The sequence below is a fragment of the Epinephelus fuscoguttatus genome, linkage group LG12 (genome assembly GCF_011397635.1).
Source record: "Epinephelus fuscoguttatus linkage group LG12, E.fuscoguttatus.final_Chr_v1".
In the NCBI taxonomy this organism is placed as follows: Eukaryota; Metazoa; Chordata; class Actinopteri; order Perciformes; family Serranidae; genus Epinephelus; species Epinephelus fuscoguttatus.
In genome coordinates this window covers 30303245-30418780 of record NC_064763.1, presented here as the reverse complement: position 1 = coordinate 30418780, position 115536 = coordinate 30303245, and the positions used below count along the sequence as shown (strand labels likewise).

The window sequence follows — 115536 nt, the reverse complement described above, 5'->3', positions numbered from 1 at the left end:
TAAGCTGCTGGGTGGTCAGTAAATCCCTGCAGATTGTAGTGCTGCCTACTTTTAAACCGCAATGTTTCCTTTTCTATTTCTACACGTTAAATACAAAAGATGTGACATGTGGGTAAGTACGAATTGAGGAAAATAACACAATGCTTTTCAAGACTTCTCAACAGTGAGTGACGGGGTAACAGTGATTAAGACAAACACTGTTTTTATCTTGACATCCTTTTAATCAATCTTTCCTTTTTGACATTTTTTGAAGCTCAGAAGCAAAACAAACACTTCACAATAATCTTAACAAGCAGTAGACACTGTCAGTAAAAAGAGTTAAAACAAATGCCAACACGTGAATCTCCCACACACATTTACCATGCCTTCATCTTTAAAACGAAACAATGAAAATTATATAAAATCTGACTCATCTATGTCTTACTCAACTAACACTGAACATCACCACCACAGATTTGAAACTGAAGAGATGAATCATTTGTATAAAAAAAAGAGAAAATGCCGTGATCTTCGCATGTATCATACGTGAAACACAATTAGCGAGTCTGAAATAGTGTTATGTGTAATCAAACAGTCAAAACGCTTTGCTAAAATGTCATTAAATTAAAAAGGTAAAAGTCACTCCCATCACATTTCCGCTGTCTCACAAACGGCCTGTTGAAGGAAGTGAACAACTAAATATCAGTCTTTGTTTGGCTGCCATTTAATGAGATGAATCACTGGCCGGCCCTCTGCTGCCTCAGTCAGATATGCTGTTATCTCACTGGGGGAAAAAGTCGGACACCAGTCAGAGACCAGTGGAAGACGTGTTAAATCGGCAGGCAGCTGTTTGAATGACTGGGACAAAGTTCAGCCGGCCAATTTGCGGATGTTACTGAGGAGTCTCCTGCTGTATTCCCGGTGGTCGACTGGCTGGACTTCCATTACGGTTACCTTCACTCGACTCTCATCCTGAGGAGGGAGGGAGGGAAAATCTTGAGTTAAGTGCAGCAACACCAGACAGAGAGACATTTCTTGATGTAGCAGGGATAAGAAGGCTGTGTAATGGAAGATCTGTGCAAAGGCTGTAAATGAAGTAGATTTACTGTACAGATTAACTTCAGCTCTGCTGGTAGGTATGTTCAGTCATCTCAGACTGTTTTAACATCTCTTTGAACCATTTTGTATCTTTCTAGCACTTCCTCTGATGGTTACTATTTTTGTGTTACATTACTACAAACACCAGCAAGCGTTAGCCATCATAGCTCAGGCATAACTGCATAATTAAAGGTCCAGTGTGAAGGATTCAGGGGCATCTATTGAGAGTGATCGTGTCATAATCACAACTATGTTTTCATTTGTTTATAGGCACATGAAAATAAGAATTGTGTTTTTCTGGACACCTTAGAATGACCTGTTTATATCTACATACAGAGTGGCTTGTCTTCCACTGAGTCCACCATGTTTCTACAGTAGCCCTGAATGGACAAATCAAACACTGGCTCTGGATAGGGCCATTCACGGTTTTAGGTCAGCCACCATGCAGGAGAAGTTTCAGTTTTGCAATCTCACCACCTGATGTCACTAAATTGTACCCACTGGACCTTTAACAGTGTTAATTTGATTTTGATATGCATGATTAACTAGAGCAGAGGTTCCAAACTAGCGGGTCGCGGTCCAAAAGTGGGTCGCAGGTCCATTCTGAATGGACCGCAAGTGACTTGCAAACATGTCGACTTTGTAAAAAAACACACTTTATTTTATTTTTAAGTACGGTGAACTTCCAGCACAGAGCTTTTATTTTGATGTGCTGTTTCCTGCTGTAGAGTGAGTGAATAAGGAACAGCCAAACGCAAGTATGACGCTGAATGTATTAAACTGTGTGGACCTTGATCTATTAACTGAGGAGAAAACAGGACCCTGTGGCTGCACCAGTTAGAAACCACTGAACTAGAGTATTACAAATACAGATCCAAGACTTGCAGCAATACAACAGAACTACAATGACTGAATATTTGAAAATTTGGACCTGGCCTGGCTTGAGTCCAAGTTGGGATGAAACAGTTACAGGTTTTGTGATAAACTAGGATAAAATTCCCATTGGTTACTTTTACCATTTCAAATTTTAATGATCATTAAAACAGTGTTTGATTACCAGGCTTTGCGTCAAGGAAAACCTGGCGGAAGGCAGTGACAGCACTTAGGTGAATTTTCAGCCTTATCATTAACAGAGTGGGCGTGCAGCAGGCAAACCCAGTGATGCTACTGGTCTCTTGTTGTTATCTACAGTGACAGAGACACTAAAGCAAGCATTTTAAAGACAGGCTGCTCAATTACCAATATAAAGTAAAGCTTGAGGAACGATTTCAGTGTGTATCAGTACGTTTTTAAAGACATTTTTACTTTAACAATGCTGCAATAATACTGATAAGTGTGATCATTTTGGTCAATATAGTCAAGATGTGACATTTTTGTATTATTTTATCTCTAGGTTCAAGTCAATCTCCAAGTCAGGAACCATAAAGATGTCTATGTTGCACGCAATATAAGGGGAAACAGAGCCTGAAAGGTGGAATGTTCAACTTCTAAAAATCAACAAAGCAGGACGTTCATCTTTTATTAACAAGATAAACAGCAATAAATGTAATTTAATTTGACTAATTACACATTACTGTTTGAATTGTAAGGCTAAAAAGTAGAAATATAATGCCACTTGGAGATAAACAATCACATAAGCACGTAGATAAAGCCTTACAATTCGTTGTCATTCAGTCTTAAATTCTGATAACAGTCTCTATCAGTGAGATATTTTCACATTATACATCATCTAACAATGCAGTGGGTTCTCATGAAGACATAATGCCAAAGCTCATTTCCATTATAATCTCACTATACAGAGGATTAATCCCGAGACAATACATTAATCAATTAGCGATTCAGTCGGCATAACCAGCATCAACGATATAACATTTGCCCATTATCTCATATGTGGTTCAACACCTCTATTAGTATTTTCAATTTGCATCTACCTGAGGATAGCAGGGAAATGAGACAATACGGGGGGCCACAGAGACAAAGGTTCCACTTGACAAAAGGTGACATCTTATTTAAAAATAATGTTCCTCCAAAGAACGAGGCTCTGTGAGGAAGAGGGCTCATTAATTTAATGTGCGCAGACTAATAATTCCTATCACATCTGGAGAAAACAATTACTCAGTGGCCTAACATTACACCCTTACTCGCTCACTCAATTTCAGATGGTGGGGTGAGGTGGGGCTCTTCCCTGAAGAATTAAAACGACATGACTTCTGGATGCTGGAAGACTGACAAGACATGGAGACACACACCCTCACACACATGCAGCTCTTACTACCTCACAGAGGATTAATGAGATACTGTGCTGTACAATAAAAATAAATGAAACTGGGGATCTCCACAGAGAAATTTCGATATTTTGAGATGTGTAAAATATAATAAACCAGTGAGAATTATATCAAATTTCCGAACATATTATCTTCTAGACATGCTAGTGCAGTGGCTCTAAGGTCAGCTTTGGTTCAGAATAAACTAGCTCAACAACTACTGGATCAACTGCTATAAAAATGTTGCACAGTATTAATATTCATGGTCCCCAGAGGACGAATCCTACTGACTTTGGCGATCCCTTAATTTTTCATCTAGCGCCATCAGCAAGTCAACACTTTATAGAGCAAATGCCACAAGCCTCAGCTGTACTTTGTGTTTAGTGCTTATCAATATTTGAGCCCATCAGCTTCCAGTCTGATGATGACAAACTTCTGGGGGATTAGGGTGTAGCTAGTGGATAACTAGTCCAAGACTTCCTCTTTCGTGCGTTGGCCATCCCTGTACAAAGATATTTGCATCTAAATACACATATATAAATAAAAAAGCAAACATCAGACAACAGCTGATAAGTTCGGAGATTGCATTTTGGCTAATTCACCTCTCCTGCGCTCCACAGGGACTATTTACCTGCAGCTCAAACGTGACTGGTCAATACTGCTTGGACAACAAACAAACTAGAAATGGAATACAGGTATCTGTTGATAAGGACTGAGTGCTAATAGTCAAATGTTATCATGCTAACACAAACTAAGTTGCTAAAAATGGCATACCTTCGACCTGTTAAACATCAGCATGGAATTCATTTGTTCCAACCTCCATCAAACTTTTAAACAATTCTGCTTGAGGCCAAAGATTGTGCAATAATTTTTATAGCACTTTATAGTGCTTTTATCTTGGTGATCTTTTAGCATGTGTTATGTATGGCGTTAGGGGCGTCATTTCAGCAAAAGCTAAGGTACGGCAATATGACATGACGTCACAGAGCTACTGATGATGGAGTTTCAAAAATATGAACTTATATAAACCTTCACTTTGGTCTATGACCTGTCAGAAGTACATACTATGCTATTTAAAACTGTTTCAAAGGACATGAAGCTGTTTCTCACATTCATAATACCTCATGTCTGCATGTAATGCACAACTTGGTGAGAGCAGTGAAAACATCGGACCTATTTCAGCGCATATTTCAGCACCACAAACAGCGAGCGGACATTTAATTATCATTAGTCATGTGTTTAACTTCACAGAAAATAAAGAAAATAAATTAATTACAAGCTCATTTCTAGAAGATAACCAAGGGGTCCAGTGTATGAAACACAGTAAAACAAAGGCCAATTTGGTACAATACCAAATATTTAAAATATTTATTGGAGTGTGTCCAGAGACCGAAAACACAAGCTTAACATGCCGACATGAAGAAAAAAACCCACATACAATCAGACAGGCTTCAAGACATCATTTAGACAGGCTGTCTACAGCAGCAGAGCAAAATGCTTTTACAACACAGAGATAACTCACATAACTCATAACTCGCGGAGGAGCGAAGTGGCGAACAATCTGATTCAATAACACTCGTATTCACTAACACTCGAGTTCACTGATGAGCATACTATTGACCTATTTAAGTGCAATACAATGAAAACAACCAGCCAGTGTGCCTCGGACTATCTAACATATCACATCTGATCACTTGCAACAAATATGAAGGACACTCACAAGTAAGATGACTACAGAACCTCTCTCTTTTTTTTCTCTCCCAATTCCAAGGTATGGCAGCTGCCACACTTCGCCATACCTAAATGACGCCTATGTATGGTGTATGTATGTGTTATGTGTAATGTTATGGGATATGCGCAATACTGTTATGTAATTACTGTTGGGATGGTATGGCTGTTGATGTACTGTTCGATGTCATTGTGGCTGTCAAGGCATTTATGGCGCACTTGCTGAGTCCAAGACAAATTTCCCTTAGTGGGACAATAAAGTATATCGTATCGTATTGTATTGAATGTAACGACCTAAATACATGGGACACGACCACGAAAGCCACGTTTGCCTGTGTGGATATTGCGCGACTCTTCTCTACTTTTACGTGGTTGGCCTGTTTTTTTTGGGGGTGTCTACGCATGTCTCCAGAGCCCTTTAATATGTAAAAACTACATTAAGTTGTGCAATTAAAACAAAACAAAAAAAAAAACTGATTTGAATGAATATCTTCTTCTACCAGAGGCAATGCAACGCAGCAGAGCAACTTGTGGGTGTTCTTACATTTCACATTACAATAATCAATCAAATCGATGCCTCCTGTTGTTAAAAATATCCAGTTACTTATTTAGTACCAGTCAACATGCCTAACACTTCCAAACCGTGCATAAACAACTGCATTATCACTTGGCAAAACACAATATGCACACAGGGAAGCATGTAGCAATCGCATGCTACAAAGACGTCTCTGAAGCTCCACCCCTCCTCATAATGCATTACGTCCATTCTCCATGTATTTCAGCCATTAGTATTGTAACTGTGAGTCTGTGGGCATGCTGGTGTTAGCCTGTAGCTGAAAGCACTGCTAAGCACAGCCTCAAATAGCTGCTAACGTGGCTATTTATTTTCTGTTGATCTTTGAATTTTTAAGTCCGTGACACCACTCAATGTGTCATTGCAAATGGTAGATAAAACACACAAACAGCACTGATGACAATACAGCAGCCCTATTTTCTTTGCAGCACCACAACTACCTTCTGTCAAACTGAATTAATTCCTGTCTCAATAAAAACCAAACACAATGAGCTCATCAAAAGTTTTCTGAGAGGCTACTGCATTGTTAATGTTTTTGTTAATTTGCTCACCCACTCTGTCACAAGTGCTCACTGTCAGATATGAGTTAAAGAGGGACGTAACAGAACCAATTATGTAAATGATCATATTCATAGGGCTTTGAACGGCAGCTTCTTGGAATATTTCTGTGCATTATCTAGACAGGGGGTGTTCACCTTCAGCCATATAAGAGGCTTCTCAACCCTTTTCCACATGCACAAGGACGGCGAGAAGACCAGAATGTGATGTTGACAAGGGCTGCCAAGAGTGTGGTTTGTTAATGATGTAAAGTGAGTGTGTTAAGTGTGTGTGTGTGGCTCTCAGTGGCCTGTCTGTTAACATAAGCGGGGAAAAAACAGGTCCCCTCTGACACTAATGTATTCACTTAGACAAAATCAATTCATTCACTTCATACGGACAGATGCACTCACACAAAAGTGCTACTTATGCCTCTACATACATTACTGTTATAGATCTAAAGGCCAACAACCATACAGCCTGGAGCGGACTCAAAACCTCACCAAGACTGGGATTCAATCTGTTGCATCTACTTGAGTTATTGGTTGGAATTCAAATACATTTTCCCAAATTCCGAGTGCATCTATAATCCTGGATGGTCTATTAAACAAATGCAAATTAGATGTTTATGTGGAAAATGCACTCGTCTGTGCTCAGTAAATCCAATCGTGCAGGCCAAATCTGATCTTCATCTGAATTCCATTAACTCCACGATGAGATGAGTTGGGCCTCTGCTACACTGAAGTCTGCCGCACAAGCGTCTGAATCACTGCACACCATCCTGCCTCTGTGGGGCTCCACCTTCATCAAACTTGACAGTTAAGATGGAAGTATGTTTAAATATTATATCGTATTTTCTGTATGTTTGTGAGTCTTTGAAATGCATCCTCTTATTATTATAAATATTTCTGGCAACATTACTGATAATCTGCTGTCACTGCTGTAGGGACTGTAGTGAGTGCTTTCAGACATCACTTTGCTGTGGTGTGAGTATTCTTTCTAAACAGAACAATGGTGCTGTTGTCTAAACATATAAAACAGTTGCCTCCAGTGTGGCAGACGGTTATTTATAGGAGTCACACCTGGTGTTTCACACCCGATGCACCAACTTTCCGACCTCCAAAGCTCTGGACTCACATGGACTATAATACTGGTGCATGGCCAGTATGCTTCAAGAGAAGTACTCGTTGGATGTGTCCCCGCAGACCTTTCTGATGTCAGAATTGAGGGGTGGCTGCTTCTGACAATTTCTGCAATTTCCAAAAAGCGACAGTATGACAGTCAGGTCCACTTCACGCAGGGCTGACCAGGTGTGCTGAGGTGAGACAAGTACGCATGGAGCTGAACTTCTTCCTTTAGTTTTCTATTTTCTTTTTTTCCTTTGAACAACCAAGTGAAACACGATGAATATCTTCCAGAACCTGTCTGAAAATATTCATCATTATCTCTATATTTAAACAATTGTTGGATCTCGTCCGCCCCTGTGACAGTCGGCTTTCCATCCCGCCGTGACATGTGACTATTTGGAACAACTATCAACACTTGCCTTCCAATTAGACAGACAGATTGTATATCCTATATAAACTGTATATGACCTACTGTATAACACTGATATATATTTCATATCATTTTATTTACAATTACACCACTGTAATCATAATTACATTTATATTATGCACATTTATTTCCTCTCATATTTATTTGTACATCATGTAAATGTAGTATCAGGACCGCCATCAGAGGAGGTCAAAGGGTACAGATGACCAGCAGATTATTATTATTATATTGTTATTATTATTATGACCCCCACCCAAGGTTAAAGGGGGAGGGCTATGAAAGGCTCTATGGTTGACCTTTAAATTAATGTATTGGGTCAGGTGCGTGATGCGCAGAAATCACAAGCGCTGTTTACATGTGAGGTGGACTGTAGCCTGATTAGCAAAGTCAGAATGTCTCACCAAAAATGAGGGACCACTAAAGGAAAAGCCAAGGTGCGGAGAAGGAGACAATGGAAGGAATAGAGAGGCGACGGAAAGTCAAGAAGCAGCAGGTATGAGAGGCAGAGCTGATGGTGAGAAATGAGGCAGACTAATGTTAGGGAATACAACCTGCTGTATAGGGCTCAGTTTTAAAGCTACAGTCAAGACACAGGCATCAAATTAAACTAGAGGACCTTAAGCTATCTTGTCAGAAAGGGGGCCAAATAATGCTCCAAATTTAAGATAAATGTTGGCGAGGGAAAAGGAACATTGCCATTTTTCAAAATGGTGGATTTAAATATGTTTGCATACTGTGGTCTCTGAAAAGTCTTGGAATTGCATACATTGGGTATGACTGGAAAACAGAGTCGACAGCCATATACTCTTTACACTATTTCAGTTAAGCACACGATTTAACCAATATATGATTAAAGTATCCTCAAGATTGAATCAATAAATGAAGAGAAAAAAAGGCCTATTTCTTCACTCATGATTTGATCTTGCAAATTACCTTGCAGTGATTTCTTTAATTAATGTTTGATTTGGATTTTCTCTTATCCCCCTGCTCATACTTCCTAATGGCTGGCCTGTGTGATGTATATAGCTTTTTTCATATTAATTTTTTTTTTTTTTATCTGTTTCATACCTCTTTAAAATGATTCTTGTAACATAAAAAGACATTCTGGTGATAAATGTAGTCTCATCTCTTGCATCACAATATCAGTAACAGAGGAGGAAACCATTTATAACTTTAACTTCATCGAATCTGTCATAGTGCAGTCCAACACCTCCAGATAATAAAGTTTTTAAAAAATGCTAAATTAAGTCTGAAGAATAAGCGAGGAAGCGACAGCACTGGAATCACCAACTGTGTAACAATTAGACTTACGTGGTTTAATATTTATAACTGATGGCAGAGAAACTTTAGTGTGTTTGGGTGCATTGTGCTTATTAAGTCTGAAAATTGGTAGTTTATCATCTCTACTCTGCCCTGAAATAATTCAAACTTGAGTTTATATGCAAGAGAACAAGCAGCAACTTTAAAATATGATCCAGAGCTCAGTTTTTTTTGCCTGCCTGTTCTTGTTATGAAAAATGACAAAGCACAAATTTTGTAACTTCATTAATCTTGTTAAGCTCTGACATTTCATTATTATTGTTCTATTTTTATGGAAACACAGTCGTCGATGTCTGATCTTTTTTGTCTTGTGTTGCACTCAAAAGTCTACGTGAGAGAACTGAGGCTGAGGTAGAAAGACGCGCTGAACAAGTGAATCACAGACTCTCTCCGCTCCGTGCTCGCTTTTGAAATCAGAAGCTTTGAAACAAGAACAGTAAACTTTGACTAACACCCACTGAAAATAAAATCGGAATACATTGATAAGCCTTGTGGAGAATATGCATCTGCTCAGACCTCATTATCTCTACTTTGTGGCTTAATAAAGTTATTAGTTTTATATTGTTCCAGCTGGATTTTTGATCAGTTCTCATCCTTTGCCACAGCACTACAAAATATGACAATTAAAGGGTGCAGGAAACTTGAAGGTGTGATTCTGTCTCTGTTTGTGTTAATTGTGCTGCTGGTCTTGACATCAATTTCGAAAAATGTCATCAACACCTACTCAGTAATTTTATGCTGTTTTACTCACCTCTGCTCCTAACCTCAGATGTGTGATTACAAGGCAAAATTTTTCCAAATGAATTCATTGTTGTATTTCCATTTATCACTGTTTAAAGTGTAAACAAGCAACTTTTCAAATTCTCTCCCCCAGCTCTTCCAAGAGGTATTCTTCTCGGCGCTGCTGTCGCAAAGACAAACTGCTGCTTTCAGTTTTCCTCAGCCTAGCACATAATCACACCAATATCTGGGTTTTATCATAAATATAAGAACACACACCTTTAAGCATTCACGCACTAAACAATAAGTGCATTTAAGTCCCGCTCCCACTGTAGGGGAAAACAATGCATCAGTCTCCACTGAGTTAGCATGCATGAAGGAACCTCACTGTCATTTACGTCTATTAGCAAACAACACAAAAATGTCTAAAAGATGCTTTGTGGTGGGATGCACTATCAACAGAGTAAAGAATCCATAACTAAGTTTTTACGAGCTGCCAAACCGCACAACTGAGCTTTTAAGCAATAACGCGTGAGGCACTGGCAGGAGGATACGGGAAAACTGCAATCTGACCTTCAGTATGCCTTCGTGCAGCAAGCATTTTGCTAATTTGGCCAACAAACTGTAGAAGTTGAAGCTAACTATACTATGTAAGGCCTTGTTTTTATCTTTGTTAGGTTAAGTGATGATGATCTTCCCTGGTGATTCAATCAGATAGTTGTATAATATCAAAGTATGTCACTTCTGGCCATTCAATGAGATCATTTCTCTGAGATAAGCAAGGTAAGATACAGGGGGCCAAAATAATCCTCTGACATTCTGATGTGTAGTGTTTTAAGCTAGCTTTAGGCATCTGGTTAGCTTTTCAGCCATTGGTTGTATATTGTGGCGCTGACAGTTTTCCCCTCCACTGGTAGTGGTTTACAGAGTGTGACGTGTTGTGCTCTGTCTCTATGAAGCAAAAAAAAAAACCTTGTAATGCAATAGACAGACAAACTCTTTACACAGTTAGGGCTTTCTAATATAAATTGGTACTCTTTGATAATTGGGGAAAGCTACCAATAACTGTCGGGTTGAGCAATGGTTGATGCACTTCCTTTTTGCTGTAAACTGAACCTCAGTTTTCGTGAGATGTCACACCCAGTGGCAAACAGTGACAGTGAGGAGGATTATAGGAAACCAATCTAAAGGCTGATGGCATCATTATTCTACAGCTATTGAGTGTTTCCCTTACAAGTTTACAAGCCAACAGGAACTCCTGCCGGGCCGAAAAAATCCTGTCAAAAATAGCGCTAAATATCCAGTGTTTCCCTTACATTTGGGGGAATTGCATACTTTTTCTTTTAACTTTAGTAGGTATTGCAGCTGCTCTTAAAAAGTACACACTGTTGCACACCTTGGAGATAAAACAAACACCACTCACTGAATTTGCCAGAGATGAAGATCAACCAGCAAAGATCTGCTATTGTTACTTTGCCATGTATCTAGTTTTATAGTGCACCCAAAAATGAAAATTCAGCCATTATCTACTCACCCATATGCCGATGGAGGCTCAGGTGAAGTTTTAGAGTCCTCACATCACTTACGGAGATCCCAGGGGAGAGGGGGTAGCAACACAACTCCGTCTAATGCAGGCTTACGGCGCCCCAGATTAAAATGTCCAAAAAACACATAATTGAAACCACAAAATGCCTCCATACTGCTCGTCCCTAGTGATCCGGCCCTGAAGCTCCGACATAAAAAGTTGTTTGGAAAAACGTCATTTGAACTCTGTTTTTAGCCTCATTGTAGCCTGTAGCTCTGACTGCCTCTCTGTGCATCGCGCTCACGTGTGCGCACTTGCGCGCAAGACCAGCAAAAGCACGTGAACACACATGAAGGTGGTGCCCATGTCTCACGGTCTCGTGCAAGCGCACACGGTGTACAGAGAGGCAGTTGTGTTGCTACCCCCTCTCCCCTGGGATCTCTGCAAGGGATGTGAGGACTCTAAAACTTTACCTGAGCCTCCCTCGGCATATGGGTGAGTAGATAATGGCTGAATTTTCTTTTTTGGGTGCACTATCCCTTTAACTTAACATATTATATTTGCGACAGTGAAATTACATCTGCATTAGTTATGTCCTATTGTTGTTCATAATATTAATGGTTATTTTGTTCACTTAGTCAATTAATATTCCTATTATTACTGTTTGACTGGTCATCAGTTACTTGAATACACTGTTATTTGTCATCGCAACTTCTGACAGCTGTCAATCACATGTCAAACAGCTGTGAATGAGATGTCAAACTGACACCTGTTTGTGGCTCAGCTGATGTGACGTATCTTCTGCTGTGCAGAGGATTGTGGGTCAGAACAGCCAGAAAAGCATGCTGGCTTGCATACTGCAAAATCGGAGTGGATGTTGTAGAACATCATCGTATTTCTGGCATACTGCATTTGACGTACTATGTATTGGGACATACTAAATCTTATTCTGGCATACTGTTTGGTATGGTGGTATGGGTTATGTTGTTTTACCTTCATTGTCCTCCATTTTAAAGAAAACTCTTGGTATTTGCTCCTGGTATTATTCACAACTGTTTTTTTATTACTAGTACTGAGGTGAATAGTGGCTAATGTGGATTTTGTAAAGTAACTGATAAATATGAGTAAAAGTAGGCTAACTGTTTAATAATCTTGACAGTAAATGTCATCTTTACCCCAACCCACACATATTTGTACTATTACAGCTGTAGATGAGAGTGGGTCTAGCGTTAAACTTAACTAAACTAACACATCTGTCTCTCCTTGCTTTAAATGCAGGCATGCACCACTAAATACAGACTTTGATGAAAAGTGCCATTTTTTATGGGCTGTCATGTCAAACTGATTTGATGTAGGACGTGTAAAAATTGCAAAATTACTTTGTCACTAAGGAAATTGGTCATGGACATAAAGGCTGCCACTACTTGGTCTTACCCCTGCTGTGCAAATACATACATAGTGCAGAAACAGACGTAAAGAGCATCACACAGACGAGTGCAGACATTAAGTGCATTCAATTGCATGTAAAACTGCCCCTCATTTGACACCCTCCTTTTGTCCTTAGTTTAGGAGATGCATTGTGCATTTCTATCACATTGAGCACTCAAATCGTTTTGAACGTGAGAAAGCAGCTCAATTGTACGGGAGATTACTTGAAACAGCCAAGATAACACCGTTAACATATTTTCTTTTTGTCCATCTGGATTGCAATGTGTGTCTTGCTGTCTGTCTGTCTGTCTGTCTGTCTGTCTGTTTTACATTTTAAGTCCAGATTGCCACTAAACTTTGCTATGGCTATTTCTCAGAGGATGATTTAAAGAGAGCAATCGCACTCGTACCCCATGACTCTGCCTGTAATTCAGTCCTGAGGTCCATCTGTATATTGAGCTTCACTACTGGCTATAATAAATTCAAAATCATCAGTATGTTGTTTGCTCTGATCAACACTTCTGTTCTGTGGGCTTTGATAAAAATTGCAGCCTCCAGCATCTCCAAGTGAGGTTTCAGGCTTTTTGTCGTTCATGGTGAGCAGCAGTGGTGTGCTGACATTTACTGTAAACAGACATGTAAGTGAAGTTTTCCTCTTCACTGTGACAAATATCACCATTATGATAAATGACACAGCAACAGAGAAAAGGTGCCTCTGTATGTACAATACTTTCCCCAGACAAAAAGATTTCATTATTTCTCAGACTATGGAAAACAGTTTATGAACTTTGCATAGCGTTTTTTTGTAGGTCTTTTTGAGGTCAGGACACAGACCATTCAGAGCTCATCCTACATCTCAATCATTCCACTCAGCCTCTCGGTATGTGCCCCTAGTAGCAAATTAGCCTCTGAATAATTAAGCTAATTAGGCTTAGACAGACAATAGCTAAATGCTAATTAGCGCCTAATTAAGAGAAATGAATCCACAGCTGTATTTGTTTTCCGTTATCCAAAGTGCACTGGCTACATAACAAGTCCCTTGTCACTGTGATACTAATTGAAATGATTTTGGATTCATGTTGTGTGACTGACAGTGTGTTGTGATTATGTTGAGTTTTGCACATCTTGTTTTGTGGCTCTACATGCTTGGGACCGCAGTTCAACCGAAGATAATAACTGACGGCAAGTCTGGTTGTTAGAAATTCACGGATGGCATGCAGCCTATTAATTAAAACAACACACCTCAATGTATCACATTTTATCACCAGGGGATGCTTCACATACAAACAATTAGTGCTGACTTGCAGTATTCATCGTCAAGTTTTTAATCATGCAAGCTCCTTGTACACCTTTATGATATTCACTATTTGGAAAGCATCCCTTCCACTTCTGCCTGCTAGTGACTCATCCTAAAGGCTGCTGCAGATCAGTAAATACTAGGTGCCATCAAAATACAGAGGAAACCACTTAGAGTTATGACTTTCTTTCCTCCGTTATGAATGCAATATGCACGCAGCACCAGTCTCAGTCAGCTGGAAGCAGGCAGGTTATTGCAAGACAAAGTACAAGTAAGTAAGTAAGTAAGTAAAGGAAGGAAAGTAGAAAAAAAAAATAGAATAAGCATAGTTTTAATTTGTTTTTCCATGTGTTGTTAAATATGAAAAGACTCAAAATGAACACTGAAAGGGGAGTACTTGATTACTATAAGCAGCTTCTGTATGAGAATATTCTGTCCCAAGCTCTTCGAACCATATAGGTGGTGATTAGGTCTCTCTGATTAGGTAAGACTATTTTTTTTAGCCATCAAGCTCTTTAGCAGAAACAGTTATTGTTAGTGTTACTGTTCACTACCGCACATTAAATTTTCTTTGTTCTTTCAACATCAGGTTGGGTTGTTAACGTGCTAACTAGCTAATAATCATATTGAATCCATCCTGTCAGTGTTCCACATTCCCTTTTTGAATGACGAATACAAAGTTATTTCCTCTCATGCAGGTACAGAATGTAAGTGCTAGCTGGTCTTTGACTGTAGTCTTTGTGATGTGTTCAAGTGCAACTTTTTGGCTGAGACACAGGCAACAAAAAGTAACGAAATAATCGACCTGTGGCGTCACTAGCTCTTTGTTGTTGGTTAAGTGTGTCTGGGTCTTAACCATGATCATTATAAACACTTTTCACTGTACTAAATCTGTAAACACTTCAAGCTTTGCCCTCTCATCATGTTGTACCCATCATCCTTTTATTCATCACCAGAAACTTGAAAGAGGAAGGTCTACTTTTGTCTGCCAAAATCAGAACCTTTGCGGTCGATAAACACTAAGTGCTGCAATTTCCAATGACAATTTCATAACTGAAATGTGGAAGCTGTCATTTGAAAGACACTGCTTTAACAAACACACACACACACACGCACACACACGCACAGCTGAGGTCTATATACTGTAGCTCGTCCAACTTTTTTTGTCTGATTGTGAAATTGACCCTAAATGAGTCCATTTGCTGTTTTTACAACAATGACATTTGTTTGCAATCCTGGTTATTTTGAAAGCCCATTTTCCCAGGACCATTATTAGTGTACTGCTGGTGTATTCAGGACAGTGATAAGACGGCTGTTTGTGACAGACGTGCACTAACCAATCAGGGTCGAGTATTCCTGCAAGGCAGAGATCACTGGAAGATTTTTCACAGCTTGCAGGACAATGATGAGCGGCATTGTATGTCATTACATTCTGCTCTTTTATTCCTGGGAAACTAAATTGCATTGCATTGTATCAAATTCTATTGTGCTCCAGTTTGTGGCTACTTACGTTGTACGTCTCCAGCTTGACCCTGTTTCGAAAGATGTGAGTTGTGAAGTTGGTTTTCTGAAAGACTTCATCGAATGCAGCCTCGTCCTTTAGGAACACACACACACACACACACACACACACACACACACACACACAGGTTTACAGGAAGTAGTGTGTTAAAGTTAGCGCGCCTAGATAAATTGTAGAGGCAGTTTTCTGAACAGATGTAAAACAAACAAATTTAAGGAAAACAGTGTGTGGTAGCATATCCGTGTGTGTGTGAGTGAGTGAGTGTGTGTGTGTCTCACTGTTTCTCTGAGCAGCCCCAGTGTGTCTGCATTGTGACCTAACAGGACCTCAGCTGTCTCCTGGAAGCATGTCACCCACTGGTTATCCCCGAAGTCTGCCAAGTTGGCCTGAGAGTCAGACAGAGATGATGAAGGGGCCAGAGATTATTCATGTGTGTACGTTTGACTGTGTGCAGAAACTACAATGTTCCTCAAAGTCAGTGAGACAAACGAGCACCAACGATGTGCACTGTATAAACTTACGGAAAGCAGGAGTCTGTATTTGAAGTTGGGGAACTCTCGGTCACACTTCTCGCAGCGGTACAGTCCATTCTGCTGGTCGATGACCTTCTTGTAGCAGTCTGCAGTTGGACAGGCCTGGTATAGACAATTCTCCTTACGAGTGTACAGCACTGTCGCTATGCAGCTGAAATAATCCGCCTGAGCACAGAGAACGAAAATGGGACAGGAAGAAATCCAATTATAGGGTTAGAACTGTGAGATCAATAAAAAAAAACTACCAAATCACATCAAACTGCTGCAATTTGAACGTCTAAGTGGCTGCAGTTAATTTGCAGGTGCTGCCCTGTTACACAATATTATGCTGAGGAGAAATCTAACCTGCAAATCAAGGTACACACTAGAAAAATCCACCAAAGCAAACAAGCCTTAAATGCTATCATTTACTTATAGGGAATGTTTGTGCTTCAATTTGTACATTTTATTCTACCCTTAGTGGCACCAGGTTGCTCCTGCAGAGAATGGTGGCTGTCTCGTCAAATTACATGCCACCTTAATGAAATCCTGACAAGACATGTTTCAAGAGCACTGCTATAAATGTATCACTTTGTGACATTTAACAGCTGTAACAGCAACAGTGAAAATGCCATAATGTGGCAGTATATGCTGCTTCTGTACAGCTGATTCAGCAGTATATATACTATTCAACAGCTAATTAACATTGGTTCTAAAAGCACTAAAATGTGGCAGATTGAGAGAATACAGGAAAACTGCCTGCAGGAAGGAAGTGATAGTATAGAAAGGGTAAGGGTATCATCTAATTCAGTGATCTAAAACAAGGGTTTCATATTTAATAAATATTTCAAATCTAAAATAGTTCCATAGTTTTCTCATCTAACAAATTGTTTATTACTTAAAACGATCTGAATCCATATTTTATTTAGCCTATACATGCACCCCGTGTAAAACACGTCACACTTCTTCTGATATGTGGGTGTGTATGTGTGCTTTCTCTTGATCTGCCACTGATATTTTGTTTAGGTACAGTTACTTGCTATGGGGGTTGTATGTTGAGCAAGGTGCAGACATTTCTAATACATGTCAAATATCTTTCTAAAACATTTCTCTTCTGTTGTTATTCCCCATTACTAAGACTGTAGAAGTCTGAAAAAAAAAACCCAAAAAAAACAACTAGAATTACCACCCCGTGGCTGTATGCCTCTGCACACTAGTCATGTTTCTCTTACAGTTTACAGCCATGTCTGTGAAAACACAGATAACTCACACATATTTTCACCCCATAAGATCTGTACAGTCAGCACAGATTCAAGGTGGGTACCTGAGATTAGTGTCACTAATTCAGTGTCTGACCAAATGTTTCCCTTTCTGTTTCTGAGATATGACACTGAGTAACAGCCAGAAAAGTGGTTTAAGCAGAATATCATTATGTCATAGTGAAGCTGACCTTTGACCTTTGAGATATAAAATGTCATCACTTCATTATTTCATGGGTTAGGGTTAGGGTTGGGTTAGGGGGTTAGATGTTAGACATTTGCGTAAAGTTTTTGTCATAATTAGCATAATAAATCATAGCATAAGAATGAGTTATGACCAAAAACATATTTTGTTGGGCCACAGTGACCTTGTCCTTTGACCTTCAACCACCAAAATCTAATCATTTCATTGCTGAGTCCAAGTCTGTGCCAAATTTGAAGAAACTGCATCAAGGTATTCTTGTGATATCACGTTAACGAGAATGAGACGGACAGGGTCACAGTGATCTTGATCTTTGACCACTAAAAACTCATTGTTGACTCTATTAAGTAGACATGTGTGCCAAATCTAAAGAAATTCCCTTAAGGAATTCTTGAGATACCACGTTTACAAGGATAGGACGGATGGACGGACTGTGTTGCTTGTAGTGGTTGCTTGTATTGCAGGCAGATGTTAAAAAACATGATGATAACTGTAGCCGTCTTTGTGACTGCCTTATAGTTGCCTTTATTCATTAAAATTTCATGGTCATACCCATCTGATTATTTTCTTGGAGTCTTAGACTTGAGTAAAACTGTGTTACCAAGATATTTTCAGTTGCATTGTTGATGGGAAAAAATAAACTGCATCAGGAATTTAAGTCAACTTCACTGTACAGACATAAAACAGCTTCACATTTCAGGCTGTGTGTGTGTGTGTGTGTGCAGCCATGTGAATTATATACTGTAAATTACGCAGCACATGTGATTATTCCACTCATTTAATCGCAACAGATAATTATGGACCTCCTAGCTTAAAAATTGTTCATAGTAAATTTATGAAGACAGAGCCTCTTTATTGTTCGTATTGAAACAACCTGTCACTTTTCACACTATCTGCTTAGAACATGGCACGTTTTTAAAACTTGTTTTCCTATATTAATAAATTAAGAGTCGGTAGGTTCTGGTGGTGGTACCAACTTTATCTCATTTTGAGGCTGTGTAATTAAAAATAGAAAACCTCCTGAAGAAGCAGATCCACTCTTTCTATCTGTACATGTCATTACACTGATAGGATATACAACAGGTGTGATTTCAGTGACAATAGATATGAGCACTGCAAAAACAGTCGCTAAGCTTTTCAAAAGCTAATCTTCAAAAGGTGTAAATTGAAGTGACCACAACAAGACGCGCCATCAAAGTGTTTGTTATGTAGGTGGCTGCATCTTGGTAAATTAACAAGACGCCAGGTGGCTCAGGCCGTAAGCACACAATGAGTAATCACTCGTCCACAGTACAAGAGTCAAAATCACAAAACAGTGTTCGGGTACGGTGACCAATTTTAGAACATGCAAGGCTTTAAATTCTTTTCTGTTGGGGTAGAACAGCTGATGAGCTCCAAGAGTGGCTCTCCTGCCCACCATGAACTAAAACACATTTATAGTGGGCGAAGAAACATCAGCAAAAACACTGCTGATAACTGAAAAGCTTTTTCTGGTCAGACAAATTCCAGTTCCAACCAGACTGTGCTGTCATCATGAGGTGATGCATGACGTGCATGGTAACTGTACAGGGCATTCATTCAGGACCATCATGTCAAGATAATGCTGCCATCAGTACAGAAAGTGTGCAGATATGATTCACATTTACACTGTGATATCATCCATCCATTTTCATTTGCTTATCCAGGGCCAGGTCGCAGGGGCAGCAGGCCAAGCAAAGCACACCTGACATCCCTGTCCCCAGCAACACTTTCCGAAACACCCAAGGTGTTCCCAGGCCAGATGAGATACGTAATCCCTCCAGCGTGTTCTGGTTCTGCCCCAGGGCCTCCTACCAGTGGGACGGGCCCGGGACACCTCCAGTGTGAGGTGCCCAGGAGGCATCCTGATCAGATGACCGAACCACCTGTACTGACCCCTTTCAATGTAGGGAGCAGCAGCTCCACTCTGAGCTCCCTACGGATGTCTGAGCTCCTTACCCTATCTCTAAAGCTGAGCCCAGCCACCCCACGGAGGAAACTCATTTCAGCCATTTGTATCCACAATCTGACTCTTTCGGTCACTACCCAGAGCTCATGACTAAAGGTGAAGGTTGGGATGTAGATCGACCAGTAAATCGAAAGCTTCGCCTTCCAACTCATTTCCCTATTCACCACGACAGTCCGGCGCAGCGCCTGCATCACTGCTGTGATATCAATCCCATTAAACTAGAAACATTCAGTCTTTTGGTATTTTCTTGTATAATCATTATTTGGTATTTTTAAATCACAACATTTCAGCACACAGCAAATGCCATGAAACAAAAAGCCAATCAAACTTAAGTGTGAAAAAAAAAACCCATAAGAAACGAGGAGCAAAAGTGCTCTTTCTAGTGCAGGCAGGACATCCTTCAACAGTTTAAATAATGCGAATAAATAAGTGGCTTAGGGTGAAAAGAGAAACATTAAATAAAATAAAAATAAACTCAGATCAAACTTGGCATCATCAGTAAAACTGTTGCCAACAAGTCAGTCCAGCTGGTAGATGCACGCTGTTTACACATCTCTATTTGACTTCCAAACAATCTTGGAACAGTTTAAAAAGAGAGCAGAGGGAGTTTGAGAGTTCTATGCATAATAGATGCAGGATGAGATGAATCTCTCTCTCCCTCTCTAATACACAAATGGTGCTACTGTACACACACACCAGCGCACCAGCACACCAACACACACATGCCTAACATGCTGGGTTATGTGCAAAGACCAAAACTTACACATTAGCAATATGGATACAATGGGCTAAACTTCTTTCAGTTATGAATTTAAATTAAAGTGTACACAGTCAAACAGAATCAAATTAAAATGCAGCGATGTTGCTGTAATTTAAACAGATATTAGCACCTAAAGCGGCAGAACTCACACTGTGTAAAATCAACAGCTAAAAAGGAAAGAAATGCTAATTCTAGGGGAAAAAGGCTATTCTCTCATCCTGTGGAGAAGCACAGCATTCGATTTCCATAAATATAAATATAAATAATGCACACACCAGATGAACTGTGTCTCGTTGGGAAGAGGCACGTGTACATGCCTGCATGCAAACACACACACACACACACACACACACACACACACACTGATATAAGCAAGCACAAAGCGATAAATATAATATACATGCACGTGGAAGAAACCTCAGAAAAACCTTTTTTCCTAGCTTCACCAGAGGGTATTTCTTCCACCAGGAGAGCATGCCTTGAACAAGATGTTGGAATTACAGCCAGCATTTAAAATGAAATGCTTTAAAATGCATTCTAAACAACAACTACAAGCAAGAGCTGGGCCAGACTCATTACTAATGTTGGCCTAAATGAGTCTATCAAAGACTCTCTCTAGGACGCTGGCCAAATTCACACACACCGCCTGAGCAATGCTGCCTCCGTTATACAACCCACACTTTCTGTAAAGTGTTCAGTAAGAGCAGTGAATGTGAAAAGGCCATTGTGTTCTCTGCATCCCTTGTGAGATGGTTGATGTTGTCCTGTGTCCCCATGACCTCCACAGATACTGTCAGTCAGACTTAGAGCTCTCTGACACTTTCTCCCCGCCAGCTAACACTGACTCACATCGTCATAATCTGTCCACCCATCCATCTACCCAGTACCCATGCCACACAGCAAGAAACCCTCCGAAACACTTACTAAGAAGGGTTTTTTTTTTTTAATTAGGAGAATTTCTCCCGTTAGCAACGGCGCTCTCCCCCTCAACACTCCACTCCCATGTTTCCGCCCGCATGCCTGCCTCATCACATTTTGCAGACTTGGGCAGATTGGAGCGCTGGAAGGCTGAAGAGGTGGGAAGGCGATGGGTGGGGAAGGTGGTAGGAGGGTGGACGTGGCAGGAAGAAGAGAACAGGACGATTTCTTTGGGGGACTGTTGAAGGCTCGTGATGTTGGCAGATGCTACAGAGAATGTGAGGATAGAGGTCAGCAGGATCTGGACCACAGCGCTTCCATCACAACTCGACCACTCCAAATAAACCCCCCTGCATTTGTCATCATCTCTGCCCTTCTTCTTCTACTCTGTGTTTTTTTCATCTCCCTCTGTATTCCAGTGTGTACACAGAAGCCTTGGGGCAAAGTCTTAACCTTAAGCACACTGAGGAGAACCTGGAAGAGCAGCATGACTAACGCTACACACACACACACACACACACACACACACAAAATGCTCAGAGACACACAAACACAAAAATATGCGCGCAGACTTACCTAAAGATTCATACACACTCACACATAAACACACACACACCTAACAGTCTGAAAATAGTTTTCATTCTTATCACACCAAATCCCTGTGTCACCTTCTGGCACCTAAATGCAATTAAAATTTGTATGTGGAAGGGCAACCAAGTGAAAATCTACTTCACATAATTGACGTGGCTGCACATGCCAACTTTAATGCTTGTCCCAAAACCCCAACACACACACACACACACACACACACACACACACACACACACACACAGCTACATTAATTAGAAATGGCTTGTACACACACACACACACACGCGCGCACACAAACAGAGTCAGAGTCACACACATACATAGAGGCAAACAGGTAGAATGACAAATTAGATTCCTTCAAAGTATAAGCTAATGATTTGGATTTCATTATTATTACTAAAGCTGCAGCCACAGAGTGGGTGATAGACAACCTCCTTAAAGCCGTTCAATTATAGAAACGGTTGGGGGTACACAGGGCAGAGAGAGAAAAGAGGACAAGACAAAGAGAAAAAGGAAAGGTAAAAGAAAGAGAGGGGGAAAAAAATCAGAGCTTAAATTATTTATACATTCTCAGCTTTTTCTTTTCTTTTCCCAGTTAACTGTTCCTACTTTTCTAAATAACCCCTGTCACTTCTCTCTCTCAGTCTGGAGTCTCTTAGTTGACTTCTTTTTTCCTGTGGCCTTGTTCCTTTCCATCCTTCAATGCAGGTTTGTCAGTGACATGAAGTTTAAGTGCCTAGATTTTCTTCCTGTCTCTCATTCTCCCACGTTCTCTGTCCACACTACTTCCCTTCTGGTAATGTTATGCCCTATAGGCTTCCTCAAACTCCAACACATAATTAGAAATTTTCATTAGAAACGACATTGATCTTGAAGCTGCCCGTAAGTGGCTTCTAATTAAACGCGAGGAATGAGGGAGACTAGTCGGCGATAAACCTAATTAATTAGATAGAAAGTTTATGAGTGGCACATACCACTTACATTTACTCTGCTTTTAGTCGAAAGCATCGCATAATTCTGTGCGATGACACTTCTTAAAATGGCACAAGGTTCAATTTGAGAGTTCTCACATGCTCCTCCAACGGCATAAGGCAGTTCAACTAGCGCTGCTAATATGTGAGCATTACTATCTCCCTCCCACAGCTAAAACAAGAGAACCATGACTCTAATCCATGAAGTCATAGAAAGGCACAGCCTAGAGCTGCTCTATTTACAATGAATGGAAGACTGACTGTGGATTTGTGTTTGGTTAAACGCTTACATTCAAATGAGACTGACTAAATCCATGTCTGTTCACAGAAAATATTCTCTGATAGTCTTAAATAAGAGGCCAAAAACCATTTAACTGTTATGTGCTATGACCCTGTAATGTTTAGTAGCAGTGATTGTTTTCAGCGCACCTTATGTCACTTTCTACTTTGTGATTTCCTACATTTTTCCAAAAGGAATCCAATTGAATTCAGCTGTGGGTTAAACCATATGTGCAGCTATAGAAAGCATCAGTCATAGTAGGAGCAAGTAAGTGAAATATGCCAAGAAAATGCTTGAGTCGCACTCTTGACGTCTAAGTCCATCAACATGATGGATTTGTCCCTGTGTGACTGCAAAACTTTGGTGCAAAACAGTGATTTGATTCTCAGGGACTGACACCAAAACCCTGTGTTTACTGCGCTTGTCTTACAACGTTGAAAGATTTTCTGCTATCAAACTCTGTGGTACTGTAGCTATGCTCATGTTACGTCATCTGCAGAGGCTTCTTTCATTCGTCTTCAAACAGCAGCCAGCTGCCCGACTGAGAGAGGGATTTTCTGACTCACATATCAATCTGCTTCCAGCCAAAGTTTTCAGAGAGAACCGGCTTAGAGATCCAACTAAAACTGCAACACAAATAACTATATTTACTTTCTGCCATTACACACCTCATGGATTCATTTCCACCCGATCTGCTGTAGATTCCCAGTTCTGAGACTCAATTGCAAAAGAGTACACCAATTTAAAACTAAACCTACACAGCCAAATAAAAAACAAGTTGAATTGTAAGTATCGCACTTGTTTATGGCTTTCATTATGGTACATTCTGGCCCTTTATTGTGGACTACACTGAATCGTGCAGGGGCCTGAATCTACAACCAAAGCCAATGAAACAAAAATACTGTAAATGCAACTTCTTCAGTGAAATAAAGACCTTAGTTTACATCTTCATTGCCTGCAATTCCTTCCTCTTAGTTGTCTTTATTATTATTTTAAGTTCTTTCAGAGTGTTTTAATAAAGAACAAACAAAGTGTGCATTCCAACTTCATTAATAAAAACTACATCTGGCTTAAGGACAGGTTTAGTCATAATTTCATTGTAGGGCTAGATGGATTAATTGATTAAATTAATCTGCAATTACTTTTGAAGCAAAAGTTCCAAACATTCTCTTGTTATATCCAATTATTTGCAAACTGAATATCTTTTGGTGTTGGACAGCTTGTTGGGAAAAATTAGATATCTGAAGGTGACACACTGAGCTTGAATAAAAACTGTTACAGGTATTTAAAAAAAAAAAAAAAAGATTTACTGGTATTTTACAGACTAAATTAGAAAAGTGCACTCAGTAGAGTGCAAATCTCCATCAGGCCGCCGTGTTCCAGGTGCCTGAGCTGATCACGGCCACTCTAGACAATTCTTGTAATTCCAGCAATTCTAGCAGATGCACCGCAGCTCATTTCAGAAAATATGATATGAGGATAAATGTATTTTTAGTAGGTACAACACTGCCATAGATCTTTGACCCATATTGTTCACAACTGGACTTCAACGTAGGAAATAACAACTATAAACACAACTAAAACAGATGAACAAAGTAAGTCTTCTCACTTACTCAGGGTAGAAGCACAAATATGAGGAAAAATGACCAAATTAACAAAATCCACAAGTCTAATAAATCAGACAGGTAAAGCGCTCTGCACTCCTGGTGTGGTGTGATGCTGTGTGAATGACTGAACAAAACCTGGTCGCAGCCAGTACATGGCGCAGCTGCTCCCAGTAATATTGGCCCTCACGGCTTCCTTATAATCAAGATGGTGGCCAGGGTAAATGGCGATTTATTTATCTCAGGTATGGATTTAATTTGCAGATGCTCTGGTTAAAAAATGATGAAGATCTTGTGTAGACTCCAGTTTTTGAGCCACAACGAATGCCAAAATGTAGTCTGCAACAGACTAGGTAAGGCTTGTTGTTTTTAGCCAAGGCTATTTCTGAAAAACTTGTGACCCTAACTGGCCGGTGAAGAGGGGTGAAGAGTCAGCAGTCAATGACGGTATACAACAGTAAATGAAACAAGATTTTCAGCAATTGTGAACCACAGCAAAACCAAGAAATCCGAGAGCATGCAGTCATAGACATGTACACAAATTCTTAGGCTGACTGGTCCAGTAGTTTGCAAGATTAGCTGCACACAGATGGATACAAACACTCACTTGGGTGACCCAACCCTTTAAATTGTCACTTTTCTGTCTGTCACAGTGTGTTTAAATTCTGGTCAGAGGGTTTATGTATGTGTGTATGCACTGCACCTTCTCTCCATGTCCCATGTTTTCATTCTTAATGTCGCTCAGTGTTTTCCAATTTGTCTTTGCTCCGCTGCCCACCGACCTCGTCTCTGTCAGGGATTGGCTGGCGAGCGCAAAACCTCCCTGGTCGTACCTACAGCATGGACATTAAAACACACAGCACATAGGTACAAATAAATGTATGCATAAGCACCCCTGTAAACTCAAAACAAACACACATACATTTGAAATGCATTATTTAGAATGTAGAGAGGCAAAAAGAAAAAAAGGAGGGTTTGTTTTCCAATAAATAAATACAAACAGAGCGTGTTCGAGAATGCAAGGTAATTAAACAACAGAAGATACACCATCGATACTAGTCATCTGTGAACAGGTCCCAGAGAGTGTCTATCTGTATGTGAACAAAGAGGGCGTGAAAGCAAGTGAGTCTGTGTGTGTTTGTTTACATGTATACAATGTGTTACATTAACAGCCTTTGAGTTTTTTCCTGTGAAGGAGACGCTACACTGTATCTGCTGTTATCTATAGAAACTGCCTTCAGCCATGACTGAATTACTCCCTTAATCCCCTAACTGATTTACAGCCACTGCATCTGTATCCTGCCATCTATTTCATCTGACATACGGCTGTCTATCACAAACAAATACATTCATACTTCAATCAGCTTTTCATATCTGCAAACATGTTTGTCCATACACACCGTTCCTTTGCTGAGGCAAAAAGAAAAACAAACCTTGCCTGTCTTTTCGTTTTGTGTACCCACTCCATCTATTCATTTATCTACCTTTTTAATATTCCCTTTAAAATCTTAATGCAGCAGCGTGACTCCTGCTCTGTATTCTAGCCAAGCAGAGCAGTCTAATCAAGGCATCATCCAAATTCATCAGTTTCCTTCAATTATGCAAGCAAGTCTGGTCAAAACAATCCCACAAAGCACCACATCGCCACAGGAACTAGAGTCAGACAGATACTCTTTGTCTTTGTAGATCTTCATGTTAAAAAGGAGTGGAAAACACTCGGTCTGCTCCTTGAATAACATTCATTGTCATTCCTTCACCGCTGTCAGCGTGTAAACAGGAGAGAGGACCAAACAGCAGCAGAGATGAGGGGGAAAAGTCAGGGATTAGAGAAGAATGGAAGGAGGAATGAAAAGAAGGAGGAGCGCTGTTTTTTCTTTAGTTATTTAGCCCTTTGAATGTCAGGATGCGATGTGTATTGACCAGAGACTAATAAGACCAAGATTAAAGCTGGAGCAATGGAGCCTCTGCCTCCTTTCTCTCTAACAGACACAAACACACAAGTATCTGTTTTTACTAATGCAACACACACACACAAAAATGGCTTTTGTTCATGGAGCAGTTAGTCAAATCCACAAACCACACATTACTGACAGAAGGAGTGAGCAGAATAATGCCCACAGGTACCAACAAACCCAAACTTTTATTTACTGTAGTCGCACTCTGAAGCAATGAGTGCACTGTTTGATGCAGTTTTCTGCCTAAGAATAGCTTTCAGTGTAACTCAAGCAATCACATACACACTGAAGCATTGATATGTACACACACACACACACACACACACACACACACACACACACACAAGAAAAAAAAGAGAAAATAAAAAACACATTTATATTTCAGCGGTGGCCAGACTTGGGAACAGCCTTAATGAGTGAATGAGTCATTATTTAAAATCCCTCCACAGGAACTGCTAATAAGAATCCAGTTTGATGCGGCTCACCGTGTCCCCGTCTTTCTGTGCACGTACAGTAACAGTTCAGAGCTGGAATCCAGAAATACCCGTGCTCTGCTTTTTTTGTTATTCCCTCCATCCATTCCATTCCTGTCTACATCCTGTCTAGAGTCCCGCTGGGACTGATGAGGCACATGCCACCAGTCTCCTGGCACGTGATCATTAGGGCTTTGCACTTAGGTTTGTTCGTGCGTGCGCGCGTGTGTGTGTGTGTGTGTGTGTGAGCATGCCCTGTGTTTAAGTTACATTATATTTATATTCATAACAGCAACAAGAGGGTACAATTTCTCTATTTATAGGGTGATTTATTCGTCTGTTAACACATAACGTGTCGTGCGATGCTTGTGACAAAGTGATTGGATGTCCCTGTAGTGCAGAATTCTGTATGTGTTTATGAATGTGCATGTGCACGCCAGTGTATGTGTGCACACCAGTGTGACTCACCAGGCCCGCAGACTGAAAGCCTCCGGTAAGTCTGGGTTGACCATGACTGTTGAACTGAACAACGCAGAGAGAGAGACGCCCCCGAAATCAGACAAGCGAGCTCCTTTGATGGCCACCACAGGCTGCCCAGAGCCGTCAAACTTCTCCGCCTGGGGAAAGAACAAACTGTGTCAAAGACAGTAATTGAGGAGACAATGATAGAGAAGAAGAGACGGCAAAAGCAGTCATGTTATTGTCTCTCATATGTTCAGTCTGTTTCTGCAGCCAGAAAGTAATACGTGGTGTAGTTTGCTTTTATAATTGGACAACCTACAAGTTAATTTGAAAGTCATTTTTGGATTTTGGCAAAGAGGAGGGATTAGCTCTTGCAGATTGAATGAGCTTAGAGAAGAATAGTGCCATTTCATGCACATTGGAGAGTTATTTAGTCTTCCGTCTCAAATCAGGGACTCTGGTCCAAAACACTCCTGAAGGTCACAAGAATGATTTGACCCATCCAAATTTTACAGCCCAGAAAACCCAATCAAACAGCTCTGTATGCAAGAGCACACACAGACATATGTTACACACATAGACGGATGGGCACCTTTATAAACACAAGATTAATTACAGCCTGCTCAACATGTTTTTATGTTAAATCGCAAATCCATCCCTGGATACAGACAGAGAGCATGAAGAGAGAAAGAGGAGAAGAGAGGGAGAGAGATTATAGTTATTACCTCCTCTCCCCACAGTGTGACTGTCACCACTTTGCCAGTTGTGTCTATTAAGTCGAGGGCCCTCTTGGAGACTTCTCTGTTGGTCTTAGTGGTGATACGGGATACATCCTCTGCGCTCTTACACACTCCAATCACATCTACAAGCACAGAGAGTTATTTTACTTCTCCATCTATAGATAGCTCATAAATACAGGTACACAAATATACTCACATTGAGGTAGGAAAGAGGAATAGTGCGGTATGTGAAGAGAGCCTTTTGAAATGTCTCCACATGGTGTAAAGTATAAAAATGCCCACTGGATATATTCTACATAATATAAAGTGGTATCACATCTGTGAAGACTCGACACAGTGGAGAGCTGACAGCCCTCTGATATTGCCAAGTCAGAGCAGACTGACATAAATGCATGGATGTATTATTTAGAAGAGCATAAAATGTCATAACAGGCTGGCTAACACCCAGGCCCACACTCCAAATCACAACAAACACACTCATTTCTCATTCATGTTTGCTGTCATGCTCAAGGCCTAAAAACTTCATTCAGGATTATTGCACTGAAGAGCAGTTGCTGCACAGCTCCAACAAGGTGCAAAGTCAGGCCTGCCGTGACTAATATTAAAAACTAAATCAGAACAAGTCAAATTAATTGAGGAAGCGCTTATGTACAAGAAATAGTGCTATCACAAGGTTACAGAAAACAAGGAAGTAAAAGATTAAATCAAGAAATTGTGTAAAAAATAAAAACAGGATGAATGCATTTTACTGCTATGATATAAGGTTACATGAACAGACTGTGCGTACAATTTTCATTCAGCGATTAAACTTAGTTTATTAAATGTAACGAGAATTTCTGCCCCGCGGTTGTATGCCTCTGAGTTTATACAGTTTATATTCATGTCTGTGAAAACATGGCTGCTTAACACACATCTTTCCCCCGGTAGCACAGATGATCCACACAATCAGCCCAGTTTCAAGGTGGACACCCAAGATTAGTGTCACCAGTTCAGCATCTGACCAAATGTCTCCCCTTTTGTTCCTAAGATATTTAGTAATGACAAGAAAAGTGTTTTTGCTGAACTTTATGTCACAATGAATTTGACCTTTGACCCTTTGGGTGTAAATTTTCACTACTTCATTATTTTATCCTGTTAGACGTTTGTGTGAGGTTTTGTCATAATTAATTCATAATTCATAAATTATTCTTGTGTTATGGCCAAAAACCTGTTTTGTGAGGTCACACTGACCTTGACCTTTGTCCACCAAATTGTAATTAGTTTATTCTTCAGTCCAGGTGGACGTTTGTGTTAAATTTGAAAAAAATTACCTAAAGGTGTTTTGCAGATACCGCATTCACGAGAATGAGATGGATGCAAGGTCAAAGTAACCTTGACCTTTGACTGCCAAAATGTAATCAGTTCATCACTGAGTCCAAATGAATGTTTGTGCCAAATTCAAATAAATTCCCTTAAGGCGATAGATGGAGATATCATGTTCACAAGAATGAGATGGACTGACGGACAACCCTCAAACACATCGCTGACACAGAAGCATAAAAAACAACGACGTCCCTCTTTTTTTTCCTCATAAAAGAATCTAACAACACATTGTCATTCATGTGAAATAAGAGAAGAGCAGCATTTAAGAAGCTGAAAGCAGCTGAGGTTTGTCATTTTTACTTGATAAATAACTTGGTGCGCTCTGGAGTTTTCTTGTAAACAAACACAGTCATCTTTGCATTTAGTGTAATTTACCAGAATGCATTGTGTATATCTTTGGGACTTGACAAATGTGCTGGATACATTTCCTTAATAATAATACATTTGCAAAGTGTTTTTTAAAAAGTTGCATTGTTAATGTTCCTATTTTCAAGACCATAATCTTTCAGCAGAAATATATGGGGCACAGATGCGACGTGTCTCATAGGTGGGGCAGATCTGTTTTTTACCTTCTAAACAGACTTCATCTCTGGTTGTTGCCAGCTTCACTTTGTGTGTATTGAGTTTTCCCAAATGATAATGCAGTTAGTTATGCAGGGTTTTGAAGCGTATAGGCTGTAATTACTGGCACTGAATCTTTTAACTGGATGGTTTAAACAACAGGATTCATTGATCTGATTGATTTATTTTAATGTGAAATCTAAAAACATCAAGAAGGTTGATCTGCTGTGCTGCACTGCCTCTGGGGCAATAAGGTATTTATTTCAATATTTTTTTTTAACAAATTGTATTTATTCTTCACACAGTCCTAGTGTAATGACCCGTTGGAGGGCTGCCGAGCTGCATGATAAGAGGAGTGGCGTGAAACAGGCAACAGATGTGTTTTGTGTGTCCTTTGTATGTGTGAGCACGGCACAAGCAAAGCAAAAACCACTTTAAAAACATTGCTCCACAGCACTCCCAGTGGCCGAGAACTACACAGGGCACCTTAAATGGCATTATAAGGATAACACTTAAGTTGGTTCCTTTTCTGCCCATCATCTCATGGTGTTAGAAGGAGTGCCCATGCGTTTAATAAAACGACTGGACAGAATTATAATATAGATTTTTCAAACCAGTCATTCTCTGAGCTTCATCCTCCTGTCTGCTAACCTTTCTCTAAACTCTCCCTCTCCCTCCTCTTCTCCCGTTCCTCTCTTGCTCTCTGTCTGTGCTCTTTCAGCCCGTCTTAATTCCATTATGATTGAGACGATGTCATCCACCTCTGAACTCCATTATCACCGCAGGAACAGGCTGACAGTTCTCATTACCATGTTATAATCCCCTATTTAACAAAGGAGCAAGGAGAGCGGTAGTGGATAGAGAGAGAATGGAGAGACAACAGATGACACACAGGACATGTAACGCTGCCCCTCTGCGACCAACACAAACACACTCCTCCAGGTAAACCGCTCAGTGCATCTCTAAACTCTTTGTGTGTTGCTGTGCTGGCTTGCATTGCTCATAGTATACACTAATGTAATCATGCAATATTACTGCTGTGAATGTAAATCTACATGAATCTTCCACTCACTAGGGTAGAGAATGTTGTTATCACTTCTTTATGACCATCAATTTCTTCTCTTATATGGAGTGTCCAACACTTCAAATAATGAATAGCCCTTCTTGTGCTGTGGTTAAGCAGTTGCTGTATGCTCAACTGACACTAAGCAGTACACTGCACTATTGTGCAATGCAAAATCACAGCTGGGTGTGTGATCACAAGTACAAAGATCACATGCACCTGTGCTGATGGGTGTTGTGAGAAGGGCACACAAAATTGCCCTTTAAATAGCTACGCTCCTTACATTCCTCCATTGGCTTCTTCTTTTAGACAGTAACATGCATCCTGCATGCCATCTTTTACAAAATCTCAGTTGCTGCATGAAACTAGTCTCGCAGAACCAGACCTATATATGCACTCGGTTTTAACATTGTAAGTTAAATGACAACAACAAGGCTCTATCCCAAAACATCCCTTGCCTACATCACTTAGCCCTTACACCTCTGTTTCGTGCATTTACTTCCAAGGGTACAGTGTTGTTTCTTATTTGGATGAAGAGGTAGGGTGAGTGTAAGTGCAACAATGCCCTCCAAACAGAGCTTTTTTTCAGAGACACATTTCAAACCTAATGTTATGAGAAATTATTGGCAAGATGGCCGCACAAGCAGCTAATGAAACCTACAGAAGTATTTTCTTCATTATTAAAGATTTAAAAATTATGATAACCATCGTATTATCTTAGTTTAATATTGTTTCAGTGTATCATGGTCTTTTTCTTTATAACCATAACAAAAAATCATTCGTACAGTAGTATGCTGACCAGCTAACTAGCTAATGTTACACTGATATTGTTGGTTCGTGCATGACAGTCCTGCAATTTGACATTTTGTATTTCCATGTCACATTCTCCTCCTTTGATGGCATGTGACACCCCAAATTTAACTAATGACCAGCAAGTAAGTTGCTGTGCTTGTTACCAATCCTTTAATATGAGTGCAGACTGCCACTGATGTTGGTAGCACGGGCTGCCAACATTAGCTTTGGCCTGGTATTGAAGCAGTGTTCTTTGTTTTGTTTTTTGTTTGTTTTTTTGATCGATTGATAATGTAAAATTTAAAATGTGAATTAACTGTGAGCGTCCATGCTTTTCTATCTCCATCAGATAAATGGAAAATGTCATTGTGATAATACCATTATTGCCATAATTGCATCTGTTTACATAAACGCCATCAAAGAGATGATAACAGACGTATGATGGTCTTAAAGGGTTGTCCCATTTCATAGGGGAAGATTTCAGCCATCACCCCTTGTAATTCTGTTCCAGGGGGCAGAAGGGCACTCGGAAATGAGGGGCAAGGGTAAAAAACAACAAAAGGCATTTGGCACAAACTTCTAAGCCAGCACCCTAGATGCCAAAATCTTTTAATGTGAAGGAAAAATCAAAGTTTTTATATATTTTGTTGAAGTTTAAGTTCTTGAATGGCTTCCTGTTTTAGCCTCTGTTGTTGAATGAAACAAAGGGTTTGGTGAAAAACAGTTTTTGGATTTCTTAAAAGGAAGTTACTGAAAAAAAAATATTGGTTCTGAAAGTCAGGTTATGAATCAACACTAGTATTGAAAACTTTCAAATAATGCCCATCCTTCCTTATAAGTAATAAAAACGACTGAAGGGGTCAAAACTCTAACATGCAATGTCATGTCCTCACCCTTCACTTTGCATACAGACTAGCAGAAGCTTTTAAAATTTACAGAAACATCACTGTCAAACCTGTGCATCATTTTACTAATAATATTGAGCAGACTGCCTAAAGCGCACTATTGAATCACTAATTTCAACCCCAATCTCAACGTGGACCATCCCAATTTACCTGTCACAGAGATAAGACATTGCTCTCAGACAGAGAGGGCAGGCACTGCAACTAACCTCCATAAAAACAGTGCGATGAGCATTATCCTCTTTTTATCTCTCTTCTTTACCGTATGCCTGAATTAACCTCTCCTCTGACCCTGTCATAATGTATTATTTCAGGACACCTGGTACGTAACTGATTGGCACATGTCTGTCTATTAGCTCAATTTTTTTTCCATCTATATCTACAACTTGTAATTATCTGGGTTGAGCAGTTTGAGAGATGATCCAGCTGATAACCCACGTGTTCTATTACTGGTGGAAACTAACATGTCGTAACCTCACAAGTCCACTTTTTGGTTACTCAGTGGGCCTCATATAAGACGCATTCATTCAGATTCGATCTTACATGGCATAAACCAGTGATTCTTGAGACCCAAGTAGCCAAATATGCTAAAAGAATGCATTCTGATCTGTAAAAATATGCAAAGCATGAATGTTATATTCTACATATAAGCATTTTTATCAACAAGAAATATACCTTTCTTGAAAATCATCAACGCTTTATTAGTATTTTTTCTCAGTATCTGTAACTTATTACAATTACGTATTTTGTGATTTAATTACATAACTCTGTTAAACGTTACTGGATACTCCCCAACACTGCATATGAGTCATGTACAGATAGTCTGCAGCCATCTGAATAAGTTTGAAGTTTAACCAGGATACTGAATTTAACAAAAATTAAAATAAAAAATACATATAACTATGTCAAGCTTAATGCAAACCATGGCTGCAAATTCACTGAGAAATTTTTAAAAATCTTTTAAAGACATATTTCGGCACATAAACTTGTACATTTCAATACTCACTCTGACAGCTGGTTCGGGGTCTTTATGTAGGCAGAGTATATTCCTTTGTTGCAAACGACAATGTAGTGTAGACTACCAAATTCTCTCGTCTAATATTTCCATGACCACCTTTCATTTAAGTCAAGGACCACTTTGCTTTAGAAAGACATTTTTTTTTAGCATTTACCTTCATCTCAAACCAGTCGCTCTGCATTTCTGTCACAGTGCTGCACTACTCTGATGACAGATCGCTGACAGCTGTACTAATTAATATTTCTAACAGTTGCGGGTCCTCTAACACCACTGCTGACACTGCTGGACTTCATCATCTGCTGATTTCTGATATCAGGACCTGAAGGTCCACTGTGTGAAATTCTTTGTTTTACTCTATGGTAACATATTTGTGAATGAAAATTAACAACAAACTAACATAACAGGCAGCCTTATATGGCAAATTGAGGGGTGTCGATGATGTAAATGCTAAAAATCTCACATATATGTGTGTTCTCACAACCAGGTGGCATTCATCAAGCTGAAATAAGCAATTCATAACAAGTTTGTTCAATTGAGAGAGTTTGGTGGATCTGACTTGGAACATTCATTCAAGCAAACGTCATTGAACAAAGTAAAAGAGGTTTAAGCTAAAAATATGAACACGTTCTTGTATGAGGCTCAATGTGTTCTGGCAAGGCTTTTCTTTGCAGGGACATGGGTCCAAGTCAGCTGTAGTACAAAAGATTATCGACAGTTCTCTTTATCACATCCTTTTCTTCACCTGATTGGACTGACGCACCATCTCTGGGCTGCTGTTGGTTTTTGCCTCTGATTTTTCAAAATAGATGTACTAGATGGCAGCCATTCAGGAATGTGGTCAAATCTCTCCTCAACTATCCAAAAAAAATCAATACCTGAATGAATTTCTAGCTAATAAAAAGACCACAGAGTTGCTGAATCACACTTAATTTTCTATTTTTAACACCTTGTTTCTATAGTTGTTCACAAAGTGTTGAGGGAATGAGTCATGTCATCATCTGAGCCCTCATCACAGATTGCTGATTGAGTGTGACACATACCTATCTTAATCAGTTGATTATCAATGTTTTGAAGCCTTGATTACAAAAAATGAGCTTGTGAGATGTAGTCTGGCCTTGTGAGGCTAAAAAAAAAAAAAACTTGAGCCACAGCACTTACGCCCAGGTCACACTGCCTGTATAAGTAGGAGCTCATCTAGAGATTCAGAGTGTTGACTCTTTTTTTTCCCTGTGATGCGACCAGTTCTGTTGATAGTCCCATTGACGTCATACCATCAACAGTACACCTTTCACCACAGTTACAATGTCTCTTTCTGTAGAATATCTCACAGATATAAAACCAGCATGAATTCACATTAGCTGCAGCCATGTACATGCATGCATCCCCATGTGCATGCATTCACACAAACACTTATCACGAGCCCAGTGAGGCCTCCCTACTACAACTGGTTCATGAGTTACATGACATGTCCTTTGGCTCATGAACAATCTTTCCATAAAATCTTGTGCAAGTCTGTGAATCCATTTGGATGTTATGTGCATTTTTGCTATTTTTTGTTGTAGGCCACTCTCACTATCCAAAAAATATAAATACTTATTTTTAACACAACACTTGTTTTGGTTTCAAATTAAAAGCCCTGTGGTGGAAAAGCCCTCCCATTATTTGTTAACACAAGGCATTTATTCTAAAATGCTGATTGTCATTATCAAAGGCAAAATCAATGTTGAGAGACGGGACTGGCAGGCAGCAGTGCTGTCTGTGTGAACACCACACACATGCAAGTTGCAGCAGTTCAGCAGGTACCGGTCATACACAGGTAAAGTTAGGTGATGTGGCCCTAGCATAAAGCTCTCTCACTGTTAAATTGTTCCTTTATGGACTAAAATCATAGAAATTTACAGATAAAGTCTTACTGATGAAACTCTTCTCTTACCAAGGATGGCATCCTTGTCTCTGTTCTCCAGCTCTGCGATGGGCACAAAGTCACAGTGCACCGTGGGGACACCCTGAGTGTCATCACACGGCACGATGGATGACTGAGCGTGTAGGGTCATCTCGTAGTCGTTCTTCAGTGTGGTGTACTGTTTGTTGGCCGCCTTCAGCGTACCCTTAGTGATGTAGTACACCTGCAGAGAGTGGGTGAGCAAGGTGAGCTGGCATTATAAAATTAGACCTAATCATACTGGTTATTTCCTGTGAATTTGAAGCAACTATGACCGATCAGATTGAGCGACCACTTTATTGATCCTGCAAAGGAAATTATTAATACAATACAGCTTCTGTTACACCAAAAGCTCTCAATAAAAAAGGAAAAACCTTCAGGTCCAACTAAGATGTGGTGTCATATCAGGCCCATCACTTCTCTAATTCACCAGAAAATTAGTAGCAGCTGAGAGCGAGTCTGCTAAACAGCACAATTTAAACTCAATATGCGAGGCACACTTCTTCATTTACTCTCCCAACACTCCAATATTCCCTCTCTCTCTCTGCCTCTGAGTTTGTCTCTGTGGCTTATTCTCTTTCCTTTCCTTCCTCCCTCTCTCTCTGATTTACCCCACACACTGATACGAACATGAAAAACTAATGTGATAAGCATTCTGGCCGCTCAGAGCCACTCACACCCACTCACTGTTCTGTCAATACTCAGATCACGAATGGAAGACAGATTCATTCCTTTATTTATCTTTGGGGGGCAGAGGGCACAAATTGGATCTGGGGCTGTGTTGGGAGTCACTGCCAGTGGCTGATACCTGAGCCAGTGTGACGAGCAAAATGATGGCCAGGGTTAATTGAGTTATTAAGCTCTGTGGGCCAGGCCGAGTTGAGCAAGAGCTTTAACATGTGTTCTACCTGTCTGCAATTGCATAGGTATGCAGGAACATGCAAAGGGCATGGTGTGGGTGTTCGGACCTTGCATCACCCATTTAAGCACAAACAACACATGGTTTTTCGCTTGCATAAACAACAGCCTGAGACTGGTGCTAAGTCTCACTTTCCAGGAAAAACTGTCAACATCTCTCACTGTCTACAATTATGAATCTTTTAACCCCCACCTGAATATAGCAAAACTGAACTCACAAGTTTCACTTGAGAGGCAGCATTGTTGAATTCTTGAATATGACTTGTTCCTCACATTCAAAATCATTTTAAGGATCCTACTGTATAAGCTTTAATTCTTGGGTAAAATTCAGTTTGATTCGAAGGCCTCCAGCAAGGTCAGAGGCCAGCATCACTGCCAGTTATGTAACAGCAGCTGGAGCTGGTGGGCATTCTCACTAAAGGACAGTAGAGCAGATGGTTGCTGACACAAGGTCTTGAATCGGGACCCTCTGGATGAAAGATGATCCTATTAATGAATGCTACCTCCAAGATTCTTTCAGACCAACTGGTACAGCAAAAAGATTCATATGTAGTAGTGTTTGACTGAATTCAAATCTGGTTTTACTCTACATGATAAATGTTGCAATACCTTAAAGATAGGTTTGGAAAACGCATATGCTGAGGTATATTCCGAGAGTTAATGGTTGCTGTAATCATTCCTCCTCTCGAGACCTGCTCTGAAGAGATCCCATTGTGCTGTGACTACACTTTGAGAGGGGTGACAAAATCCAGTGTCCTTGTTCTATAAAAAACTGTGTCGTAAATCTAAGCCAAAGTTAATATGAAGCTTACATATTCTAAATTTACAGTCTTTTTAGAATAAAATTCTCTGTTTCCTCGGACAATGCCTCCACACTGAGTCACACTTGAGGGATACACCCTGGTATTTATTGCCAGGAACAACGCTGGCATTAAACCAGGGTTCCTAAAACTTCAGGCAAATTGGATTTACTACTTTTTAAACTTTTTCAATTCCACCCCAAATGACCAAGACCAATTCTACAATAACAAATGCTGAAGAAAGAAAAAACTTGAACCAACCTCAATTACTTAAGAGTTAGGGATGATTTTGCCAAAATGTTTACTGTAACATAAAACCTGACTTTCATCCAATTTCAGAGTCCGGGAACATTGCGAGGAAAAGGTCTCCTACTCCATCATTTGCCTTGTATGATTGGTGTTTTGTCACCATGTTTAGAAAACACAGTACCTCTGCTTTCTGTGTAGGCGTTCACCTGAATGTTGTTCAGAGATTTGCTGCCGCTAACCCTGGCGCTGGTATCGGTGATGGGGGTGGAGATGTGGCAGAGACGTGGGTAGAACAGAACTGGGAAATACCTGGTGTCTGTTTGTGAGTTTTCTTGGTGATTGTGTCTCTTACTCTGCATATAGGATTTAACTGCCTTGATTCCCCTCATGCCAAGTTTGAAAAACTTCATGCATAAAATATACTGAGCCTCATGAGCATTGCATTGTACCAGTTTCAGCAATGCCACAAAATCTTGGTTAAATGGCCAATTTTTTGTTGAATTTGCACTTCCTCATGTTGTCCAGAGAAGAATAACAACTAGCTATCAGACGGTGAAACCTCTGCTCTGAGCATTCCAGCTGGAAACAAAATACATATTGGTGTTGTTGGTTCCACCATCTTGATCGGCATGACTTCAATGTGAGGTAACTGGGTAAATCATTATTTAAAAAAACAAAAGATGTTGCAATTTATTTTGAGATTGATTTTGCAATGCAACGTCAGAAAAAAATAATCATAAATTATATTTCCAATGTCTCGGCATTTTAAAGACTTCTGAAAGACTGATTTAAGACATTTTAATACTACTTAAGGCTTTATTTTTGTGATTTCAATGCCTTTTAAGAACCTGCAGAAACCCTGAAAACCTGCATGAGACTACCAGGATGAAGATACCTACTTCAGTAGGCAAATTACTGAACCCTTATATCCACTTTGACCAAACTTTCGACTGCATTTTTTCTCCCCATTTCTTTGAGTGTAGTTGCTACTAGTAATTGCTTGTCTCCCAGTATGGAGAGGAGAAGTGATTACAGTGACCCATGAAAATGATAATCTCTGTATCAATTACTTATGCCAGTAAACTTTAAAGCGAATCCTCCATGGAGAACACAGCCTGTAAGACTGGGAGCCATTTCTGATACAATGAAGATAACTTTAAAGATATACTATGCAGGATTTTTCTGAAAAACAATGCAGACTCACACAGAAGTAATCCCTCTCAATCATCACTTATGACCCACTGGAAGTGTGTAGGGGAGTATTTTCTGCAGAGGCGCTGCCCTCTGCCTGTATTTTCTTATTTTCTATTCTCAGGACATTTACGGAATTGTACCCCCACAGCTCTTAGGTGGGGTCAGGGCAGCAGCCAGTTGCCAGACCATAAGCAGCAGGCATCCAAGAGACACAGCGCTGCAAAAACACAAATATAACGAGGTGAAACACCAAACAAGCGTGAATCCTGCATAGTATACCTTTAAAATAACAGCAAAACTATATTAACACATCAAATTTGAGAAGTTCTCTCACACTGTTCTCAAAAGCATATACGCTGCTTCATATATCCACCCAAATTCTCAATATGTCTCAAACATATATATTTCAGTGAAATAAGACTTCATAAATCCCTTCTACAAAATCCTCTAATACTTGCCTCCGGCTCATTCATTGGCTGGAACTCCTGCAGGCATGAGAGGATTTTGCAGAGGGGTTTATTAGGCACTATTTTACCTATGATACATTTGTTTGAGGTGTTATGTGCATACAAAATGGAAAGCTGAGACTGAAGCTTACTCTGCAACTAGTTGGTGATTTTTTTTTTATTGCCTCTAGATATTGTCTTTCTGTTGTCAGTTTCATCGAAGAAATGAATCGGCTTCAACGTCTGGAAGCTCCTTTTGAAACAATGTGAGTACAAACATATTCTTGCAGCATCCAAAGCTGCTGTTGATGTGAAATATGTGCAAACGTCAAAATTTCTAAGTCAAGTTTCTGAGAAGCTCTTATCACTTCAAGTGAGGACAGATATGGGTGAGTGGGATCTGCTCACCTTGCCTTGCTCCACTAGAGAGAAAAACTTGTCCACTTCGTTATTGAAGGCTGTGATCCTGATTTCTCCCTGTTGACCAGCACATTTCCATTAAACAGCAATTCGTTTCATGGATAAGACCAAAAACAGCCATGTGTGACATATGTTTGACATGCAGATATTCAGGCCTCTCGACTCCTCTACTCACACTCTCATCCACTATCTCAAAAGAGAAGAGCTTGCCCTCTCCTCTAGAGTTACTCCAGTTGCGGATATTGGACTTGTTGGTGACTCGGGCTTTGATAGTCCACCTAGGGATAAACACAGAGTAGGCACTTGTGATAAGGAATCAGTACTTACAAAGTATATGTTTAAAAAAACAACAACAGCTAAAAGGTCCAGTGTGTAGGATTTAAGCTCTGTTTCCATCGAGCAGTATGGTACAGTTCAGTTCGGTACGTTTTGCTTTCCGTTTCCACTGTGAAAAGTTGTGGATGGTACCAATGGAACCGTTATGTACTGTCCCCATTTTTGGTCCCCCCTCTGTTGGGTTACCTAGCACACAGATCTGGTACTAAAAGGTGGAGCTGTGAACACTGCAGTCCGTTGATTGGTCAGTAGAGGACGGTCACTCTGTTCAGGGCTGAGTTGTGGCTGGTTTGAGGCTCATGTAACTGCTGTTCATTGTAGAAAGTTTTATTAGTAGACTGTAACTATAAAATGAAAGGATGTTTTGTTGCCTCTCACAGCAGCTGGAGTTGGAAAAAAAATAACTTCATTCACTGGGCCAACTGCCGGCAACATTTAAGGTGCAATATTAACTTGTAATGTTACTCAATGAGTTGAAGACATGAATCAATCAACACACCTTAAATTTCACTTTAGCATCTTGGACCATTACTTTAGTTTTTATATGACATATGCTTTTAGTAATGAGTGGATTTTAAGTGTTCAAAATTATGAGTTATGTGAGCGGCATGTTTTCTAAATCACAAAAAAAAAAAAAAAAAAAAAAAAAAAAAAAAGTGTTGCAGAGTGTCGTTCCTGTGGGCTTCGCCAACACTAAACCCCTGAGCTTGCCTGAAAAGGACTTAATGCACAAACCCACTATTCTTAGACAATAAACGAGGCGCAGACTTCCATCTGTGTCACCGGTAATGAGGAAATACAGTAAGTGTTTGTCAGAGCAGTGAGTGACAACAACCCCACCCACATTTAAGAGTACTGTTTGCAGTGGAAATGCTAGGGTTTTGGTACTATGTACCATGAAAGGTTACTTTTGGTCCCATACTGAAAGTGTTTGGTGGAAACGGGGCTTCAGTGGCATTTAGTGGTAAGTTTGCAGAACTGAAACATATCCAGTGTGCTTAGCGTGTAGGAGAACTACGGTGGTGAATGCAAAAACACAAATGGCACTGTCTGGAGTCAGTGAGTTTTTTATTCGTCTGTTCTGGGCTACTGCAGAACAATATGGTGAACCCATGCCACATGTGGATATGAATGGTTCATTCTAGGAAATGTAAAGACAACCATTTGTATTTTCAGGTGATTATAAAATAATGAAAACATCGAGTATTTTATATAATTTCTGCCAACAGATGCCCCTAAATCCTACACACTGGACCTTTGACTGCACAATATGCTTCAAGTGATTTGGAGGAAAACATCCCAGTGCTTTAAATTTTAAAAAACACTTCATTAAAATTGACCTTAAAATATTAGAGTACTAATTTGCTGACATAAAAAACATACCCACTGACCTAAATCTAAGCTTTACAAATGTTTTACTTGAATGTCTTCCATCATGTTTTCATTTTCTATTTCCATCAACCAGTTTCTTTAATGTGAATACACACAGAACACTTAACATCAACAACAACATAAACCCTTTGTTAAAAAAGTAATTACACAAAAGTTTTGACCAAAACAGTTATGTGCAACTTAACTAAAAGAGTTACAGTATAAAGGTCAGCACAAACAGAAAAGAATGCTGCAGAGACACTTTAGAAAAGCTTCCTTTTTTTGTTAATGAGCATCCCAACTCAGCTCACATCAGTCACCAACGTGAAACACAACTGCGCAAAAGAACAATTCCCAAGGAAATTGGATGAGTGTCTTTTCAGTCTTTTTAAAGTTCCATGAAAGACAAAAAAAACATCCAGCAACTTTCTTTTCAAAGAGTGAACTAGGTGTTGTACATCTGCCAACTCCTGGATGCATTTAAAATGTGCTTCTTGTTCTGTTTTTAACAACAGCCAGCCAAGCTTGGCAGTTTATGCAGCAGTGAGCTTTTTGACTGCGTTGATAATTGTGCAGTGGAGGATATTCATACCATAACTTTGCCTGCAATTAAATCCCCTATCACGAGAGCAGCTGCTGGCCCAGAGTGAACCCCATTCCCTGCTCAGTATGGATAAGACTGCTACACCAAGGTTTATGGCAGCCAAAAGCCAATTATAGTCTGCTCTAGATGCTATTACTTAACACCAGCAGAATGGGATGAGACAGCCATGCAAACGCCCATGAAAGACCATGTGAACATACACAGCAGCATCCCTATATAATCTACTGTATGTAACACTTTGTGTCACACACAGCCACAATTTCCATTTCACGCAAACATACGTACAAGAACCACAGCTGCTGAAGTCATCTGTTTTACTCACTGTAGGTACTCCCCAACTTCAAAGTTAGAACAGTCATCAGTTTATTACAACACCTAGAGGCACAGTTATCTTTACAGCTTGCAATTTCAAACAGGGCCACGTTATCAGAGCCCATACATGGGGAGAGAGTTGACAGGGTACCTTCACTCCAATCTGGACAACTACATCTTGCTGTACCATGCACTTGTCTTTTTGTGGCCAACTTTAAGGTCAGAGACAGAGACTTAAGCCAAATGAAACGATAAGAAGCGAGAGGGAAAAAAAAAACTGGAGTAAAATTGAACCCTGGAGGGGGTAAAGAAATTGTGAGAGGGAATGAAGGGGGGGAGAAAAAACGAGGCTGGCCAAATCCCCACCAGGCCAAATAACAGAATCAAAACCTCAGCAGCAGACCATAAAGACCCAGCAGTACCTGCCATTAAAGTGTCCGTTTCTGAGGCAAGATCGGTCATTTCATTTCATTTCCATGCAGATGGGCTGACTAACATGCACACGGACAAACCCGCACACACACACACACACACACACACACACACACACACACACACACACACACACACACGGGCATTGATTTAAAAAGTACTGAATGCATGCACAAGCACATATATACACACACTTCCAAACATGCCCCAAAGTGCTACTCAGAAATGGCAGCAAACAGGGAAGTAGAGTCACAGCGTGAGAGGAAATAGTTTAGCTGATGAACGAGCAGAGGGGGGAAACAGCATTTGCTTGGAATTTAGCAGGAAACACATTTAAGTCAGATGCTGTGTTTTATATCTATCTACTACAGAATCTAAGTTATGTTTTTACAGTTTCCACACATGTATGTGAAAGCAGGCACATGAAGAAACAGAGTAACAGACTTAAACTTACTTGCTTATGTAGGGGTTGAGGTTTGCAATAGGAGTCACTTTTGTTGAAGGGCCTGGAGGAGTGCTGGTACTAGCCTTCATGGGTGAAAACTTTGTGGGTGTGCCTTTCATGGGTGAAACATTCATTGGTGAAGCCTTCATGGGTGAAAACTTTGTGGGCGACGCTTTCATGGGTGAAACAGTCATTGGTGAAGCCTTCATGGGTGAAACGTTCATTGGTGAAGCCTTCATGGGCGACTTTCCCACAAAACCTCTTCCTCGGCCTTGGGGAGGAGGGAAAGCTGCAGGAAAACAAAGTGAGATACTTACTGTATAGGAGTACTCCAATTTTACAAGATGGCAATTTCATATTAATGAAAAATTAGTAAATTTACTGATTTATTTCACTGTATCATTTCATTGAAAAATTCATAAATGAAATCTCTTTGGCTTTTGGACGATTTCTCAAGCAAAATGAGCAATGTGAAGACGTTGCCTTAAGCTCTGGAGAATTCTGAAACTTATTTTTCAGTGTTTTCTGACATCCACGACAATTTGCTCAAAAATAAATCATTAAAAGATTAACAGAATAATCCGTCATGAAATGATTGTATATGATAGTATAGGTACAGCAGTATCCTTTTTTATGAGAAGAGGTCAGAGTACCAAATTGTTAGTACTGCACTCAATCATTCGTGCAATTTTTTCTAATTTATCAGAAAATTAAACAATTAGAAGAGTAAACGACAGACTCGACTGTCAGACTGGAATAAAGTGTAGAAACTGATGCAGCAGAAACAGAAGTACTGCCTTTTTCATTCCGCACATTGCTCTTTCTTGTCAAAACTTGGCGACTACACAGGCAGATTATGAGACGATGGGCTAAGACATGCAAAAGGCCCCACCACCTCTCTTACATAGGAGCAAGAAACATGGCCTGTATAGTTGTTTAGCCTCTTTCTGTTCTTGTTTTGTGTCTTATCTCTTGTGGTTTTGTCTCTTTGTAATCATTTTGTAGATGTTTGTGTCTCTCAATGGTCATTTTGAGTCTCTTTATAGTCATTTTATGTCGTCTTGTGGTTGTTTTGCACCTTTTCGTAGTCTTTGTAAGTCTCTTTGTGTCTTTGTGCAACTGTTTTGCATCTCTTTATAGTCGTTTGTATCTCTTACAGTAGTATATAATGGCAATTTGGAGTTTCCTGCTGGTCGGTATGTGTAAATATGAGTAAGGCCCCTAGAGTAATCCATCCATGGGCACCTGTATTACCCAAAATGCAACTCAACTGTCGAAAGTTCAATCACAAGGACTTTGCACAGGGTCCATTTTTTTCGCCTGAGTTGCTGCATGTCTAAAAATAAATATGACCTCACCTTGTATCAATCATATTTGCACACTGACTCTGAAACGTTCGTCCATCATTAAACTTTTCAAAACACGTTCAATTTTCTGCGATTTTTGCATCTGTCAGAAGCCTTTAGAGACGTCTGACCAAGAATCAGTGAGGAAAATGTGGCAGTGGGACACAGCCGTGACAAGAAAGAGGAATGCCTCGCACAGAATCATTTCATAACTCATACAGGTCACTTTCATCAGGTCAGATAGTAATATTCAGGTGGATGATGATGATGATGATGATGATGATGATGATGATGAGGAGGAGGATGTAGACCGCACACAGAATATGGAGATAGAGAAGGCGGACAGCTCCACCCCATCATGCAGCTGTGGTGCCTAGGGTTGTACCCATATATTCGGATATTCGAATATTCGTTTCTATGGGTAGGTATTCGTAGGTATTGGTATTCGATACTCGTTTTTATTTACTTTTTCTTTTTTTTTTACTTTTTTTTGGTGCTAAGTGTAGTCTTTTTGTTGTTGGTAAATGTAGGTTATCAATAAAAATCAAAACTTTTAAATTGCATTGTTAAAAATGTGAAAATATAGTATAGCCTACCAACGGAGCCTGTGCATACGGCACGCTTGAGCTCATCCGTCTGAGGCTGTGGATCAATGCCAAGTTTTACCACTTTATCACTATTCCCTCTAACTTGTAGCTGCTTTTTCGTTATCTTTTGAATTTAATATGAATTATGGGACCGTTTTTGTCAACGTTTGTTTCCCCCGTTTTGTACAATAAATTACTATTTAAAGTTTCAACAAGTTTCTTTTGGAGTGCGTGACACAAGTGTGTTTTGAAAACAGCCGCGAACTCTCACCTGCTCAACGCATCAGTACCTTCGGATGCCATGACAGTAATAGCCAATAATGTCAAAATATCATTTACAGACCAATTTAACATACGATCACTGCTGCCTGACCCGCAGGTCCATTTGCGGGTCCCGCAGGTTATGCTTCGACCTGCGCATCACTACTCAGCTCAGTCTATAAAGGCTGTATACACAACAGTAGGCTATAGACATTATATTCTATTCAGGCCGGCAGAACCAGCAGTGTATCGGCTCTACAGTGCATGACACTGCTGATTAACCATTTTATTGCAGCACAGAGTGTCTGCCAGCAACCAATTACTTGCAGAGGCTTCCTACAACTTGTTTCAACGGTTCCGATTTAATCAGAAGACAAATTAAACAGGATGACTAGCCAATGTGAAAATCAAAAGAAAGCATAGAATAATGTACTGAAGGAGACCGTTGTGCCATCACATTTTTTTGTGGTTTGAGAGCAAAGATCTGGTCGCCGCTGTGCAAAACTCCGCAATACAATTAGGTCCGAAAAAACCCTGGAGTCCACCCCCCTTAATGGTGCCTAATGCGAGACAGGGAGGGAGTGGTGACAGCCAGAGAGGTAACTCCAGTGGAGGAAAGGAGGAAACGTGTCTTTTCATTTTGTCACATATTGTGAATTTTAGCAATGAATACAACAATAAAACGCATCAGACTCAGGTGCAAGGTCTCTGTACATAACGATTTTTGTCAGTTGTCGGATTAAAAAAGTGATTTGAAAAAAATAATGAACTCAGTAGGCAGAGGCCTTCAGAATTTGGTTTATTATACTAGTAACGGCTAATGTAGCCTAAAGCTGACAAAGACAAAGAGCGGGCCACTTCATCCTACCTTCATGACTGCAGATACATATATATATTTTTTTAACTTTCAAACTTGTAGTCTTCGGCACTGTCAGACGTCGACTCAAGTGACTCACTTTTTTTCAGATTTCATGCAGCTCCCTCTCAAGCCATAAACATATTCACCAACACTCCTCTATAAACAAACTGTGTAAAATCTGTGGAGTTCCCCTTTAAATTAACATATGGATAAATTATGTTTATTTAGTTACAAATATGTCAAAAGCAGCATTTATATACTGTTCTTCATTGACTGTATAAAAGTTCCACACACTGTGAGACATAAGTACATAAGGGAACATGCAAAACTTATTAAGAACCCTAGTTGAGGTGACAAACTCATTTGCTGGTACTGATGAGTAACCGGTAGAGCACCTACCAGTTTGCCATCAGGCAGTACAAACTTAATTAAACACTTACAAAAAAAAAAACTTCCAGCAATTATAAAAACATTAGTGGTAGTACTGTTATCTGATCATGTGAGCAGCTGCCAAAATGATAAAGTGCCCGAGAACATTAAAACTCCCCCCACAGATCTCCCCGTAGAGTTACTCATTTCCCTGTTAACATCAGTTTGTGCCAATGAATGAAACAGTGTTGTTCTTCGAGAGTAAGACTGCCAATCAATAATTAATGTCATAATTACTGTACTTATGCCTTTCAGTCACAGGACAAAGAATAATTAGGATTAGTTATCAGAATATCAGCCAAAACACAAGACATACATTTGTAAATACTAGTCTTAACCATATTAATGAAGCGTGACTGTTTAATATTTAGTTTGAGTTGGAGTGGACAACAGAGTTTAGAGGGTGTCACACTTATTCTAAAAGGTAATGATCATTTTAAACAGGCAGTAGATAAATACTGGCATGAATGGTTGAGGAAGCCTTAGGTTATTTCTCACAGACCCCTCATAATTAATCATGTTGTGTAATAATGAACCTATTGTCTAATCAATCAAGCTGATTTGTTCTATTACATAGTGAGCTGTGGGGTTTTTTTATACTGAATTACTGGTGCTCTCACTCAGCACAGAGCTAAACCAACACCACGACAACTGGAAAAGTTAATAGTAAGTTCCCTCTGTTTCAAAAACAACTGATCAGCTTTTAAATTTCTTTTACAAATGACAATGCCAGAAAACTTGAGCAGTTCGGGCCGGCCCACAGAGCCACAAGGTGCTATTCTCACCTCCCACAGTAAAAAGTTGCATCAGCCCCATCAGCAGTGATTCAGACTAAATACTCGGCTGTCGTCACAATATATTTTACGCAATGCCTCATTTTGGCATGAATGATGAGCCATATTGAGGAAAAGCATTTGAGGGAAGAATTGTCAGGGATAAAAAGATCCAATTCCACCGAGACCACTCCCCTGATATAAGCTCCTGTTCCGGAGCACAACAAATACTCACCTCTGTGATACCTTCCTTTGCGCGTGTGCACAATTGTGTGTGTGTGTGTGTGTGTGTGTGTGTGTGTGTCATGAGCAAATTCCTTAGGGAAATCACAGATTGAACAGCTATTTTCAGGCGAGGGGTAATTAACATCAATATTCATGCACACGCAATCCGGTTCAGAGGGAAGAAGCTGGTAGTGAAAGAAGAGAAGAGATGATAGGTGTGGATGGGTGATGAACAGAGCAAAGAGAGGGGCATAGAGGTTTATCAAGGATCCTCATTTTTTGTGATTAAGATCAGTACAGAGTCCTAATATGTATGCCACCAACGTATTCAACAGCCCATTTGTGAAGAGTGCCTGGTTGGTGAGGATACTATGGGAAGAGAGAAAATGAGAAATATATAGACAAGAAAAAGGAAATAAATAGAGAAAGTGAATAGGAAAGCCAGTGTGAAAAAAACTGTGAGTGTGTGTGTGTGTTTATGAGAGAGAGGAGAAGAGGGAAAGAGTTGTGAGGACAAAGGGAACCTGCAGAGAATGGTTAGTGATGAATAATGAATTTTTTTTTTTTTTTTTAACTGCACTTCAGCGAGTGCAGATCTCTTTTTGGAATTTAAATATCATCTGCGAAGCAGTTTGAAGGTAGTCTATTTCAAGGGTTGCTACTGATGAATATTTAAATAGGAACACAGAACTGTCAGTGACTACTGTGTCATGACCTTTGGCTCTACACCTAATGCTTACCGAGGACTAGTTGCCTTTTTTTTTCTTTTTTTTTTTTTAAATACAGTCCAGAATATTAAAATTATGTTGAAAATTTTAACGTTTTTAATTGAGAGTCGCTTTGACTGGCAGAGCTTACAAGGCGCGCTCAAAACATTAACAGATGCTAAAAACATTCAAAATTATTCCTTCAAACTATGCTGACACCAGAGGTAAGAATATTCTCTGACCACATCCTCCCACTCCAAGTATGTCAGAGGTCAGGCTTCACTACAGCACAGAGCAGGACGCCTGGAGCTGATAGGGTGCTTTCCATTCAGCTAATCACACTTTCTCCTGTCCTCGCTCCTCCGTCCTCTGGCCTGTGACCTGTGAAATTGATCAAGGTCTGCCATCATCAAGGATGATATGTCTCGGAGAGGACGAGGGCTGAGGAACCACAGGTGCACCTATGAGAAAGTTTCTTGCTGGACAGAAACACTGTTTTAATCAAAATCAGTGACTGGTCAGCTTATCTGATGGAAAAGTAAAGGAACGCACAAACTGACTGTTTAATAAACTGCAATACTATAATATTAATATATTATAACATGACTGCAATACTGCAGAACAAATAGCACCAACAGCAGCTTTAACATTTTTTGTGTTGATCCAGGAATTTAAAATTCTTAGATGTGTGTTTAATCTGAATCACAAATTAATCATAAAAACTGCATTTCCTTCATCAGCCAAACACTTTTCTTTTCTTTTTTTCTGCTCCAAGTCTATCTTGGCTCATTCAGGAAAAATGTTTTCTTAACGAGCTGCACTGATGCAGTTATTTGTCCTGTAATATCCAGCCTGAGCCTGAATTGAACAGACTTACTGTACCTGCAGCGTCATTCTCCTTCTCATTCTATTGTTTCAGTAATAAAAACATTATATCTGTGTCATTTCTATCATGCTCTGACGCAGCAATAGATCTGTAATTGCTATTGCGGCAGGCGGCAGGCAGTTGAGATGCTCTACATCCTGAGAAGTAGCCATCTCTTAAAAAATGACCCTGAAGTGAGCGAGGATGTCCTGTATGGTAAATACAGTTCCTCTGTCTTTGCATCTCTTCCTCGCGTCTAAGCTCTTGCATCCCTGCTGGGAGGAGCTGTGATACGAGCAAGAGTCTCTGTTGCTGAAGGACTATAAAGTCTTCACAGCAGCTTAAACCCAGACCCTCTAATAAAACAGCAGCCTACTCAGTCATTACATCGCCCACAGCTCATTGGAAACACTTAATTTGTTGCATTTAATAATCACGTGAATGCACACAAATTTATCGACCTTTTGAAAACGCAATTTACGAAAACACTGAGAAGTAATCACACACATTCAGTGAGAGAAAACACTCCGAGATGTTATGCACAAGGTTTGTTGTTGGCTCTAAAGAGGGATGCAGGACCAGTTTATCAACAGAACAATTAAATAGGGCAGCAGGTTTTCTCTATCTGGCCAGATCTCTGAGGTAAAATGATTCAAAGGATATAACGAGGAAGGAGTCTGATGAACTACTTAATACAGAGTCTTATCTTTGCTGAGTCAAATTAGTTGACTCTCTCTCTCTCTCTCTCCCTCCCGTCTGTATATTGCTACAAGGGGATTCAGTCCACAACACAATATTCATGAAGCCATGAACTGGAGGAGCCATCGGCCCACACAAGCTCCCTCAGTCACAACACACACACACACACACACACACACACACACCTACACAGGCACAAACACACAATATATACCAAGCACTCATTATCCACCCACATGCCTACATCCTCCACTGAGGAGGACTATTGGGTATGTTTCTGCCACATAACAAAATCAATGTCGACGCTGAGAGCAGTTGGTGGTATAAAACAAGTGAGTGAAACAGAGACTAAGCTAATAAAAGACGAGCCAATAAAACACAGTCTACTTTAGGCATGATACATGGCACCAGCCATTTTGGCAGAAAACCAACCATCATTTGGAGGTCCTATTCTGCTATAAAAAACTGGTTGGTGGTAAAACAGCGAAAGGTGTAAATTATGGACTCCACCTGCCACAGTGGCCACTGGGCGACAAGATAGTTTCCTGCTCTGTTAGTTGAGCAGTAAATATGATAAAAGTGCATACTATGAAAACAGGGGCTTGAGCCAAAGGAGCTGCAGTCTTCTATTAATTTGGCATCTGCTGAGGCTACCTTCAACTGGTTGAAAACCACGCTGTGCCTCGTGATCCCGTTTCATCTGGTTCTTAATTCACGCTCAGAATACAGCCTTTGAACACAGAAGTCCTATGAATATCAAAAGGACTGAAAACCAGGACTTACTTTCAGTCCATAGTGCTGGTTTAAGAGTGGTATGGTAAATGAGATTGAAACTGAACAACAAAGACTCTGTTGGTCCCAAATTATGGCCGCAGAACAACAGTACTGAGGAGAGAAGCCAGTGAGAGGACTGCAAATCATTCATCAGCACCATTTCCTCAAAGGGTACATGGCTCCCTCTGTTGGTGAGAGCTTGTCAAATTATTCAGATACTCTAAAATAACTAGGCCAAAAGTAACAGCAATCTAACTCCTAAAATGTTCTCTAATGCTGAAGCTGTCATTCAGTTCCTGCCACAGTGTAATACACCTGCTAATGACTGTCTAATTATTACTGTTATGTTGAGATGTAAAACTGCACCTTGTCTGCACCTATGCTATTTTTAAATGTTTTTTTTTAATGTAAATCATTTAGTAATTAATGTATGTATTTCTCTTCTCTTTATTCTTTTTATAATACAGACACAATAATTTGTCATTTAACTGAGAGGCTTATGATGATGAATTAGTTATTCCTTAAAATGATCTCTGCTTGCTTCCTTGACTTTATATTATTAACCACAAATATGGTTTGAGCCTCTGAGCTCTTCTGCATGACTGCAGAATAAAGAACACCCTCCGTGACTCCTATTCAACACGACTGCATTCAGGCTGAGCAAAGCCCCAACGCTCAATACTTTAACTTTGCTAAATGAGGAAATTAGAACTTGTTTATATAAGTGACATATTTAATTACTCCAATCTGCACAGCAAATGAGTAGTATCAATCCATATGACATGTAATATCCATGAACAGAGGGCTCGAGGGCCTCTGGGTGCATTGTTTTGTTGTGTTTAAAAATGATTTATTCAGACGTCTCTGCTTTGCATGCAGTGGCTTGGGAATGCATCCACATATATTTTTGCTACCACTGTCAATACTCCATTTCTGCAGCTGGCTTAAAAACACAGAATAGAGATTTTTTTTTAAACCTAAATAACTCTGATAGCTACACCAAACTCTGCATCTTCTCGCGTTATATTTAATCCACATCAGCCTCATGCTGCTCACTCGTACATGGAAAGCAAGCGTTCTTCTGTTGTGTATTCCTGCTATCTTGAATGTCAGTGTAGTAATTAATAAGTGTGTGCTTGACAGATAAGTTTCATTCATCCAATTTGCTGGCTGTGGAATATTCTCATAAAAAAGTGGAGACTTCCTGCTATTTGTGCTCTAGTTTGGGAAAACTAGAATATGCTCAGAATTTACCTCTCCTTCACTGCCAAGTATGAAACTGCTCACGCTAATCACATTTGTCTTTAGTTACTGCTGCTGAGCATGAGAAGTCAGCAGCACGAAAAGCTATTTCTGCTATGTAAGTGACGGATAAACAAGGATGAACACACAAGCATGTTGCAGAGATTCTGGTGGGAAAAACTACTAAGACGGAAGTACCAGAAATAAAACTACACTGATAGTTGTGACAGCATTTATGTGTAACGCCTGAGAGGACAAGATAATTATACACACAGAAGCATGAAATCATATAGAAAATCTTTGATATGACACTCACTGCTGGTGTTTGCATAGGAGGGTCCAGGTACTGCCGCAGATGGAGGGGGCGCCGGGACAGAGGTATCCGAGTCCATTTTCTGTGACGATGACGTCTTACCTGCAAGTTGAACAAACGCCATAAGGGACCTGCAGAAGCTGTTTATTATGGTTCATAACTTCATGTATGTGCATTTTAAAATAACTGTACCATCTGTATTATATGGAGTGGGATTTCCAATCTTCCCTCCAGTTTCCTCGGCTGACTGCAATATCTCCATGTCCAACACAATCACCACATGCCTGAGGGAAATTTAAAATAAGGGGATTACATGCAGCAAACAAACAGAGAAAAGGGGGAAGGAAGGAAGGACACGCAAATGAAAACACGTACCTGCCATCTGACAGCGTGTTGGTGATGGTTTTCTTTATCATGCACAGACAGTTAGGTACCAGGAGGTTCTCTTCTGGGAGATTGTTTAACTGTGTGGCCAGCAGGAAGGCTGCATACACAAACACATACAAATATATTCATGTACATCTAAAAAAAAAAGTCAACAGATTTATCTATCACTGCTACTTAGTTATGTTCTGAGGTGCAAAGTTGCTGAACACTGCTTTTGTACTTCATAATATTACCCTTGTTGGATTAAATGGGATACTTCGCCAATTTTCAATGAGCTTTGTATCATAACAATGTGGGTAGTATGTGTAAATGAACTGTAGTAAACTTCCCGCCATCTTACTGACAGCACCCAGATCCCCCTGCTTGCTAGAAGGGAAGTTTCACTGGCTCTCGGGCTGTTGCTCAGATTACAGACTGGACAGACACACTCTCTATCTCTTGTTCAAACTTAGACCAAACACTGATCAAACAGTAAGACTAGGCAGTGCTCATGGAACATAAACTAAAACTCTGTTACTATGTTGCCTACTTCTTGCCAAAAATGTCCTCAGAAACATATTTCAGTGCCCTGTTTAGCTGTAACAGTGCAAGCTAATGAACAGGAAGTGGACACTTTCCTGTTTCCTGCATAGTGAAACTGGGGGCTGAAAACTGAGATCAAACAGTAAAACTAAGCAGCCATGAAGTATAAACCAAGATTCTGTTACAGTGTTGCCTATTTTTTGCCTTAAATGTTTTCAGACAGATGTTTTAGCTTACAGTTTAACTTATACACAAGCTTGTTTATTACTGGCTGGCTGCCATTGTGTCAAACAGACAAGTTCACATTACGTCACCTACAAGCGAGAGTATTTATTGGTCCGGTAGGGAGCTATGCATTCTGGTGGTTGTAAGTATTCTACTTCTTGAGTAAAAGCAAATGCCACAGTCCTTTTTCTCTGTTTTCTCTGGTCATGTGGCACCAATTTCAAGAGTATTTGTGTCCTTCTACTGCACAGACAGCCTCATTTTATGAAAAGACCATCTTTCCAGTGGTGAAATACTTTTTTAACATATTTGTCAGTCATCTTTGTCAGACTGAACCCACAGTTTTCTGGCTACTCCAAGATACTCACAAGACAGAGAGTGCTGACCATCACTCATCATGAGCCGGTACCTGGGAGGTGCATCGCCATTTATGATCTGACGCATGTTCTGACAGACACAGAAGGAAGGAAGGATTTTATTAGCAAAACAACACCAGGTTTAAAGTCTAAGGATCATCATGCTAATTAATCAAACCACCCCATGTACACAGGACAATGATAAAGGTAATATTAACAATAACAATACTAATGCTCTTTGTACAATCATCTTATATTTTTTTTATTTTACATATTATCTATTTAAGAGCAAAAGCCCAGAGAAAGACAGGAAATGCAGGGAGATAAATCTGTAGTGTTTCATTATTGAAACCACCTTCAAACTGTGGGTGTGGGTTTGAAATTGAAACTCCTTCAGGAAGATTTCAGTTTTGGCCACTGTGTGAGGAAGTGCAGCTCCGTCTCTACAGAACTTCACATCACATCAGTTGCCTCAGTGTACTGTCGCTTTATGGCCACAAAAGATTGAATTTATCTTTGTGTGCATTTTTGAGTCTGATGTGTTATAATTTGGTTGACTCTGATTCTGGGGCAGAACACTGAACTGGTTTGTGAGAAATATTCAGGATCAGCTGAGTGAGTCTCATCTCTTGGCACTGCAGGGCTTTGCACTGGTAGAAGTAGGGGCACATTGTTTATAGATAACTTAATTTATAACTTTCGGACTTTGATTAATAGATGGGAACATTTAAATACAATATAGCTGTACTGGTTGGTCAAAGGGGAATCCTAAATTTACTTACCAGCACCTGCAGCACAGGATTGTTCACCTCTTCACCTTTGAACAGGGCCTAGACAATAACACAGATGGACTTGTTAGTATCCCCTGCCTGACCCCATCCTGTCCCATCACATTAACATGCCACTAATGCAAAGTTGCAGACCAACATTGACTGGAGGTTAATGAGGTGGCAATTATTTGGTGCCGCCCCTAGCAGGTAAACATTATGAACATAACCAGACCGCTCTGTTGTTTTCATTTGGACCCCATATGTGCGGGACAGTGGGAGGAATTGGTATGACAAGATTTCAGTCAAACCACACAACTAATGCACTGTTCTGCGTTTTTAATAAATGAGGAAAACGCCTACATTTATCCCCCCACATTATCAAATAAACTTACTATTAGGCTTCAAACAACAGCAAGGTTTAAACTTTAAACAGTGTGGTCTGTTTATGGTTCTTTAGAGTCAGCTGTGACACTAAACGCACCAAACCTCATTAGCTGACAGCGCTAACAGCTGCAGCTAGCAGAGCTACGTAGCTAAATACAAGCGACGAGACATCGAGGCAAGAGAGGAAAAAAACAGCAATTCGCTTATATTGATATTCTTACTTACTTCAACTGCCCCTTGTGTGAGTTTTAAACTCATGGCCTCCGTTTAAAGTGGCTCTCAAATCCAGCAGACTTTAGCTCATATATACTGCCAAGGCAAAGGTGCGGAAGTTATCGCGAGAGAAACGAAACAAGCGATATTTTAGTAACATTCGGCAAAAACACCGGATTTGGGAAAGGTGTGACTTCAAAATAAAGTATATACGCTCAGATTATTGTAGACATTCTCAGGGCAGACGTGATGACAAAATGAAAGTTAACTTAAAAACGTAAGGTAACGTTTAATGATGCATGAACGAAACATTCTGGATATGTTTTTAACAAGTAGGATACACATTCCCAGGAATGTGAGCTATAACTTAGTCGCTACCCTATGAAAATTAAAATTCACCCTCCAAATAAGCACATTTTTACGGCCTGAAGGGACAGTTTTGTTGTAAGCCTCGTGATAATGCGTTGCAATAAAGGTAACCTTTCTCAAACCTTAAATTTGGAGATGGGTTTTAATTGAAAAGCAATGTTTAAACGGTGCGGCTTTTATTTTGAAGGTTCTACTCGGAAACTCTCCTTTCACCCACGCTAGCTTGTTCTCTGCAGCGAGCAGGCGTGACACCAAAACAAACCCTAAACTGTCCTCCAGTTGCCATGTGGTTTATTTGTAGTTCATGATGGATCTTCCGTGCGTCCAGTGGCAGGATCATGTTGCCCAGAAATGGACTGGGCTCGACTCCGAGCTACACGACAAGTTTACATCCCTGCTTGAAGTCGATGATGTTTTCAAATGTGCCCTATCTCTGATAACGTGAGTAGCTAGCTTAGCGTACTTTTGTTTGGTGCTCGTGGGTGCAGCATCTGATCAGCCTCAGACCACCTTATAATCTAAATAAAGGTCCATTGAGTATTTAAAGCACACCTTTTTGATCAGCCATCTTGTTTTCACTTGAACCCACTTCCGCATACTTGGCTAAAATGAACACAGGTTTCCAGAACTAGTCTAGGAATATGAAAAATAAACCTCAGCTTCTTCTGGGAAACATTTAAACACTATTTCAGTTGCTGGTCATAGAGAAGGTTTCTCTGTAATTTGTCTTTTTGTATTTTACAGCCAAGATGACCTGGACTTGCTGCAGTCCATCTCTGCAGGATACTCTGTACACAAGGATACAGAGCAAGCAGCCAAATGCAGGGAGAGGGGCAACTCTAGCTTTAAGACCAGAGACTACACTGCAGCTGCTTTGCACTATTCACAGGTGAAGTGATTATGAAAAAGGACACCACTCTAGTCCTTTATCTTATGGCTGTAGCTATCATGTAATGTAAAAAAAAATGATGACAATAATATCACTGCAAACTGGTTTTAAAGCAATTGTTCATATTCTCAGAACAGTTGGTAAAACACATCTGGATTTATGTAGCAGAATTCCTTAAAGTCCTAATTAATACACATTAACATCCAGCTTCTCTGTCTCCCATTGACAGGGCATGTGTTTTGCTCCTCTAAGTTCAGAGCAGCTGTCTCTGTGTTATGCCAACCGCTCTGCTGCGCTCTACCATCTGCAGCACTACCAGGTGAGATGGCACCATCTTCAACAACTAAATCATGAGCCGGTGTCGGACATGTGGTATCATAAAAACCTGTTTAAACCAGATCTGGTCCTTATTTGTTGTCTGAAAATGAGCCTGTAGGCACCTAACAGATTGCCTCATCATTGTGTGATTGAATTGGAAAGCACTTCACTGCAGGAAGAAAATTATTATGTTTAATTATGTGTAATTCTATGTAAACAGTATCCGCATATGCTTAACGTGCAGTTTATATGATTGGAAGACAAGCATTTAGCTCTGACCCTGGTCTGTCTGCAGATATTGTGGTCAGGAAGCTGCTGTTCCCCCACAGGATAGGACATACAGTATGTGTCACTGTCATTTAGCCTGTTTTCACTGCAGCAACTTTTTACAGGAGCCGATGAAATATCATTAAGAGATATTGTAGATGTCAGGGACTCATTTTCTTTAATGTCTCATTTTATTGACTGTCAGCCTGATGATTGGCTAATTGGTTCAGCCTTGTTTCACTGTTTAATTTCTTGGGCTCTAATGAAGCAAGTCGGATACATTACATTCTTTTATGTGTGTTTGATAGTACTTGTGTAGGGCTGAATGACTCTGCAGATGAAATCTGAAGTGTGCAAGATAATCATCTATTCAGTTGCCTTTTGAAGTTTTAATGGATCAGTATGAAGCTCCTGCCACAGCTTATGCCACAATGGCTACTTCTCAGTGAATGTCCCACAGAAATGGCTTTATCATTCCTTTCTTAGCTTTCTTATTTCTTCATCTTTCGTGTCTTGAAGCTAAAATGCTGACTTAAACTGATGACATATTAAAATGTCAGTCATCTTTGTGTTTTTCTCATAATCTCTACTTTTTTAGTGGCTCACACTGCTGTGTTTCTTTGTATTTCCCCTCAGGAATCCCTTGATGACATTGACAAAGCTCTAAAGAGTGGCTATCCCTCTCATCTTTTGCATAAACTAAAGGACCGTCGCACACAGTGCCTCAAGCACCTCTCTGTAGGTCAAAATGCAAAAGAGGATCATCACAGTCCTGCCTCAAAGAAATGTAAAGACCCAGATGAAGTAAAAAGGGCATCTGTGGAACCTCTCACATTTGGGATTTGTCCTCAAGCTGCTGTTGGCTTCAGCCCGGAGAAAGGTCGACACCTTGTGGCTGCAGAGAGGATAGCAGCCGGGGAGGTGATCCTTCATGAAAGGCCATACAGCTGTGTGCTTATACCAGGGATGGAGGAGGTCAAAGGGAAGGGAGGAAGGCAGGACGTAGAAAAGGGAGTGCTGCTTGGAGTGGAGCACAGGCGCTGTCACAGGTGTTTGACTGAAACACTGTGCCCCGTGCCATGTGAGAGGTGTAGCTACAGCCGATACTGTTCAGCTTCCTGTCAGCGAGATGCCTGGGAGGAACATCACCGCTGGGAGTGTCCACTGGCAGCAGATCTGATAGTGATGGGTGTGATGTCACAGCTCGCCCTGAGGGTAGCGCTAAAGGCGGGTTTAAAAAACATCCAAATGGCCAGGGATCCAAACAGAGACGAGCACACGCAGCCAGAGCTGAGCTGTCTCAACAGAGAGTCCAGTGATTCCCGTCCACGTCATTCAAATCAGCCCGTTCCTTTTGCTTCATACCACGGTGACTCTTACTCGAGCGTGTTTCACTTACAGCACCACCTGAATCGCCATAGCCTCAGTGTGTGTTTCCTGTGTGCGGTTACCATAGCAACTCTCTACCAAAAGCTCAGCAAGGCAGGACCTTCACCTGCATCTTTGGACTTTAGTAGACCCTTAAGGGCAAACAGCCAATCACCAGATGACGAGGGAGGTACAGCAGGTTGGAGCTCGGAGCTGTGGCTGCTGGGAAGTGCAGTTCTGAGGCACTTAATGCAACTGAGGTGTAACGCCCAGGCAATCACCATGCTGGAAGATACAGGTGACTCACAAGTGTTTGCCTTAACCTGAGTTTTATCACAATAGAAAATCATGACTTTGTCTCAAAGTTAGAAACATGAAAGCAGTTAGTTCCCTCATTTTGTCTTGAGTGTCCGAATTTCAAATGTACTCAGTTTATTATCATAGAAAATTAAGACATTTGAGACATTAGGATGAGTGAATTTGGGTCATTTTATTCTAGTGTTCATCTAAACTGTTGTCAATACATTTTCTGGTGATTGCCTAATTGATTAAGGTCTGCTGTAGTTGTATCCATGCTTAAACTTCAGTTCAGTCCACTTTAGAAGAATGTATGCTTTTGTAATAAATGCATCTTCAGCTATGAATTTTCTTGAGTCGCAAAATGATCTTTACTTTCTGGTTCTTGCATTTCACAGGAGCAGCAAACTCACCAGTGCAGTCCAGTAGGGAAATCCGCATTGCTACAGCAATATTCCCAACTCTCAGTCTTCTGAATCACTCCTGCTGTCCCAACACCAGTCTGGTGTTCAGAACTGGAGCTGGTGCTGATCCTTCTGGTTCAGATCTGTCTGCAGACTTGAGTGAGTGTGTAGCTGAGAGCAGACACACAGCCTGTGGAGTCACTGTGACTGTCCGAGCAGCCAAAGTTATCACTCCTGGACAAGAGATCCTGCACTGCTATGGTAAGAAAATGTTAAACTTTGTCTTGTTAATGTAGTGTGTTTCATTTTGTCTGTCAGCCAATCCTGATGCAGCATTTAAAGCACCCTCCACTGACATTAGTGTCTCATTGTTAATTGTCTTCTTGTGAGTTATAACTTGTGCTGTTATCAACCACAATCCTCCCTTAGGTCCTCACAGCAGTAGAATGGCCACCCAACAACGCCAGCGTGTCCTGCAGGAGCAGTACTATTTCATGTGTCAGTGTGAAGCCTGCACTGTTCAGCAGCTGCAGGATGAGGAGGCGGAGGAGGGTTCAGAGGGCAGACAGCAGTGGTCGGGTGTTGGAGGCAGTCCACAGTCTGGACTTCTGTGTTCCAAGTGCAAAGGATCTCTGAAAGTAGGCGATTTTTAATACAAAAATGCATTAGTAATTGTATTACTTATTAATACATTCCTCTTTAGAGATTTATCTTACAACTGTTCCATCTTAACTATTTGATTATTATTCATGTGATTTTCAGAAAAGCAGCGAGAACAGAGGAAAAGAATTCATATGTTCATCCTGTGGCTGTCGCATGCCTTTATCTGAAGTGAGCCACAAGCTGCAGGAGATCAGGGTCAACCTGGAGAAGGCTGTGGACTTCATGGAAAGAGAGAGGCCAGGTGGTTGTGAAAACCTACATTAAAATGCAGATACAGTAATGTATCACTGTAATTTATTCAGAAGGTCTTTGTTACATCTCCATATCATTCTTCTGCTCCCTCAGATGAGGCTCTCAGACTGTTGAGAAGGACCCAGAGTCAGTCTGAACTGATCCTTGCAGAAACACACCCTCTACAAGGGGAGCTGGCAGATGCCACAGCTAGAGCATATGCTACGATGGGTGAGACTAATAATGCATGAGGATTTGCATATGAGCTTTGTGGTTAATACACCCCTACTGTTTCATGTGGTAAGGGTGCATTTTTACCATTAAAGCCACAGTTGCTAACTTGCATAAAATTTCATTTAATAAGTCATATTTACTGAAACTGTCACTATATCTTAACAAAAGTACATGAAACAGATAATCTGTGAAAAACTCATATTCCTCTGCCTACTCCTCGTGCTCCTAATGGCATTCGCAAGGATCCACAGTGCCTGAACAAAAAATAATCGGAGCCGAGGAGTCTCTAACGCAGCTGTCAATCATGTCAATCGCTGCTCGTGAACTGCAGTCAAACTGTCAAACTAGGCAGCATTGATCAAATATGAATCAAGATTCTGTTACTGCATTGCCTGTCTCTCACTTCAGTTATATTTTAGTGTACTGTTTAGCTGTGAAATGAGAAAGTTTGTGACCCAGCAGCCATGTTGGTTGTAGTGGAACAAAAACTAAGAGACTCCTCTGTTCTGATTGGTTGTTTTTGTTCAGCCCGAAGTGGAGGCAGAGGAATGTGACATTTTACACAGATTATCGATCTCGTGCACTACTGTCAGGATAAAGTGAAAGTTTCAGCAAATATGACAAAGTTATTTATATAAAATTTTATAACGCTTCTAAGGTCTAGTGTGTTGGATTTAATAGCATCTAGCAAGAGGTTACAGAACTTAAATGTTTCCCGTGTGCCAAGTGTGTAGGACAACTTTGGCAGCTATGCAAACGACCCAGTCTAGAGCCAGTGTTTTATTTGTCTGTTCTGGGCCACTGTAGAATAACATGTCGGACTCCGTGGAGGAGGACCCACTCTGTATGTTAAACAGAAATGGCTTATTGTAAGGTAACAAACACACACTTCTTATTTTCAGGTGATTATAAACTAATTAAAACACTGTTATGAATATTATAAACCATTTCTGCCAATACATACAGCTAAATCCAACACACTGGACCTTTAACGAGCCACTCAGTTGATTGGTTGAGCATGTTAATGAAACTTCCTGGAAGGTTGCCGCCTAAAAAAAAGGTCTGGCTGGTATTTTATTAGGCTTAACATACTTCAACAGAGCGCTTTAACAAACAGCAGACAAAACTACTAAAGGGTTAAGGAAGAACTGATTCACTTTTCATACCAATGTACCACATTGGTGATAACAATGTTTTTGTTTTTTTCAGTAACAGGAACACAATGTAACACAAACTGTATCAAGCAAACTTTAAATATGATTATAAAACTAAGTTGTAACTTCGTGTGACTTTTAGCAGACATGAGAAAATGTAAATAGTATCTGCCCGAGCAGCAGTGTGGCTTTGGAAGGCTTATTTTTAGGTCAGAAATAACCACCCTGCACTTTTCCCAAACCTTGGTACTGTAGCAGACATGAAAATAAGAGTAGTAGAAGCTACTGAACAAACACAGTGGTGATCAGCTACATGTTGTTGTGCTAATCAGCTCCTATTCTTAAATCATGTTTACGTTAGGTATGTAGTCAAAGCCAAGAAGCCAATAACAGAACTGTCAGACTCTGTGGATTGTCAGATTAATCATGATGACCTTTAACTCTTAGTCATGACCATCTCAGTCCTCTTAATGTTTTGTTTCTTCTCTGCTGGTCCTGTAGGTGACTGGAACAATGCAGCCTCCTGTTTGGAGAAAAGTGCTGCAGCTATCAGCTCCCAGTACGGAGAAGACAGCATCGAATTGGGTCGACAGCTCTTCAAATTATCTCAGCTGCACTTCAATGGGTGAGTGAGTTGTACAGACAGCGAGGGAAGATTTTCAGGGCGTGTCGTTTTGAATGTCTGATGGTAAATGTGTCCTAGTATTTTATATATTTGACTGACATTATAAGTAGAAATAACAGCTCTGTGTCTCTCTTCTCTCCCTCTCTCAGTGGTGCCAGAGGCCCGGCCCTCTCTGTCATCCCCAAGGTCAGACAGCTCCTCTGCCTTCACTGTGGCCCTCACTGTTATGAATTACAGGAGCTGCAAGCTATGGAGGACTGTCTACGAGGATAGTCGTACACACGAGTGCGAAAATCTTAACGATATAATTACAGTTTTGTAATTAAAGTGATTAAAAACTGAAAGTTTTTGATTGTATGCCTTGTGTGCTGTTGTATGTATTATAAATACAGGTACCTTATACTGCTATACAGTATATAATTATAATGTTTTAGAAGCAGGTCTGCTCTGCTACCAAAACAGCCTCAGGTATACATGCAGTTCATTGTGGCTGTCTGACCTCTTGGTGTCAAAATGTATCCATCAATAATTTCAATTTCATGCTTCAATGGTAGTCATGCAGCGTGAGACAACTTATCCACCAGGTACTTCCAGGTTACATGTACTTCTCTAAACAAATCTGAGGTAAACATGTGTTTTTCATGATTGTGGACTTTTTGTTTGAAGCCAGTCTGAAAAACAGCAATGGTTTACACTGAAGCAAGTTAATCTATTTATAAAATCTGCAGATACCCTCAGCTACATACACGTATGGGTAGCCCTCTGACCTTTAGGTGGCAGCAGTTATCCATGGACAAATTCAATTTCATGCTTCGATGGCTGTAAAGCAAGATGTAGCTCTGACTCTTGAACCTAAAACGCCCACCTAATACCCTCTAAGACGTTTATACCTTTAATTTAAAAGTCTTTAAGAGCCAGTCACATTATGTTAAGGTTTATAAAGTTGTTTTTCTTCTCTCAACTTGTAATCAATTTGTAACCTTCTGTGTAACTGGTGGTGGATGAGAAACGAATGCTAATGTTCCAAATAAACAGCACATAAATAAGGAGTTAGAACACAGGGAGCTCTGCTGTAGATTAGAGGTTCATTGGTTTTCAGAGATGAGTGAAAGCTCCTGTAGAGCAGAGACAATAAAATCTCGATCACAGCTGGAACTCCCGAGGCATCTGCCAGTTAGACATCAGCAGTACCTGGAGGGCAGCCAATCACAGACGTAAGCATGTACTTACAGAAAGTCAAGGTCAAGACAAAAAAAACTTGAGGGAGTGGCAGCTGGTGAAATCAGCTGAGTCGTGTATGAACTCCAGAGGCTCCACGGGGCGGATTCCTGCTAAATATTGTGGTGACGAGATCGCTGCAGGTTCAGGGCCAAAAAAAAAGTAAAGCCATTCATGAACTGCTGGGACTAAGAATTACACAATATCACAGGGATTATTCCAGTGGGGCTTGGCTCTGTCATTCTTTATTAAACCTAAAAGATTCAGAAGAAACTGAGATTAGGGCTGCAATTATGCTTATTATATTCTTAATTTATGGTTTAGTCTCAAAAAACAGTGACTCATGCTCCATCACAATATCCTACTGTAGAGCCCACAATGCCATCAATAATGTCTTGTTCTGTGTGACTAACAGCTCAAACCCCCAAAATATTCAATTTACTATAATGTAAAACACATTTGAGAACCTGGAACCATCAAATGTTTGATTTTTTTTTTTGTTTAAAAAATTACTTAAAGGATTAATTAATTATCAGAACAGTTGTCAATTCATTTTCTTTTCAGCGATTAATCAGCTAACCCCTTCAACTGCTTGTTACCACAAATAGCTAATCAGCCAATCACCTGGCAGCAACTCAGTGTCTTTAGGCATGTAGACATGGTCTAGACAACCTGCTGAAGTTCAAACCGAGAATCAGAATGGGGAAGAAAGGTGATTTAAGTGACTTTGAATGTGGCATGGTTGTTGGTGCCAGATGGGCTGGTCTGTCACAATCTGCTGATCTACTGGGATTTTCACATACAACCATCTCTAGGGTTTACAGAGGATGGTCCGGGAAAGACAAAATATTCAGTGAGCTGCAGTTCTCTGGGTGAAAATGCCTTGTTGATGCCAGAGGTCAGAGGAGAATGGCCAGACTGGTTCAAGATGATAGAAAGGTAACAGGAACTCAAATAACCCTCAACAAAGGTATGCAGAAGAAAACCTTGAAGCAGATGGGCTACAGCAGCAGAAGACCACACCAGGTGCCACTCCTGTCAGCTAACAACAGGAAACTGAGGCTGCAATTCACACAGGCTCATCAAAACTGGGCAATAGAAGACTGAAAAACGTTGCCTGGTCTGATGAATCCAGATTTCTGCTGCCACATTCAGATGGTAGGATCACAATGTGGTGTAAACAACATGAAAGCATGGATCCATCCTGCCTTGTATCAACGGTTCAGGCTGCTGGTGGTGGTGTAATGGTGTGGGGGAGATTTTCTTAGTACCAACTGAGCATGGTTTAAACACCACAGCCTACCTGAGTATTGTTGCTGACCGTGTCCATCCCTTTATGACCACAGTGTACCCATCTTCTGATGGCTACTTCCAGCAGGATAACGCACCATGTCACAAAACTCAAATCATCTCAAACTGGTTTCTTGAACATGACAATGAGTTCACTGTACTCCAATGGCCTCCACAGCCACCAGTGGTGGTAAATTGGCTGGTGAGTGTATATAATCTAACAGACAATCAGTATCTTAACAACTGTTCAAGATCAATTTTCTATGACCCAAGATTATGTTTATTTTAGGTGGACTATGATTAATATTATATCTTTATTTCTGTACATTTTACTGTACAGTAGACGTCAAAACTACCTGACTTGAGTAAATTTGAAATTATTTCTTATGTGTTAAACCAGTCCATGTCCAGGTATGTTTTTCTGCAAGACACTGCTATACAAAACATACTTCAGGATGCTCAACTATAATAAAATTTTTCTCTTTGTCTAAATCAGAGAATTGTCTGACTGAATCATGCTGATGTACAGTCTGTAGTCACTCTGCAAACAATTACATTTTAAATTCAAATGAACCTGGTACAGTCATTCCACTCTGCTCAAATCCCTCTTAGAAAATCCTGAGCACGTCCCCTTTTTGCACGGTTTGTCCTCTAATGAGCTACCATACATCGGCATAATGGTAACATGACATTTCAGATAATGGGAGAGTCACTGATGCAGTTTAAAATCTGCAAATGTAGAGCCAGAGATAACGTTGCTTACAATGACATAAAGAGATGCAGCACACAATAGGTGCTCACTAATGTAGCTCAACATCCCCTGATGTAGAGCTAGTGATAGTTGTCATAGTAATCCTGGAGATGATAAAGCTACAGTATTTGAATGTTAAAATCCGGTGATATTCATCTATACACACATTGATGAAAAATGCCACTTTTCATTGTACATCATTAGTCAGCTCAGGTTCCAGCTGTTGTATTTGTCTTTTCACGAGAATCATACAAACTGCATGTTCATGTTTTCTGGCTTGTTTGTTCGTTTGCTTCCTTTTTTGTAAGCTTCAACATCAGACAGAAGCTCAGGGAGAAAATGTGAGCTCATGTTCAAAAGGAAAAACACTAGCAAAGTAAATGTTGTGAAGTGGGGAGGAAAGAGGAGCATGAGAAAGAGCAACACAGCCAGCGTGGGTAAGCCTGCTGCTTGCTGCTGCAGTATCAGATCGCAGGTTCCTTATTTGACTGTCCAGTGCCATTTGAGGCCATTTCCAGTGGCTGTGATCTTGGGCTTATCAGATGTCTTGCTATACATAATGCAATCAAAATTGGCCAGACCGCAAACAAAAAGCTGTCGCGTGTGTATTCTGTAACAAGGCCTGCGTCAATAACTGTAACACAGACCGACAGAGTTACTAACAGCTGAGTTGGCCTGACTCATCTCGTCTCCTGTAAGCCGCTGGTCATCAACATTACGACCAACCCTGCATGAATTATACACACAGCTGGTAACCATAACAATGAACTCTGACCTTCAGTCTGGAGGTGTGGCTGTAACAGTAAAGTGAAAGACAAGAACAACACACTGACTGTGAAGTCCTCACCTGACACACATTTACCAGCAGCTCCTATGGTGCAGTCATCAGGATCAGCTCCAGCTGCTTTCTGACCTGAAAACAATCTCCTAATGAGAGATGCCTTTAGAGTGAATATCCTAAATGTTTTTGATTTATGATAAGAAATGGTATCTGGAATTACTATTTTGTATCCTTAGAAATGTAATGATTAATAACTATAATAAGAGTAACCTGAATTACAATTGCAAAATTTAAAAATAAATGAATAATAATAAAAAAAAGACCAATCTGGTATTGTAACTCGCAAGAGACAGATTTAAACCATACTTGGAGTGTCCTGTGGCTTTATGAGGCTCACTGTAAAGAAAACCACACCAATAAACAGAATGACTTGCTGCAATAAGAGCACTAGATGGAAAGTATGGAATCACCAAAGTTAACAAACACCATGAAGCCAAATCGGATGACAATCCATCCAACAGTTGTCGCAACATTTTCACTCTTAACCCTTTCTTGACCTTTACTCAATGTCCAGAGAGACACAGGAAGTAACCAGTAACCAAATATTGGACCAAAATGACAGAAAGAAGAGCTGCTGGAGCACATTTTTTGTTTGCAGAGAAATTATAAACAGATAAACTCAACTAAAAAATCAACAGGAAGCAAATAAGGTGCCGTGATCAAGGCCAAAATAATAAACAAAACCACTAGCAAATTAAAACTCACTTGAACTACATAGCCAAACAAAAAGACAAACTAAGCTCCCTGACCAGCCATAAAGCAGAAGTGGAGCAAATATAAAAGGCAGAGAACCCCTCCAGGTTTCCCTAAGGTACCAACTATTTATTAGTCAGCGTGGGCAAAGTGGGGTTTAGCCATGGGTTCAACAGAGCTGCATTACTATTCTATGAATTTCATCAGGAACAAAAAGCAGCAGGCACCAGCTCAACAAACAACTCAGTGGCCAAAGGCAAGGAACACTGGTCCCAGGAGTTGATATACTGCTGTGTTGATGTCTGGATGCAGGTGAGGTGTGCAAGCTTTTGTTCTGTTATTACACAAATCTGTTTCTGTACAAAAACAAGGACCCGCTGATGATGAGAAGACGATGAGGATGATCACATGCAAGACTCCATCTTCTCTTTTCAGTCTGGAGAATAAGACACAGCCACTGATGTTGTCATAGTTTGCACTTCCAAACCAATTTATTTTTGGTTTACATGCTCCCAGCGATTCAAAATTACCACAATGGAGCCCCCTCCACAGCTAGAAAGATTCATCCTCTGGGGATCATGAAAGTCTGCACTAAATTTTAACTCAATCCATCCTATAGCTGTTGAGAAATCAACTCTGCATCCTACAATTCCCACTATGCAACTCATAGTTCTTTTTTTTAATCTATTAGAAACTACTTGCCTGGTAAACACCAACATCTTTCAAACCCAGTGCTCCCAGTTTCTAACAGGTTTTCCAGCATAACTTTGAAGCCATAATAACCCTGATGTATTACTGCCATGCCAAAAAAACAAAAACAAAAAAACAAAACAAAAATGGATCAGTATCACTTGTTATAATACGTTTGTATATTGCAATATATCTTATTGTAACATGAAAATATCTTGTTAAAATGTGAAAAACATCTTGTTATAACAATACACTTTTCATGTTATACTGGATACTGATATACAATCATATATCCGCTGTTTTCATGGGTACTCTCAGATGCTCCTCATGACCACTGAACTGACCCAGATGTAGAAAACTGAGTGTCCCTTTGCTTGCTGTTTGGTTTGTGTCTCACAGGCATGACTGTCAGTTTCTCTGACCGATAGAAGAGCAGATGCCAAATATTTAAACACAACCCAGTACTAAAACTGCTAAAAACAGCTTTAACAGTTTGTAGTTTCCTGTTTGTGATCATAATTTCATTTTATTAACTTAAACAGGAACAATCCCATTGACCTCCCTTTCACCACTTATCAATTAACCTGCGCTAAATTTTCACATGAAGACCCCTTTGGAGGGTCTCATGTTCACCTTCATGAGACAAAATATCTCCTCTTGCCTTCCTCCCATCCTGACAGTTACATGAGCCCCTCACTTCCTCGGGCCCCCTCAAGCTCTCCGATGTCTGCGTCTGCCTTAAAGTGGGTTTGTTCCTTTAGTCAAGTCTCCTCGATGCTCCATGTTTCAGCCCCTCTTTCCACGGTGGAGGACATCTGATACATGATGCAGACGATGGTAATGTGGCTGGTGTTCATGTAAAAATAAATTCCCCATCCATCTCTCACACAGGCAAGGTTATTACCCATATTATTATGGAAATGGCTGACAGTAAATATTAGTCACTAAATGTTAAAGTTTAGTAATGTATTCAAAACAGTTTGGGAAGACTTAATTGTTATTGTTTTGCAAAAATAGAAACATTCATTAGTTTTTTCAGGGTACAACTTCAACATCCAATTCATTATTAGAAAGAAAGAGAGAGAGAGAGAGAGAGAGAGAGAGAGAGAGAGAGAGGACTTGTGGGTTAAATGAGAATCAGGATCTATGTGTTTGAGGGCTGGTGTAATTTCAGCTGCAGAGAGAGGGGCTTGCTAAATTTGGCATGTGTGCATGAGAGGCGTGTACATTACAGGACAAGGTGAGGGTCGGCTGGACCGACAGACCCATAGGCAATCACTCTCCTTAAACAGTCTGTTCACCTTGCTGGAACGCAGTCACACACACCTATGACTAAGCAGCCCGAACCACACAAGGTTAGAGTTTGAATAGCACATGAATGTTATGCATTTTTAGACACGGGAGGCTCACATCTCTGGGATGGCAACATTGGTTTGGCAGTCAGTGACTTTGGTCCCAACTGAAATAATCTTAGGGTGCTTCCAGACCTAGAGTTCACTTGCTTTGGTCTGATTCAGGGAATAATTTTGTTACAAAGTACAGAGTTTGTTCGTGTTCTCACAGTAGCATTTACAAATGGTCCAACAAAAAAGCCTTGCGTGAGAAAGCTGCTCTTGATTGGACAGAATTTCCATGTGGGAAGAATCCAGGAAGTAAACCAAATGAAGAAGAGTACACTTGCAAGATAAATGCGACACTTTCTAATGTCACAATGGAGGGACAACTACGCAGGTTGATTTTAGTGCTGCTCATCGTGGACTATATTGCTGTCATTGTTCATTTTAGTCAAACCATACAGTTTGAAAACGAGGCGCGGCTCCAACTAGAAAACAATGTTTTGATGCATTGGATGTGCTGAATGTGCATATTAAGGCAGTACAGGAGGAGGTGCACATTAATAATCCTGTAACATGCACATGTTTAACCCAAACAATACATACTGTGACGCAGAGCTCCTTGAAATTGAAGAGCAGACGAGGAGAGAGAGGGAGCAGCAACAGATAGAGGAACATGTCCAAATCCGGCTAAAGGTAAACACAGACATTCATTTCTCCTTTCCGTTACGTTGTTGGATAATTATACTAACAATCCGAGCCTATCTGTGTGGGAAAAAATGCACTTTTAGTGGACGTATTTTGATGTTGTTTGACGCTGTCTGAGTGCCCTATTATTTAATATAGCACCCACTCACAGGCTGCAGGCAGGTCAGCCCTAGCTTTGTACTGGAGAAATGTCAAATACTGAACATCCTATCACTCATTTAGACAAAAGTAGATCACTGAAAAAAACATTAATTCCCCTTTAAGTACATAACTGTATGTGTAAGTACATAATGCCATTCCTGGGGTGATACTTTGTAGCATAGCATATGGACCGCTGTATGAGCATACGTTAAGGTTCTTGTCATTCAAATCCTTTGTGCAGTTTTATAGTTTCACTGTCATCATGTTACCCTGCACAATGAGAGGAGAAGTTGACAAATTCTCCAGAGGAATGCTTCCTCGCTCCCCCAACTAGCATCTGCTCTCTTGTTATGATGTTCCCAGATATGAAAGCTAAATATTGCTGACATTATTCCTCCCACTCCAGGAAACAATAACCCAGGTGACACACTTCAAACCTCTAAAAAGAAAAAGAGAGGGAAAAAAAGAGCAAATAAAAAATATTGAGGAGAAAGCCGCCCTTGGGAAATTTATTTATTTACTTAGTTTATATTCTGTGGCGTCAGCATTCCCCTCTGCTGCCTGGGGCACTAAATATGTTAACTGAAAAACTGCAACTCTTCCTTTTTTCATAACTGCCATAAAAGTATATTCGCCTGACAAACCAATGATAATATGAGGAGATATTTTGATGAAGCAGGAGTGGCAGAGTCGGGCACGAGGTTCTAAAACAGGCTCACATAAAACTGTAGATCTATCTTGTGGACCAGCCACAGGGGTAAAAGCTAAGAATAGGCCCCTCTCTTTCTACTCTCCAGATAAAAATAATGACCTCCCCTTTTTAATAAGCTCCACCATAATAAATGAAAGATTATCTCTTCCTCCTCCTTGTCCATCTATCCATGCCTCCTTTTCTCTGCAAATGTCCCGCTCTGTTCTCAGACATAATGGCGCGAGTATTTTAAGCACTGTGGTGAAAAGTGGATGGATGATGTAGACATTCTCCCCAAAGACTGCTCATGCTTCTCCTTCATCAGTTATCCCTCGCTGTAATGAGATGTGAGATGTTCTTTATTGCTCCCTGTAAGGAAATTACACTTTCTCCTTTTACAAAAGAGTGCGGGATCAGCTGCAGAGCAGGTAGGCATTTGGTGTCGTGTTCAAGGACACGCCAGCAGGGATAATACTTGCTGGTCCTCCTGGCGGTAAGTGGTCTAGTCGAGCTGGAGCCAGTTTTAACTACAGTTAAGTCCAGTGGTTCCAAACCTGGGGATAGGTCACCCTTTGCAGTCATACCCTGGACTTTTCTCTAACCTCCTGAGACCCTGCGTCCTCATATTAGGACATGACATTTTGGGTTTACTTGACCCTTATACTTCATTCATATACTTCATTAGACCTGTTGTCCTCGTTGGTGGACATTTTTTTGTGCCATCTAGTGGTAGTAAGAGCACAATACACTAATCTATGTAAAAACAAGATGGCCGCCATCTCTGCCAAGGGTCCATGTCATTGGTCCGACAGACCATTGGTCCGACATCCCATTAGTCCGATGGTCCGCGGTGCTGAACGGCTCCCGGCGGGCGTATTTCTACATTGATGGTGCGCCGCGACCGGCTCTGGGTCAGCTGGGAAAGGCTTGAGGCGGAGCAGGCTCACGGCTTATGTGTTTGTCACTTTCTTTTTCATTGTAACCCATGATCTTTTCCTGACCCTAACCAAGTGGTTTTTGTGCCTAAACCTAACCAGACCTTAACCACAGGGCATCATGATGATTTCGGAACAACAGGACTTCAGAACAATAGGTTTAACATGGTCGGAACAATGGGCTGTTCCCCTCTGCCAAGTCAGTCTACAGCCGATACCGACACAAAAGTGAACAAGGTCTAAAACCCGATCACGTTTTATGGTTAAAATTTGTTTATTTACGATTAATATTGTATGCAGTTTGATCTGGTAACACATTTGACCAATTTTAGAGGCAATAACAAGCAAGTAACAAGGGATGTCATTAGTTTTGCAGACACTGTTAATTAGAGGGTACTCGTTTGGAGACATTAGGACTGTATTATTGTCTCGTTTGAGGATTTAGGGACTTAATTATCCTTGACAGTGTTTAGTTTTTATACTTATCTGGTTGTACTGATCCCAGTTACCTAGGAGAAATTAAAAGTGCCTAACAAAACAAAAGTACGGGTCTCAGGAGGCTAATCTATTTGAGTGTGTGAAATGCTGGATTATTCAAGTCTTACGGCTTTCATCAGTCAGCACCACTGAGCTAGCTACAGTAATCTTACAGCTCCGCCCTGGAGGACACCAAGAGCCAAGTGTCTCATTCATGAGTAGATGCATGCGTCCTTCTGAGTGGTGATACGGTTAGCAGGTGTACTTCAGTAGAAAGAAAATAGTTCCAACATGAAACTGCTCACAACAAGGTCTGTGGATTAGCTTGAATAACCGGGTCATGATTTACTGTTGAGTTTCCCAAATGTATTTTTGTGGCCTCTTGAGCACCACAAGCCGAGTGCCATCTAGTTCAATTACATATGAGAGAAGGCAGACATCTCTGCGGTCGATATCTCCAACACTTGGCAACTTACACCAAAACAATCTAGACTGATGAATAGCACTACAGATAAGAGGGAAAATATTGTTTCGTCTCGTCTCGTCTCGTCTCGTCTCGTCTCGTGGAATTGCAAAGATGACAAGGTATCCAACCAGACACTTATTATATTATAGGCGTATTTTATGTTTTCTGAATGCAAAGTAACCAGTAACTACAGCTGTCAAATAAACGTAGTGGAGTAGAAGTATAAAGTTGGAGTAAAACAAAAGTGGAAATGTTCTAAAAATATTAATAAGTAAAGAGAACTTGAGTAAATCTACTTATGTGGCTTCCAGCTTTTGCTAACAATCTCCTCTGACCACACACAGTCCTGGAGATCTCACATCGCACATCGCTCAGCGGCTACAAATACATTAATTATTAAATAAAAGAGAGGCGAGAGCACTAGACTCTGGTCGCTGGCCGTCCATCTCCTCAGTGTCCTGCTGCCTTGGATGCAGAGCAGAACAGCGGCAGTTTGCCCTGCAAAGTTCACCCTGACTGTGGATCGAGTGATGAGCAGTCTAGTTGCTGATGGATGGAGGGTACTACTCTGATTGCCTGGCCCTGCCAAACATAAATATTGTCCCTTACTTTGCCCCTTTGGGGACAACCTGACAGCACCAAGGTTTATTGAAAGATGTTGAGGGAGTGATGTTGGGCTAGGTAGGGCCACAGTCAGCATGGAAATCTACATGTGTGACTCCACTCTAAAAATGTCTAAGTCCATGTCTTGTCAATTTTATTTAATATATTTTACTATATTCAGATAGCCTAGTGCTAGTATTTAACATTTAGGTATCAAAGTTTGAACACATTGATTATCTGATGGCCTCTATGTACTCTGGAAACTCTAACTCCTGATTTAAACGAATCCTAATCCTCACCCTGCCCCTGACCAGTGTTAATCCTGACCCCAGTCTGTATACTTAACAAACAGACAGAGTTTTTACTGACACCGTGTGGCCATGTGGTCAGAAGCATTGTATTATTTCATCTAAATAAAATGTGACCAGAAACAAAGCTTATCTTTGAATATATGGAACTGCCATGATATTAAATGCCGACAAGTGACTGACCACATTTTGCCCCAAAGAAAGAAAGAAAGAAAACCCACAGTACAGTATTTATAGAGCAATTATCTAATAGACAAATGGAAGCGATTCTCCTTTTTCCAAAACATTATATCCGTGTAGTGGTACTGAAACAGGATCGCCTACCACTGAAACTGATTAACCCCTTCTAACAGGACTGGCGGCAGGCCACTGTCTTGCCCTGACTCAGGCAGTTGGTTCACTTTCCAAGGTGTCACTGATACACTTCACCCTTCAGCAGGAGTGTCTTAACTGCCATGGGGCCCTCAGTGTCGTCGGTCAGTGCCAGCCAGAAGGACAAACAGCGGTCACCTGCACATCAGATATCAACCATTTTGTAATTCAATCTAAATAGAGACATTGCGAGCCAAGTATCCATATCATTTGTTTGTTACATGATCGTTAGAAACTTAATGTTATTATGGAGCGGGAGGAGACGTAAACTGAGCCATCTGGCTACTGGAGGAGTCATTATTGTGTAATACTAACTATGTAAAGCTGTGGGGACTTTAGGAGGTTAAAAATATACATAAACATGCGTACCACCTCATATCACCCCGATTCCCTTTTTATATTTATTCATATTCAAGTCCTCACATCCTAAAGGTTTACTTTGTGGCTCAATAAACAAGCTGAATAAACACAGTAGCAGTTGTAGAGTGGTATTAAAAAACTCTTTTGGACCAAAAAATTGCCATAATAACCCTAACGAACACCTGTCTGACTCATACATGGAATTCATAACTGAGTGTTACATGATCACGACAAAATCAGTGTTCTTAAAAAAACTGTTCACTGTTCAAAAGCTCTACATCATACTCTTGAATTTTAATCAATAAAATTGTGCTGCTGAAGTTAAATTACCTGCAAACGTAATGAATACAAAGAGTGTCATATTTATTTAGAGAGGAAAATATGTGAACGTGATCTTCACCACCTACCTGAACTATTGATTTCCAGATCATGTAACAGTCAGACTCCAGACCTTAAGCGTTTGAGGACAATGAGTCACCACTGTAGATAAACCCCCAGTCACGATAGTGATGTGAAAAATTATGAATTTATGCATGACTGTGACTATAAAGTTCAAAAACATCCTTCATCTGCAACCTTGAAATGGGATATTAACTTTTCATTACATGCAGGCAGAAAGGATTGTTAATGGAATATTATATTGCATCTATTATTATACTTTTTAAATTCATAATTTTATATTACAGAGGTGTAGACTGGAGTCACATGACTTGGACTCAGGTTAGATTTGTGTCACAACTTTGATGACTTTAGGCTTGACTTGACATATTTAAAAAAGACTTGCAACTCAACTTGAACTTTAACACCAATGACTCATGAGTTTACTTGGACTTGAGCTTTGTGACTTGAAAATACTTTATACCTTCCCCCAGAGATTGGTAAATGGACCTGCACTTGTATAGCGCCTCTCTAGTCATCCAACCACTCAAAGTGCTTTTTACACTACAAGTCACATTCACCCATTCACACACACATTCATACACTGGTGGCAGAGGCTACCTTACGAGGTGCCACCTGCTACTTAGTTTTTAACACACTCACACACTGATGGAACAGCCAGTGGGATTTAGTATCCTGCTCAAGGATACTTCATGACTGCAGGATACATGCAAACTGGAGGAGCCGGGGACCTGCCTCTGAGCCACAGCTACCGGATTAAAAAGTAAATTATGTAAAAATACTTCCAAAAATCGATTCAGTTCCTCTCATTTCCTGAATCAGCTAATGTTAACGCAATTAATTATATATATATATATATATATATATATATATATATATATATATATAAAATATTATATATTATATATATTTTTAGAGTTCCCAAGTCTAATGTTTTTATGTCCTATTTATAAAACAGTCTTTTACTGCTGTTGTTTTTATAGCATACTATATCTGGTTTTTGCATTTCCTTTAATCACACTGGAAAAAAACTATCCAAATAAAATTTCATTACAATTATCTTCATTATTCATATGATATAAACAATTCTATGTGTAATCCTTTATGTGTCCTGGAAAATCTCAGGACCCAACAAAGAGAATATCTTCCACTTGAATCATATGTAATGTTATGACATGGACTCAGTGATTCCTCTGATGACTCTATAGTTTTCCACTCACACAGAGTGATCAACAGCCACGGCTACCTCGTCTGATTGAGTGACTTGGCTTTGTTTGGCAGGTTGTGTCTGTCTGGCTACGGCTCACTCCATTACAAGTCTAAATGACTAATTAATGGTCCCGGGACAGGTGACACCGGCTCCTCAAGATCCATTTACACCCTCATCTCCACAGGGCTCTGCCTGGACTGCACTGCACTGCACTTCTTCACTTCTCCCTCACCTCCATCCTCTCTTCCCTCATCCCCTCATCTCTTATTCATCCAGTGGTGGAGTCCTGTTTAAGGAGCAGGGCTGCAGATAGACAGATTGAGAGGCAGGTGGACCAGACAAATAGAGGAGCACACACTGCACTTGGGATGGCAGGGAGACAGAGGTAGAAAGAGTGAGGTGTTACTGTTTTTATTGGTCTTTTCAACTCTGAGGTATGTTGCAGCAGTTTGTCTGGAAGGGAGATAGATGATCCCTGATCTCCAACCGCCTATGAGCACAGCACACTCCTCTCTGAGGAGTTTTATGTTGGGTCAGATAAATCATATCCGACCCTGTATGTGTGTGGGTGTGTGTGTGTGTGTGTGTGTAAGCCACATTATTCACAGTTGCTGCTACAGAGTCCTTCAACTTCTCACCCCATACTATCAAACACACACACACAGTGCAAGGATAAAGATTAAGGAAGGATCTGAGATGAAACTACTGTTAGCTATGAGCACCCCGGTGTACCACAGCACGTCCCCTGGCACCCATCTAACGGTCAGCAGCAGTATAAGTGTGTATGCCTCTAGCCAGTAATGATCCTGCACATACACAGCTCCTGGAGTCACTTTCACAGTTAAGTCTCTACAGAGAAGGAAAGACATTTTCACTTTTTTTTAAAGGTAGTCCTCAGCTTTAAATCTTTTCATGCAAAAACTTAAATGAACATTGCTAATCCATCAAAGGTAAGAAGAAGGGCAAAATCTGCTGAAGATGTAATACTGCAAAACTGTGGGAGGGAGGGAGCCGTTTGACATCGCAGTTAAAGAGACCAATCTGTTTCTAAAGGTCACCATTTCAAAGTGGGTTTTTGAATGCCACATGAGCGTGGGAGAGGTAGGAAAAGGACAAAAATGCCTTATATGTCTATAATACTGTCACAATCAAGACTGCACACTCTGAGAGTTATTAGCACAGTTGTTCATAATATTGTGTCCATGCTCATTTCATCGAAAGACAGTACTGTAGCCCCTTCTGAAACAACTCAAATCTTTAATGATCATCCAACCAAAAGAAATCAACATACATAGAGGCTGTTTTACTAAAAGGTGCACTCCTTATGTCTTCATCTACAGGACAGTATAACAAGAAATGAACCTCATTCTCAACTTCATCTAAATTCCACAGCAAACAAAGTCTGTCCTCCTCCAGGATGGCGTTAAACCCTGCAGTCTCTCAAGCTAGTGGTAACGTTCCTGTGCACGCAGGGATCTTTGTCTTTTCTTTAGATTATACTTCAACACAGTTTCCACACTGTAGCTGTTCTTCATAAGACAGCAAGTTTGTGGTTTTGGTTTGAGCCATATGTCAACAGGCCATTTTTCTCTGAACATGCAAAACATTTCACTTTGAATCTCCTGGATATCACAGAATAACCTGTTCTGGAAAACAAATGACAAGTTAGCCCAGGGATGACAGTGGCAGGTGTCCCAATATTTCTTTAGTGAGTCTCTGATCTGACATACTCACAAGTCTGTTCCACCGCTGAAGCTTTTGACGTTTACGCCTCATGTTTGGAGGTTCCCATCCCATATCTCCACTTATAGCCAAAACTGAAGTAAATTTATGGACACCCAGGAGAAATCAAATCGCTCTATAACCCCAAACACAACAAAGTATGGAATCCCAAATTGCCACATTGTTTAACTTTGTTCAGCACAGATCCCAGTGCTCCATAAACCATGTTTGCTGTCAGCAGCTCTAGCTAAGAGGATTGGCCAAAAATTTAAATGTGCACTCAAACACCCTTTGGCAAGGGTCAACACATATACTGTACATGTAAGTCATTAAAGGTGCTACATCATTTTTAGGCAACAGTGTCTTCTAATGTTGGATCTTTAACACACACCAGAAGAAAATGTCGGCACTGTACATTTTTGCAAACCACATATGTTTCATATGTTCAAACAAATATCAAATATCAATGATTAGAAAGTGACGTAGTGTATAAGCTGACTTTGTCATTTGGATGACACCAAGGTGAGATGCCTGCAGGCCGAAGACCACTGCCAACCACTGTGTGAGACCAACAACTGGGAGCTTTCTGTGTAATAATACACAATGCACCAAGGAGATATGGTGCATATAGTGCTGAGTCATGTTAGTGGTGAGATCTAAGCTACTGTACCAGCTATTTTGCGCATTGTGACACCCTCAAGCCTTGAAGACTCTGCAGTCTTTACATACTGCTGTGCATGCTCTCGTCCTTTTCTTGGGTCATACTGGATCGTATTTAATTATGAGGAAGTCCTGTATGTGCCAGTCATGTACCAGCTGGAGGGAGGACGAGGGCAGATCAGGTTGGCCGTTAAAAACAAGGTTAATGAATGACGAGTGACGCAGGATGGACGAAGGAGGAAATCAAAATGTGAGAGTGGAATTTGCAGTGGACATATAATGCTCTACAGCGAGAGGAATAATGATGCACCTGAGGATATGAGGAAAACAACTGCAAAGGTCACTGGCAACTGGTCACTCACCCACAAGTTTACACACACACACACACACACACACACACACACACACACACACAGGCACATACACAGACTGTAGTCAGGAGATAGGGATGGGCAGTCTTGAGTAAATCAATTACAAGGTTCAGTGTCAAGTTGAAGGCCACGAGGAGGGCACCATAACAATATCTCAGCAACAGCAGCCACCACTGAATCAGCTCTCTGCACCGGCAGATACAGCAGACACTTGTGGAGCAGGCGGAAAGGTCCTGAGAGGAGACGAGGAGGACTGAGCAGATGTCCTGGTTTGTTTGTTTGGAGGAAGAAATACTATCCCATATGCCGTAATAGGCAAAAGAACCTGATGTTAATACGGCCCTCTGTGCTTATCAGGAGCACCAGCAGTAACCACATTCTCCATCATCCTCTATCTCTTTCTGCTCTGTTGCCTCTGTCTCAGTTTCTCTATCTCTCCCTCTCACAGTGTCTATATTTACATCCCCGCCATGGACGTTTTTGTCCGTCCATTCCAGATTTAGTGCTCTTGAGCAGTGAACTGCAATCAGCTTAACACTGCCCAGTGCCATGGGCCTTGTTAAATACAAACACTAAATGTCTTCTCTGGTTCCTGTTGTCCTTTGAGGCAATAGTTTGTCATTTTGAGTAATATGCTTATTTGCTGTCTTGCTGAGAGTTACTGTAGATTAGAAAATCGATATCAATCTCATATCTGTTCCTATTTCATTATAATATAAATAACTGAGTCAGTTGTGATTCTGCACTCTACTATACTCACTCTATATTCACTATGGTACCAAAAGTGTGTGGATGTTCCAGTAACACTTGATAATAACCATCATTAATAAATGGTAAATTGACAGTAATTAAACTTAAGTTTGTGGTTATTTCACTGTCAACAATGACATGATATTTAATAAGGTTAACTAATTATTAGTAATGCTACAACTTGGTTATTTTAACAGTTTATTGTTGCACTCATTATACATTCATTCATTAATTTCTGTAATCGCTTATCCTGTTGGGGGTCGCAAGGTGCTGGAGCCTATCCCAGCTGACATTAGGCGAGAGGCAGGGTACACCCTGGTCACCAGACTATCACAGGGCTGACACATAGAGACAGACAACCATTCACACGCACATTCACACCTACGGACAATTTAGAGTCACCAATTAACCTGCATGTCTTTGGACTGTGGGAGGAAGCCGGAGTACCTGGAGAAAACCCACGGTGACACTGGGAGAACATGCAAACTCCACATAGAAGGGCTCCCCCATCCTGGGTTCGGACGAGGAACCCCCTTGCTTTGAGGCGACAATGATAACCACTGCACCACCATGCTGCATGGTGGTGCAGTGGGTATACATCCCATGGATGAAGTTAATGTCCTTGCTGCAGCTTTTGTAGGTTTGATTCCAGCCCTTTGCTGCATGTCATCTCCTCTCTCTACCCCTTCACACTTAGGCTGTCCTATCAAAAAAAAAGGCAAAAAATAATCTTATAAAAACTTTATCTATCATTTATGATGATCATAATTACTTGTTGAATGGTTGATGAATACTTTTTAAGCATCTTTAAAGATTAATAGTAATGAGTAAATGTTATAAAATATCATTTCATGGTTAGTTAACAGTAAATTAACTATGAACTAAAGCATCTATTTCAACTGACTGTTTATTTATGATGGTTATTATGAAGTGTTAGTGATAATTTTGTTCACATAATTGTGTGTACTTTTGGTCTGCAGCTTTGTTTCATGCATGGTTTGCGCTCCTTAGTTCCACTGAAGAGGAATGTCATGGCATACACTGATATTTTAGACAACAATGTGCTCTCAGCAGTTTGTTCATGTTTCAACATGAAAATGCACAAACCCAGTTTGGTGTGGAAGAACTTGTTTTAAATCTTATCCAACACCTTCAGGATGAATTGAGACCTGGAGAGGTTATTGCCAAACATCAGTTCCCTTCACACCCCTGGTGCTGCTGTGGCTTAATAGACACAAATCCCTACAGCCAGGTACCGACAAAAAAAGGACAGCCCAAAGCCAGAAGAGTGGAGGCTGTTGTAGCATTTAACTAATGATCATGGTTTTAGATAGAAATGTTAGACAAACACAAATGGGTGTAATGTTTGGAGTGTTCACACACTTGCAGACCAGTGAGACAAGCATATTGCTGGAGAGTGCTGCAGGTCGAAATCAATAAAATAAACAACATTTTCTTACTAAATAAACCTCTTTCTATTTTACACTGTACAAGTTCCCTTTTTATACATTTTTAAAATAAATGGTACAAAGTCAAACATCCCAGACTTCACATATTGTCCTCAAAGACAAATGACAGACCAAAAATATCATTAAGGAAATGAAAAATAAAAAGACATCCCCCAATAAGTAGTTAGAGTACTAGATAACGATGTATGGTACATAAACTCTTCCTAATAAAATCTATCAACAAACTTTTAACAGGGGAATAAATTAGCATATTTAGAGTTGTGTGTGAGATTTACCAAGCAGGATCATGAGATTTAACCTAAAACGCTGTAGAAAACCGAAAAGGCCGGCACTCAAATTCAAGACAGATCACAGATACACCTTTTGCTTTATCAGGAGAGAACACACACACACACGCACACGGTCTGATGCTCTTTGTCTAGGTGTGTGCTCTCATTCACTCAGCAAACACACACACAGAACGAGAGGCAGAAGAGGCGCTCATTGTGACCGTGATGTCATCAGGCATGTTCAGTGACTAACGACGTTTTACTGCTGCTCTGCATCTGCTCCAATTAAATGAACCCCAAATGGTTTGATTTGAACTTGTTAATAGGCCACTGTGGTCAGGTCATCCTGAAAGTTATTTTTGTGTCTGATGTCTTTTATAAATGGGACCACATGTGACAGAGAGGGATGGATGCTGTTAAGCAGCATTTGGCCTTTCTTTCTTTCTTTCCTTAATTGCCTATTTCCAGTAGTGCCTTACTCCTCTGTGCTTTCCAAGGCCCTGTATCTCTGTTTTTGTCTTAACCACGCTGTCTTCCTCCACTTCTTTATTTCTCTCCCTCTCTTCCTTTCATTATGTACTCAGAACTAACTGCACTGCTCTGACACTTGGAGCTATCCGTGGTGCTGAACCTCCCTTCTCTCCTGTCTCCCTCTGTATTTCTTCTTCTTCCTCAGCTCATGTTTTATTTGTTGTCGGTTGAAAAGAAGAAAGTAACACTTCTCTTTTCCTCTTTGCTTCCTTTCATCTTTCCATTTGTTAGCTACGTCTCCTCCAATGTGTCCTTTTGAACACAAACACCTACAAGCACTGGAGCTGTCCACGGTGCTGAACCTCTCTTTGTCTCACTATGAGCAGACTTTGTTTCTATTTCTCACTGACTACTAATATACTTAATTAAACAAATAGATTGTCTTTGCTTCTGGCTTATTTATGTGTCCTTTATTATGCTGGTTGGTTGAGAAATAGGCAAAATGTTTTCTCTATTTCCATCTACAATAAAAGATGAAGAATTTCAGTGATGTACTGTGCTGTGACGTCCTCAGATCAAACCTTCAAGACACCTTTTTGCCTAATTAGAGTCCTTCATCCTGATTACCTCCAGGTTTCACTCACAACATGACACATCAGTCCCACGTCAGTCCAGCACCACATACCCATGCAAATCTCAGAGTTGGAAGCAGCTTATGTATTCAGGCTTATTGATTTGTTTGCCAACTTTATGCTGTAGACGTGGGGAGCGTGACCAACCATCCGAAAGCCAGTTTTCTTTCTTTGGAAAATGGATCAATCGGAAAGAACTGACCAAGCCCCCCCAGTAAACAGGCTCATAATTACAGCCACTGATTTGCAACAAACATCGGATGCCATAAAATGAGACTGTAATGACAAAGACATGATGCGGAAAGGAAATGAGGAGTTTAATTATCCTGAAGCCATCTAAGTCACGATAAATGAGCTCGGTTGTTTTAACTGGGAGGATTGGGTTTGGTGGGGGGGGGGGGGGGGGGTTCCCAGTTTGAATGAATGACGTCACAGTAACTCAAGAGAGCAAGTCTTCATGCAACATTACGTGGACACTGAAAACATTTTACTTCAGTAACTTCCATATATATTTGTACTAGATGAACTACTGCTAAACCCATTTCAGAAATAATAAGCACAAATTCATGAGTTGGGAGTACCGATCTCGCGTGCATCCCTCCCTCCCTCCTTCCCTCTTCCTCCCTCTCTCAGTGACAGGCGTCAAAAATACCACCAAGGGAGCGCTGATCAGAAGCTCTCCACGCAGCCACACTCGGCTGTTGTCCGCCGTTCCTGATGCGTAAATATCCCAATCTAAAGTCGTCTTTCCTGCAGACAGAGACACAGAGCGCCGAGATGACTGACGAAGGAGCGTTTTTTCTATTCTGATGGTTCAGTAAAGTACCCGATGCCGGACTGATTCGACTTTACATGCCTGAGAGGACTGTAGTCGGTCACCTTCTTTGCGAGACACATCGGCTCAGACCTGCTTTGAGACTAAAATGAGGGAGAACATGTGGATATTTTACAGTGCCGACAATCCAAAGTGTATCTTCTCTATTTGGAACCAGTGGTGTTTGTATTACGCAGCATTGGCGTGTCTGTTGTTTTCCCCTGTCAGGACGGATGATGCCTGCCCGTCCTCCTGCATCTGTGCCAGAGACTCGGGGACAGTCACCTGCCGTGATGGGGACGACACCGAGGTACCTGGAGACATACCGGAGTGGACGTCCACCTTGATACTCAAGGGGAGAAACATTTCAACTTTACAGCGTGGTGCGTTCATGAGCAACGGCACGGAGTTGGAAATGACGACACTCTCGCTGTCCTATAACGGGATACAGGTTATTGAACCGTACGCCTTCCTGGGACTCCCCCGGCTGCATTTGCTGGATCTGAGCCACAACCAGCTGGAGTCTATCTCCGCCAGGGCTTTCCACGGGTTACCGGAGCTGCGCTCTCTCTACCTAAATTACTCCATTCTGCCTTCGGCCACGGAGCAGCTCTCAAATGCGCTCAGCACACAAAGTTTGCGCAACCTCCACAGACTGGAGTTGGCGGGAAACAGGCTGAAGACAATCCCCCTGATGAGATTAGATATGTACAATCTCCACGCGCTGGTGCTGATAAATAACTCAATAGAGAGCATAGGGGGAGATGATGTGACCATTTTGTACCAGGAAAGGCGCATACGCGTCTACTTGTCTTTAAACCCGTTTCGGTGCAACTGTGAGCTGGAGGCGTTTTACTACTGGTTGAAGAATTCATCCCAGTGCCCGGATGCAGGGCGTCTTCTGTGCAACGAGCCGGAGGCCAAGAGAGGGGTTCCTGTGGAGAAGCTCCGGCAGGAGGACGTGGATTGTATGAATGAGAACCTTGAGGCGGTGTCATACGTGTTCCTCGGTATAGTGTTGGCTCTGATCGGGGTGGTGTTTCTAATGGTGCTGTATCTCAACCGGGGAGGCATCAAACGGTGGCTCAACAACATCAGAGAGGCGTGCCGAGACCAGATGGAGGTCTATCATTACCGCTACGAGCAGGACTCAGACCCGAGACTCGCCAACGTGGCTGTTTAAAAACACCAGGCCAGTGCTGTGTAGTGGCTGTGAGGGCAAACAGACTGGGGGAGACTCCCCGGCAGTGTCCTGTTGCAATCAGAATCAATAGTTTTTACAACCAGTTTCATCATTTTCAGCAGCTGGCCAATGAACTGCATGTGTATCCCCCTCACACTGGGATATGCACAGAGCCAAACAGTATAATGACTATGAGAGACTGTAAAGTGTTCATTTTGTACAACTGAATACTCAAACTTCTAAGCACTACTGTACATACTGTACATCCTCCAGAGAGGAATGCTTTTCATGCATCATGTTACGCAGCCTACAGCAGCTTGTCAGACTAACTTAGTATTATTTATCTTATTAACCAAGTGACAAATATACAGTAAAGTTATATAGGATTCTTGATTTGAGAAGAAATGCTGAATCAATGTATCACTGAAAACTGCAGCCTTGCAAGTTGTGGCAAACTAATGGCCTACATTCAGGACACCCTGCAGGGACAACAAGGTATTCATGTTTCTAATCTGCTGAGGGAGTGCATATTGGGTGAGAGAGAAAGGAGACTAGGGCGGGTGAGAGGAGGCGAGGAAGCTGGTGAGTGCCATTTTCATGCAAGCAGGCGATGCTGGAGTAAACTGTCATGTTTCATCATCAAGAACATGGGATAATTTACCAGCCTTTCTTTCCAAACAGCCTTTGATCTCTAAAAACAACACATGTATCATTTGACACCGGGCCAGTGTATCAGTGAAGGGGCAAAAGAAGCGACAGAGTCTAACCATGCATGTGATTGTTGTAGGCATAGAAAACCAACCAAAACTTTAATAAAAGGTCAAATAAAAATGGCGAGTTAGCAGTGTTCTTTACGTCAGTTCATTTTACCATCACTGTCAGGAAATGTTGACCTCATGCAGCACGGCTCCAGACATGAAACGCAGGAAGTGTTTCCCCTGTTTTGTTAAAAAAAAAGTTTTTGTGAATTTGCCAGAAGCAGGTGTGAGTGAATGCATCTGCTTCGTGTGAAAGAAATACCTCTAAACCGCTGAAAGATGTCACATCGTCAGCAACAGAAAAGGTCTCGGCTATCTCATCTGTTTCTTTTTAAAGCACCCAAAAGTCCAAGGCTGGCAGGAGTCTGCAAAGAGAGATATAACAGAAAAGGCATGGCAGCGTTAATCTCATCAGCACTGTGACGAATAAACCGTGGAGAATCACAATCGACCTGTGAAGTCAGTTTCTCTACCGCAGCCCGGAGCTCATCAACCCTCTAAACTAGAGGTTACGATCACAGGGGTTTTGAAAGCACGGGTCAAACATTAAAGATGGAAAACAGCAGATGAGTAGGAATGCGTGTGCGTGTGTGAGCATGTTCATTTAAATGATGAGATGTGTGTAAATTCCAACAGATGCACTTTAGGCAAAAAATAGATGAAAGTGAAAACAACATATTTTGATAGATAGATAGATAGATAGATAGATAGATGTATTTTTGCTGGTGTTGATCGTTTTCACTTCCAATTTATCCACTCTTGAATATTTCCCTGTGTCAGCAGTGTCGGGAGCCCCCTTTACATAATGATGACATCATAATGTGAGACACTGTCACTTGTTATGTCAGCTGACATGACAGTGCACCATACACTGTCATGTTGTATATGGAGGCTGACAAGACAGGCGTAATCATCAGGAAGGCAGTGTTCAAGGATTAAAGTACGTTGACTCATTTTGACATCGTTCACTTGATGTATGTTTCTGAATAATTTGAAGAAACTTTTCAGGACGGTATTTTAATATGTTATAAATGACACAAGACAGTGAGATGAACATGACGGTGGCTGAAAGAGTTGGAGGAGTGTGTGTGTGCTGCTTGCATGTTCTAGGTAGCAGGCCCACAACCACCCTAATGGCTCTGTATGACAGTGTTTAGGCACACTGATGCTTAGAGCTGAATGCTACGTGCTAATATGCTAATATACTCACAGTGAAAATGCTAACATGCTGATGTTTACCAGGTATAATGTGCACCATGATCACCATCTTAGTTTAGCATGGTAGCTAATTAGCACTAAACACACAGTACAGGTGACACTGATAAGAATGGATACTGGATTGATGCTGCAGAAAATGAGTATTGAAACCCTTTCAAATATTCAGTGTCTGTATGTGTCGATAAATTGTTATGTTTTAAAACACTTCTTACATCTACACCATTTTAAGGCCCAAAGGGATTTTTGCATGGGAAAAAAATGTATTTAAATGTAATTTGATGAACAGAAATACATTTTAGCGGTTGAATAAATGCCAGAAGAGAAACTTTAAAGAGGTTTGGGTTAATCTGAAATAGGCCAGGCTCACATGTTCTCCATACAGTGACACATTATTGAACAAAACTTTTCTGTCATCTGATAATTTGTTGAGTGAGATTGAAGTGACATTTGATCATCCAAAGATAATGAGGTATAAGTGAACCTGGGACAAAACCCAGGTAAGGGAACGTTTTATGAGCGGATGGAGAGTATTCTCACCAAGAAAAGTAAAGAACATCCTGTTATAACAGCTCTCAAATTGCTGCCCCATGCAAGGAAATCTTAAGAATGTATATCATGTAATCAAATTTAAATGATCATGTTTTAAAGTGATGATTGGATCATTAAATTTGAGGGCTAAAGAAATGCCACTATACCTGGTCCACTGATCCCAGTTACTGTAAATTCAGTTACTGTGTGTCCCTTTGCTGACCAGTAGTGGAATGTAATTAGGTACATTTAGTCAAGTACTGTACTAATGTACAGATATGAGGTACTTTTACTTTGTGTATTTTAATCTCATGCCACCTGCACTGACCACTACAGGTTTAATCACTAGTTACTCTACAAATTAATATTTTTGCGCATGAACCATATGAAGATATACAGGTGCAGCTGAAACAATTAGTCCCTTTACAAGAAAATTAATTGGCAACTATTTTGATAACTGTTTATCCAGATTTTTCTTTCAATTATTTTGATTTTGTGCATTTATTTAAAATTTTCTAAAATTTTCTGGGTGATAACTTGTACTTTTAATACTTAGAAACATTATTTTCCTGACTGTACTGACATACTTTAACTTAAGTAACATTTTCAGTGCAGGACTTATACTAGTAACTGTTTTTTTGTTTGTTTGTTTTTTAAGTATAGTATATGTACTTTTACCTAAGTAAAGGATCTCTACCTCCAGCACTGCTGCTGACACAACTGCTTTGTCATTGCTGGGTTTTTTTTTATTGATTTTAGTACTGGCACTCTGGAAAATCACATTTACTTTGTTCACGTTTATTGAACAGTACATCAATTTCACTCCTGCAGAGGTTATTTTTCTTTTCTTCTCAGACTTTTTTTTGGTGGCACCTCTCCAATTCTTGGGCATGTGGCAGAGTCTTTGCACACAGCACCACACCCGGGGCACATTCAATCTAAAGTTTTTTGCACTGTTTTGCTTCAGTTTTCCGGTTGCACATCATGTTTCCTTAAAACTATGTGACACAGTGTTTAACAGGCTTTGAGGTATGTTTTCTCTGGTTTGGTGGTTGTGTTAGAGGTGTTACCCAATCAGCAACGACATGCGCAGTATATAGACCAAAGTCAGGTCGATCCTTAGTTGTCCATACAATTTTTGTTTTTATTTCACACTTCCTTTGGCGATTAAACATATGTTTTCCATGCCAACAAAGCCCCTTTGAATGGGACTGAATGGGACATCGCCATATTAAAAGGCAATGCGCCTGTGTAACACAACAATGTTCAATGCACCACTGTTTCTGTTTGAATAAACATTTTGCTACATGTTGTCAAGGCTGAACACAGCCCTGCCTTTTTATAGTGTTTAAGGGTGTTTAATTACCCACACTAATAGGTGACTTATGATTAAGTTGGATTCATACACTGAACAAAAATATAAATGCACACAAAAGACATTTCCCTCAAATATTATTCACAGATCTATCTAAATCTGTGTTAGTGAGCGCTTCTCCTTTGCTGAGATAATCCATCCCACCTCACAGGTGTGGCATACAAGATGCTGATTAGACAGCATGATTATTGCACAGGTGTGCCTTAGGCTGGCCACAATAAAAGGCCACTCTGAAATGTTCAGTTTTATCACACAGCACAATGCCACAGATGTCGCAAGTTTTGAGGGAGCGTGCAATTGGCATGCTGACTGCAGAAATGTCCACCAGAGCTGTTGCCCGTGAATTGAATGTTCATTTCTCTACCATAAGCCAAGACAATGTGGCAGTACATCCAACCAGCCTCACAACCGCAGACCACGTGTAACCACACCAGCCCAGGACCTCCACATCCAGCATGTTCACCTCCAAGATCGTCTGAGACCAGCCACCCGGACAGCTGCTGCAACAATCGGTTTGCATAACCAAAGAATTTCTGCACAAACTGTCAGAAACCGTCTCAGGGAAGCTCATCTGCATGCTCGTTGTCCTCATTGGGGTCTCGACCTGACTGCAGTTCGTCGTCGTAACCGACTTGAGTGGGCAAATGCTCACATTCGATGGCGTCTGGCACGTTGGAGAGGTGTTCTCTTCACGGATGAATCCCGGTTTTCACTGTTCAGGGCAGATGGCAGACAGTGTGTGTGGCGTCGTGTGGGGGGGCGGTTTGCTGATGTCAACGTTGTTGATCGAGTGGCTCATGGTGGCGGTGGGGTTATGGTATGGGCAGGCGTATGTTATGAACACAGGTGCATTTTATCGATGGCATTTTGAATGTACAGAGATACCGTGATGAGATCCTGAGGCCCATTGTTATGCCATTCATCAACGACCATCACCTCATGTTGCAGCATGATAATGCACGGCCCCATGTTGCAAGGATCTGTACACAATTCCTGGAAGCTGAAAACATCCCAGTTCTTGCATGGCCAGCATACTCACCAGACCTGTCACCCATTGAGCATGTTTGGGATGCTCTGGATCGGCGTATATGACAGCGTGTTCCGGTTCCTGCCAGTATCCAGCAACTTGGCACAGCCATTGAAGAGGAGTGGACCAGCATTCAACAGGACACAATCAACAACCTGATCACCTCTATGCGAAGGAGATGTGTTGCACTGCGTGAGGCAAATGGTGGTCACACCAGATGCTGACTGGTTTTCTGACCCCCCCAGACCCCCCCAATAAAGCAAAACTGCACATTTCAGAGTGACCTTTTATTGTGGCCAGCCTAAGGCACACCTGTGCAATATTCATGCTGTCTAATCAGCATCTTGATATGCCACACCTGTGAGGAGGGATGGATTATCTCGGCAAAGGAGAAGTGCTCACTAACACAGATTTAGACAGATTTGTGAACAATATTTGTGAGAAATGGTCTTTTGTGTGCATAGAAAAGGTTTTAGATCTTTGAGTTCAGCTCATGAAAAATGGGAGCAAAAACAAAAGTGTTGCGTTTATATTTTTGTTCAGTGTAATTGAGCATGTCTGGGTTAGAGCAGATTTGGATGGTTAAGAACATATGCTGCATCTGGAGCTGACGTCTCTTATTTTTTCACTCAATTAGGAGAAAATATAAGAGAAATTAAAGTGAATCTTGCTGCATGAGGCCCAGTGTCGCTTAAATTTTGTGCCACATGCCGAATTAAATGGAAACCACTGTATGTAACTGATATTTCATAATCTCTACTTTGTTCGTTTGCTGCTATCTTCCCTCTCTTTCCCCTGTGCGGTATTTGTGTCTTCAGCCATCAGCTTTTTTCTGTCTTTTGGGATTCTGAGACATAAATGCAGAGGTAGAAACAACACAGTGTTCTGTTGTTGGTTTAAAAGACAAGACTGAATCTGTCTTTTCAAAGTATTCAGGCTTCAACTCTGCACTCTCCGTGCACTCCACTTGTCACTGCTCTGTATCTTTGTTCCTCTCCCATTTCGCGACATTCTCCTTACAAATGCAGTGTTTGTTAAAGATTTCCTCTCTGCGCTACATGGCCCACCCTCCCTCTGTCTGTCAATTCCCCTCTCTCGCTCCCCTTCATCCAGGTAAATGACTTTATCCAGTTGAGTGACTTTGTAAAGGACGCAGGGACAGGGTTTAAGCTGAGCCCAGCAAAAAGGAAGAACGGAAAGAGACAGATAAAGAAAAGGAGGAGTAGAGAAAAGATTCATTAGAGTTCTTTAGCCCAGGCACCAAATGTCCTGCCTTATGCAGAGCGATGACTCATCGTCTTGCTCTATATGTGAATGTCTGGAGGGCCAAAGCCCAAATGCAAACCAGGGGAGATTTCTAAAATGAATGTGCAAATATTATTTTTATTGTAGAACAGCTGCTGCTATCAAAGAATTCAATCATGTCTGAGCATCTGAACTTCAGGCCACGTTTTAAATGGCCTCCATCTCTCCTCCATGAGAACACTTTCACCGTGATGTCTCACAGCCCATCAACCACTGATTGAATAGTACGCATCGCTAGCTGAATGTGAGAAGTTCATGATGTGACATATGGAAAAGAGTCTGCCAGTTTGCAGTCTGGTGATTACTGCTTATTGATCGCTGGATGTGCCTGGGCTGCCTTCTGAAGATAAGGGAAGGGGTTTGGTATCGTTGGAGAGGAGAAGCCGAAGTGTGGCTGTGGGCAGGAGGAGGTTGAGGGTCAAATCTGTCTGGTTAAATACAGCTGATGTAAAATGTTTAAGGTGCAATAGCAGAAGAAAGTTAATGTTCCAGAGTACAGCTTTATCAGTGAAACTTTACATAGCATGAGCTGAGAAAAGTTTGAAATCACTTCTCGACTGGACGAACACTGTGTAATAATGTCCTCGCCTGTGTGGAGCAAAGTGAACCAAATGTGATATTCTATTTCCTCTATCTTCTCTGCTAATACAGTCTCACACCAAAAGCAGAACTTTCTCTTCTATCTCAAAGTTCACTGTTTCACATTTATGCAAAAATCTTTAACACACTGTCAGCATTCAGAACATTACTGCAGTTATGATTCAGTGTTGTCAGAAATGTTCACACAGTGGAGGAGACAGCAGCTGTTCTGTGGCTGCTATGAATGAAAAAAGGGGGTCACCTCGTGGTGTTCAAAGACTGAGTCGTCTGACACTGCTTTCTACTTCTCCTCTGTAACAGTACGGAGCACTCACAGAGCGACCTTCCCTTGATCACTTCATCATTGAGAATGATTAAAACCAGTTTCAAAAGTAAGAAATATTTTTGCAGATGGGTTTATATGCAAGTACACAGTGTTTCAGTGAAGGGCTTTTTGGGTACTGAGAGAAATGTGTCTTTAGTATAGCCAAGTTTTTCAAACTGATATCAATACTCATAAGAAGATATTGGCCAATAATGTTTTTTATTTTACACAAACAAACAACCCTGATTTGGATCCATTCATTCTTCTTCATTTCAAAATACATACTAAGCAACTTGTCACTGCTCTCTCGTGGACAAACTACATAATAGTGACAGTTACCGCAAACCTAGTTTGGTATTTCTGTACTACAGTTTCTTGTTACCTATCTGCTGGTACACACATCAATACTGATATAATCTGCAATAAGCTGATATGAGTCTGGCTAAATGGTAAATGGACCTGCATTTGTACAGAGCTTTCCTAGTCATCCGACCACTCACATGCTTTTTACACTACGAGTCACATTCACCCATTCACACACACACACACACACACACACACACACACACACACACATTCATATACTGGTGGCCGAGGCTACCATACAAGGTGCCACCTGGTACTCAGTTTTAACATACTCACACAGCCATCGGGAGCAATTTGGGGTTCAGTATCTTGCTCAAGGATACTTTGACACGCAGACTGGAGGAACCTGGGATTGAAACACTGATCTTTTTATTGGTGGACGACCCGCTCTGAGCCACAGCCGGCATCAGCTAAATTGAAAAAACTAAACTGAAAACTCTTTAGTAACAAAAGCTGACACTGAATATCTGGACAGATTCTGAATCCTATGTACTTATACTTTGATTAAACAATTCCTTATTTAAATACCAACTTTGCTCATCCTAGACTGTATTTTATTCAGACAAGGTTCTTGAACCAATTTTTTGTTTTACAATTAAACTTAGATTTTTTTAAAATTTAATTTTATTTTTTTTTATTTAATTGATATTTTGTTAATTAGGAAAACAAATGCTCAATGTAAGGTATAAAACAAAACAAAACAGAATTACCACCTCATGGTTGCATGCCTTTGTAAATGAATCAAATTGTAGTTGCAGTTTACATCCATGTAAGTTCAGACTCATATGTAGCTATGATAGTTGACAATGCTTCTTCAACCACAGAAAAGCTATACAATCAGCCAGGGGTGTAGATATAGACAGTACAGGCAGGGCAGTTGTACTGGTGCCCATAGGGAGAGTGAGAAAACAGGGCCTTGTGAGTAATTCAAATAGCCACCTCGGATATATGCCCATGTTTAAAGAAAAACTAGTAGTAACTAATAGTGCTATTTGTTAGGCTATATGTCTTTGAAAAGGCAAACCCATCCCCATCATGGTTTTATTTATTTTTTTTTTTTTTTTTTTTGTAAAATAGTCAGTAGCAATTAATAACAAAATTTGTTATAAATATATGGTTATTCTACATAAACTATAAATATGCTATAAAAACTTTTATTTAATAATTCCATATTTTCCTTTTAATATCATATATGCAATGATGATTTCTGGGTAATATGTCTAGTCTCCATTTGATAATGTGATGATACAATTCTACATCAGGTAGTTTAGGCACGTAAATAGCAACTAGTGTGCACTAGGGCCCGTCATAATAATGTGCACTGGGGCCCGTTGGAACTTATGCCACTGCAAACAGCACAGGTTTAACTTGGGCGCTCAAGATCAGTGTCACAAATTTAGTATCTCACCAAATGTCTCCTGTTCCACAAAACATTATGATGTCACAGTGAAGTTGACCTTTGACCTTTTGGATATAAAATGACATCACTTCATTATTTTATCCTATTTGACATTTGTGTGAAGTTTTGTTATAATTCGTGTTATGTTTTGTGAGGTCACAGTGACCTTTGACCACCAAATTCTGATCAGCTCATTGCTGAGTCCGAGTGGATGATTGTGTCAAATTTGAAGAAAATCTCTTTGGGCCCTCTTGAGATATTACACTCATGAGAATGGGATGGAAGGACAACCCGAAAACAAAATGCCTCCAGCCATGAAGGCATATTATGTGTTGGCATTGGTCTTGAGACGTACATATCAAATTGAGAAATTTCAAACTATACCCAGCCTTATCTACACTTGTATATCGATTGATAGGTGTAAATAATGAAAGATCGCAATGCATTCTGGGTAAATATGCTCCTCTAGTGTCCATCATTGTCTGCTTGAGATTAGACTTCAGATTGCAGAGGTTGTGAATTTAAGATGTGATGGGTGGTGGATGATGGATTCTCCCAAGAGGAAGAGCTGAGAAGAAGTCAACAAGGGCTTTTTAAACCATAACTGAAACAAACTGAGCTCTGCACATGTGTCTAAGAAGGTTTCATCATTCCACAAATACCATATTTAAATGTAAGATTTCAAAACCCGTGTTAATGGCTCATTACTGGTGTGCATCCACACAAATTCCCTTTCAGTTTTAAATGTTAGAGCGCAGGCTTGGGACTCCCAACAGGTTCATGTGAGATTAATTAAGCTTAAATTTGAACGGTAAAAGGTTTGTTTGTTTGTTTGTTACAGGCGAGGTCATTAATCAGCATTCAGTGGTAATGCCATCATAAATGGAGCTCATTAAAAAGATTCCCAGGAGTCAAAGAGGAAAGAGTGAATCCTTTCGTTTGGGGTCACCGTGTCCTGTTTGAGGATAAATTCATCCTCTGGGAACAGTATACATTTGGCATGTCATCATATTATTCTGTTGACCTACTTCATACATCCAAAGCTCACACACAGTCAGACTGGATCATTACGGAAGTCCAACAGAGGCTATCAAAGTGTAATTACAGTGCAGTGTAATTACAAACCATGGGAACCAATGTACTCAAGTGTGATATTGTGAGCTTCTGCCTGGCCTCTAAGCTCAGAGGTCATGTGGGTTTTGATCAGGACTTGATCAGGTTTTAAAGAGGAGAACTGCAGCCCTGCCCTGGGTTTTGATTCATCCTTTACTGTAGATAAACACAGTCGACTGGTCGATCGGCCTTTGACCAGGAGAACAGACTCTGTCTTAACAAACCGTGCATTTGTCTCTGATCTATACACTAATTAAACCCGCTGACTCGCCTGTCGATTTCCCAGCAGAGATAGCCAATGCGTAGAATGAGCTTATGAGACAGATACAGAGAAAGAGAGCTCTGACCTTGATCCCTCACTGCAGGACAAACATTAATTCTTCTGATTTCACACATTAATTTCAATCAAGTTTCTCCCAGCGAGGGCACAGGTGCTCAATTTGGATTCGATAATTCAGTTAACAAGAATATCCATCACATCCTGGGTTAATGGAATGATTGAAAAGATGACGCTGATGCACAAGACATAACCCAGGCACCGTGGCAGTTATCAAAATGAGAGCTAAAAAATAAATGGTATCCCCAGCTGACTGGGAAGAAATGTGCATAAATGTATATGTCAAAACAACTAAGCTATTGGGAAAAATAACCAATTATATAACTGTAACTGTCTAATATTTTTGATAATTCTCTAAAAAAAAAAACCCAATCCATCACTGCTACTATTCAGAAAAATACCAGAAGAGATCAAGAACAAGAAATACAAGAAGCAAGTTTAAAGATGATAACATTATTAACTATAAATTGTAGGCTCTTGTAAACGGTTTATGTGGGATGGAAAAAAATTACCATAAGCATTAGAAATGAAGTTCACATCTTAGAAGACAGATGGAAAAATGCCCCTGTGAGATGTGATGACTACGATAATATGATGTTGAGTGTAATGATTTCTTTCTCTTTGTACATGAGTATACACAAGAATGTGTGTGTAAATATAGGCATGTGTACACACACCCACATGCTGCCATAGTTTTTATGGTACATGTCGTCGTATTGGTGAAATGTATCATCTGACTTGAATAGTTACTACAATATTATTTATTATTTACTGATATTTATGGGTCCAGTTATTTTATTTATTTATTTTTCTTAATTCTTTCCCCTTTTTATCTGTGGTTTGATTTGAGTGTTTCTTTTTTGAAATATTTTTTTCTTTTCTTTGTTTTTCTTCGTGATCTGTAACTCTGATATTACTAAGTTATATCATTTCATAAAATGCAAATAAAGAAATTAAAAATAAATGTATGAAAATGCTTGCTCTAAATCTTGCTTATGACCTGATGGCACTGTTTTTTCCTGCTCGTCCTTGAGAGGACGAGCAGGGAATATAACCAGAAATCACTCTAATATTTGAATGATGATTAGATGTGTAGGGTGTACAGTTATTATGAACTCATTAACCCATGCATAGCAGCAAATTTAACTAACAGAATAGTTTGAAACCTGCATGATATCTTGGAACCAGTTGTGACAGTACAAACACAGAAAAATCTGCATTCTGCAATGAGAACACACATCATTCATATGTGTGTGTCTCTAAACAGAATAATACTCTATATACCAGACAAACAGCTCTACATTTGCCACTTAGATTGTTAATCATTGCCTCATTTTCTGTGGCACATCTGACAAAAGCACACCACTGTGGCTTTAATTACAGTTACACAGAAATGTATTTCAATATGTTATCTTTTAATCACCGCAGCAACTCAAAAAAAAATAAAGCATTAAAATGCCTTATGACAATTATTCAGCCTAATTACTAGATGTTTAGTGCTCATTAAATCCCATTCCTATCCATCACACCACCATCTACTGTAGCTCTGCTAATTAGCTGCCAGTGAGCCCGTTTGAGCAGTAGGAGTATGCGATGGGCTGCTTCTCATTCAAATGGCTGTGAAAAAAAAAACAGCAGACTCAGCAGTTTGAATATTTCATGCTGTCCTTCGCTGGAGAGAAGCTGCTGATCCTCTGAGCGGTCATAACTCTGGCCCGTTACCTCAGAGAAAACAGCATCTGCTCTGACAACCTGTCCGTCACTTTCTGAGCGTCCTGAGAGCTCTTTACACTCGGCACAGTCTCAAACCAACAAACACAACCTGATTTTAAATATGCTACCATTACTTTACAACACTCTCACCACTCTGATCCTCACCTATTTATATTCAAGTCCTGTGAAATGCTGTTTCATGTTTTTACCACACAGACACAACAACCCCTGACAGCATCTGACAATGTCATCAGCTCTGACATGATATTCTGTTAGCTGCAGTTCACCTTGTTCAGAAGAGCACAACCTTATTGTGTCATTCAGAGTGCATGAGTGCACACTAACTTTTTACACTGTTTCTGGCCTTTGCCATTAAAATCTGCCAACTACTGCCCCCGTGTGGCCATTTGGCTACAATGCAGCCCAGCAAAGCATGTGTGTAAATTTCCACATCGTGGTTAATCTGACTTCATACAATGCACTGCCTGCTTCACAATCTGCACACTTATCCTAGTTTTAAGACTGCCTGTAATCAGAGGTGGGAACAAGTCACAAAAAAGTTTCAAGTCTCAAGTCCTATAACTTTGAGTGTTAAGTCCCAAACAAGTCATAATGTGCTTATTACAAAATGTAATGCCATTTTAATGACAGAGTAATAATATATTACATTAAGAAAAATCATGTATGCTTTTTAAAATTTGTATTTATTTGTTTAAACAAGTTTGTTAAAAGAAGCCTAACTGAATTTATCATAAAAAAGTAGTGCTGACATTGCACTTTCATAGCAAATAGCACTACTAACCAGGACCGAGACAAAATGATTTTTATACCTTTCTGTCCTGTCTTGTTGTATTTAACTCATCACATATTGGAAAAATGTCCACAGCTTTCTCTTCCCAAATTTGTTAGACGGTGACTGTAAAACTATTCTTCATTATGTTGTTGCATGTTTTATGTCTAAACAAAATAAATACACAAATGTAAAAATTAACTGAAATGAACAGATTCCTGGCACACGCTTTTTCCTGACACACTTGGAGTTATGCATCAAGAAAGCTCAAGAAGTGAAGTCACGAGTCATTGGTGTTGAATTCCAAGTCAAGTCTTTTTGAAGTTGTCAAGTCAAGTTTAAAGTCATCACATTTGTAACTTTCTGAACTGAGTCCAAGTCATAAAAGTGTTCATCTTTAACACTTGTATTATATTTTAGTGAGTACAAAATGTGTGGTTGCATCACTTACTGGTTAGTATATGTGGATGTAAAATACACATGATGCAATTTAACATTACAAGACACTACAGTGTGTCCTTAAACATTATCACAGAGTTGTATAAACATGTCTCTGTCAACCTCTGTACTGTGGTAATAATTAAAAAATGTTTTCGCCTACATACTAAAGAATTTAACACTCTCAGGATAAAAAACACATGAAGCTCAGTGGAGGCTGAGCTGAATATAGCAAACATGAGGCTCTCTTATATTCTGAGGGGTTTCTCAGTACCTCTACATACAGTATAATGAGTATAGAGATTACCTTTATGGCTGTGATATCATGGTGCTCATGAAAACAACTGTGTCTTATTTCTTGTCTATGTTAATTAAGGTCACTCAAAAAGATCTCAATGTCTGCAAACACCGAGTAGACTCACAAGTCAGTCTTTAGACGCTTTGCTTAACTAAACTATCAGAAGGCGGAGATCTCTGATTGTCTGGTGGCGAGACTAGACACCGAGGGGAAAAAATGACTGAAGATCCAGTTTTCTAAACAGAAACAGAGGTATGAGGATCGATCAAGGGTGATAAAGCAATAGTTAGCTTGTATTAACTTACACCTGCACTAAATACTGTTAACAATATAAACATATCTGCTGCCATGGCTCAACAGAAACAGTACTCATTATTTGAGAAAACATTTTAATAGGGAGGTTTAATTGGGAGTTCGGTGCTTTGTGATAGTGGCAAATGAAATTAATTAGGCTCAATTCAAAACAGTAAAAGAGGTTTTTTTTTTCAGACAATATCATTAACCAACAAGCTCTGATGATGACTCAGAAATTAGTCTCATTATAGAGTTTGAAGAGTTAAACATACAGGAGACTATTGTGTTTTCTGAGGCACCTATCCGGTGATAAAGGCAGCATCAGGGACTGATTTATATATATTTTCATCGTGCTTTTTCAGTCAAATTGTGACGTAAAGTGTCAGGAGTGTGAGGTAAAAACACAAATATACTAGTCCATACCCACTGAGTACAGAATACCTTACCATGACTTAGTTATACCAAAGATTAGAAAAAAACAACAACATTCGGCCACAGGGGGGGGGCCACAGCGATCGGTCGCATTTTAGCCATTTTTAAGCATTTTTCTGTTGTTATAGCGCCACCCAGTTGCCAGTTAGAGTTAAATTTCTCCAGTCACCTTGAGGCATCCTGTTCTACATATCTACCAAGTTCAGTAAAAATCGATATGGCGGTTAGACCTAGATAAGAAATTATCTCTCTAGCGCCCCCATTTTGTTTGATGGGGTCAATAATGGAGGGGTCCCCTCAGATTACGTGTGGTCATATGCCTACAAAGTAGCGTGGTGATGGGTGAAACCCTTGAAATGCTATACACCTTTATGTGATGAGCCACGCCCTCCACAATATTCATTGCCTTATAGAAGCTCAGTTTTAATAAGTTTTCCAACTTTTGCCAAAAGAGAACTTTAGATATTGGTCCCTAGATTATGTTCACTGAGTTTCATGCAGATCGGTCAAACTTCCTAGGAAGAGATTGATTTGAAGTGTTTTTCAAAAAATTCAAAATGGCGGAAAATCTATATAACAGGAAGTTATGGGTTCTTGAGGCAAATTTGTTCCTCATGAGGAGGGGCATCTCTCTGCAAAGTTTCATGTCTCTACGACATACGGGGCATGAGATATGCCCATTCAAAGTTTGCAATTTTAATTGGTTGCTATAGCGCCCCCCTTTGGCCAACTGATGTAATATTGCTTCATTGGCATCCTCCCATGACCCTCTACCACTGTGCCAAATTTCACATGGATTGACCAAGTCAGTGAGGAGAAAAACGTGGAACAGACACACAGACAGACATACAGACAGAGTTTTCATCATTATATAGTAATATACACTATAACTCACTTTGGGTGATAGAGGTAAAGTTTTAGGTGGTAGTTGTTAAGCTGAAGAACAAGTTGCTTCTTGGTACGACTAAACTTTACTGCAACATTCAAGCTGATTAAATAATTTTACTGAGGTCAGCCAATGTCTTTGGGTTTCTAGGTATAGTGGATATATGATATAGTAATTGTATTTGACTAGGGTTGGGTGACATGTAAGTATTTACTGTGAAATGTTTGTCTACCATCAGAGATTTCTCCACCTCATCTATACTGTTATCCCTTTCATATATCTGCTTCTGTGAGGCCTTTGGTGGCATTGTTGGATTTAAAGGACTTATTTTTTGTAAATTGTCAGTCAAAAACATTGTGTCCTTTCGTTTCTTAGGTCTAAAAGAAGAAAGCAATTACATCAGTCAAACACTGCTCTGGGATAGTGTTTTTAAGAAGCAAAGAAGCAGAGAATAGTGTGTCACCGCACCACTGAAAACACCATAAAGGCAGTAACACATCTCATGTCCCCGGAGAAAGGTAATTATATTTTAAGTTTCACACATGAATTTCACAGAGGCTCTCTGTAGTGAGAACACAAGTGCCTCCATTACCTTGGAGTGAAAAGAGTTATAAATCAACGTCAAGATTAAAGAAATGTAGATCAGGCGGTTCAGGTGCAGCCATAAATCATCGGCACTGCTAGTTAATAGTTGGAGAAGTTAAAATCTTACTCGCACGTAAAACTTTTATTTCAAATTTGGGGTAAAACATTTTATTATATGTGATTTTTTCTTTTTGAACACCTCCTGTCATCATGGCCAAGGATACCTGCTTTATTAGTTGGTATCCGTGGTCCTGAAACTCTAAATCCACTGATGGAGCTCTCCTCTCCGCCCATATCAATTCAAAGAGTGGCTCTTGGTCATGCCTTATCAGGAGCTCATAGTCAAGACATCTATTTTTACCCAATAACCTACATAAATCAAAGCCCAGCCGAGGCTCATAAGTTCACTCCTGGTGTAACTCATCAAGACAAAGTTTGTCATGGGTTTATTGCCTTCCAGGTAAGCCAAGGTCAGCATGCTATTCAAACACGATTAAATTGAAAATACAATACAGTTGCATAGCAGGGAAGTAGGAGACATTAATAACATCATTATTTATTGCCTTTATTTTAGACGTACCTACATTTTGTCTTGTCTGGCAGTCTGACACTTTCATGAGATTCCCCTTGGAATTTACAACTTACATTCATTTTATTATCAAAAAGGACATGATGACCCAAGACAAAAGGATCGTGCCTCTAAGAGCCTCTCTAATGAGTCCCAGTTGTGAGGGCATCTCTGGGGAACAGTGCTTAACGACCTTGCCTGTAAACAAACAAATCCTCTGCTGTCGCACCGTTTGCCTAATTAATCTCTTCCCTCATTTATTAAAAATGGAAGGGAAAGAGGGAATGCAAATGTTTTAAAGAGATACTAAATTATAAGGAGAACCTGAAACAAACCTACAAACAAGCAAGCAAACACACTTTCTTTAAACCCTCATAATTACTGTGAGAGTTTATTATGATAAAAAAAAGCCTGTTTAAGCATTGAGTAAACAGTCCTTCCTCTTCCTCATAGCGTCCAACTTTATATTGTGTTTTTCTGACTTTGCTTCTGATAGTAAATCTTTGCAGTTTGTATGCTGCACTGCACAATACAACCGACGGCTCTTATCTGCTGTGTTTCCATGGATCATGCTGAACTTGGCCGGATCTTATCACTTACATTTCCTATTTGCAAAGTCTCCTTAATGCTTTGACACTCATCCCACTTTTCACGATGGTTTGTCAGCGCATTGATTATTGGGCCCTTGTGATAAACTTGGACAAAAGTTTTTGAGACTTTACGACACTGTTGGACTCACAAGTATGGAGACATAGCTTTAAGGTTTTAGTTGTAAACACCTTATTGACCAGGTCTGGTATCAGCCAGTTGTATCTGATCTACATAAAATACAGTTGCTTTGTTTTTTTCTATGTTTCCACTGAGGCTGCAACTAACGATTAGATTCTTTCATTTTTCATTCATTCATTTTCCTTAACCGCTTATCCTGTTTGGGGTCACAGGTGTGCTGGAGCCTATCCCAGCTGACATTGGGCGAGAGGCAGGGTACAACAGGTCGGCAGACTACCACTCACCCGCACATTCACATCTACTGCCAATTTAGAGTCACCTGTTAACCTAACCTGCATGTCTTTGGATTGTGGGAGGATGCCGGAGTACCCACAGAAAACCCACAGGGTCATAGAGGGGCTCCCCCACCCCGGGTTTGAAATAGGAACCCTCTTGCTGTGAGGCGACAATGCTAACCACTGCACCACCGTGCATAACGATGCGATACTTTATCAATTAATCTGCACATTATTTCCTCAATTAACTGATTAATCATTTTGTGAAAAAAGTGAAACATGCCCTGTGTAATTTCCTAGAACCCAAAGTGACTTCTTCAAATGGTTTGTTTTATTCGACCAACAGTCCCAAGTTTATTATCATGTTTGACAAAGAAAGGCATCAACTCATTGTATTTAAGAAGCATAAAAGCAGAAAATGTTTGGCCTTTTGCTGAAAAAAAAAAAACTTAAATGATTATTTGACTATCCAAATGGTGCCAGTTACTTTCCTTTTAATCATCTAATCGACTAATCGTTGCAGCTCTAGTTTCTACGATTATTCATCCAGTCACAACGGCCACTGACTCATGTTACCCTACACCAAAACTATGCTGATGAGCACCACACAATGCGGTAGACAAATTCTAATTGGGAGAAAAGAGAGCACTGGTGTCAAAACGGTTCTCTGTGTCGGCAGAGAAAAAAAGGTCCATTCATAATTATTAGCCCTCACAAACGTAGCAACTCCCCCTATATAATGTACTTAGTTTCTGACAGTTTGTCATTGCTCTGTATAACTTAAAGGGAGCTGATAACAGCGATGAATGTTGAAAGGCTGGGTGTAATAAGCTAAGGCTTCAGCCGACACCTTTCCTGTCCTGATTTGTTTTGTTTTCTTTATTTTTTTTTGTTTTTGTATGCCAAAACAGCATGAACTTAATGATGATGTATTGTCTGTCTACCATATTTGAATTTGATAAGTTGGAAAATGACCAAAGTTAATTAAACTAAACAAACATCTGGGGTGGCTCCTTCAAGTCACACTGAATAGTTGGTACCTCAGCACTGGTGCCCATTCTTATTCCATATTGCTCTTTTATAGCAACATTTCTAAAGCATTTTGAATTTCCTGCTGCTGCACAAAACTGACTCCGAGATGTCTTTGAGCTTTCTGCCCATTCTCCAGTGAATAACATTCCCTATGATGCAGTACATTGTTTGCATCATATGCCAACACAGCAAATAACCAAAGACAATCTCAGGTTTAATGGCAGCTTTATCACACTTAGAGAGGCGACTTCAGAAAGAGCGTCCGTGGTGTGCAGGGGCCCTTCTGAGAAAAGGTGACTATTAGACAATTAGAGGGTTTATACTTGAGCTTCTCAAGAACACTAATGACTCATTAATATCAGTGTACACCGGCTCCCATTACACTCCAGTTTTAATTGCGAGAGTGCAAAACCTTTCTAATGGATGCAGATGAGATTAATTAGGCTTAACAGTAAAAGGTTTGTTTGTTACAGGCAGGGTCATTAACCAGCATCCTTTGGTAATGACATCACAAATAGGGCTCATTAGTAGAGTTCCCAGGAGTCCAAGAGAGGCAGGAGAGAATCCTTTTGTCCGGGGTCACCGTGTCCTGTTTGGTGATAAAAGTCCCCTCAGGAAATTCTATTCATTGTCAGTGTAACACTTTGTTATGAAATCATTTCATACACTCAGAGTTTATACAAAGGGTGCACTTTTTTTTAATGATTCATGAATGTGTCTCTGAGTCCCACATTATTAAACAGTGTATAGTCAGTCAATTGGTGTTGTATTGTTATTAGTCATGGTTGAATATGGGAGACAAAGATTTATATGAAACAGGTGTATCACCATGTGAGTCTACTGTTGTGACATAATCAGCTTTGATCATTTGTTAATCACCTCATTGTGAAATCAATAGTCTTCAAACATTTAATGGAGCCTCTAGAAAATCAAATAATGTGTTACTGTGTAGACTGGTGAAACTTAACTTGTTATTTCAGTATAGGGGCTCTTGGGGGAAAGCTGGCAGTACACAGGGGCCCCAATCTCACATCCATTTCTCACCAAATGGGAGTCTGCACGTCCTGCTAATAGATGCAGCTGAGATTAATTAGGCTAAGATTTAAACAGTAAGAAGTTTATTTGTTACAAGCAGGGTCATTAACCTGCATTCTCAGATGATGAAATCTCAAACTAGGTTCATTAGAAAGACTCCTTCTGTCCTTCTGTCTGGAGTCATTATGCACTGTGAGATGATAACTGTGTCCTCAGAGAGGATGATGCTTTAGACTTCTTTAGTTTTTCACAAACTTTGAGTCATACAAGATTTTTTTTCCCATGCTATAGACACCAAGGCCCTGAGTCCTTCTTAACATTAAATCAAATATCTAAACAGAAATTTGGTGTGATAATGTTGGTGTGTAATGGCTAGTGGGTAGGCCGCAGTGTGTTTGCAACCCGATCGCCAGAATAAATGTTGATCTGGTGCGCTTCTGTAAATCTATTTACATCTGTACATATCACATATAGCAGATACGTCGAAACTTTGTGTTTCAACTTAATGTTGTGACAGTGCTGTGGTTAATGTGTGGTTAGGTTTATGCACAAAAAACACATCATGTTCTGGCTTAAAGGAATACTTCACCACCCACAAAATGACCATGATACTTTGAATTTATGAAGAAAACATTGTTTTTCTCTCATGCCTCCATGGGAAATGGCAAACATTGATTTATTGGTTAATTGAGGACAACGTTTAATATCAGCAAATCTATATTAAAACGTCCAGAATTGTCACACAACTCGTGTGGTATAATCCAAGTCTCATTGATCCAGTCGTATGCTCAGTACTTCCCAAGCACATTCATTTTCACTAAAACTTTACTATTTAACATTAAACTGAATTCTTGTCTCATTTGTGGTCAAAGCGGGGCAAGAGGGGCTGAGTGCAACTCCAAATAAAATAGGATTAAATAAATCAGTGTATCAGAAACACTGCACAAGTGTGTGAATATGATAATCTGGTTGGAGGGTCTTAGCACAGAGAGGGAAGGGGGTGCAGGAGGAGGGTGTATTTTCAGATTCTGCCTTTTTGGTGGTGTTGTTTTAGTCTTTTCCAGATTTCTGCCTACCCCAGCTTTAAGTGTTATCAATCATAACCTGCATGTTTTCCTGCTCATTAGATAAAGACTAATTTTTTTTTTGCCTGCTCCTTTAACACAAAACACTACTCTCCACAGATTAATTTCAGTAAAAGGGCACTGATGATTACTGTGTTGTTGATCCATATTATTCTTAATTAGAAGACTGTATGTTATCTCTGGAGATCAATGAAGAGGGTATAATTTCCACTGTGCACAGGTCAGACATGCTGACATTCAGTGACTACCATCTGAGTCAGCATCATGTGGAGTCACATTGTGTAAAACGATCATCAGCAGAACAGGTGAGCCAACAGCACACTGTATTCTGTCCCGTGTTATATTCATCAATCAGGGTAAACAAATATGGTTTCAATGCCAAATGCACAAGTGTATATATGTCTGTTTGAATTATGTGACTGAAGAGGAAAGTAAGAGGATGTATTTTTTCTCTTTCAGATCAGAGGACTTTTAAACACTGTGGACCGGACATCGCCCTCGAGCACACAGCCTGTTGTGTTTGACTATGTCTTCTCTCAGGACTGTTTCAAATGACTCTGTCATCATTCGTCCTCCAGGCTTCTATATCATTGCATTTGAGACATTTCCTACCTCAGTTACTACATAATCTTTCTAGCATTTGTCTATGCGGTTACATTAGTGTTCAATACTTTATTGATCTATATAATTGCCTGTGATCACTGCTTACACACTCCAAAATTTCTGGCTGTTGTCAACCTTGCAGTAATTGATATCGGCCTAAACACAAGCACGATTCCCAGCGTGATTAAGACATTCCTCTTCAAGGACAACTTTGTTCCATACAATCTGTGTCTGTTACAAATGTTTGTCTACTACACATTTGGGACACTGGAGTCATATGCACTCGCTATACTTGCCTATGACAGATTGATTGCAATATGTTTCCCTCTGCGTCAGAACTTACTCAACACCTCGCAGATCATGTCTTGTATTATAGGCCTGACTTGGGTTTACTGTGTGGCACTATTAGCATACTGCACGGCCATCATGACCCGACTGTCTTTTTGCAATTCTGTCAGAGTGTTCAGCTATTTCTGTGACTATGCACCTGTGTTTAGACTCGCCTGTAATGATAACACAATGCAGTGGGCAGTAGGTGCACATTCTAGTATGTTTAATCTGATGGCCCCCTTTAGTTTTGTTATTCTGTCTTATGTCAGCATCCTGGTCACTGTGTTCAGGATGAAATCAGTAAGCAGTCGGATCAAAGCTCTCACCACTTGCATTGAGCACCTAATCCTTGTTGCTGTATTTTACATTCCTATAATCACCATTTTCTTCTTAGGGCTTTATGTGCGAGCAATTGACCCAGACCAGCGTGTGCTGAGCCTGTCGCTGGCCTCTTGTCTCCCACCCTGCATCAATCCTATTGTATATTCTCTGAAAACTAAAGAGATCAAAAACAGAGCCCTGGCGCTGGTCCACAAAATGAGAAAAAGTTCTTGACAACTTTTCTTTCCACCGTAAAGCAATCTGTGGAGGGTTTTCACATTCTCAGGAAACAGCCTGTCTGTGTCTGTGTCTGTGTGTGTGTGTGTGTGTCTGTTGTGACATGGCCTATTTCACTTATCCCTCACTGTGGAGCAGAGACAGAAGTGACTGTTTTGTCCGCTGTTTCCACACATTTGCAGTATCATATTATTTATTCCCTATTGTTCAATATGTTTTTCTTAATATTTATCTTTCTTTGATATTCTGCCATTGCGTAAACACCCACCCAATTCAGCAAGTCAATAAAATGCTGCTGACTTATGTAGACATAAATGTACTTGTTTACATTGGAATGTAAATGCATGATATTTGTATAGTTGGTTGTTCTGGCTCTTTCTGCATGTGTTACCTGACACAATCCAATTTGAAACACTTCATTATATTGTATTTCACAGTTACATCACTAATAAATTGTCTGATTAAACAGAGGGTCTCATCATTGTGTTTACTGGAGGTGCTGGCAGAGTTTTTAAGTCAGTGTGCTGCTTGTTTCTCATCAGAAATGTATTTATCGAACTAAGTTCAGCCAAGCTAGCTCCCAGTCAGTGTTTTATTTGTATTAGTCATGGTTGAATTTGGGAGACAAAGATTTATATGAAACAGGTGTATCACCATGTGAGTCTACTGTTGTGACACGACAATCAGCTCTGATCATTTGTTAATCACCTCATTGTGCAATATACAGAAAATCAAATAATGTGTTACTGTGTAGACTGGTGAAACTTAACTTGTTATTTCAGTATAGGGACTCTTGGAGGAAAGCTGGCAGTACACAGGGGCCCCAATCTCACATCCATTTCTCACCAAATGGGAGTCTGCACATCCTGCTAATAGATGCAGGTGAGATTAATTCGGCTGAGGTTTAAACAGTAAGAAGTTTAGGTAACACTTTACTTAAAGGTCAGGTCTATAATGCATTATGAGCACATTCATAAGGCTTTGTAAGGCCTTATGACGTTGTTACAAATGTTAATAATCATGTATGACAACTTATAACAAGGTTTATAAAGTATTATAAGTGGTTACATAATGCATTATAAATTCAGCATTCATAATGCTTTGTGTTGTGTACCCACCAAACGTGAATTCGCAAATTTGTGTGACTAGATTAGTTAATGCAAAGACGCGAATTGACACAAATTCGCGCCGGGCCGGAAGGACGCGAAATTCACGTCCACAAAATTCACCCGCATCGCGTCATCGCGCGAGTTGAAAATATTGAACTTTTGAGGCAAATTCGCCTGACACCGTGGCGCGATAGCTTATCAACATTGAGATTGTCCCAACATCACCGACGTCACCGACGTCACTGACGTCCTGACGTTCTCGCTCCCTGCCTGGTGCCGGTCAAATCTATAATGGAGGACAAGTTGATCGTCGCGGTGTGCGGACACCCCGAGCTGTACGACACCACAATGGTGTTGTACAGGGACAGAAACAGGAAGGAGCAGGCCTGGGTAAAGGTGAGCGAGGAGGCTGGATTACCTGGTAAGTTCTGTAAATATCATGACCTCCAGAGCAGGTACAGTGCAGCGATCGTGGTGATCTCAGCCATGGTCGATGAGAGAAAGAAATGGCTGAAGTAATGTTGTTGTTACCTAGTGAAAATTGGCTAGCTCACACTGGCACGTCTGATGCGATAACGCAAATTTTACAGAAATGGCCCAGCGTCCAAACTCGAGCGAGTAGCGTGATGAATTTTCATTGGTGGGAACACAACATTATACTTCCATGCCAAAGTGACGACAGTGTTTGAAAGAAGAATCTGAAGTACTGGGTTACATAGCACATTATAACTATCATAACTTTAGCCAGTTATAAAGACTCAAAGAACTGCTCTGACATACAATAAATGCTTAAAGCTGCTACAAGGAACTTTTAACTGGATATGCAAAAGTCTCTCATTTCTGCTGATGTCTGTGCGTGACCTACAACAGCAAATGAGACCATCGTGTGAAGGTTACCTATATAGTGTATATCCATACCTTTAGGAGACTGTCTCCGGGTCCGCCCCAGGTCACTTCCAGGACGAAACGATTTACGACACTCAGACGGCACACGTCATCTTACCTAGCTGCTTACATTTATAGTGACAAATAGTCACTATTCCTCGTCCTCGACCCGACGTCAGCGGGGAGTTAAAAAAGCAGCAATCATCGGGTAAAAGTTCTGTAAAAGCACTGGACTCACCAACAGTCAGCCACATGTCAGTCACACAGAGAAAATCCACATCTTCCTCTGAAATGAATTCCTCTCCTCCCTTGCTGTGTGCGGTGATATATCGTCCACCCAAATACAATAAAAATTTTATTCAGGATTTTGAAAACTTTCTGTCTGGAATTATGGTGGATTTTGATCACTTCTTAATTTCCGGTGACCTGAACGTTCATGTGTGCTGCGAAACCAGTTCTCTGGTCAAAGACTTCTTGTCACTGATCGACTCCTTTAATCTCACACAGTGGGTCTCTGGCCCGACGCATGACAAGGGGCATACACTTGACCTAGTGCTGTCTCATGGTTTGTCTATCTGTATCAGTGAAATTTGTAATAGTGTTGTCGCTGCTCGTCCACCTGCACGCTGTTTTTGTGCTACAAATTCCAGCACTACGTTGCAATTTTCTACAGCTTTTAATGGTTATATGCATTCTACTGTGGAGGGGTATGGTGTCCTTAGTGCTGAAGAGCTTGTTGCTCTTTTTAACTCCACATGCACTAGAATCTTGGACGCCATCGCTCCCTTAAGCATCAAACGCCCTAAGGCAATTTCTGAACCATGGATAAATGACTCTATACGTGCTCTCGGACACTCTTGCAGGCGTGCTGAGAGAAGGTGGAAGAAGGACAAGTTGCATGTCTCCGTTGGGATTCTACGGGAGTGCTTATTGGAGTATCAGAAAGCGGTGAAAGCTGCTAAAACCGCTTACATTTCGCACCTTGTCTCAAACAACATTGATAAACCAAAGGTTCTGTTTAATGTTTTAGATTCTTTTGTTAACCCACGCGATACTGCTCCCATTGTTCCAACTCCTGCTCTCTGTAATGATTTCCTCAACTTTTTTGTTGAGAAAATCTCTGCTCTTCATTCTGTACCTTGTCTTGCTGAGCCTGATCCCTCTGACCCTCCCATGTGCCCAGCTGTTTTTGACCAGTTTGAGCCTATATCACTGTCCTCTCTGTCAGATATAGTTCATGGGACCCATGAACCACCCACAAACTGCCCCTCAGACAGTATTCCCTCGCACCTTTTTAAAGAGGTTTTTGATTCAGTTGGATCTTTTATTCTTGTTCTGATTCATAACTGTTTTAGTTCAGGGTGTTTTCCTGCCCCTTTTAAACATGCTATAGTGCAGCCACTCATTAAAAAGCCCAGCCTGGACCCGTCTGTTCTCTCCAACTTCAGGCCCATCTCCAAATTACCCTTCCTGTCCAAAGTGTTAGAGAAAGTAATTGCTGTACAGTTGCAATTATTTTTAGTACAAAATGATATCTATGAGAAGTTTCAATCTAGTTTTAGGTCTGGTCACAGTACTGAAACTGCTCTTTTAAGAGTGTTTAATGATCTTGTCTTAACTGTGGACTCAGGATGTGCTGCTATCCTGGTGACCTTAGATTTGACGGCTGCCTTTGATACTGTTGATCATAGGACCCTCTTATCACGCCTAGATCACTGTGTAGGCATTAAAGGTACTGCCCTCAAGTTGCTACAGTCGTACCTAACCGACAGGAGTTTCTCTGTCCATCTGGGTGAATTCTTCTCAAATGTGGCCCCTCTTACCTGTGGGGTCCCCCAGGGCTCCATTTTGGGCCCTTTATTGTTTTCTTTATATATGCTGCCCCTAGGTTCCATTCTCTGTAAGCATAATGTTTCTTTTCATTGCTTTGCAGATGATGTCCAAGTATACCTTCCTTTAAAATTAAAATGTAAGGACTCTCTGCAGCCTCTGTTAGCTTGTCTTAATGACATAAAAACTTGGATGGGCCTAAATTTCCTGAATCTAAATGATAATAAGACTGAGGTTATTGTATTTGGATATCCGGAATGTGTAAATGACTCTGTTGGTGCTCTGGGCCCCTTGGCTTCCAAAAACTGTTCTTTTATTAAAAGCCTTGGTGTCACTTTTCATAGTGCCTTTAAGTTTGACAGGCAAATTGGTTCTGTGGTCAAAGGTGCTTTCTTTCAGCTTCGCCTGCTTGCCAGAGTAAAGCCCTATCTCTCACCCAAAGACTTGGAGAGACTTATCCATGCCTTCATTACGTCTAGGCTTGATTACTGCAACTCTCTGTATGTGGGCTTAGATAAACGTTCTTTGCGGCATCTGCAGCTAGTGCAAAATGCTGCTGCTTGCCTTTGACCAGCACGAAAAAACGTGACCACATCACACCAGTTCTGGCTTCTTTGCATTGGCTTCCTGTCCGCTGCAGGATTGATTTTAAGATTCTGATGTTTGTTTTTAAGATATTGAATGGTCTGGCCCCCCAGTACTTAGTTGAACTCATCCATGTTCACACACCAGCTAGAGCACTGAGGTCATCAAATGAGTTGCTTCTAGATGTCCCGATATTTAGGCTCAAAACTAAAGGCGACCAAGCCTTCGCGGTGGCTGCCCCAAAATTGTGGAACAGCTTACCATTGTATATTAGATCTGCCCAGACTCTTGACATATTTAAGTCGTTGCTGAAGACCCATCTCTTCTCGTTAGCATTTGACGCATGTTGAGCCGAACATTGCCGATGTATGGACTGTTTTTATTGAATTTTGTGCCTATTGTGCACTTTATTTTGTTTTCTATTGTTACTCTTAATATTTCTATGTACTGTGTGCTCTAATACTGTATTTGTATTTCTATAGTTGTATTTTAATACTTTTGTGCTTTGTGCTTTCTAGATTGTACAGCACTTTGGCAAACCTCGGTTGTTTTAAATGTGCTATATAAATAAATTTGACCTTTGACCTTTGACCTTTCCTCGGGAAGTCAGGAAATCCTTCAGGATAAACGTTTTGTTCGCTAATGATCTAGCATTTACCAGCCCAATCCTGGCAGGAGCCGGCGGGTCCACGGTGTGAGCTGTCCGGGGAGCCACACACAGAGGCCGCAGGTTGCGCAGATTCACCCTGCGCCAGCGGGGACGAGGAGAGCAGGGGCTGCGGGGCTGGAACACCTCATCCGGGCCGACAACAGGTACCAGCCAGGCGTCGACAGGGTCCAGCGAGTGCCGAGAAATAAAGAGGCGAGGCACCGCTCCATACTCAGTCCAAGAAGCCGTGGAAGTGCTCGCCAAACAGGCCTTCAGCCTTACCAGCCGACCGCTGCGTTTACCCCGGCGGCAGTGGCGCTTACGCCGGAGAGGTGGAGCTGGGGCGCAGCAGAGGTGAGCTGGGATCCCTGATAGGAGTGGGGGCAAAGTTTTCCCATCTTGTTGTTTCATTCATCCCTAAAACAAACACATGCACAAGCCAGGTAAGCGTCTTTACGACAATACGTGCAAGAGCTCATGGGAAATGTAGGCTTCATTCCGGCAGAACACTACCGCTTTTGTCCACAGGGTTGCCAAAATCAACTCAAAATGAAAGTTCCTTGTAGGGGCTTTAATTTCTGAAACGGAATAATGCCAGTACTTCAGCATCTTCTTTCAACACTGTCGTCACTTTGGCGTGGAAGCATAAAGCATTATGAATGCTGAATTTATAATGCATTATGTAACCACTTATAATACTTTATAAACCTTGTTATAAGTTGTCATACATGATTATTAACATTTGTATCGACTTTTATAAAGCCTTATAAATGTGTTATAATGTCTTATAAATGTGCTCATAATGCATTATAGACCTAACCTTTAAGTAAGAAGTTTATTTGTTACAAGCAGGGTCATTAACCTGCATTCTCAGATGATGAAATCTCAAACTAGGTTCATTAGAAAGACTCCTTCTGTCCTTCTGTCTGGAGTCATTATGCACTGTGAGATGATAACTGTGTCCTCAGAGAGGATGATGCTTTAGACTTCTTTAGTTTTTCACAAACTTTGAGTCATACAAGATCTTTTTTCCCATGCTATAGACACCAAGGCCCTGAGTCCTTCTTAACATTAAATCAAATATCTAAACAGAAATTTGTGGTGATAATATTGGTGTGTAATGGCTAGTGGGTAGGCCGAAGTGTGTTTGCAACCCAATCGCCAAAATAAATATTGGCATACTGCGCTTCTGTAAATCACGGATATGTTACATCTGTACGTTTCATATGTAGGGCTGGGCGATATGGCCTAAAAAAAAATCACAACAAATCCGATTCAGGATTTAAATCGATTTTTTCCCCCTCCTAGTTAAAAAAAAAAAAAAAAAATGTGGCCTGGTAGCACATACCTAAGGTCCAAAACTTTCAGCATGTGAATAAACCCCAGGCTAATGGTCTTCGGAGGTCCCTTTACTACAGTTCAGGGGTCTGCCAGCTTGGCGTTGGTAAGCGGCAGTGGCGGATTTTAAATAGAAACTCAATTTTCATTAAAACAAATCGGTCTAAACTACAAATTCGAATTAATCGATAAAATCGATTCATCGCCTAGCCCTACGTAGCAGATATGTTGAAATATATTATTTATAGATATTGTTGTGACAGTGCTGTGGTTTATGTGTGGTTAGTAGCCTGGTTCCAGACCACAGAACCCACCCACTTGCATCTCTGGTCTGGCATACTGCAATGAATTTGCGATTTATCTCGTCCAAACAATGGATGGACCAATGAACGCCCGGGGTGGGGGCGGGTCTTGCAATTAGCCAATCAGTGCCACGCTGATGTCAAGCTGTACGCCGGTGGGTAACTGGTGAGGATAGCAACAATGGCGACCGCTACACATCCTACAGACTACATTAACGATGTTATCGAGGTATTTCACCACTACTCGCATTAATGGAGGACCAAATTAAGGAAGCTGCTAAACTGGATTTAACGGCGATGCAGCTGGGCGTGCACGACGACGGAGACATTTTAAACGGGCAGTGCTTGCTTGTTTTCGGCACCCCCGAGGCATGGATATTAATTACATCAGATTCTGGGTGAGTCGTTGATCTCTACTGATTGGTTAGGGAAAAATCAAATTCCCTCCCCCTTGTAAATCTCCTTCAATGGAGGCAATGTCAGACTGAAGGTTCTGGGAGCTTCAGTCTGACACTCAGGCTATGTGGTTAGGTTTATGCACAAAAAACACAACGTTTTGGCTTGAGGGAATACTTCACCCACAAAATGACCATTCATAAATCAATTAGTCATGCCGTGTCACTTTGAATTCATGAAGAAAACACTGTTTTTCTGGCATACCACCACAGAAAACAGCAAACATATTGATTTATTGGTTAATTTGGGACCACGTTTAACAAATACAAATCTATATAAAAACATCCATTTACAAACTGTCACACAAATCGTGCAGTATGATTCAAGTCTCATTTATCCAGTAGTATGCTCAGTGCTTCCCAAGCACATTCATTTTTGCAAAAACCTTACTATTTACAGCAGCTGTGCGGAACTTTTTACCATTTACAAAACTGTCCCTAGTTTGTATCCCCCCCCTTGAAGATCCACATATTTATTTGAACCCAACAGCAACAAAGGAGCCTTTCTCTATATGGCTATTTAGCGTAGCCTCGGTCGGGTCGGACGCAGCAGAAGTCAGCAAACCAGAATACAGCATCCGGAGGCGGAAGTCTGCGCACTCACAGTGGCCCACAGCCATTAAACCACAGAAGAAGAAGGAGTCATGTTTACGAGTAGGATTTAAGAAACAGGCTAAATGACATGTAGTAGGGAGTAGTGAATGATTTCGGACACATTGCACACTCTTGTACAGAAGGTAGTGGTATGCACCTGGAAGTTGTTTGCGATCCGCCAATAAATTGAGAGAAGAAGAAGAGCCATGTTTACAGAGAGTGTTTTTCAAGTAAGCGGTACGCAGCGGGCATTGCTGAACACATAACAGTTTTACCAGATGTATCTATAAGGACTTGGTTGTACTTTCGATGTCATGGCGGATAAAGAAGGAGCACCATCTAAAAGAAAAAGAACGGAAGAAGGCTAAATGGGACAGTGATAGGGCTCGAGCCCAAACGCGTGTAAACCTCAGTCGTGCATTCACCAAGTGGAGAGAGCTGAGAGATTTGAAAGGTTTTAAAACTGATCCCGAGTTGGCCCTTTTCCAAATCGACAGGTATGTCATTTGTTTTTATTTAGAGAATATATCGCAACTTGTTAGACGTTGTTTCACTTCAATATATGACGATATGGAAGTTATAAGCAAGCTAAATGTAACGTTAGCTGATGTGAACCGCTTTTGTCGAGTAACATTACAACAAGTCCATCCACATTTGCCAGATATTACTGCTTGAATGTGGCTGCTGGAACCTCTTTTGGGGAGCGTGTGCTGGGGGCCACCACACAGAAGGCCATGCCCCTGACCTTGGGGGGGGGGCACCTTGGCCCACCCTGGGTGATGTCATATTGTCAGTGGCCTGGCAGCGGGCTGGCTAACTGGGCGGTCTTTCTTGCACCCAACCCCTGCGTCTGGTGGGGTTAGCCATGCTTATGGTACACAGTGTCTGGTGGTCTCACTGACCATTGAAGGTGCGAGATTGTTGTACATTTGTTTAAGTCCAGTGGTGTTTTTTTCATACACACACTTATTGGGTATTTTCTGTTGCACCTGCCAACCAGACGGTGGGTACATCTCTTTCAAAAACCGGGGGGGCACTTGTAAACCTGTGTCTGCTCTCTCTCCTGGGGCCCCTCATGGTGTGTTAAAGGGTTAAAGGGTTCCCTTAGTTATGATAAAACTACTAGATGGGGAAATAATCTCAATACAATAGTGAACATTCAGTTACATTGTAACCTGGGTTCTCTGAGTGAGGAGATTATCTCCCAAGGCTCAAGGCTGCTCGGTACCCGTTCCAGTCAATGTTATTTAGTGGGTGCATGCAAAAGGTGGGGTTTTTATAGCCTGGTGCATGTGGGCCACGTAAAGTGGCGTGTCTTAAAGATTAATCTTCCATGTCTGTGTAAAATCCCCTGCCAGAGGATGATCGACGTCACTGCACACCACTCCTACTCTGCAATGGCGGTTTTAGGCGGGGGCCAGCAGGGGCCAGTGCCCCCGTAACTCCGAGTCCGGCCCCCCCTGTGGGCAACAGGTTGCCGGTCAGACCACCTAAAGAGGCGCACCCAGTGAATCATGCAGAATACACCACACAAGAAGGAAAAGGGCCTGAGTTTTCTAGTGTTCTAGTGTTGCCCTGCCACAGTCTCCAAAAAATGGCCAGATATAAAATGCCTCCGGTAAATGAACGTCACTCTGTAGCGCACCGGCTGGAGCTCCTACTGGGAATTCTTCGGCTCCCCTCTCCCTCCCCCTCCCCGGCCTCACCACAGACGTCGCTCTCCTAGCGCTAATGTGAGCCTGAGTTGATAGAGCAGACCGCATTTCTAAGCGGAATATTGAGGAATACTGACAT

General features: G+C 40.6%; 3 protein-coding genes and 1 pseudogene across 3 annotated transcripts; 3 read left to right on the top strand and 1 right to left on the bottom strand.

Moving 5' to 3' along the window:
* Positions 1–206: 206 nt before the first annotated feature.
* On the bottom strand, positions 207–55498 carry LOC125898312 (replication protein A 70 kDa DNA-binding subunit-like). The gene is made up of 17 exons (XM_049592084.1): positions 55380–55498; positions 54783–54830; positions 54013–54091; positions 52886–52994; positions 52703–52794; positions 52514–52612; positions 43440–43719; positions 40106–40208; positions 39919–39987; positions 35895–36087; positions 28249–28385; positions 27530–27678; positions 25337–25466; positions 16071–16247; positions 15828–15935; positions 15538–15624; positions 207–951 (listed from the first exon to the last, which is right to left on the bottom strand). Exons 1-17 carry the CDS (start codon positions 55410–55412, stop codon positions 850–852), a joined length of 1995 nt encoding a protein of 664 aa, XP_049448041.1. The 5' UTR covers positions 55413–55498; the 3' UTR covers positions 207–849.
* A 480-nt stretch (positions 55499–55978) lies between these two features.
* smyd4 (SET and MYND domain containing 4) lies at positions 55979–62543 on the top strand. Its single transcript, XM_049592083.1, has 10 exons — positions 55979–56177; positions 56481–56625; positions 56855–56944; positions 57847–58876; positions 59274–59540; positions 59709–59917; positions 60042–60183; positions 60288–60404; positions 62063–62186; positions 62336–62543. The coding sequence occupies exons 1-10, from the start codon at positions 56041–56043 to the stop codon at positions 62457–62459; spliced, it is 2385 nt and encodes a 794-aa protein (XP_049448040.1). The 5' UTR covers positions 55979–56040; the 3' UTR covers positions 62460–62543.
* Positions 62544–82693: 20150 nt separating this feature from the next.
* Positions 82694–85065, top strand: waif2 (Wnt-activated inhibitory factor 2). Its single transcript, XM_049592087.1, has one exon. It carries the CDS (start codon positions 82941–82943, stop codon positions 84012–84014), a length of 1074 nt encoding a protein of 357 aa, XP_049448044.1. The 5' UTR covers positions 82694–82940; the 3' UTR covers positions 84015–85065.
* Positions 85066–105030: 19965 nt separating this feature from the next.
* LOC125898645 (olfactory receptor 24-like) lies at positions 105031–105992 on the top strand (annotated as a pseudogene).
* The last annotated feature ends 9544 nt before the right edge of the window (positions 105993–115536 follow it).

Excerpts from the sequence above, each read along its gene's own strand:
- smyd4 (XM_049592083.1), top strand. The coding sequence starts at position 56,041 with ATGATGGATCTTCCGTGCGTCCAGTGGCAGGATCATGTTGCCCAGAAA. Across the intron at positions 56,178-56,480 it reads TGTGCCCTATCTCTGATAAC|CCAAGATGACCTGGACTTGC; the intron begins GTGAGTAGCTAG and ends TGTATTTTACAG. Across the intron at positions 59,918-60,041 it reads AGTGCAAAGGATCTCTGAAA|AAAAGCAGCGAGAACAGAGG; the intron begins GTAGGCGATTTT and ends TGTGATTTTCAG.
- waif2 (XM_049592087.1), top strand. The coding sequence starts at position 82,941 with ATGAGGGAGAACATGTGGATATTTTACAGTGCCGACAATCCAAAGTGT.
- LOC125898312 (XM_049592084.1), bottom strand. The coding sequence starts at position 55,412 with ATGAGTTTAAAACTCACACAAGGGGCAGTTGAA. Across the intron at positions 52,795-52,885 it reads AACACGCTGTCAGATGGCAG|GCATGTGGTGATTGTGTTGG; the intron begins GTACGTGTTTTC and ends AATTTCCCTCAG. Across the intron at positions 40,209-43,439 it reads CTCAACCCCTACATAAGCAA|GTGGACTATCAAAGCCCGAG; the intron begins GTAAGTTTAAGT and ends GTTTATCCCTAG.